Source organism: Amblyomma mixtum, chromosome 4 (genome assembly GCF_055824585.1).
Source record: "Amblyomma mixtum isolate Tamu chromosome 4, ASM5582458v1, whole genome shotgun sequence".
In the NCBI taxonomy this organism is placed as follows: Eukaryota; Metazoa; Arthropoda; class Arachnida; order Ixodida; family Ixodidae; genus Amblyomma; species Amblyomma mixtum.
Window position 1 is genome coordinate 101,075,968 of NC_143015.1, and position 144,179 is coordinate 101,220,146.

General features: G+C 46.9%; 3 protein-coding genes and 3 long non-coding RNA genes across 12 annotated transcripts; 2 read left to right on the forward strand and 4 right to left on the reverse strand.

Moving 5' to 3' along the window:
- Positions 1-33,073: 33,073 nt before the first annotated feature.
- On the reverse strand, positions 33,074-39,187 carry LOC149347610 (uncharacterized). 5 transcript variants are annotated; one of them, XM_089585624.1, is made up of 5 exons: positions 39,067-39,187; positions 37,629-37,680; positions 36,174-36,255; positions 34,908-34,953; positions 33,074-33,379 (listed from the first exon to the last, which is right to left on the reverse strand). In XM_089585624.1, the coding sequence occupies exons 1-5, from the start codon at positions 39,170-39,172 to the stop codon at positions 33,270-33,272; spliced, it is 396 nt and encodes a 131-aa protein (XP_089441750.1). In that variant the 5' UTR covers positions 39,173-39,187; the 3' UTR covers positions 33,074-33,269. The 5 variants fall into 5 exon arrangements, 4 of the variants coding, with proteins under 4 accessions (XP_089441750.1, XP_089441749.1, XP_089441752.1 ...); XM_089585623.1 differs by having other exon boundaries at positions 33,074-33,433; XR_016292162.1 differs by lacking the exon at positions 34,908-34,953 and adding an exon at positions 35,462-35,615 and having other exon boundaries at positions 33,302-33,433.
- A 6,294-nt stretch (positions 39,188-45,481) lies between these two features.
- LOC149347611 (uncharacterized) lies at positions 45,482-54,521 on the reverse strand. Its single transcript, XR_016292163.1, has 3 exons — positions 54,300-54,521; positions 50,443-50,587; positions 45,482-45,741 (listed from the first exon to the last, which is right to left on the reverse strand). It is a non-coding gene; the product is annotated as an uncharacterized LOC149347611 (long non-coding RNA).
- Positions 54,522-66,912: 12,391 nt separating this feature from the next.
- Positions 66,913-72,241, forward strand: LOC149347612 (uncharacterized). Its single transcript, XM_089541614.1, has 2 exons — positions 66,913-67,835; positions 72,175-72,241. The coding sequence occupies exons 1-2, from the start codon at positions 66,913-66,915 to the stop codon at positions 72,239-72,241; spliced, it is 990 nt and encodes a 329-aa protein (XP_089397740.1).
- A 4,130-nt stretch (positions 72,242-76,371) lies between these two features.
- Positions 76,372-85,816, reverse strand: LOC149347613 (uncharacterized). Its single transcript, XR_016292164.1, has 4 exons — positions 85,676-85,816; positions 80,719-80,826; positions 78,933-79,034; positions 76,372-76,485 (listed from the first exon to the last, which is right to left on the reverse strand). It is a non-coding gene; the product is annotated as an uncharacterized LOC149347613 (long non-coding RNA).
- Positions 85,817-86,994: 1,178 nt separating this feature from the next.
- LOC149347614 (uncharacterized) lies at positions 86,995-96,207 on the reverse strand. 3 transcript variants are annotated; one of them, XM_089587214.1, is made up of 8 exons: positions 94,421-96,207; positions 94,296-94,337; positions 92,085-92,171; positions 90,140-90,387; positions 87,867-88,026; positions 87,737-87,769; positions 87,283-87,314; positions 86,995-87,149 (listed from the first exon to the last, which is right to left on the reverse strand). In XM_089587214.1, the coding sequence occupies exons 1-8, from the start codon at positions 94,527-94,529 to the stop codon at positions 87,015-87,017; spliced, it is 846 nt and encodes a 281-aa protein (XP_089443340.1). In that variant the 5' UTR covers positions 94,530-96,207; the 3' UTR covers positions 86,995-87,014. The 3 variants fall into 3 exon arrangements, with proteins under 3 accessions (XP_089443340.1, XP_089443341.1, XP_089443342.1); XM_089587215.1 differs by lacking the exon at positions 87,737-87,769; XM_089587216.1 differs by lacking the exons at positions 86,995-87,149; positions 87,283-87,314; positions 87,737-87,769 and adding an exon at positions 87,336-87,736.
- A 22,436-nt stretch (positions 96,208-118,643) lies between these two features.
- On the forward strand, positions 118,644-128,446 carry LOC149347615 (uncharacterized). Its single transcript, XR_016292546.1, has 4 exons — positions 118,644-118,971; positions 120,520-120,594; positions 122,484-122,614; positions 128,364-128,446. It is a non-coding gene; the product is annotated as an uncharacterized LOC149347615 (long non-coding RNA).
- Positions 128,447-144,179: the final 15,733 nt, after the last annotated feature.

Consider the following 144,179-nt stretch of genomic DNA (forward strand, 5'->3'; position numbering starts at 1 on the left):
CGTGGGCGAACGTTCGCTCGTAGCCGTGCTGGTGAGTCGGACATCCTAGATTCCTCAGTGTATTTTGTTGCTAGCTGGCGTTATTGTTGCTATAGCAATAAATGCCTTGTTTGTGTCAGCCAGTGTGTCGTTCCTTTGTTCCCGTAGAGCACGGCCCGCCGTGGTCGGCGTGCGCTCAGTAGCGTACGCGACCACGGGGTGGGGTCTGCGCGGTTTTGAACTGAGTCAGCCGCGCTTAAACGGGGAGAACGTGTTTATCCCCCCCATTTTTAACCCCACACCGCCTAGATATGTGAGACTGATACTGCCATTTACTTTCCTCAAAAAACCAATTATAATGCAGTTCAGCTCGAGCACTATTTTGCACGAAATTCCGCGCTAAGCCATGGTAAACTGTCCGCAGAATTTTTAGAGCGCAGCTCTTTGGTGCCGGTTTCACCGCTTCGCGGCGTCGTCATCGCCGTTGCCCGCCACCGTCGCCGTTGTGAGTTGTAACCAGAAGTGGACTCCTTAGTCCCGCTTTAAGCTGAGAAACCAATGGAGTGGAAGCTTGGAAAGGAGAGCGCAAAAATGGGTAAATTTGTATTAAAATATCATTAGTAGATTATTAAATTAAATTCATAAATAATAAAGTATTAAATTATGAGGTGTTGTCTTTGACTCTCACTTAAGCATTATACCCCATGTTAACCATTTGGAAACGGAAATTCTTGCATGTACCACGAAGCTCCTGAATTGGTTCCATTTCCACTTTCGTGTTTCTCTTCTCTATGCGCCAAATTTATCATCAGGTTATTCTTCCTACAATTATCTATGCCGCCCCAGCTTGGTGGTTTCATTAGCTACTTTCCCATCTAAGAGATCGCGTTTTATCGCTTCAACGAACCCCCTTCTGGCTCTTACTGGTGCCTATTATAATACGCGAACCACTGCTCTTCATGTTCTTCCAAACGCTCTTCCTTTGCGTATTTATCTAGACCAGTTAGGCGCAGAGTTTATGCTTTTCACGTTACGACAATCCGTAGAATACGGACATGCCTTTTATGACCTTTCTCAAATTCAACCTTCATTTAATCCCTGGTATGACCCTCCCTCAATGAAATTCAAATTTTCTTTTGTTCAACTTAGCTCTCAGAAAGCGGCATTCTTTTCTTGTCAACGCGCCCTGCATATTTACACTGATGGGTCTTTCACTCCTCGCTCAGCTGGTGCTGCTTTTGTTGTTCTTAGCTCAAGACAAAATATTGTATACGTTCATCGCCTGTCTTTAGAACCACCCTCTAGCGCCTATGCAGCTGAGCTTGCAGCCTTTCATTCTGCTGTTGCTTATGCTATTCGTAACCTTTCCTCTACGCCTGTTCAATTTTACAGCGATTCTCTATCTCTGCTTTCTGCCCTGTCTTCAGTTGCTTCTTACAATCCGACTAATATTGCCATTAAGAAAGATCTCTATCGTTTGTCTCCTCTCGCCCCATTTATTTTATTTCATATCCGGGGTCATTCCGCAATTTTCGGGAATGAGTTAGCTGACCAAGCTGCAGGTTGTGCCGGGCAGTTTGGCAATTTACATATTTCTACCCTTTCAGGTTGTTGAGTGCGTTGCCATTTACAACGTTCTTCACTTCTTTTATGGAACATATTTGGCGCGAGAACAATGGGGGCACTAAATTATTCAGTTGGATCCCTGATACATTTAATATTCCCCTTATTCGTCTACCCAGGAATCCTCTTATTAATATAGTTGCTGGGCATGGTAGATTGCCGTTCTGTTTTCAAAAAGTTGGCCTGTCTCCGTCTTCAACTTGCTCTTCCGGGATGTTATGTGAAGACCTCCGTCACTACTTCCGGGATTGTTCTGTTACTGCTTCTTTAGTTTCTAGCTTAAAATCTCTTTGCTCCTCGGACATCACACCATCTGTTCACCACTACCTTCTCCGAGACCATGCTGCTTGTGCTCTTCTCCTTCAAATGTTCTAATCATTGTGTCACACCACACTACCATCTCGTTCCCCCCCTCCCCCGCAACATGCACCCAGAACATCACAGGGAAAGACGGGAGAAGAGGGCGGAGGCGCGGGTTAAAAGGGCCTGGAACTTCAGGGCAAATGAGGTTGCCTACGTGGACGCAGCGAGTGGCAGGTCGGGGGCGTCGGTCGCCTCAGTAGTCGACGGCCGAGGTGCACCAGTCACCGCCGCCTCCATAAGGAGTAGAAACATAGATACGACCGAGGAGGTCGCAATAGCGCTTGCTTGCGCCGGTACCAAGGCTAGTTTGTTTCTTAGTGACAGCAAAACAGCAATCTGTAACATCGGAAAGGGCAGGGTCTTGCCAGAAACGGCTCGAATTCTGTCCGCAGCCAAAATTGATCGCAAGATCACCTTAATTTGGGTCCCAGCACACACATCCGTCCCCGGTAACGAGGCGGCCCACATGTTAGCCCGAGATCTCTACTTCCGGGTAACTGTAGAGCCACCCGACCCCCAGGGGATGGACGAACGTTTGCAAACATACGCGGAAATCGCCGTGCACTACAGGTTAGGCAGGCGTCAAATGCCACCACCAGATCCAAACTTAACCAATACAAAGGCCATCGCCTGCCGACGATTACAGGCCGGAAATTTCGTTAACTCCGTCTGGTTATTTCAAACCCCGTTAGACGATAAAGCGAGGGGGACCCTCGATCATATAATTTCGCAATGCCCTTGATCCCCGGGTGCTGAGGACAATATTAAGAGTAGAGAAGCCTGGGAGGCCCTTCTGCGAAGCGAGGTCCCCGCCGACCAGAAACGAGCTGTCCGCCTGGCGGCTGAAGCCGCGAAGAGACAATGTATCTTCGCCAGTCTTTAGTCGCGGAGGTCCCGTCCCCCGTCCCCTAGGCCTGCGTGCCAGGGACGGGGAGTAGGGGGCCTCCTACATCGGTGGAAATAAAAGTTGTTATCAATCAATCATCTCCTTCAAATGGGTCATAAGTAGCTCAATTCCTAATTATTCACGCTGATTTCTCTCTTTCCTTTAATTTGCCTTCTGCGCATTGTTTTGACTTGTTCTGTTATTATGACTATGCTCTGGCTTTGGTTTTCTCTACTTTTATTATTATTATTTATTCCGTGGACTGCATGCTGTGTGGAGTACCTTTTTTGCATTGTCGTACGGGACAGTAACAATCCGACCCACTCTTATACATTAATCCACCCACTAATATTCACTAATACACCGTTAATCCACCGTAATTTATATGAATACTCCGAAATTTATTGCGGTCGGTCAACTTCTGATATCCAGCGGTGAGCCAGCTTCGAAATGGTATCGAATTTTATTGAATTGGGGAAATTAAAAGTGCACTAACATATTGTCGCTGCGCAGTTAGTCGGCCCAATATTGGAAACGTATTGGTAAAGGGAGTTCCTACGAAGGACCAATGTAAAAGCATCTATTTCCAATATTGGGTCAATTACCTGAGCTGGTTGGGATATGCATGCTGGTCCTGACTCCATTACGTACAGCATTCTTCAAAACCACATGGCTATGAACACCCTGTTCTTTGGCTCTGCTGAAGGGCGGAAAAGCAGAAGCAACTCCAGCTTACTTGGAGATCACTTTCTTTTGTGAGCCAACTGTGGAATATTGTAACATTTTCGGATAAGAGTTAATGGAGAATACCTTAGTAATCTACTATTCGCTGATGACATTGCCTTGCTAAGTCACTCAGGAGATGAACTGCAAAACATGATCAGTGGATCCCGCATTTGCTGCGGTCCAGATGACGCCACGTGTGTCCGGGCGATCCCCGGCTCTCTGAGTATGTTCTGCCCTGAGCGTCGATGGTTCGCCATTACTTCGCGTTCTCTCGAGCTCCTCCAGGTGCGCTGCTATTGCATGCATCTCGATTTGATTCGCAGAGCGGACGTTTAGCACCTCATCTCCCATCAAACTGCCTGCTTCGTACCGTCGGCAGTGCAGTATGTCACGGCACGTCTGATGGAAGAGGTCCCACAGCGGTATTAGCGGCCCTGTGTTCGGTCAAAAGCAGCACAGATAATCGGCACAATATTATAAATGGATAGATTTGCTCTGGTCCTTTGAAGGACTGGCCTTCGCCAGTACATTACCAATACTGGTCTGATAAGCTGTGCTGCTGGGGGTGGAAATCACTGAGTCTTTTATTTTTCTTAGCCCTGTATTGGACGCGACTGGTGTTGACAGGCTATGAGAAGCACGGTCATATCCATGCATTGCGTCCCAACACGACGTGATACACCGCGGCAGAAGGCCATTTAGGCCGGAATACTGAACGGCATAGTTAGCATGAGGCAGTCTGACGATTGTGTGTGATTATAAGTATTGGCATTGAAAAAAATGCCACCAGAGAATTTATCCTTCATACTTCTTTCACGAAGCCTGGAACGTTTGAAGGTATAGTATGTACCCCTTTGCCAAAAGTAACCGAGCAGCAGGTTTCTGCTTCTCAACCGTATAATGGAGCTGTTACACCTGCCATAAAGACCGAAAGGTTTCGAAACGTGAGGAGAAGGCTTCACCTTACTTTAGAAAGATTCAGACCTTAAGGGCTGCCATAAGTGCTTCACCACGCTGCTAAAGAACAAACCAGCTGTTCCCGGTTACTTTTGGCTGAGACGGCACTTAGCAACACTTAAAGGTTAGCGTTGCCGACGCGCAAGAAAGGCCGAGGCAGCAGTGCGTAGCAGTCGTGTGGCACTGTGCTCGTCGATAGTAAGGCTCGCACGCCATCTACAAAAGGAATTGGGACGTACAGGGAGTGGCCATATGAAAGGGAACACAGGAGCCCGTTGCTTCCGCGCTCTGCGAAGCGCTGCCGCCGACAGCCAGAGAGCATGGGCGAGGCCGGGCGCATCCGCGGTAAGAACAGCCGCCTTTGTCTCTTGCGCATGCACCTATGCCACCGATTCTCGCCGGATCTCAGCGGCACCGCTTCGCGAAGTGCGGAGGCCACGTGCTCCCGTGTTCCCTTTCATACTGGCGTTGCCTGTATTTTGGCCTCGCATAATGGGGGACGTGGCACCCTTTGCATCCCTGTTGTAGCGCGTGGTCCTGCGCACGTCCAGCTTCGAGCAAACAGACACAGCAGAGAACTCGGCTGAAAAGTCCACGGGACGCTTCAACAATGCGGCTTTTAAACTCATTGCGCATGTGATCGTGAATTTAGGAAGTACCCCAAGTATACACTTTAACAATCTTACCACGCAGCTCTCATTGCATCCTGTACTACGCGTTTTGCATGGCAGCCTTACTGAGAGAACACAGAAGGGATAGAAATTTTAGGATTCAGGTATGAGGCTCGGGTACTGAGCATGCGTACACGAAAACGTATCCCGGCCCGTGCGAAAACGTTTCGATGGAGGCGCAGTGCAAAATACACCCGTTTGCAATGCGATTTGAGTGCACGCTAAAGAACTTTTCCTCTTTCTGTTACTGTCTCCTTCATACCTTCTCCCCAGCGTGATTGAGGTGCCCACCGAGGAGTTACGGCGCCTTTGTCTGTGAACATAACTGGTGATGCCAAAACTACGCATTTTCCTGCTTTGTGCGTATATGTATATCTCAGAGAATAATGCCCTTTGTAGTTAAGGTTACATTGTAGTGAAGGAACAATGATTAGGATCAGCCCTACGCATGAAAATGACCTCACAGAGTGCTGCATCACATCCGCCATTTTATGGACACGCACCGCGTTGTCAGCCGGAGAGACAAAAACTGGCAGTGGTTTAGCTCAGTTATACCAGGATATACATAGCGAGAGGTACGGTATCATAGAGTTAATACAACCAACTCTAGAGGGAAAGCTGCCCATTGAGCCCATGCATTTCAGTGGGCAACGCATGAACGCAGCCATCACACAACGGTTTGCGTGTGTTGCCAGCTGTTTTGTCACTTTCTAAATCTGGGCAAAGAACGGAGTTGGAACCTGGCAACGTAGTCCGTGGGAAGATGGCGGTATGCAGAGTAGCTCTCGACTGCTCTAAACTGCTGTAAACAACGGCAAAATCGTCGCGTTTGGATCGTTTTCAGTGGTATGCAGTGTCGCATACCGACTGTAATTTCATATAGGTGGCTTGTGACTTCTGAATTGTTATTTGAAGGCTAGTACCGCGATTGTGACGCGCTGAAGTGTATTCGTCTGTAGAGCGCACGGGATTTTGCATGTCCTCTGTTGTCGAGTGCAAATATACGTCGGAAATTTGCTTTGGCCCCAAAAGGGCGAACACAATTCGCAAAGGCAACGAATGCCCAAGTTAAATGGAGCAACTGCTCTGCCTGGTTTATTTTGAATGTTCAGCGTTTTGTTATATTAGGAAGAACTTCTTGTTGGGCGAGTTGGTGCATACTGTTGTAGGAACGAATTGCGCACAAAAGACACACACAGGAAAACACGAGGGAGACTGAAAGAGCGCAAACTATAAACTGGTGTTTATTGGATTCAGTGCCGCTTTATAGGCAGTGTGCACACGTGCCTACAGAGAGGGGAAGGAGGGGATAAGGAGGCAAATCAACCCTGCGCGACAATCCATCAAAAACGCTCCAAAAAATTCTTTTCCCCGTTTTACAATGAAACAGAGGTGTCACTCACACATTTATCACCTCTTGCCTTGATGTGGTATGCCTCTAGAAGTTCACGGGAAACTTTGTCATTACTCCTGCCCAGAATTCTGATATTATTTAGCAGTGGCTCACAACCGGTGCATGCAATGCAATGAGCAGGCAAATTCGCTCCTTCTCAATTCCTAATTGAACGCTGATGCTCCCCTGCGCGTTCATTCACGCAGCGTCCTGTCTGGCCCACATACACGCGACCACACTTCAGCGGGATGAGATACACAACGCCCGTGACGCATTTTACGAATTGTGCCGCATGCTTTATCACGCATGCTCTTCGTCGAGCGCCTTCCGCGCTGATCCTTGGGCATAACCCGGCGAGCTTACGTGGCGCCGAAAACACCACAGGGACGCCATGTCTTTTTGCCACTTTTTTATGTTGTGGGCCACCTTGTGCATACACGGTATGACCGTAGTCTTTCTTCGCGGCAATCGCTCCTCGTTGTTGGCGCGGTTTCCTTTTTTTACCTTTTTTTACCGAAGAAGGTTCTCGGCCACAGCTGAGATGACCTCGCGAATTTTTTGGAGCGTTTTTGATGGATTGTCGCGCAGGGTTGATTTGCCTCCTTATCCCCTCCTTCCCCTCTTTGTAGGCACGTGTGCACACTGCCTATAAAGTGGCACTGAATCCAATAAACACCAGTTGATAGTTTGCGCTCTTTCAGTCTCCCTCGTGTTTTCCTGTGTGTGTCTTTTGTGCGCAATTCGTTCCTACAATTGTTATATTAAATGTCGAAGGCTTGTTAGAGTACCGCGGGCCTCTCGCGTTTTTTTTTTTTAAATCTTTCTCCTTCGCCGAGGAAGACGGTGCCGTGTTTTTCTGGCGCGAGACGAGCTCATAATGGGATTTTTCGTACGCAGCAACGCTCAGAGCTTCATCACAAACGAATGAAACAAGGTGGAGGCAGAAATGCATGAAACGCCATGTACCGCTCGAGAAACCTTCGTTTCGTGTCCAGCACTGTGCGCATTAAATTGTGGGTGCTTGGTTGGTTGTTGTGGTGGGTTTTTGTTATTATTTTTGTTTTGGTTTTTTTTAGGTTTACGGCGGCTTTTGCTTCTAATGTGTGACACTGCTTTTTTGCTGAGATATTTTTTATTCCTCTGTTTGGTTTCAAAACCCATTTATGAGAAGCTATAGTGCCGCAAGTACTTTATACGCACGGGATAAGAAGGGTCCTGCGATTACATGTATGCTGTCTTGTTTACAAGCCGATTTCCTGCCACTGGCTGTGTTCGGAGCAATAATGCGCTGTCAGATACGCTTGAGCTGAGGATTATAAGTGTGCCTATTTTCCGTAAAATAAATAGTTGGTAGACTGCGCATGTCCTTCTTGTGCCGTTGTCGTTGCGCGGCCGTTCATATCAACAGTGTTACCTTAATTACCGCATGCATTAGTGATGAAAATCGTACTAAAACGGATTTAAGCAAGAACACCTGCGTACTTTATAAGTATCGCCAACGTGTTCTCTGTCAAGCAGATTGAGGCAATGGCGTTAAGAAAGTCGAATGCCGTGAAAAAGTAAACGGCTGCAAGGTTCATTCGCTTGGTGTCAGCCGCCTTTAAAGAGAGTTCCAAGAGCGGGAGATTTTCATTTACACGCTTTACAGTAGACAGTTGTCGTGAAATGTGCTATGTATCTCTTCCCACGTTTACTCACAAATGATGCAAAGTGCCCGATCCTTTTCGAGTTTTTGCCATGCATCAACGCACGAAGGTGGCATCGCGGTGAACGAGAGCGTGAGTGACTCCTTGTCGTATGCAGCTCCTTGAATTAAGTGCCTTGAAATCAGGTTCGAAAGCAGAAGTTTAAAACTGAAACTCCGAGAGCGTTTATTCAGTTCACTCGTGAACATGTTCGCAATCGTCCGATATTAAAAGAAGTGACCACAATCAGTATGCTAAAGATTACAAAATGTGTTTAAAACATTGAAAATACGCGTAAGAATGACATATAATTATTATCTCTGCCGCAGTTTTCCGAATTCAAACTCAAACTTCACCCATCCTTCACTTTGCGAGAAAAAACTGTGCTGGCCACAATAGTGTGTTGTAAGATGGCGTTCAAGATGGCGACATACATGCGTGGACCGCTTTGCGGCTCAGCTTTACCCCCCTGTACGGTATATCCCTGGCCGCACAGCGTCGGCTTCGCTCTCCTTGACCGCCATGACAGTGTTTTTTTTCCACCGCGACCCTCCTCCTCCCCTTGCCGCGCATGCGCAGTAGAGCACGGCGGGCCAGCTGCGTGTCGCGCATGCGCAGTCTCTCTCTCGGTCGGAGGCGCGCGGCTCACCGGCTGCGCGGCTGTGACATCACTCAGAAAATCGCGTACAGAAAATGGTGCAGAAAATCTCGGTGATGGCAAGCAAAACAAGGGTGACGTCATCAAGCGGCCGTAGTACGCACAAAGCAAGCCGAGCATCGCCACGTCGGACAATCTTATACATGATACCCGCCACTGGCCGAACTCCACTTGAAGCCATTCATGTCGTGACATTCATGTCATGTCGTGACAACAAAACTGTGACACAACTGTGTGTCGTACAGCTTTCCAGTCGGTGTCATACGATTTCTCATTGCATAGTGCTTACCTGTGTTTGTGTGTGGGTGGTGTCATACTTCGAAAAAAAAAAAGATTGATTGATCGCCGGAGATAAACTGACTTCGCAAACCGCAACCAAACGTCCACGTCTTGCGTCCATGACAAGCTTTCGCATTCCCACATGTAAGTAGTCGTAAGTGTCTGTACCATTTTTTTTTAATTAGGTGTCCGCGAATACCACTGGCATTGGAGTAAGAGAGCGAAAGCAACTGTTTGCCGTTTTGGAAAATATTGATGCTGGGTCCCATGAAAATTAACCTGTGTTGAAGTTCACCGTGTCGATGGCAGCACCGTCGAAAGCGCCAAGGCAAAAAATATCATCAGCCAAACGAGCGCCTTCGATCGTCCAGAATGTGTTCTCATGTTTGTCGCGGGTCAAACGACTGGCGGCACCAGTTTTTAGGCATGCATCGGATCAATTGAAGGGCCACCTCGGTACTGCAGGTGACCTATGCATGTGCCAGGCCCGGGGTTCGCAGCTCTGAAGACGAGACACTGCAAACTTCGACGACACTTGATGGCCGGTCGTCCTCGAAATATAGCCACGAGAGAAACACCGAATTAATTCCAGTACGTGTTCGCTGCCACGCATGTCTTTTGGCAGCCGTCGACTTCTAACTAGCAGTTCGTTGATAGTAGTTAGCCTTGAATGTCGACAGCAAATATTACTTCCACTCCCGGCACCCTCGATTTACTTCCCCGCAATATGCGACGTGCCCCTCAAAGTGCGGATGCATAGTATATTGACCGTTAGCGCGCATTTTACGAGCCAGCTACACGAATTGCATGCTTTACTATCACTAGCCATGCATCGTTTTGAAGCGAGTAGCATTAAAAGCCGGTGTCGCATGAAACCACATTCGCTTCTTTACCAGCGACGAAACGATTACATCTAAAGTGCCCTGCGGTCTACGGGCTTCATCTTAGGAGCTTGAAGCGCACCAGCTGTGACCGTAGTGTCGAGTAATGATGATGATTAAAAACTTTATTGGCACTAAGTCTGGTCACTTCCATCAGTAAAAAGCACAGTTGGATTCCCCGATTTCTTTCGCCCGTTGGATCGTACAAAGCTATTCCTTCGGGTCCCAGCTGGTCAGGGCGGCATCCCAGTTGGCGTGGGTTACGTTGGGGATGTGTGATTGAGTAACAACTCCCTTCCAGCAAAGATGCCAAGTACAGGGCTTGCGAATGTAACAATATCCTTTTTGGTGCAAAATACATTGCATAATAATCATAGTTGACTAAACCACCGGCTCCTCTCAGCTAGGCAACGTGTCTAGTGCAACAGTGCACGCTTATGTCGGCTGAGCGTTTCATTGGAACACAGGGTCGGAATTAACCACGCAGAGAACGGTGCAAGGGGAGGCCGATGATCGCTTAGTGCAACTACAGAAACTGCTGATATGCCCAGGCCACGCCGTCCAGAACGTTAGCGTGCATGTCTCGAACGGGCGGAGGTCTCAAGAAACTTGCAGGCAGGCGTCCAAGGGTGAGCCTCGAGAATTACGCATGTATCGGACGGAGCGTCACTGATACCAGTATGTTCTTCGCACTGTCAAGAAATAGCGAACATGTTTCTACCTAAATCTTATCTCCAACCTTCACATGTCACAAATGCCACCACGGTGCGGCGGCTTATGCCCGTCAAGGTGTTGGATACTAGGCCAAGCAAAACAACCGAATAGTCACACATCGAGAAAAAGAAAAGGGTCATACAGAATATCAGGATTTCAGTCGTTCACACGCTGAAGAACTTCCTCGAGGTCATCGTAAAGCTTTAGAGCTTCCTTCCAATCGAACCATTCGGGTTCGGTAGCAACGGCAATCTTGCGATGGGCTTTCCTGAACAGTTCATCGCAATCAACGCCTGCAGGCATGTCACAAAGCAGCACTGCGTCCCAGTAGTACAATACCAGAAAAGGAACGTCCGCCATGGCGGCCACAAGTTTGGCAGGCGAGTCGATAGCAGCGTTTCTGGGATCGGCAATGAGCGCCACAGACTGCTGAGCGCGGATCTCGTTCTTCAGGGCGCGCTGGAAAGCTATTGTCGACACTAAGGCAACCGACCGGCCTTGCACACATTCTAGGACAGCCTTAGCCTTGGCCTCAACGAGCAGCCTCTTGCATTGCGATGACAAATCTCGAAGTTCTGCCGGCGGCCTGCCTGCGACTATATCCTGGGTTTGGCGGCGCGCGGCCACCATGCCACACTCTCGTAACGTTGAATTGACTGCCTTGATTTTGCTCTGGTCGAGCCAGGGAAACTTGCCTGTGTCCAGAGAGGAGTGACGCAGAGAAACGAGGCGGACCTCTATGGCGACATCCTTTGCGTAAGGCCTCGCTGACGTCCCGAGGCAGCAAACGAGGTTCAGCGGCGTCCGCAGGCTTTTGAGTTCCGATTCAAGAGCGTCGATGCCGCTGACGTCCAGGTTCTCCACTATCGCTAGAAGCCTTGTTGTAGAGGACGCTTTTCGCTGCCGACTCTCTTGAAACGAGGCAATGATCTTGCCATATGGATGACTCGGGTCCAGATAGTGATGGAAGTCCCGGAGAATTACGAGGGGAATGTTGCTCGTCCACGTGATTCCGTCATCCAGGCAAGTTGCGAAGAGGTCAGGTTTCATTAGGTACACGCCGTCTAAGCTCTCTACGGAGCACGGCGTGGAGTGCAAGACGTGACCATTGAATGGTAGCAAAGCCTCGAGGGAGGTGACAAAATCGTCGTCCTCGAATATACGTTCGCCGAGGATGACGGCACGCTGCGATCTTGCTGCATTGATGGCTGCCAGGAAGAGCTGACGCTGCAGTTGAACCGTTACCAGGGCCACCAAACAGTCTTCGACGCATACACGGTCGAGGAGCTTCTCTTCCCGCCCGCTTAGCTTGTACCTATTGTCGTCATTTAACGTAGGCTCGCACTGCACTCGTCTCAGAGAGTTTAAGCGCCTTGAAAACTCATTGTGATCCCGCTGCTCACGCGTCTCGTCCATGCTTACAGGTAGTGATCCCGTTCCCTTACTTCGCCTTGAAGCACGTGAAAAGTACGCAGTTTGAGACTTGTTGGCTGGGGATGTGGCCGAAACGATCCTGGCATCGAACGCGCATTCGACGGCTTTACGAGGCAGTGCAGACGATAATAAGAATGTGTACAGATCTTGCTGTCGGTTTCTGCTGGTAAAAGTAAACGAAGATCATGTTACTATCGATCTGATAATTAGAGTAGCTATGAGGAAGCATTTATGGAAACGTGTTGTTGGTGTCGTGGGTGTGCTGCAATGGAAATCTTTTTGCGATTAACGGCTCTGATAACTCATGAGTAGCCTTGATATAGTAAACTATTATTATGCAATGCAGAGTTTGACCATAATGGATTTATGGCGAGCCCTTTATGCGGGAGTATACTGTCTGTGAACAAGGGAATAATAGTTTTAAAGGAACATGCACTGGTATCCTTTACATCTTCTGTAATCTCTACAGGAAGTCTCTACTGCATAACTAATCTGCGCGTATGTTCTGCATCTCATCTATAGCAACGCCTCGATTACACTCAACGGTAGTCATTCCTGTGTGACCATTCTGCAGAGGGAAATGTATTGGTGGCGCGGCGTAACGGTACTACGTGGCGCGGTGATACTATGCGGTGGTTCTTGACCGCCATGAAATCGGCGACTGGCACGTGCGTTTCGGTGCGGTCAACCATCGTGCCGATATTAATCGCATATGGGTCATTCCATGTAAATGAAATGGCACATCGAGAAGTAGGGAAGAGACAAAGCTACCTTATCGTTGTTTTGTTTTTCACCTTTCCCCCTTTCCTAGCATGTGTCAGCACGGGGCGATTACACCAGCAGAAGTTCTGCAGGGCCGAACTCAGAAAACTTGCGCCAGAATTAAAACAAAAAAGCGATACCAGTTTTTTTCACGACACGTGGCATAGCCTCGAACAAGGCTGTGACGACGGACACGACGAATTCGAGAACCCTTCACCTTTATTCGAGAACCCTTCTAGCAGGAAGTCAGTTTGAGGCCTCGTACAATTCCTTCTGCCGTGAGTACATGCTTTACTAGACTACTTTTGCGCGGTGTCCGCTAGAGCCTTAATTAGGGGATTATGAATGTGCGGGCCCTGTTGCGTTACTTCACAAGCCGCACAAGTGTTACGCCCTTACAAGGAAATAGTAAAAAGATGTTAATGGCTGCCGCACTAGTGGGTCAAGGTATGGCTAAAAACTGCCAGCTGCCATTGCTTTGAGGCAAAGGGTCACCCGGTTCATAGACCGTGTTTGAACCAGCGCTTCTCGTGCTGAGTGTCGTTGCTGCCGGTCTTCTTCAGACTGCGTGGCCCGTCGTGTACTCCAGAAGAGGGCTGATGTGGGCTGCTTGGTACGCGCTGACGAGGAACAAAGGGAACGAGACATACGCTTGAGCGCTGTTCAGCGGCTGAGCAGCGGCTGAACTCACACGTTTGCCATAGACCTCGCGTGCTTCTTGTTCAGACTGTACCTGTTTTCCTTCGTTTGTTCGGTTCGCCTTGAAAACTCAGCAACCTGTTCGGCCTCTGGCTGTTCCTCGGTGCGTGCAGTATGCCGCGCACCCCGCACCTTATTTCTTCGGTCTTTCCGCAGCAGTTTGTAGGCTCCCCTAGTCACTACGCTTTTCGAATGCGTTCTGCGCGTCATCTTAACTGCCCTCTGCGCTCAATTTTCGGATCTTGTCCACAGGTGAGCACACTTCTCTGGAGCGCTCGGATGGTGCTTCGAGCAGGAAATTAGCCGAAATGTTAGTGCAGGTGCTGATAGTCAGTGATGATACCAGCGCTCGAGCGCAGCCGAATAGAAATGCCGACCCTGCAGGGATAAGCGGATTGCCCCTAGCAAAGAAGTTGCGCATCTATTTGCTCCGCAGCACAACGCTCAAGTACTCTAGGCAAGCTTGCTCACGTCTGCACTACATACAGCGCGCACGCAAACTTTCATGATTAACAACAGAGCAACGCCAAGGTGCGGCCTCGAAGCAGGGTTGGCAGCTCAGCACAAGGAGTTCCTAACGTCTCTGGTCCCCTGTGTTTCCGTGCTGGCTGTCCTCCGTTGCCGTCGTTCCTTCGGCTACTTTTAAGTGATGGTTGTGTGTTATGCCTTTCCTAAACTATGCGCACAGTTGGAAGAGCGCAGGACGCGAAATTCGGAGGTCGTGAGTTCGGATCCCACCGGTGGGATGAGGTTGTTTTTCTTCTGCTTTTATTATGTCCCATTGTTAAATAACTACAAAAAGACATTCCATATGCTCCTTGGTTCCGGTGGCTCCTTGATGTCGTAACGAGCACCGCTTAACATTTCCTTGTCTTCTAAACTACGTGCGCCATTTTGCGTTGCAAATCACGAGGAGCCTTGTTTACGTGCACAGCTAGTAGCACTGTTAAAGGGAACACGGGAGCCTGTGTATGTGAGGGCCGATCAGTCTTTTGGCTTTTTTAAACATTGGAGGCTGCCATGTCGTGCTTTCGTACCACTTGCTTTAGAAAACCAGTTGGCTGCTATGCTTGCAAAAATGGTACTTGGATGACCTTTCCGCTTTTGAAATTGCAGCACGCCCCGCCGCAAGCTGGGCAGGGCGTGCATTCAATACTTACAGGAGCCGGAGGCGCGCTTTAGGACAGGATCGCTACGGACTCGCTGTTTTCCTTTTGTATTACTTTTACATGTACTATCGCGCTGAATATGACTTGCAACGCCGGGAAGCGCGGCCGGAGCGCTTACCGGAAGCATGGTGGGGCCAGCAAGCGGTGCTGTTGCAAATAGAAGGGAAAGGGTTTTGCTGTTGCCACAGTGAACCTTTTCCCCTCTGTCGTCTAGCCTTGAAAGGAGCATAGCGTTATCGCATCGCCAACGCAAGGCGCATGTCGCAACTGATCTCACATTGTGGAGGACAGACGACGCGGGGGATGCGGCTGATTGGTGGAACAGCAGAATACTTTCTACTTTGTGTTCAGGCATGCCGCGTGTTGGCACCACCGTGCGTCCGGAAAACGCTGCGGCCACACGCTCGTGCGCTGCAAGTCATAATAGGCAGTTTTAGCTTAGCGTTTTTACGGCCAGCGGGCCGGAACGGGCGAGCGGATACGCCAGCGGAGACGTGCGCGAGAAAAGGGTTTTAGCCGTGCGGATCGCCCGTCTTCTCGAGCGGGGTAGAGTCGAATTGCTCGGCTGCTCCATCTATAGGTCAAAAATCGAGTTACAGTGAAAAGAATGTCAATTAAGCCAGCTAATAATGCGCTGAAACTATTTAGTAAAGGTAGATTCTGTATATTTAGTTATTTATTGGGTAAATGTTGCGTTTTATATTGTTACGCCGCGCTGCGGCGCTGGCGCACTGCAGTGCAGCGGAAAGAAGAAGAACACGGTGTGCGCGAGACCGTGGTGGAGCCCGCCTGACGCTGACCGTCCAGTGACGTCCCCGATCCCGACTTGTAAATAAACCCGTTCCCGTCCTCGCAACTTCGTGACACTTGGTGGAGGTGGGGTTTTGACGTCCTGGACCCTATCTCCGTTCGCAGCAGCCGACGCTTGGCCGGGCTACCACCCGAATTTCCCATTATGGCTACCCGCAACGGCACAAATCCACCACCTGCCAGCACCTCTGAGCCGGATCCACAAACCAGCCGGGACAGCTCCGAACAGGTCAGGTTCTGGCCGCCTCAGCGCGAGCCCCGCATGTTTTCTGGCGCTGCGGACGAGGACGTCGAGGAGTGGCTCAAGCACTACCAGCGTGTGAGCAAATACAACCGCTGGGACAAGTCCATGCAGCTTATGAACGTTGTTTTCTTTCTTGCGGGAACGGCACTTTTATGGTTCGAGAACCATGAGGACGCACTAGCTACATGGGACAGTTTTGTCGACGAGCTCAAGGCGTGTTTCGGCGACACGATATCGAAAAAAAAGAAAGCCGAACAAACACTTGCCCAACGAGCTCAACGACCTAACGAGACTTGTACAACGTACATTGAGGAAGTCCTAAAGCTGTGCTCCACTGTAAATCGCACCATGACTGAAGACGACAAAGTCGGCCACCTCTTAAAGGGTATTGCTGAAGACGTCTATCATTTCCTGGTAACGAAGGACGACCTCGCCAATTCGTCTGACGTCATTTGTCATTGCCGAACGTTTGAGGCCCTCAAGACTCGCCGCATTTCCCCCAAGTTTGGCCGTCTTTCCAACGTGCCCATCGTCGCCAGCGTGGACTTTGCGTTCAGTGACGACCTTGCTTCAATCGTCCGACGCATCGTCCAAGAAGAGCTGAGCCAGCAATTTCAACGCCCCGCCGCTGATCCCGTATACAACGCATGCTCGCTACAGCCTCCACTCCCTGAGCCACAAGTCAACTGGGCCAGACAGGCCTGCCCTGGTCCACGCACTAATACCGACCAAGGTCGCGTCTCTGCACCTCCAACGTACCAGTCCTATCCCCGCTCTGAGGAAGAGCACTATTCTGCGCCTCGGAACTCCTACCCCCCTCCGAGCGACTTCCCCGGTACTTACGCTCCACGTGCGGCCCCAGTTTGCTACCGTTGTGGTCGTCCTGGGCATACTTCCCGTTACTGTCGGCGTCGCGACCAACCACCCCGCTTCTTCACACAATCGTCGGCCCGGCCGTCCCTGGCTTTCCGTGGTCCCCAGTCCTGGAACCCTCCTCGTGACTGGCAGCCACGCCAAGACCGACTCTTCCGCCCCAATTCTCCCGTTTCCGACCGCAGCCTCACACCACCGCCTTCGCGACGTGGCCGTTCACCATCGCCTCGTCGTCGTTCTTCCCCACCACCGCCGGAAAACTAGCTCCTGCGGCCGATAGAGGTGAGGTCGCGGAACGGTCGTCATCAACAATTCCTCTGCCGGTCATTATGTTGAAGAACAAAGTGTCTGTGTGTGTTGGTGGCTTAAACACTCTTGCATTAGTGGACACCGGTGCCGCTGTGTCGGTGATGAGTTTTTCTTTCAAAAAGCGCCTTGGACGCAAAGTGATGTTTGCATGGGACCAGAGTGCCAGTTTTCGTGGTGTTGGGGGTGAAACTTTGCGCCCAATTGGCATCTGCTTCGTATCAGTCACCATTGCTGGAGAGAAGTTTCGAGCAAAATTTGTCGTATTACTCCATGCCACGCATGATGTCATATTAGGTATTGATTTTTTACGTCAATGCGGGGCCACTTTGGATTGCGGAGCAGGAGAAATTTCTCTCCAGCGCAATATGCTATCTACTTTTGTGCAGGATTCATCCGACTGCAGTGATGGTGTCTTTAGTGTCACGCAAGATGTGCGTTTGCCAGCCATGGCAGCAATGTTCGTCTCTGTTCGCTCTTCGGACAACCGCAAAGGCACCTTCCATTTGCTTGTTGAGCCAGATGTGCACAACGCCGCGAAACAGAATGTTCTGGTGCCCCGGGCCATTGTTGCCGTTGTCGACGGTTACGCACAACTATGGACAGTGAATGCTTCGTCGGAGCCTGTTTTGATCCCATCGGGGCTTAAACTCGCTCGGTTTCATGCCTACGACATTCTTACTATCCAATCTGTGTCTGAGTGCGAGCCTTCCAGTCAAGCAGAAGACTTTTCCGTCAATATCATGCGCATGATCAGCAAGTCGCTTCCGTCGTCCGAACGGCTTGCTTTACAGACTTCTTACCCAGTATGCGTCGGTATTTGACTTCGCTCAGCCAGCCATTCCACCTTCGCTGCCAGTTACTCGCACGCAGCATCACATCAACACCGGTACTGCTCATCCGATTAGACAGAAGCCTTATCGTGTGTCCCAGGCTGAACGGAAGCTAATCAACGAGCAAGTGCAGGATATGCTACAGAAAGGCGTCATCCGGGAGTCGTCAAGTCCATGGGCTGCTCCTGTTATACTGGTACGCAAGAAGGATAATTCCTGGCGTTTTTGCGTAGACTATCGTCGGTTAAATGCTGTGACGAAGAAGGACGTCTACCCGCTCCCGCGTATTGATGATGCCATGGACAGTCTTCAATCTGCATCGTACTTCTCGTCGGTTGACCTGCGCTCTGGATATTGGCAGATCCCCATGCATCCGTCGGACAGGGAGAAGACAGCTTTTATCACGCCCGATGGACTGTATGAATTTAATGTCATGCCCTTTGGGTTATGCAATGCCCCCGCTACTTTTGAGAGATATATGGACACAATATTGCGTGGGCTTAAGTGGGAGGTCTGTATGTGCTACCTCGACGACGTGATCATTTATGGAAAGACCTTCCGCGAGCATAACGAAAGACTAGGTATGGTGCTGGCTTGCTTCGCAAGAGCTGGACTGGTCTTAAACTCCAAGAAATGCCACTTTGGTGAACGGCAAACCCTTGTCCTCGGGTTTCTTGTCGACAAGGATGGTATCCGGCCAGATCCACAGAAGATCGCTGCCGTGCGGGAGTTCCCACAGCCATGCTCTTTGAAACACCTTAGAAGCTTTATGGGCCTCTGCTCATATTTCCGCCGCTTCATCCAAGGTTTCGCCGAGCTCACTCGCCCTTTGACTTCCCTCCTTCATAAAGACGCCCCGTTTGTGTGGTCGCCTGCCTGTGAGTCTGCCTTCCAGCAGCTGAAGTTTTTGCTCACTTCTGCGCCTGTTTTGCGCCACTTCGACCCGGCGGCGCCGATAGAGCTCCATACCGACGCCAGTGGTGTGGGCGTCGGCGCAGTGCTTATCCAACTTCACAACGGCGCCCAGCACGTGGTCGCATACGCAAGTCGCACTTTGACCAAATCGGAAGGCAACTACACCGTGACGGAAGTCGAGTGTCTCGCTGTCGTCTTTGCTGTGCAAAAGTTTCGACCATATCTACATGGACGTCACTTCAAGATTGTTACAGACCATCACTCGTTGTGTTGGCTTGTTGGCCTCCGCGATCCTTCCGGTCGACTCGCTCGCTGGGCCTTACGCCTCCAAGAATATGACTTTACGGTGGCGTATAAGAGCGGTCGCCACCATGCTGATGCCGACTGTTTGTCTCGTTTCCCTCTGCCAGACACGGCAAGTTGTGAAGAGGACTTCGATGACTGTTTATCTTCTGTCTCTACCGAGTTTCCTAGCCTTGCGACTTTTAAGCAAGAACAACTCAAGGATCGTAGTCTCCAGCCGTTGTTTGATCAAGCCCGTACGTCTGCTCCTGTAACGCCGTTCGTCATATCAGAGGGCGTGCTCTGTAAGAAGAACTATTCCGTGGAGGGTGCCCGTCTGCTTTTGGTTGTCCCTGCCAGTCTTCGTGGCATTGTCCTGCATGCCATGCATGATGATATTTCTGCTGGACATCAAGGGTTTTCTCGCACGTTACACAGGACGCGGCAACGCTTTTACTGGCCTGGCCTTTACAAGTCAACTCAGCAGTACGTTGCAGGCTGTCTGCAGTGTCAACGCTTTAAGCATCGCACTGCCTCGCCCGCCGGCTTGTTGAAACCGATCAGACCACCTTACTCCCCTTTTGAGAAGATCGGGGTCGACTTGCTTGGACCGCTTCCCAAGTCTACCACGGGCCAACGCTGGATTATAGTTTGCGTCGACTACTTGACTCGCTACGTGGAGACAGCTGCTCTTGTGTCCGCCAAAGCAACAGACGTCTCGACCTTTTTGCTACACTCGGTGACCCTTCGCCACGGAGCTCCTCGTGTCGTAATCAGCGATCGTGGGCGCCAGTTCATTGCCGATGTCGTGGAAGAACTCCTACGGCTCTGCAATTGTGACTATCGTCATTCGACACCCTATCATCCGCAGACGAATGGCCTGACGGAGCGCATCAACCGCACCCTCACGAACATGTCCATGTATGTAGCGGCCGACCATAAGAACTGGGACACTGTGCTACCGTTTGTAACATACGCTTACAACACCGGAACACACGACGTCACTGGATACTCCCCGTTCTTTCTGCTCTACGCGCGCCTACCACGCACCTTTCTGGACACGATTCTCCCTTTTTCTGACCATCGCGATCCGTCCATTGCGCAGACTCTCTGCCGTGCGGAGGAAGCGCGACGACTAGCTCGCCTCCGAACACTCAGTGCACAAGTTCCCACCAAGAGCCGTTACGACAGTGGACACATTGCGGTGACGTATGAGCCCGGTGACTACGTTTGGCTGTGGACGCCACTGCGTCGACGGGGCCTCTATCAGAAATTCCTCGCAAAGTACTGCGGCCCTTTTGTTGTTCTGGATCGCCTCAGTGACGTTAACTACACAATCGCCAAAGTCACCCCAGGCAATCGCCGCTCTCGCAAGGTCCAGGTCGTTCACGTCGCCCGTCTTAAACGCTGCAGTCACAACGCTGACTAACTCGCTCGAGGTCGAGCTTCGACTGCCCCGGGCGAAGTGTTACGCCGCGCTGCGGCGCTGGCGCACTGCAGTGCAGCGGAAAGAAGAAGAACACGGTGTGCGCGAGACCGTGGTGGAGCCCGCCTGACGCTGACCGTCCAGTGACGTCCCCGATCCCGACTTGTAAATAAACCCGTTCCCGTCCTCGCAACTTCGTGACAATATGCACAAAAGAGGCTGCCATCTTGAATACCCATACACGCCCGCACTCTCGAGGGGCTGCCTATCGCTCCGCTGGAGGGGGCTTCCCAGCGGGCGTAAGCTTCGCTCCGTAGAAACGCTGAGCGGCCCAGCGACGTGCGCATGCGCAGTGGCATCTACGCTCGCCTGCTCCTCTCCGCTGGCCGTAAAAACGCTCAGCTAAAACTGCCTAATGAGCGCGAAAGTACAGTGCAAACGAAAGGAAGATTGCCACAAGTGATAGACGGCGAGGCACGAGAAAATCGTGATACATTGAGGGCGAGGCTAGCTGGGCCGTTTCCACTTTTATTTCGTTGGATTTGGGGGCGAGGGGGGGGGTGGGCAGGGTTGATCAGATGTTGGGGTCACGATAGGTATCGTTTGAAGGGCATTTTTTTCTGCTGCACTCGTTTAACTTCCTGTCAAGTCACTCGTGAGGTAGCGTTTTATTGATGTTGAAATGCGCAGATGTACGCGGTGATAGAAATGCCAGGAAATCTTTAGGCTGGCGTCGACCAGTGCTTTTGGGTCTTCTCACCATTCCACGATGGCGAATCGCTCATTAAGAAAACAGACAGCGCTTTTTGCGACACGTGGGCAGTATGTGAACTTGTGGGCACATTCAAGCGTGGTCGACGAGGAATATGCAAAGCAGAGTGATACAATGCGCGCTAGTGATCGGCTGTTGTCTGCATCCCCGTGCTACGGTAATATGAATGCCTGGAAGTCCTGTTGAATATTTGCTTGCGCGACAGAAGCGCGTCGGGCCACCCTTTCTCCTTGCTACCGGTGGCTCGCTTGTCGCAACGTGTTTTCTTCATCTGCATTGGGTTTCAGCGGCGCCAAACCGTGGAAGGTATCTTGAAGCAGTCTCGGAAATGAACGGTATGAAACTCATCGCGAAGATGGGCATCGTATTCTGGTTTATTAGGGTTTAACGTCCCGAAGCAACTCAGGCTATGAGGGACGCCGTAGTGAAAGGCTCCGGAAATTTCAACCACCTGGGGTTCTAGGAAGTCCGTAGGAACGGTACTCTCACTTGGCTTAATTCGAGCCGAGGATGATGGTGCATAGCATGGTGAACGTGCATAGCATGGTGAACGTGCATAGCATGGTGAACGTGCATAGCATGGTGAACTTGCATAGCATGGTGAACGTGCATAGCACGCGTGCTAAAGGGCGTGCGATCCATAGTTACCCTTTATGGAAATGGTCTGTAGACATTCTATAGACTTCTTATAGACTCTATTGCCTTCATGCAGATATTTTTTGTCTATTCATAGTCTATAGACAGCAATCTATTAGAGTGTATGGCCATAAATCTACAGATTGTCTATAGCATTGCCTATAGACTGTTCTCAAGACTTTATAGACAGAAGTCTATAGACAGTCTACAAAAATTTGTGTAAGGGACACCAACATGAGAAGCCGCGCCGTGTTCAATGATCAGACCAAAACGCGAAAAAACCCTTCTATGCTTCTGGACAAGGTGAGAGAAGTATCGCTGATGCAACATATGACCTAAGCACAAAGAGTTCACCCATGTTCACTTGATACTTGACAACGCATCTGTGTGAAGTCGTTATCTAACATGGCGGAGATCTACACGAGCAACAGTAGCGAAGCGCATATGTGATTCCTCTTTTTTTTTGGACTGCAGGTCATTCGAACACACACCGTCATTAGTGAACAATCTGGTGTGGAAGTATTCAAACATGTTCCAAATGAAACGTGTGTCTGCCGCCGCGGTGGCTCAGTGGCTATGGTGCTCGGCTGCTGTCCCAAAAGACGCGGGTTCGATCCCGGCCACGGCGGCTGGAATTTCTTTGGAGGAGAAATTCTAGAGGCCCGTGTACTGTGCGATGTCAGTGCACGTTAAAGAACCCCAGGTGGTCGAAATTTCCGGAGCCCTCCACTACGGCGTCTCTCATAGCCTCAGTCGCTTTGGGACGTTAAACCCCATAAACTAACTAACTAAACGTGTGTCTTTTGAGAAACATTCCACCTGCATCCACGGCATGACTTGAAAACACTTGGGCTGCTGTTTCGCTACGCCATGACGAACGCTTACTTATCGCAGGTCAGATTACTAGCAAGAGAGACCCAAGTCAGGACCCGCTGTCTTCCAACCCAACGGCTACACTGCATGCATGCCGAATTTGTTTGGCATGCGCTGGCGGCTTCATGGCTCCCTTCACAGGTGGAGTGGTTGACTGCACACTACCCTGCACCGGCACCAAATACCGAGCTTGCCAGATCATTCATCACCTGTCTGCGTGGAACCAAGCACTACTCCAGGGCCTCTATGAACTCCGCGAACGACCACGAACACGTCCCGAATTAATGTTAGCGAGCATAGATCCGTGCGCCACAGTTTACGATCTTGAAAAGTTGCTGAGAGTGGCCACGCTCCTTTACTTCCTTATCAAGAAACATCACTGCCTGACAGCGGTTGACGTCGTCATTGGCAGACTCGGGGTGTACGACGCACTCCTCTGCGACGCCCTCCGCGACAACGAGCACATCCGTAGTGTCACCCTTGTGGATTTCACGCACAACCGCGATGCATTCGAGCCTTTTTTCCCGGTGATCTCGTCGTTGAAGAATTTGACGCACTTTCAATACACAACCGATGCAGAGTTCCGCAGGGTACATCTGAGAGCTCTGGAGTCAACTCTGGAGAAAACGAATACGTTGGAGTCGTTGCATATTCCCGGACTCTGGAATTACGACATGGACCCAACGGACCTCCTGACTGCGATTACTGGGTATGCCTCTTTGAGAGAGCTTACACTAAACTACACGTTTCTGGAGACGCCTTCCGAAGACTTTGAGGCATTTTCAGAGTACCTCAAGACTAGCGGCTCCTTGACGACTCTGAGCCTCGACGGTGATTGCGACTTTCGTTGCTCCTGCGGCAAGGCGGTGTTACGGGCGCTATGCGATAACGAAAGCATCCTCAAACTGAGACTGGACGGAGTTTTCTTCGATAATGAGGCGCTCGACCTCATCGCCAGTTTGCTCGCAAATAACACCGTGCTTCGCAGCTTCTACATTCATCCTGCTTACAAGTGCGTCATCGAAGGGGGTGGTCATTGTGATAGCTGGCTCCCCAGTCTGACAAGAAATGACACTATCGAAGAAATGACGGTGCCGTTTCAGATCTGAAGGCTACCGCAGTGGCTGCAGTTCTTCGAATTGTTATCGACGAAGCAGAACCTCAAAAGCATCAGCATAGCTTGGGTCGAAGTGTCAGTGACGGACTTGAAAGAATTGTGCGTGGCAATCTGTCAAAGTGGAGCAGAAGGAAGAGTTACTTTCACCCCTGCATTCGATCTTTCCCTCTACGGTAACAACTTCAGCCTCATTCATTGCAAGAGCTTCGTCGACATCCAGGCTAATTGTGGAGACAGTGCCCCACAACTTAAGAAACTGACAGCCGAGGTCTCTGCTGTAAGTCACGTGACGTCATTAACCCTGAGCATCTCCCTACATCCGACTGAGAGCGATCCGTTGTCTCCCATCGCCAGCCTAATCGGAGCAACAACCACGCTTAAGACGCTGCGTCTTTTTGTGACTGCAACCGTTAAGCCTGCGGACTACAAAAACGTACGCTGGAAAGCCACCATCGAGTCGCTCTCAAGAAACCAGAGCATCTCAAAGCTGCGCATAAACTCGCATATCGTGGAGGCGAAAGACATCGAATATCTGGCCGATGTTATCAGATGCAGTGATAGCATCAGGAGGCTCGGTGTGATTGTTGAAGAGCGGATGTCGGACCTCTTCACGAAGCACTTGTCCACAGGCATTGCCAGCAACTACGCCCTGGTCAGCGTGAAGTTTCTCAAGTACTCGGACCCAAACGCGTACGCCGTCCAGGACACGACGCGACGCAACTCCAGTCTGGTGGCACGGGCTTCTCAATTCCAGATGGGAGCTCATCTCGAAAGGTGAGTATGGCTGCTTCAAAGAACGCACACCCGGCGGCCATATCTTTAATTGGCGTGAATTTCGCGTCCCTAATTGCCCCTTGTAAAAATCTTCCCTCGGCTAAACTCCTCGCATATCCACGCTGTAATTTGACGTGTGTGGTTGCACTTGGTGGTCCATTTTGTTGCGAAAGCAACTCTACTGGAGCCCAGCTATCGCAGCAAAATTTCCAAAATTTGTTGGGCCACAGCGCCGAGGCTAACGACGTTTTCGAAATTCTAAGAACGAATAGGAGTAATATTTTGCGGTGGGCTACTCGCCTCTCAATAATTAAGGAGCCAAACGGTAATAGTTACGAATAACTATACAGTAGTAGTTAAACAGCCTGACAGTTAGCACGTGTTAGCTGAATGCTGATGTACTACACAGCTGACATTGCTATGTCGAAAAAAAAGCGTTCTTCTAAATGAAAAAACCTAATTTTAAGAACTGTAAATTCTTAGGTGAAACACGTTGTATGCCGACAGGGAATTTTTTTTTCTGGCAGAGAAGGAACGAACCACGTCCAGTGTCCGCTCAGATTTTCTACTGATAAGTGGTAATGTTACAGCAACTTTTTTTTTCTCGTGGCAATGAGACGTTTTTTTTTCTTTCTAGTTGGATAAAGAATGTTTAGTGCGGCAAATGTGACAACGCTGTAAGGTTGAAATGCCGGCATTTCTTTCAACTGAACTTCTTAACGTGCACGAGTGTAAGGGACCTACGAAATACAGGGCGCATCGTGTTCCCCTTTTGTTGTTTGTTTCGCTGCGGTGGACTGTTATTGATCTCCCAATGTTACAAGAACTTTGAAATAGTGGTGCGCAGTCAAGTACGGTCATCTCCCTTTTCGTGCGTTGTATTTTGTTTTTAACATTTTCCCCTGATAAGTTTGGATGCTTGCTGGACACGGTCTCCGCGTCGCTCATTCATGTCGACAGAGGTAATACGTAGATGAAGTTAAAAGCAACGCAAACCAATGTATACGTACTACCCTTTGTGGCTCACAATAATTCGTGCTGGCATGCATCACGACTGTACGTTCCAAGATTGAAGGAGAGGGCTGAGTCGGGCTGGTTGGTTCATGTTAAATAGTACGACGAAACAGCGCTGACGAACGGGACGGAAGAAGAGGCAGACTCATGCGCGGAGAGACTCATGCGCAGACATTCATGCGCAGGCAGACTCATGCGCATGTGTCTCTCTACTTCCGTCCCGTCGGTCAGCGCTGTTTCGTCGTACCAAGATTACTGATTAAGTGTAGATTAACATGCATGGGACACACAAGTATCCCCTCTTTAGGATACGAGGAAAATGTTTAATCAGTGATGCGCCATTATTATTGTATATCGCTTAGTACGATACCTTCGATTCGTATACATCTACGGCTACCGCAGCGGTGGCTTAGTGATTTGAGCATCCGCCTCGCATGCTGAAAGTGTTGGGTTCGATCTTCATCAGCGCTGTCAGCTACCCAGAGGTGATACAATCGGTACAAGCATTGCCTTGGCCTGGTGCTCTGCTTCTTTAGGGTGAAGTGGTTGGTAAATGGGTCGCTGACCCCATCTCGAGTAGACGGAAACACCTTGTGTCATGACGCTCGTTGGACACGGATGCTGTGCGGCTCAAAATTTCAGCTTCATTATTTGTACTTATGCATAAGCAACGGCTGGTAGTGCTTTCGTTCGTCGAATGATTACCTCTGACGCGATAGCGTTAGAGGCCGCATTACCCCGGAAATCCGGCGTAGGCGTTGTCGTCGTGGCGTTGTCGGCATGTCGGTGTTGTGAGCGAAAAATCACGAGCCTGGCTCTGGCAGGTGGTGCCCTGAGAGCAACCCAGGAGATGGGTGGGCCACCTAAGTCACGTGACCTTGAGGCGTCATCAAAACCAGCCCACCTGATAGTGAGCCAACTGCTCACCCTGAAATGTACCATTTAAAATATTGATTGGTCGCTCGGGAGGAGCAAGCTGGGCCTCATAAGGCCCCCCGGAGGGAGCACTTGCCATCGCTCTACAGTGGCGCATCCCTTAACCCCTGCACCATGGCGCAAGGAGGGGTACGAGTACTACTAGGAATCTATAGATGTAAAGTTAAAAATGAGTTCATGTCAATATGGGAATTAACCCATTACACTATCACGTGATACCCTTAGGTATAGCTTGAGTGTCCGCTTCAATTTTTGTTTGCGCTATAATCTCATTGAAAAAGTACAACGTAAGTGGCTGGGCGAGTTGGTTCCGATATTCCTTGACTACAGAGCAACGCACGGGACACGAGGAAGGACACAGTCAGCTGTGTTGTGTCTCTGCCTGTGTCCTTCCTCGTGTCCCGTTCGTTGCGCTGTAGTCATGGGCTCATCGAAAAACGAATAGGAAACGAGTAATTGGTCCCTCTGAAAAGCTAAATCGCGTCACTTTAGAGACGGGATTTGATAGCCACGACCTGAATTTTTTACGACGCGTAGGTGTTTGCTAAATAAAGTTTCCTCCTGTAGTCTCCTCCCTTTAATCTATCCCTTTTCGTTGTTTCCTGCAGCTATAAATTATGGGGCACTCTGCGTCGCGGCGCGCTTGCTTTCCCCTGTTTCTCTTCTTTTTCCGTCTCTTCCGCCTCCGTTTCTATTCGATCAGGTTCTCGGTGCGCCCACTGCAAGGGGGAATGCCAATATGAAGCAGATGCAGTGCGAGCGTAGCAAAAGTTTTGTTTTTTAATTTTTTTTATCCGCCTTAAGAAAAAAAGGCACTGTCTTATTTCGTATGCATCGACTCTGGCAGGAAAAAACGTGATACGAAATCTTCACATGGTGTTACGTGACAAGCCTTCAGGAAAGGTCATTTAGAGAATCTCATTTCCTCGCAAGCACACACCACAACTCAGTCTCTTGTCTCGTCACAAACCATCTGCTGTGTCCGCAGGATAACTGCCGGTGCCATGGAACGCGTTTTCAGACATCGTGCCCTGCTGGAAGAGTTCGCCGAAGTGGAATGCATCTCCGCGGAGAAGGCCGCAGCTGGGCTAAGAGCTGCACTCTGCGCATTCGACGACATGCGCTCCTTCATGGTTATGGCGGGCGTCGTTCGCGAGAACGTCGTGTGCCACGCCCGGCAAGACATGCGGACGCAGCTCGACGACCTGAACGAGGATTGCTGGAGGGCGCTCCGGCGCTACCTGTTTTTGGACTACGTGGTCACGAGTGAGTGAGTGAGTGAAATACTTTATTGTCCGACAGATGACGACGACCTCATCCTACCCTCCGGCTCTCCCTCTCAGTCGAGAGATGAGGGCCAGGAGGGATTGCGGAGGACAGGGTTGCCGTTTCAGATGATACTGGTGGTGGTAAAACTTTATTGCCCACAGTAGGGGTCGTGAAGGACACTGGGCTAGGTGCCAGGTGCACAGGGCAGCTCCCACGTCGGCACAGAGAGCCCAAAGATCTCCGCCGCTGCGCGGGCCTCGTGGACAGCCCGAAGCTGGCCGTGTAGTGAAGCACGTTTTAGCACTTTGTCCCAATGTTCCTTGTTCTTGGAGTAGGCGTCACTCGATGCACAACCGCACAGCATATGGTTCAAGTCTACACGTTCACTGCACTGTTCACACACATGTTGTCCGTCGTAGTCTGGGTCGATGTCCCTCATGTGCCAGGGGTTGGGGTACCAGTTCGTTTGGAGGAAGCGTAACATGACCGACTGGCCGCGGGTTAATTTCTTGTCGGGGAGGGTGCTGGCCTGGATTTTTTGAATCCCGGCGGCCTCTTCAGCCAGTCGGACAGCGAGGAGCTGGTGCTCAGGGTCCGGGCTACGCAGCACGGGTCTCCCAGGCGTGTCTATGTGTGCACTCCCAAATAATATGGTCGAGGGTCCCTCTCGCTCCACATTTCTTCCGCCTGCGTGTTTACTGCAATAACTGTGTTTTTATATTATTTTATATTATGACTCTCTTGAATTAGCGAAAAGTGTCCGTAATTTTGTCCGCTGTACGTTCTCTAGAGGTAAATGTGTGAAAGTGTGATTGTGATAGTGTTGTCATGGGCAAAATGTGGTTGATGAGCTTTAATTAGTGAATAAAAAGCTAGAAACGCGAAAAAATAAGACGTCAAAATAGCTATAGACTTCAATATAGTACGTGGACATCAGAACAGCCACAGACGTCGATATCGTATGTGGGCATTTTGCTTTTGTATTGCTCCATTGCGGGTCGCCGTAGTGATCTCAAAGTTTTTAGTTTTACTCGCGTTTTTTTTGCGGTCACAGTAATTTATTGGGGTACCTAAACAATTCTTATGTGTAATGCGAGAGCGTTACCTGTCGCCGAGTTATCGAGGACTTGAGAGTTGAACGTCTTCACTGCAGCAGGTCGTTTCGCGCGTTTCACTGCGTTGTGGTGGTCCCGTACTTCGTAGGCATTGAGCTGCCGCCTCCGGCCACGCTTTACTGTCTCGCCTTATGATGTAGACACATAAAGCCCACTTTAAAAGAATGGAAATCATGCCGCCATAAAGAGCGTTTTATCGAAGTAATTTTATGTCGTTTACGCATAGGTCACACACACATTACCCATAACTTCTTATTAACAAAAAAAGACAAGCTTCTGTGTGAACTGTGTGGTGAGGAGCTCACAGTAAATCACATTTTAATTTCTTGTTCGCATCTCGAAGAACTTAAAAAAAATTTTTTTACGGTATTTTACAATGAACACATTCCATTTCATCCCGCATTGCTTTTAGGCGAGCAAACACTTGTCGAGTTTTCACTTGTTTGTAAGTTTCTAAAGAAATCCAATGTTTTAAATATATTATAATGTAACCTCTGTACACTTGACATAACATCATCTAACCTTGTGTTTGGCGCATTATAGCCATAGTTGCTTATTCGCCATAAAACCCCATATAACTAACTAACAAATTATGATGTAGACGCCAACGACGCGAACCTCATTCTCCGAAAGCTGGAGGACAACTGACGTTGACGGCGCGGTCTCTCCCCTTATGTAATCTCTAACCGCATTTGCGTGAATACGACACTGGCGCATCCTATTTCCAGCGTATCTCGAGGAGGTGACACTACATGTACGCCATCAAATCAAGCAGGACAGCGATCTCTCACCCAGTGCATGTGGCAGAGGTGACCAGCGGCTCCCATCTTGAGCATGGCCTGCTTTGTTATCTGACTGAGGGGGTATTGTACAGCCACCCCAGTGAGGAGGGGCGGCCCTAAACCTGTTTACATTCAGTGCGGAAGTAGACGACCTTTCAAGAGGGGGACAATGGCATTCCATTGTGTAAGGAGTAGTGTTTCTCTACGTCAGTGGCGCGTCGTAGTTCCTAGCGTACCTTGCGTAGGCGACACGTCACAGGTTAACATGTATCACATTGTCACGCAGGAGGAGGAATAAACTTTATTAAGCTGTTCTGTCGTCCTTAGCCCACTTTCTCCCTAGGTGGCCTCCATGAAGAGGCGACCTCGAGGATCCAATCTGCGATGTTGGCTTGTACCTGTTTGTCTTCACTGCGTATACACTCTTTTCCCAGCTATCAGCTGAGAGATATGGCAGGAGCTTTCGGGGGGGGGGGGGGGGGGGGGTGTATTTCCCTCGTATCTCCAGATATTATGATCATCGTCTGCGGTTAGGTTTTTGTCAGAAATGTTATTAGGATTAACTTCACCTTTTGCAATTGAGGCCAAACTTGAGCATGGTTTGCTTTGTTGTCCGATTGAGGAGGTAATGTATAGCCCCCCAGGGAGAGGGAGGGGCGCCCCTAAATCTGTTTTCATTCACCCCAGAAGTCAACTTGCCCATCTCGGGAGAGGGACAGCCCTAGTAGCAAAAAATCTCGCTAGAACGTTATGACAATGTCGCCAATGTTTTATAATATTGTGCAACATACTCCAACGTTGCAGCAATGTGTCCATAAGTTGGTCACGATGACACACTCTGCTAAGATTGCAGCCACATGCTCAGAAATTCGTTCAATTCAGAACATCGAGAAGCAACGTTGAGGCAATACAGCCTGGTGAACACAAATTAACATTACAAATATATTTCAAGCCCATGGTTCCAGAACTTTTCCGACTGTTGCTACAATAAAAATTTTTTTCGACCAGCAGTACTTTGCAACTAAACCTCTTCTTTTGTGCCTGCCACAGATTGCACGCACAGCTCCATTAATATGTCGCAAAGCTTTGTTTATTACCCATTCGCCACTTTCACTCTGTTATGCGCTCGGAGCTGAGTGCATGAGTTGCGTGTTGTACTGCATTGTGGAGCTCAAGTGTCGGTCGCTCTCGTTGATCTTAGAAAAGCGTTATATGTTGTGAAGCTTACCAATTGGCAGGCCTGCATGCTTGTGCAGGGTTTCTGCACTTTTCAAGAATGTTACATTAATGTTACGAAACATTGTGGAAATGGTGCAGAAATGTTGCGCATATGTGGACAAAACATCCTATGTTGTCTTGATATTGCCAAAGGAGCACACCAGCCACGTTAAAACAACATAAAAAGGTAATATTGCTGTAATGCTCCAGCAGCAATCTGCGCTACTAGGGAGTCGCATTCCGCAGCGCGAGCAGGAGGGAGTAACAGGGAACCAAGAGGCGCACAGGATAGCTCGAGGGTACACTTATTACCGAGCATCCAAAGTAGCCGACCTCGAGGAGAACGAACCTGTACCCCAAGATTATTCGGCGATACTAAATTGTTACAAGGGCTGCAGAAAGCGGTATCCATCGCCACACAACTACCTTAGCAGAGAAGACTCTGTCGAGTGGAGGCAGCTGCAAACGGGCTCGTACCCGAACCTACACGTACTCAACAAAATGTATCCAACGCAATACAATGACAAATGCCCTTGGTGCCAAGAACCACCCACGCTGTACCACATAACGTGGGCATGCCAGAGGATAAGCGTGGTACCATTATAGCAAACCCGAGTGCGGAGCAATGGGAGGGAGTGCTCTCCAGCGATCGCCGAGTCGACGAAGGTCTGATTCGGCGAGCACATCCGGCAGCAGCTTCCAGCGCAGCCCTGGACTAAGGGCAGCCGAGCTTTGTACAAGCAGATGGACGAAGCCATCTGACAGCCGCAGAAGAAAAGCAAATCTAGAGCTTAATAAAGTTGTTCACTCACTCACACTCCCTCTCTTGCCTCGACGGCAGCTGTGCCACTTCCAGGAGTGGTGACGTTGTTCACGTGCTGCCTTTCTGCCACGAGTTTCTGACGACGCCGGGGTTTTCGCTAAACAAGCCAAGTAATGCGAGCTACCCTCGCATTAGAAACAAATGGACAATCTGATTGTTTTTTCACGCAGCGTAGTACCACCTGGCATTCATCCATGAAGCAGACATATTTCCCCAATGAAATAAGAGCCGCAATATTGCGTATAAGGAGCGCTTTCAGTTCTACCAATTAAATATTGCGTCCGATTGGCTTCCGTGTATTTTGGTTCCTTCTTATAAGTAGTGAAATTCGCGGTCTCGTTGAGTTCTCCTTTGCCGATGCTTTAAAATTATTGCAGAACAGCTCTTGAGCACAGCCTGGGGAGAGGTGTTTCAATTCGTGTTTGGGGATATGTGTGACACTGTGATGAATGAATGGCCGGTGCCACCAGCGAACTAGCCAGCGCGCTATTAATCATGCGGCTGAGCTTGGACTCGGGACATTGAAGGATTTATCTGTTGCGCGCGAACTCCCAGCTGAATCGAGATGTAGACAGGTGTGTTCGAACTGTCTTCGTAACATGCACGTACCGCAAGTGTGAAATTGTATTTGGTGCGATAGTCACCAGGTGGCTGTGCTGTGAATACGTCATTGCCGATGACTTACTATCGCGATATCGCGTACAATTGCGATAAATGTACTACGGAATGCACATTTTCGGGAAAAAAATTCTAGCTTAACTTCGCAAACCAGTCAAGTGGTATTGTTACCAGTGGATAACGTATGCATGTCTCCCTAACACCGACACATTTCAGGCACTGGATTACGCGACTGCGGCGAAAAAAATTTTACGCACACTCGTGTCCTGTAAACTTCTGATCGCGATAGTACATGATGTTGTGTCCATCACTGAATGTGCATCATACATTTTTATGCAAATTTTGTTAGGGCCCTTAGCTCCAAGCGCAGTGTGTGCAGGCTGCCCTCCGCTAGGTTTCTCGGGAACGCCAGCCTAAGATGACTGATGAAAGAAGGGGACACGGTATTCGCACTCAGTCCAGCCGTCTGCCAAAAAGGATGGGTTAAAGGGGCCATGAAATGGTTGCGGGACATTTAGCCGTTCCATCTTCCGGCAAAAATGAGGATTGTACTGAAGCTATTGCAAAATTTGTATACTTTTATTAACTCACATACGTCGTTCAAATTCTATTGGTTTGTAGAGCAACTGTTTCTCAGTACAATAGTACTACTCAGGGTAGACTATCACAGTTGGTGCATTTGACCAGAATTATTTTGTCTACTCGCTGACAATGCGTGTCACGCAAAGATGGTGTCTCACTGCGTGGTTTGTCTTCAATGCTGATAGTCTGTGTTGAAACTTCTTAATCCATCTAAACACGTTGTTCTTGTCCACGGTGTTATCTCCGTAAACATTGAGTAGCCCTCGGTGGATGTCAGACAGCCTGCATCGTTCACAACTCCATTAGGAACCGTTGCTTCTCCTTGCGATCCGTTAGCTGCATGCAATGAAAAGAATCTATTAGTTACCTGCAAAAAATCAACGGTTACTATACATAGTTATTCTAGCAACATGAAGAAGTTTTACCAACTTTTGCATTTATTTAGGTACAACCATCGTAATACAACCCTATACACGCTGTATAAAAAAAATTGCGACGATTAAATTTGTGGGCTGACATAAATTCAGCATGAAGGTGGCGTCAGTGCTCAGTGTGGTCACGAAGTCTCTCCCGTTTCTACTGGCTTACGACGTCCCTGATAAACAATTAGAGTACTAACATGACAACTAATAACCGGTTTGCACACAAAAGGCAACGCTTAACACAAGTGTAAAGACATGGGGAACAAAATTACCCTATTGGTGTGATGCCAGATCTGTATGAGAATCAAGCCGCAGTGGTCGCCATTTTGGCGTCCATGAAACACAGTGAAGGGCTACAGCGCATGTCTAATTGGCTTATCTCCCACTCCTGCGGCCTGCATTGCTGAAGCAGCACGTTGAACGTCAAAATGGCCCCGGGACCTTATGTGAATACCTCCTATATGTTGCTCCATGCGGTTGCTGTTTGCTGGTTTTAACTACAGGCACTTGTTTTGCGTTAGAACTTAACGTTGCCCTTAGTTGCATGGTACTGGAAGTGCAATGAGCATATCAATGCTCTTAAACCAAAACTCATTAATTTTACATCAAATACACTGGGTGACTGAGTTTTGGGGCTAACCGAGCAAGGTGGTGACTAGAAATATATAACAGTTTGACAGCATACTCCGTTTTCCGTAGCATTTACTATTTCCGTATTTCTAAGATTGTTATATTTTGCCAGTATTTTACATGACCTAGCTTTTAAGCATGAAGAAATTGGACAAACTGAACCTCTGCACTGTAATAAAATATAACGGTATGTTGGACATGTCGCCATCTTAAATTTAGGACTATCATGACATTACATGACAAATCCACACACATGATGAAACAATGAGTGAAAAAACTAAAGTCTTGAAGGGAGAGCTTAGAAGATGAGCCGAAGCCAGGGAGACAATTGAATGGCACCACCAACGAAGGTGTTCGACTCCCCCCTAGATACGACAACACACGCTCGGCAATTGTCTACGCGCCATGCAGTAGAACGCCTGGGATTTACACAGGAGAGAGCATGATGTACTATATCCAGAGATATTAGCTTCTTAAAAATTTCTGTTCGGTGGGTTCCACGTCTCGTCACTCCTGAGCAGCAATATGCTTGCTTGATTACTTATCATGGGCGAATATCGGTTCATCTCTGTACCATCAGTTAGAGAGACGGTGTCAAGTTTTATGGAATGGCAAGGATATGTTGCTCACTGAGTGTCATGCGAAAGGTTACAAGATTGCCGGATTCTATTACTGCGAACTTCTGAAGCGTCTAAAATAAAGAATGCGAGAAAGGAAACCAGCGTCTTGTGTCATCAGGACAGCGTTCCAGTACACACCTCTGCAAGTGCCTGGTAGTTTCAGCTTGTTCTTCGCTCGTACGATCTGCAAGATGTTGCCCCCTCCTAATCTTTTTCCAAACATGAAATATTTCTTGCTGGGCAAAGTTTTGCCACTAACAATTAGGATGGCAGCTGGAAAATTTCGGTGTAAAGATTTTTAAGCACCGCTGGAGGAAGGTGTCACCTTAGAGGACGAATATATAGAAACATACTTCGGAAAAGCTGGAAGTGGTGTTACCGTCTAGAGACATAAATCAGCTGCCATATTTTTTATCACTACAAAAGGCATTCACTGATTACTTCAGAAAAGTGTCACGCCAGAAATACGTGCATTCATGGCATGAGGCCGCTAATGAGTGTTGTACTCATCCTAAACAGACTGCATCTGCAACATAATCAACAATAAAAATAACCAAGGAGACCCGGTACCGTATACACCACAGGGAGGCTGGCTGGAACGAAGCTTGGCAGGAAACGATGCGTGTTCGATATGTTTAGCCTTATACAGCATCAACACTTCCCTCAGACCGAGTAGAACAGTTGCTACATACCCATTAATGCCTGAAGATATCATCTTTCCCAGCAGCACGTTGCTGCCCACAAAGATAGACGGACACTGGAAAGGGGGGCCTTGATGTCTAAAACGTTTCAATAGTACACTGCTTCAACGCAGTCTTCTGCCCACAATGAAGAACGAGAAGCTCACTGAAAAGAAATTCAATGTTGAATCCTTTCTGTTTTTCTGAAAATGTTGCAGTCCAGAAATCATTCGATGGCGACAATCACACAAAATGTGCTCTCTATCGCAGATGATGTCTATCGCAGACGGTGTCTGCAGGTGCTTGCTTGGATTTCAGGCCTGTGAGCATTTGGCCAGTTAGTTTGCATGAAGTCCCAAAACATTCACAAGAGTCATAAGCCTTTCGAAGCGCTCATCACTTCTGCGCTTAGTCAATATCCTGGGGAAGTACAGGTGTGTTGCAGGTGCAGTCAGTCCCTTAGCTCCAGTGGTTTCACCTTCAGCTTACGCCCCGTGTAGATAGAAAACAACGGATCGGAGTTTCCGAATAATAATAATGTGAAAAGCCAGTCTAGAAAAACTTTGATACGCTTACAGCTCCTTCCCACACTGCTTCATTATCACACCTTGTTACAAAGAGAGCGCTACGAGAACAGAGGGTGCTTCGTGGAGCCATGTGTTCTTCCTTCCATATAAATGGAATGAGAACAGAACTGTACCACCCGAACGGAAAAGGGTCTTACTTGAATATTTGGTGGAACAAGCATGAAGCAAATTCTGGAAGAGTTGGCATGTCGGGGTCCATCATGTTCTCCCAACTTATCGCTGGAAATAAAAAAGAAAAAAAGAAAAGCAGCACATTTGGGTTGATTACAAGTTTTGTAGGAGGGAACTCACGTTACTGATTTTGTGGAATACAGCATCAAATGCAGGGTCGCAAGTGGCTGGTTTGAAAACAGGTGATATGCTTTTTTGTAGCTTATGGGATTGCTTCTCGCTTCATATTTTCTACACTTTCTCGCCCCTGATATGTCTGATGACTGCCTAAATCAATTGTATCAAACTAACCCTTAAAAAACATTATAACCTCAACAGAGTAGTCTTACCAGGAAACTGATGTATTACAAATGGCTGCTCACAGGCGCGAGAGGCTTTGTATCCCATAAAATTCAACTGAAGCTGCGTGATGTCCGCATATAGGACAAACTGACTTGTCAAAAGGGAACAAATGTGCTGTGTTCAGCTCCATAGCATGTAAGCAGGTAAAGTTGTCATGCGCCAAGAGATAAATATGCCCGTCAGAATAGAGGAACATGTTATAGTTTCAAAAAACATGGGCTTCTTTTCGAAATTAGGTTTTTTTCCGGATCGACAACTTTTTTTCGCGAGAAGGAAGGAGAGGCGTCTACCTAATGGAGGTCTGTTTTTTGGAAATGGTGGCCCGAATAGGATAACACAGTTGAGCCCTGCGCAAGGAGCAAGACTGGAATCGAATTCCCAACCCATTCAGAAGATTTTAATGATGGCTGAAATAGCTTTGGTTTGAATGTGCCAAGAACTGCACGTTTAGTGGTGTGACACACACTGTTTTAACGCATAGATGTACAGTGTGCGAAAAGTTCTGTGTCAAAATAAGTGCCCAGAAAAGCCAAGAACTGTGTCTGTTACCGTAATAATGTTTTCTTTATGAGCACTCTAAATGCACTGCAGTATATTAGAGTAATAACCGCCGAGACAATAGCATTTGTTATCGTTTATTTTTCCTCCTAAGTCAAAACACATTCAGTCACTGATTCAATAGCCCCGGTTTTTGTTTGAGGCTGAAAATCAAGACTTCTGAATAAATATGCGCTTTTCAGTCGATGGTTGCGAAGACTAAAATGCATATAAGCCACCAAACGATTAAGAATAATGACTTCCCAGTGGCATTTATTCAGTGCAATGGAGCGAATGCGTGAGCAGACAGTAGTAATGAACCGATAAACAGTACAAGCACGAAGTTTGCAACGTAGCACATCTGTCCGGGGAGTAACCGAAGCAGCACAGGCAGTCGGCCCAATATTGGGAATATATTGGCAAATGTCGGTCTCAAAAAGGACCAGAGCAAATAAAACCATCCATTTACAATCTTAGGCCCATTTGCTGTGCTGCGTGGGAGCACCATCACATATTCTATAAGGCAACAGGAGGGAACTCACCCACGAACTTCAGACCAGTGGGCTGAAGGACAGGTTCGTCGAAATAGGCACCCTACCAAAGAAACAGAAGGTTCTGGGTTATGCTACAGACTAGCGCCAGAAATATCCTTACAGGACGCGAGAAACATTTTTCAATTGAAGTCCTCAAAAACAAGCCTACAAACGTTAGGACAGACAGGCGAAACGCTCGGCACCATTTGCTATTATTTGCAGTGTATTACATCTTTCGTAAAAAATTAAATTTGTGTTCTATTTACTATGCTGCACAAAAAATTTCTGCATGAAATTCACATGCCCAAGCTGGTTCACGTTTGCCAAGCTTCAATGTGCCCGCAGTAGCAACATTCGTCTTTGAGGTGAAGGAGGCCGGTAGGTCGTCGGCCATCACGGAACAAACAAACAAAAAGTGTGCACAGGGCACATCAGTCAAGGGTGCTGCAATTGGTTCCCTTTAAGTCATTTCAATAGCGAAAGAACTCTCAGCCGCCGCGGTGGCTCACTGGCTATGGTGCTCGGCTGCTGTCTCGAAAGACGCGGGTTCGAATCCGGCCGCGGCGGTTGAATTTCTTTGGAGGAGAAATTCGAGGCCCGTGTACTGTGCGATGTCAGTGCACGTTAAAGAACCCCAGGTGGTCGAAATTTCCGGAGCCCTCCACTACGGCGTCTCTCATAGCCTTGGTCGCTTGGGGACGTTAAATCCCATAAACCAACCCACCAACCAACCAACCAAAGAACTCTCACTGCATTTCAATCTTAAGGAATAGAACTAAGAGGGAAGCAGTGGGTATTCTTAGTAACCAAGCTGCAGGGGAGTAGCTCCTTCCTCTTTTCGGCATTTTTTCGCCCATGCTATTTACGCACCACGTCGACATATTAAGATGTAGAAACTAAAATAAGAAGAGTGTTGGTTTGTCGACGAAAATAGATTCTCTCCTAAAAACCAGACGGCGCCACTGAGATTTTTTTTACCAGTGGCGTTTAACATCTTTTGAACAATATTTCTGGATACACCACTGCCAAGTGGCACGTTCTTTCGCATGGGCGTACGGAAGCGGGGGCAAGGGGTGAAACTGTGAAAAATGGCAGATGCCTAGAAGATTGCATAAATGACTTTGCGCTGCATTTGGAATATAGTGTTAAGCAAGGATTGTAGGATAATTCCAAAGATTGCAGTTTTTTTTATCTCCTGGAAGCATGTCTGACCGCCATTTGCAGCGTTTGCGATCAGAAATAGGCGAGATGGTCGACGTCTAAACATGCAACATGGAATCAGTGTCGCCATCTCAGTAAGGAGGAACCTTAGACGCTTCCCGTGTCGAATACGTGGCATGATTTGAAAACTAAAATATAGCATTCGCCGCTTTGTTTTTATACTCTGAAGCACGCTATTTCGAAAAAGGGAACCATAACTATGTCCCCTTAAGCAGCATTCACTCACCAGGGTTCCTGTCCAGCAGAGAGTCGCAACGGCTGGGAGTTGACACGTCACAATTCCAGAGACTTTGCTGGGAATCTGCTGCAGGCGCCTGGAAGGACAGCGCCATCTTTGGTACGGAAATATGTCCAGAGCTTAAACGAGACGAAGTGGAGCCAATGCGATCGAGTGCTGAGCGACACCCTTGCGGTCATGATAGGAAATAAAGGGGAAAGGTTCCGAGTGAAAAGCTACACGACACCACCACAAGAAATATGCACGTCAATGATCATGGACAGATGACGTTTGCTTATCTCCATGTTTTGACAACTGAACTTACGAAGTGTTAAAAACAATAACTTGTATGCATGCTGATCTTATTGGGTCGTTTGAATTAGGTTATCTGTACGTTCTACATGCGGGCCATGACTTTGGCATCATTCATTTTCACACACATCGATAACATACCTAAGAAAATTTGACTATGACGAATTCCTGAGCAGAGCTCTACGGCGCCAAAGCTGAGGTCCACATATTTGCACCCGGAAATGCACAGTCGTCGTATCAGTACACTTCCACCTGTATGCGAAGTAAACCCTTGGAAGCCCCTCGCCAGTTTTCATATTTGACGTGTGTGGAGGCAACAGAAGATATACTACAATATCACAGGATTGGATTAAAACAGCAACGTGATCCGCAGTTCTGGTGGGTACGAATAAAGGAGCACGGTGCGTAACTACTTGTCCAGAGAGAATGCATTTTTGAGTTGTTTAATCGTGCTTGTATGCTAAACCTGTGCGCACAGAGCATGCACAGTAGGCTTCTTTGATAAAGCGGCCCAACCATCGGGCGCGTAGACGCCTACGCTATATGATATTCCCTTCCAGGTCATAAAGCTGCCTGTTTGAGTGTAAGAAAGCAAAAACGGTTGACTTACTTATGAAGTTGATTCAGGCTCTGGAAGCCCCCCGTATCCAGGTACCACGTCCGAAGGAACGCCTGCTCTGCGACAACACCAGGAGAAAGTGCTAGAGCGTGAACTGGTGATTACATGCTATTAGTGACGACCTCCCACGGTTAATGAAACGAGCGGTTCAGTCAAAGGCTGCACACATACTCCAGGGGTACAACAGCAGCAGTCACTTCGAGGAAAGCGTGTCCAAGAATGCGCGCGCATTGTAATTCCGTAGACGCAAAAGCACAAGTCTACATGTGCTAAAACTAGGAAACGTAGCACTGAGTTCTGCTTCAAGCTTCTCCTCCGGTTGAAGGCAGCACTAACCATCATGGAGTTTTTTTTTAAATTTGAATTATTTCTAATACTCCGCTTCATACATAGCAGGCAACGCTGCGGAGGTTGCTGAAGTAGTGCGTCCGCGAAACTATATTACTCCGCCACGTATCATTTGTTCTTCTCGAAACTCTGGTCATTCTTTGGACGAATACAGAGAGCGGTATAAAAAGATGTGGTAGCATTGAAAATAACCGTCGAAGCTGTGAGGCGCTCAGTGTTCGGGCTCTCCGGCCATAATTTTCATGCAGCGTTAAATACTTTTTGGGCGCGGATTTAGTTGAAGCCATTCGCTCTACCAACCGCGTATCATACCGCTGCCTGTACTTTTTGTTTCTCAAAATCTCGATGAGTCGCAGGACGAAAATGTGGCAGGAGGTAAAACGAAGTCCAGGAGGCGCCAGTCACAGCACTTAAGATTTGGCGCTACGAAATATGTTAGTGTTCGCTTTGGTCGTATGGCGAACTACCTTTTGCGTGCGGACTTAGCCTGCGCGAACAGGCGCGCTAGCTTTGGCAGCGTTGTCTGCTATGTATGAAACGGAGTATAGGTGCCAGGTGACCACAGAATATTACCGTTACTAGGCGATCCTCGTCAAACCATGGCTGTAAGAGCAATTTCCTGTTCAGTATCGTTACATGCATTGAACGGACGCCCCCTGCTCACAGCAGCTAGTCTGGATGTCTGATGAAAAAATGAATAGCCGGAAAAAAAGTGCCCTGAGAGTACAGCCAAGTCAGCGACATTCCCATCAGAGATTGTTTCCGGGAAAACGCCTAATACAATTTGTATCATTAAAGTATATAACAATGTTTGTACTGTACTTGATTAAAGAAAGGTTTGCTCAAAACATTCCGTTCGAAAGGCGCCTGGTGATCTCAAATGCCGGCAACTATGAGCATGCGATATAGCTATGGGCGAAGCATGACGGAAAGAACTGAAGGGCACGTGGCTGTAGCCGCGTAATCGAACTAAATAAATAGCCATTCCTAATAGTGTCCGTTTAGATTCAGATAATATGCGACTCGACAAGCGCCAAACATTTCTGAATAGATGATGGCTTAAACCGTTTTAAAATTAGCAGACGATTACAGTAGTCAGTTATGCGGAATTTGGATGCAGCTCTTCAAACGCCACCTGCCACCGGTGGCAGGTACCGTGTTATGCTGCTAGTCACCCATCCACCTCCGATGTCCATTCCTCCACTCTTGCCGTGACAGGTGGCGTTTCGATCTGCTACTGCCTGCTAAGACGCCACGTCGCACACCGCAGCACGCCACCTGTGAGGTGACGTGTTGCAGGGGAAGTGCTTCGGGAATGAGCAATAAAGTTTTCTTCCGTCTGATACATTTCATCACTTTGGTCTTTTAAGCTAGGTGTACACTGAATGGTGCCGATGTGTTTAAAACGGAGGCTGCGCCCTCTCACTTAGGTGGCGCCCTGGCACGGTCAGTCAGGGTGGCCTACAGGATTGTCCCATTGTGTTACTGAGAATTTTCATGACCATGAAAGAAGTGCCATAGGATATCACAATACTACAACTCCTTACTCCTTATTACTACTGGAAATGAACGTGCCGCAGGTAGATAAGAGCAGTCGAGTCACAGAGACTAAGGCCAGGCATTCCATTTACTGGGAATAGCCCGAGTAATCTACAACAGATAAAAGCATACTCACCAGGTGTCGTAGTGTAGTCTCCTGAGCAGAGTCCTGGCACAGGTACCACATCCAAAGAAACGGAACTGCTGCAAAAATCACACCATTCACAAAACTGCATTGCTATATCCAATATTTATCTCAAAATTCATTTGGCTTTATTTTATCGTCGGCAGCGTGATTCCGGTGGCAGCAGATTCGTAGTTGTGGAACAAAGACACAGAACTAGGTCTAACTTCCCTTGTCGCCTCAGGGTCTCAGCTACCGGCTTAAACGAAGGGGAGAAGCTGGTGCTTAGAGTGAAGCGACGCATGCAGACGCAGACATGTGGCAGTGCCAGATTGATGCAAGATCTAACGGCCGCCGGCGGATAAGCCTCGCAGGATGAAACCAACGATAAATAAGCGCGCTTTAAACTGTGGTAACCTATCTGATCAGCAGAACTCACCGGTTCTGGTTGACTCCGAGCTAACAAATTAGCTCACAACCTTCTGAAATTTGTAAACGTGATGGGAGGCAGTTATGTAGGGTTTAGCGTCGCTATTAAATGTAAAGGCACCACAGCAGAAGAGCCCGGACGGATTTCGACCGCGTGAGGTTCTTTAACTTGGATATAATTATCGTACAACTGTTGGCTCCCGCCAGATAGGTTTGGTTTATGGGGGTTTTTAACTTTACAAAACGACTAAGGCTGTGAGGGACGCCGTAGTGAAGGTCTCTGGAAATTTACAGAGGACGCGATTGTTGATCGGCTGTTGAGCATTTGCGGTACTGATTGCGATGCACATATAAGGTTACAACATGCTGGACTGCCCCGACGCGCTGCACCTGCATTCAAATTCTTCGGCAGCGAGTTCTGATCACTTCGGAGAAGGGAAGAACTCGGTGGGGGTCGTTCACAAATTAAAAATTTTGTAAACATCTAGGACGTCTCCTTCCAGGCTGGTTAATCAGATAAAAATTATTCCTGACAGGAAGAGGCACTGTATCGTACATAACCCTCATAAAGGCATTCGCAGGTTCTTGTTTAATTCGTAATAAAAGTTACGCCCTAAGCTGACCTTTCTAAGGAATACTGAAACAAAACCTTAAAATTGAACAGAAACACTGACTTAGATTCTCGGATTGTGATTACACCGAAATCTGGTCATCACTTCACATATTTTTCAGCGGATGGTTTTATTTTCGATGTTTTATGAGCGCGCAGCAAGCCCTCCCGGCCGGCGCGAGGTGAAGAGCGTGACGTCATGACACCCTTGTCCGACAGGCAACCGGTCTCGTCACTGGATGCGCGATGTCGCACTGCAATACGGGTAGACCAAGCTATAAGGCTCCCGACCTCAGATGCTGCCGACGCAAAACTGGCAAAACCCGCGAGTAGCGATGGCAGTCGGGCTACCGCGGGAGTGGGCGCGCGGGTGTTATGACGTCTAGTCGCAACTTCCACAGGCGGCCGCGAGATGCAACGATGCGGCAATAAATCACGAAAAAGCGTGCCATCCGCCTTTTCTCGCAAAAATACTTGTCGCATTTATCAATTTTGGCAGTCAAGCTCTTGTTTACATGAAAAAGAGCAGCTCCAAAAGTTTGGTTCAGCATCCCTTTAAGGGAGAGTTTAAGCCAGAACATGCTTTTCGCCAGTCTTATTAAATACTACGCCACACGTGATTGAAAGAGCAGATCACAGTAACTTGCACTTGGAGGCGCAGGTTTGAACAAGGGTACTGAGGAGGGAAGCCTCAGTGTGCTGATCACCGTTCACTAAAAAAACGTAGGCTAGCTGACAGCGAAATATCTTCCAACATAGGGACTGCTTCAAGGGGGGACCCTGCTCTTTTAAAAAAAATGAAATTTAATAATGAAGTCCCAATTATGCAAACTTCAGTGAACAGTGGGCTGATTCTAAATATGTCTGTTACTTTTAGGCTAAACATGTACAGTCGTGGTCGAAAGCCTCAAGGAAAAAGGGTTTTTGGTTCAGCCGTATAACAAAGTCATTACGGCACTATTAAAGGTCTAATCACCTTGAATCACATTGAATTGAAGAAATTTTACAGGAGAGAATTTTCGTACAATAAGTTATGTAAGTATGAAACTATTATGTAGAGGGAATTGAAGCAATTTTACCGCAGAGAATTATAGCAATTTTGGACAAGGATTTTTATTGCAGCAGAGAAGCTTTCTGCTTGACATGTGTTTCGAATGATCCGCTACACGGAGCCCTCTAGGGACATTCATTTCGCTGAAGGTGAACGCTGTGGCATTAACATTTTTGACCAAGACTGTACTTGCGTACTCATTCAATATGTTAAGAAAGCATGAAACTATTATGTAGAGAGAATTGAAGAAACTTTACCGCAGAAAATTTTCATAGAATATGTTATGTAAGTATGAAACTATTATGTGGAGAGAATTGAAGCAATTTAACCACAGATAATTTAACAGTTTTGCCGATGGGAACTAGCTGATATGCATTCCACTGTTCTAGCTTGACATCATGCAGTGCAATAAGGTTAAAATTATTGCGTATATAACAGGCGTTGAATTACGAGGTTTTGAAGTCGCCATTTGCAGAAACGGGAACAAAAGTTAGCATCTCTGTTTCTGGAGCGGCAAGAGAGTAAGTAATAAAAGAAATAAAGCCGCAAGAGGTGAAAGTTCTAGAAAAATAAACAACCTAAGGTTTGCCCCATGAAAACAATTACAGGGGTCTTAAACCTCACTTAAGCACACAACATTGATGGTTTACGGCGCTGAAGCTTCCTTGGATAGCAAAATTTGTCACTGGAGCTGCGCATGAACTAACAGTCGTAAATTCAACAAATGTGGTGTCCTCTACGCGATTCTGCATTATTTCGATCTTTCGCGTTGCGGAGGTCAAGCGGTTGACGGGAAATACAGATTTTTTCAAAGGGCGCAAAATTCATTCAACATCTGTTGCAACTAAGCGCTCCCTGCGTGCTTTACAAGTAACGAAAGCTTCAACTGAGGCCAAAATTGGCGAGTAAGCAGGGTAGCATTAACAGTACTTGCAAGCGAATAGCAGGGCGTCAGCTCAGGCCTTAATGCAATGAATGCAAATGAGAACATTTGTCCAAGATGGAGTTAAAATAACTGAAGGAGTCAGCGCGGAATAGCACGGGGGATCCCCTACTGAAACATTCCATGTGAGTCAGTCTTATGAAATTATAGGAATATGAAGCCCATAACATAGGGAAGAACAATGGGCAATGTCAGTGCACGTTAAAGAACCCCAGGTGGTCTAAATTTCCGGAGCTCTTCACTACGACGTCTCTCATAGCATGAGTAACTTTGGGATGTTAAACACCGTAAACCAAACCAAAGCAGATGAAGATCTATATCTTATATTTGCGGAGTCTATAAGCATTCCATTAAATTTTTACACTATTTACATGCAATCCGCATGACCTTATATGAAGTCCGTAAGCTTCCATACGTGCTTCTATACAGGCCATAACGACTCCATATGCTCGATACTGAGTGCATAAAGTTTCGTATGGAAACGCATGGAATTATGGAACTTTTCATATGGAAACTTTGAGTAGGGCGAAAGGTTCATGCACTGCTCCGGTCAAATTATTCCTTACCGAGCACAGTCTTCTCACACCCTGTCCCTTTCAAGCTGACGGTGGGATAAGATGCACCCATGTGACGAAGGCACCACAGAACACGTAGGAGGCCGCATTTCCTCGGCCGACAGCGGCCCTTGCCCCGACACTGGCTCGTACAGCTTCAAGAGAGGTGGAGGGATCACGCAATTATTGAAAATGAATTATGCAGGGGAAAGCTGCCGTCTAAGAAGTAACAAGATATCACAGCATAGTTGTAAAAGGGTTGTCAGGAGATGCGGATTGTTCATAACTATGCGGAAGAGGTGAGCCACAAGTCATGCAGGCACTCAGACGTAATGCACTAAATTATACGTAGTAACAATGCAATATTTAAATAATCCATGCAGCCATCCTTTAACGATCTATACGCCTATTTCGTGACAAGCTTACGCACAGGCTTTCTACAATCCGAGTCGGTTTTCCGCTAGCGATCACTGAGCAGGCACAGTAGAGAGTCAGTGTCTGCGACGAAAGTGGCCGACCCAGCACCACTTCATAGAAGCCAGAGTGCGTTTCCAGGCTGTTTTATTGAGTGTAAGCAAAAAAAAAAAAGCTGGACTCAGAGATAGTGAACCAGCAAAAGCGTTATGCCTGGAGGAATCCATGGGTATGGTAGCTACAGCCTTGTTATCAAAGTTATCAGCCGCAGTTTACTTGCACCATTGAGGAATCTCGAATTAAGTTAGTGGGTTGATTTCACTTCTTAAGAAGCTAGCCGCAGGTTTTCCACGTGTCCACACAAAAAAAAAAGACGAGTAGCGATCGTCTTCACAGAAATCTGTGCTTTTCGTTCATATTGTACGTAGTGTATTCTGTAGTGTATTCTTACCGTAGAAAATATTTTGTGAACCGTATTTGGCTCAGCCCTTTCTTTCCCCATCGCCAACGAGGCCTGACAAGATAACCCCCTCTTGCGCTGTCCTGTGCTCCAACAAGTGTCACTAATTCTCGACTCCTTTTCTCTTTCTTGACATGCCGCGCACAGCGTACCAAGCGTTGCGCTGCACTAAATTGGTTTTTTGAGGAAAGGAAATGGCGCAGTATCTGTCTCACATATATCGGCGGACACCTGAACCGCGCCGTAAGGGAAGGGAGGAAGGTAGGAGTGAAAGAAGAGAGAAAGAGGTGCCGTAGTGGAGGTCTCCGGAATAATTTCGACCACCTGGGGATCTTTAACGTGCACTGACATCGCACAACACACGGGCGCCTCTAGCGTTTCGCCTCCATCGAAACGCGGCTGTCGCGGTCTGGTTCGAACCCGGGTACTCCGGCTCGGTAGACGAGCGCCTTACCACTGAGTCACTGCGGCGGGTGCACTCGCCCGCCGTGTCTGGCCATGTTATGACGTGTTGTGCCTTGCACTACTGAGGACAGCCACTAATTTGAGGTCCCAATGAGCCGTTTGACTAGCTTCTGCATGACCAACCTCACGGCCTGAACTAGCTTTCAACTGACCAAGTTGACTGCAGGAACCCTATTTTAGTTCCAAGAATATCTTTAAAATCTCGCAAGCATCAAAATATGTGTCTGATACAACGTAGGCTGAACAGTACAACGAAATGTACGAGCTGAAAAAAGTTATTAGAGTTATGAAATAGCGCAGGTTTATTCATCATCATTGTCATCAGCATATTTATGCCCACTGTGGGGCAAAGGTCTCTTCATTGACGGGGAATGAAGAAATTTCTACGTTATTTTCGCTTGGTGTTTCACACGTACAGGGTCTGTTCTGAAAGTAGTACGACTGGTTTTTTCCTGGGCGAACGGCCGGACGAGAGGTGGTCTGCGTGTGCAGGATCGTTAAGGGGGATATTGGGATCGCTGGGGAAAATCGGCAGTCGGCTCTCGGCCGTTGAAGAGAGGAGGTCGCTTGTACTGTGAACCCCTGTCGAAACGTCTCGTCACGCAGAATCATGGAGTGTTTACTGGATCAGCGATACGCGATCAAATTTTGTGTAAAGCTTGGTAAAACGGGAAAAGAGAGACACGACATGATTAAGGAGGCCTACGGAGATGCTGCCATGTGTAGATCAGGTGTTTTTGAGTGGCTCAAGTTGTTCTAAAAAGGTAGGGGAAGAGTGGAAGACGATGACCGCTCCGGACGCTCATCGACCAGCAAGACCAACGAAAATGTGTCGTGGTGAAAAATTTACTTAACAGTGATCGGAGGATGAGTATCAGAATGATTGCTAATGACTTTAGCATTCCTGAAATCCAAGTTTTTGAGATCGTGACACAAAACTTAGCCATCATGAAAGTCTGCGCGAAGTTGGTGCCGCGAGTGTTGTCAGAGGAGCAAAAGCCCAGCCGGTAAGCGATCTGACAGGATCTTCTTCATGACGTGAATGAGGACCCCGATTTTTTCGGATAACGTAGTGACCTGTTACGCGACGTGGGTGTTTGAATACGACACGGAGAGCAAGCGGCAGAGGTCAGAGTGGCCCACTCGTTCTTCCCCACGCCCCAAGAAAGCGCGATAGAGCAAATCGAAGGAAAAGTCCGTGCTCATTTGCTTTTTTGATCGACATGGAGTCATCCACAAAAAGTTCGTACCACCCACACAAACAGTTAATGCAGTTTTTTACGTGGAAGTCCTCAGAAGACTGCGAAAACGCATTGTTCGTGACCGCTCAGCCATCGCTAACAAATGGCGGCTGCACCATGACAACGCGCCGAGCCACACAGGGTTCCTCGTAATGGAGTATCTTGCCTAGCACAAGGTGGCAACTCTGCCTCGCCCCCCTAGAGCCCCGACATGACCCCGCCGGACTTTTTTCTATTCCCGAGAATAAAGTCGACGCTCAAGGAGAAGCATCACGGATTGGTAGAGGCGGTTCAACAGGCCGTGACGAGAGAGCTATACAGCATTTCGGTCCAGGCGTTCCTGGAGGCGTATGAAAACTGGAAAACTCATTGGCAGCAGTGTGCAGATGCGGAAGGGTGCTCTTTTGAAAAATACTAATCGTTTGTACTCTTATCAAATAAAATTTAGAAAAAAAAAATCGGTCCTACCACTTTCAGAACAGAGCCTGTATATTGCGCATTCTACTGAGCGAACAAGAATAGGAAAATGAGGTGCTTGTTAACGACCTACATATGAACGAAGCGATCAGTCATCGAAAGCGAGGAAAGCATAGGGAAGCTTTTCTCATTTAAATCTGCGGAGTTGATCAGTACGAAAGAATTATTGTAACCACAGTGTAATCAGAAGCCCGCGTTCGTCATGGCACAGTTAGAAATGTCGTGAAGGCAGAGCAACACAGCAGATGAAAAAAGGCAAAGAATATGCTTAGAAAGAGGTTGAAAAATTTGAGCGAGCATGATGCAGCAGAAATTCAAGCCAGTTTTGGCAAAGAGCACCTATATTCTTGCGGGGACGCAGTACACATGATTTCTGTAATTTTTTACTGGAATAATTCTGGTTATAACTGCTGAAGATATCTTACATAGAATGGCCTTATTTTGCAGCTGAGCCTTTTTGTGGCATTGAACTTCACGTTTGGTTGATGATCATGTTCATTTCCATATATATTTGGTTCTGAGCTTTGAGATGGATGGATTGAAGCCATGTCCTACCATGCTGATTGGATGCTGACGTTTCTGCATTGGCAACTGCAGCGGCCAAAATCCAGTGACAGGGCTAATGCACAAGGAATCTCGGCTGCTTGCATCCATGACAGTGGAAAAGCGACGTCTTTTCCCATTGAACTGCCTCAAATAGGAGTGGCTTAGGCTGAAAACCGGTTTGTGTTTATCTGGCTCTTGGTAAGCGCAAAGCTGAATTTCCCACCTCTCAGTACTGAAGCATTTTTAAGAGGTCATACTTTTACAGGCCCTGTTCATCTATGTGTCCATGCCATAACCTATTCCTATTACGCTGCAATGAGCAAACCGCGCAAAGGAGGGCCAAAAAAAAAAGATTTCGGCACAATTTAGGCGAGCAACATTGCAGTTCTTTGCAGAAATAATGTACAATGCGTAGTGAGCATGTGCGAGTTTTAGAGACACGTCGAAGCACATTAAAGGCTGAATACGTATATTAAGACGGAAGCCTTTAATGCATCATCGTTGTAAGCAGGAGTTGTCGATAAAATATCACTCTTTTCAATTGCTCGAAATGGTCGTGACGTCACAGTGAGCGAATTTCAAACGGGGCCAATTGTTCTTTGGTGAGTAACCATGCAGCCAATGAAAGGGATGGTATGGTGATACTTCGAGTAAGTGGGACTGAGTTTAGTTAATTGCTTAATTAACCAATTACTCTAATTAACCATCCTAGTCAGACCAGATAAATTAATAAAACCGAGTAGGAAATTGGTCGAGTTGGAGAATCGAACGAGGGTCTCCGGAGTGCGTGACGAGCATACTAAACACTCCGCCATGCCAGCTCGATGGTTTGGAATGAACAAAGGCTCGTCTAGTTAATACAGTGTCTTCGTTCACTACCATCCTCCTCCCTTCTCTTACGGCGAGGTTCAGGTGTCCACCGACAGAGATACATTTCCTTTCCTCAAAAACCAATTTACCGACCAGCAAGGCACCAGCAAGGCGCAGAGCGGAATGGGCGGTGGCGTTGTTTGGACTCCCTGGCAGCGTTGAAAGACGCGGCCGGGTTCCACTCTTAGAGGCGAAGCTTAACATAACCACACATCAGTGACACAAGCAGCAACACCGCGCTTAAGGCTTTTGCCTCACCGCACTTTAGGTCAACAAAGTGCCCCCTGAAATTTTTTTAGAATACAGACTGTCGAATGAATTGCATTACAGCAATGCGAACGGACCAGTCACTTCCAAAACAGTTAAGTATCACTCCTGCTCACCTCGTACAGCTCTCTTCATCTGAGTCCCGGTGGTAAGGACGAGGGAGATAAGGCCGGAGGACCCTCTCGCACCCACGTCACGAAGGCACTCCAGACAGCGCAGTCTGCCGCGTCTTGATTTACATCGGTCCCGCTGGCTCTGTTGCTTGAGGAAGAAGGGACAAAAGGTCAAGCTGGTTCGCTATACAACTTACGCTATGGCGACATTCACCAAACATCACTTGCGAACGCCCACGTAGACAAGCATCGTCCATAACACACATTTTCACAAATTTTCTGAGAACGGCCCCGGAAGCCCACAAGTACTGACACCTAATGGCGTTGAGATTTTCGCGTTGCGAGAGGGAAAAAAAATGGCTGAGGCTTAGCTAAGGTTAAGCCTAGTCAGATGCGAAGCATATTGATGGCTAGGCTTGGTAATACATGGCTTTCCTTGGTTGAATACTTCGTCATTTTAACACAACCACTAGAAGCCTTCGTCGTGGGGGAAGACAACGGCATGGCTACAGCGGAACGCCGACTAACCCCGAGACGCGCGTTGGGTGAGCGCCTGGATTGCCACGGAAGCCGCGTCCGCCTGCCCGGTGGAGCGAGCGTTTCACCTACATCGAGTGTGAACGCGCGTTCGAAATGCGCGGGAGTGTGACGTCACCATACCACGTGATTCACGCGGCGTGCAACCGCAGCGACGGCACAAGTTGGAGCCCCGTCTCTCATCTGTCGTGACGTCATTGTGTCACGTGGTGTGACGTCACCATACCACGTGGTCTGCACGGCGTGCAACCGCAGCGACGGCACAAGTTGGAGCCCCGTCTCTCATCTGTCGTGACGTCATTGTGTCACGTGGTGTGACGTCACCATACCACGTGGTCTGCACGGCTTGCAACCGCAGCGACGGCACGTGTTGGAGCCCCGTCTCTCATCTGTCGTGACGTCATTGTGTCACTTGGTGTGCACGGCGTGTAACCGTTACGAAGGGCTTGGGTTACCTATTGTAATATGCTTCACATAAAAAGGAATCCTCGTAGCAACAAAATAATGAGTACATACTTTTTGTGTTAACACTTTAGTTAACCATGAACAGTTTAAGAAATGAATGATTTCTTCAGTGGCGTAGTGCTCGTGTAAGGTATAGTGTAATATGGTATAGCATAATACGAAAGAAGATATAGGAGATAATATTGGTACGGTGTAGTAAGTGTAATGGTTCAGTGTGCCGACGTGGCACTTATGCCATGAGGGACGTAACAGTTCAAGGCTTCGGATAAATGCTTGAGCACTTGGAGTTCATTAAACTCGTGACATCACGAAGCAGACGGGCGGTTTTGTATTATGCCTCGATTGAAACATCGAGGAAACCTTTGCATGTTTATTGTTATCTAGTTTCCTTAATCCAGGCATTATGTGGCTCACATTCTGACCTCCCTCATTCTTGGTGTAGACGACGCTTATCTGCCTAATGTAATTGAACGCGGGCTGTAAAGGAAACTGGTTGTTTGTCGACAGGCACCCCGTCTAGAATAGGTGCAAGTATTAGATACGAAAGAGGGGCTACGGCTCCAGTTCGTCAGAGTTAGGAAAATGCTTGTACCTACGAGGAACAAGGACTTTTGTCACATGCTTGGAGTCAAAAATGCAGAAATAATTCACTTCGAGAAACTGGTTGAGGAGTTCTGCGACATGCAGCCACGTAGCAAGAATTGGTCAGTCAGTGGCAGCACAAAATAGTCGATGGTGACCTGCTCAGGGCCCCTCTTCCATGATGAATCAGCTAAATTGCGTCGTGTGACCTCCGTGACTCGCCACTGTGAACGTGGTTTAACAGCGGCGTACCTATCTAGTTCAGGTGGAAGCGGCCGAAAGTGAGCATCCAACCGCAGAGCGGTAGGGATGAGGTACAGCTACGAAAGGAGCGCAGGCCCTGCAAAACCAAAGCATTAATTGGCGGTTACATCCTAGGACACCGCTGAAATATTCAATCCTGACCATCGACCGGCCTTGGGTGCGATCATTTTGCGGTCCCTGTCACTGGCAATGGCTTTTGGACTGCAATGTGCAAACTACAGTGACAGCAAGACTACTGCCGTCCATGTTGCAGAAAATGTTTGCGTTTGGGACTGATACCACAAATATTGGATTAAGAGAGCTTCCACTTGAGTCGAAGATCTACCTGCATACGTATTGATGAACTGAGTCTTTCATTCGGTACCGATGTTTCATTATTAAATGGAAAACAAAAGACCTGCACCTGAATAGATTGCAAATGCGTGCAAGGATACCACAGACTGGCTAAAAACTTGCATTCTATAAAAATATAGTGGAAATGATGAAGAGACGAGGCTTGGGCATGTTGGTATGACATACTTAAGGGAAATAAATAGCGCACAAGAGAAGACGGGACAAGCGAGGAGACACAGACAAGCGCTAACTTTCAACAGACGGTTTATTGCAAAATCGGGAGCATATATACATATGTCCAGATAGGCAACAAAGAACAGGATCGAAGATAACATCAACAAGACACACACCCCCTCGACAGCCATCTGCTTATCGTGCCAGATATGCAAGCTCTTTTTTCGACAAATTAACGGAAGGTTCGCTGACACAATCCGGTCCAAAGCGCACGATGTTCGACGCTTCAACAATCTCCCTGGTGAGTTGGTCGCGGTGATGATACAAGATCACAGTATCTTCAAAAATTGGACGGCAATTGCCGTCCAATTTTTGAAGATACTGTGATCTTGTATCATCACCGCGACCAACTCACCAGGGAGATTGTTGAAGCGTCGAACATCGTGCGCTTTGGACCGGATTGTGTCAGCGAACCTTCCGTTAATTTGTCGAAAAAAGAGCTTGCATATCTGGCACGATAAGCAGATGGCTGTCGAGGGGGTGTGTGTCTTGTTGATGTTATCTTCGATCCTGTTCTTTGTTGCCTATCTGGACATGTGTATATATGCTCCCGATTTTGCAATAAACCGTCTGTTGAAAGTTAGCGCTTGTCTGTGTCTCCTCGCTTGTCCCGTCTTCTCTTGTGCGCTATTTATTTCCCTTAAGGAAATGATGAGACCCTCGTCTTTGGGGGAGCTGGCACATTGCCTTGTAATGCTTTGGGCAAACACAGACACACCACTGCTGATTGTGTTCCTGTTTCAGCTTGCTCTAACTTGTCAGCTAAGCTTCAAGTTTTCCAGAGTTTTTCCATTTATTCTTCCATAGAAAAAAGCGCGAAACGTGCACAAGTGGAGGTTTTTGTAGGAAATTGCATGCTACATTAAATTAACATGGATTGCAGGAAATTTTCCTCAACCAAAATAAATACACAGCTACACATTTTGATCAACCGAAAGAAATTTCAGGCATGTTATGTCAGCTGATCTGAGGGCATCTGGTTTGTGATAACATTGTCTGCTACACAGCTTTTGGCTCTTGAGAATCCGCGTTATTTTCTCCGCGTAGAAGATTAGGCCACAAGAGCGAAGAAAACAAATATATTTATTACTTTAACCTCTCTGCAAATGTCTTGTGCATAAATTTCTACACATGCATTAGCGTCAGAAGAATGTCCTGAGGGGCGAATTGGTGCATGATGAAATGAACGGCGGTGCAACAAGTACCTTACTAACAAGAGAGAGGTGGTGTCTCTTTCTTGTTAGTGTCCTTGTTGCACCGCCGTTAATTTCATCATGCATTAGCGTGCTTGTTAAAACTCTCAGCCAGGTTCTGTTTCTCCCACCGCAATGATCGGCTTGTGGGAGTGACACATTTTCTCGCACAGAAGAGCGATAACGTCATCCTAAATTACAATGCAAGCTTGTCCTCTATGCGCTACTGTATCTCAGGAACCACATACTCACCTCCGGCCGTTTTCTTCGGCGTTGAGCGGGCTGCCTGACAGGTGCAACCGGACATGCTCTTCGTTCTGGGACCGATGGAGCAACGCTACATCGTGCAATGGTCGCTTGCTGATCGAATGCCTCCGAGCGAAATGTCGCATACGCGTGACCCAATGGCAGAGTGAGCCACCACGTCCCGCTACTGGCTGTTTCCATGACAACGAAGTGGCAGCTTCTTGCTCCTGGCCTGTAAGAGAGCAGCAATACAGGGAGCGTGTACGGTTGCATGGCTGTTGGTTTTACTGGTTTTATGGAGCCTAACGTCCCAAAGCAACAGTGAGGAACGCCGTAGTGCTGCACTGACATCGCACAGTACACAAGCCTCTAGCCTTTCGACTTCAACAAAATGAGACCGTTGGGACCGGGATAGAATCCACGGTTTTCGGTACAACAGCCAAGCGCCATAAATACTGAGGTACCAAGACCGCTTAGGTTACATGTTTTTTTCTGCCTAGCCCATTAGGCAAGAAAAAAGGGTTCCCGCTGTTTTCGGTACAGCAGCCGAGCGCCATAAATACTGAGCCATCAAGACCGCTTATAATGCACGTTTTTTCTGCGTAGACCATTAGGCAAGAAAAAAGAAAAAAGGGTTCCAGAAATTTCGACCGCCTGGGGTTCTTTAACGTGCACTGACATCGCACAGTACACGGGCGTCTAGCATTTCGTCTCCATCAAAATTCGACCACCGATGGAGACGAAATTGTAGAGGTCCATGTACTGTGCGATGTCAGTGCACGTTAAAGAACCCCAGGCGGTCGAAATTTCTGGAACCCTTCACTGCGGCGTCCCTTATAGCCTGAGTTGATTTGGCGAGATAAGGTGACCGCAGCTGGCAAGGCACAAGGTTAAATGGAGAGATATGTGAGTTAAATTTGTCTTGCGCAGTAGAAATCATTTGGCTGCTCCTGCTGCTGATGATGATATAGGGTAAGCCACCAGCCCAATTCAATCGTCACCACGAGACGAGCGAGCCGTTAAACTAGAAACTGAGCTCTTTGGGAGTGGTTAAACTAGACACTACACAATTTAACGCTACAGTGGCTCAATAGTTATGCTGACCGGCTGGTTATAACCTGCGTAGTTTTGAGACGTTAAACGCCCTCAATAAACCAAGTGTATCCAGCAGTTTGCCGGGCTCGCACCCCGGAATATAGAGAAGAAATGAAGGTACAAGGCTCCTGATCCTTGATTCTTAGCACGTAAAATTTAGCGGGACAAAAGAGTTTATACGCAGGCTGTTTCACTTAAGACTGTGGGTGTTTTTTTAAACAAGCATTTTGAGTTGCGAGAGCGTTTCTTTGCCATAGCATTAACGCGACAGCGTTAAAGGCCCGGTTACGCATAAAATTCGGCGTCAGCGTTGTCAGCGAAAAACCATCGTCAATGTTGTGCCACGACACCGGAGAGCAATCTTGGAGGTAGGTGGGCCACCTTGGTCACATGACCTTGCGGCGTCAGCACAGCCTGGCCAACTGATTGTGAGCAAACTACCCAGGGATATCCCACGGATATATGAATGTGAAGTAGATAATGACCTTCTGGATATTTTGGAATTAAACCATTACACTATTGCGTCATACCCTTAAGACAGAGCTTTATGTGAGGAGTGAACCATGAAGTGGCTCGGCAGCAAGTCTATGCCATGTTGAACGCGGCAGAAGGTGAAGCTGTACTTGCTCATTTTTCACTTCGCATTGATGAGGGTTCCTGATTTCGTAACTTCAAATACAGCCCAAGCGTGCGAATAATTTCAGTTTTCTAATCCATGTTTACAAAATATAGTTCAGCTTTTCTACTTTACTGGGAGCCCAGCTGACTTTAACCATGGGTTTGAAATATAGCGGGGCACACTATGTAAACGTAACTTATGGAGTTGATTCTCAAGAGCACCGAAATACCATCTACCTCACAATTGGGAGATGCTGAGTTCGATCCGCACTGCCCTCTGGTATACACATTTTCCTTATGGGTGCAACCTTTCCGCTGGCCTGGTGCTGGGCTCTCCAGTGTCTCAGCATAGTCTTCAGTTGGAAAACTCGCAGTGGTTGGATTGGCCTAAAAAAAAAAAACACCACTCGTTGCATCTTTAATGATATTCGCTGCATTATCGGATCTGGTATTAGTATACAGCTGCTTATGTCATGCACCCTTTTAGCAGTGTTGGAAGAGCGTAGCATTCGTAACCCGTCGGTTTTATTGAGAAATGAAGTTCCCCGTGTCAAAAAGGCGGTACCATGGACTGTGTACGGCGAGATCAGACGCATAGGACTGCACACATCTGAACAGTTCTATTCTTAAGCAAACTGAGTTTAATGATCTCTGTGTTGAATCCCACCCTGTAATACCACACGGCAGCTGTTGAGGCAGAGCAGACTGAATTCGGCAAGCTATGTGACTCCAGGTCCAAAACGCCGATAGGTTCCTTTTAAGACCATTCAATAAGCTCAAGATATAGAGGCGATGCTATGTCTATACATCCTTAGGCACCCACCTACAAACATGCTTCTATGTCACCTCTCTACACCTTGATGTCTTTCCTCTGTACTAGTTTTAAGCCATGTTTAAGTGGAAGCTTTACTTTCTGCATATGCTTTGGTGAGCTCGTAACGCACAAACGCCAGCAATTTCGTTATCGGCTATGCCGACAAGGCTCGGTACCGAGCATAGTTTTATGACTTGTCCATACGTTTCGGCTGTCGCCAATGATTAAGTTACCTACTGCCTCATTTATAGCACTATTGAGAATCCAGGTGGTGAGAACTACCTGGCAAAAATCGAATGGCGTTAAAATAGACCCATGACTCTATTTCTCCACAAACATCTATGATATTTTTCCACAGATATTCTTACTATCTCCTCTGTCCCTTCTATAAAACAGTTAGGTGACCAGATTTTCAGCGATTTCCTAGCGTATGCTCATTATCCTGTAAATTAAGTAAACAAAAACTATATGTAATCCTTTTGAGGCCGAAACTTGAGTACGCCTTTGTGATAAGTGGCCTGCATCATCCTAATCGAATCACTGGTCTCCGCAGTGGCTCAGTGGTTACGGCGCTTGGCTGCTGGCCATAAAGACGCTGGTTGGATCCCGACCGTGATGGTTGAATTGCGATGGAGGCAGAATTCTAATCCAATAATTCCAATAATCAAATCACTACAATGAAATCGATTCAAAACCATGCTGCTAGGTTGAAATTTTCTATAGATAAAGCCGGTCTCGGCAGGCTAGAATTGGGCCGTAAAATATCTAGACCCCGCCTATTTCATAAGATTTCTTACCATCCCTTACGTCATCCTTCACTCCAGTTCCATTTACTTCGAAAAGTGACATTACATAACTGTTCTGTTAAACTCTGTGCAACCTGCCCCTAATGCAAATTCCCCGCACCCCTGTGTGTTAGTTACTACAAATGAATTAAGAAAATAAATTAATACGGCACCCTGAGACGCACCTAAGGTTTGGAGCCATTCAAATCCAATAACCTCTGAGATCACATCTCAGATTGGACTTCAGATCCGATCACCTGCTGAGTATCCATTTACAGGGGATAGTGAATGGTGATTTCCAAAGAACACACCAGCAGCAAACCTTTCAACAACAATGGGGCAATAGGCCAATGCGTACACAACAATTTTGGACAAAATAATTTTTGGGCGGGAACCCATAAAGGAACGCAATTTTTTCACATAATGCAAGATTTCACAATAACAATATATCTGCGCGGATCACCCAACAGCAGTCTATTAACGTTTATTAAGGTTATTAAAGTCTGTTACCGCTAATTATATTGAAGTTTTTGCTATCATAAAAAGCGTACCCTATTTGGTTTTCTGCGGCAGCCTTAACTGTTAGATGCAGTCGATGGAGACACTTAAAAAAGATGCCCAGGCTTAGCTTCGTTAAGCCAAGAATGCGTTGCATATTGCGCGGTCTTTTTGCGCGAGGTATTGCTTGGCGGTACTCGATTTTCTCAGCAGCTTTTCCTCCGTGACGTATGGATGGATGGACGGTTGGATAGGAGCGTCCCCTTTGAAACGGGGCGGTGGCAACCGCCACCATGCTCAGTCGTCCTTTTTTTCTTTCTTTCTTTTCTTTTCTTTTTTTCTTTTTCTTTTTTTTTCTCACGTGCTTTGGTGACGTCATGTCACGTGGTTTGGTGGCTGCCCGGCCCCGCTCAAGGGCTGAACTGAGTGATTGCAATATGCTACGCATAAAAGAAAGATGTTTCCACATATCGGAAGACTGGACCATTGCCTACAATACTGCCATAACAGTACCTTACAATTTTCTAATATTCAGCCTCCGCAGTGGCGTAGTGGTTATGGTGCTCGACTGCTGACCCGCAAGACATGGGTTCGATCCCGGCCACAGCGGTCGAATTTCGGTGGAGACGAATTTCGAGAGGCCCGTGCACTGTACGATGTTCATCATCATCATCATCATCAGCCTGACTAGACCCACTGCAGGGCAAAGGCCTCTCCCATGTCTCTCCAATTAACCCTGTCCTTTGTCAGCTGCCGCCTACTAACTGTGCGATGTTATTGGACGTTAAAGAACCCCAGGTGGTCGAAATTTCCGGAGCCCTCCATTACGGCGTCTCTCATAGCCTGAGTCGCTTTGGGACGTTAAACCCCCCAAAACCATCCAATAGTCAAAATCTTTGTCCAAGAATGCTGGACATGTTTACATGTTGAGTGCAAGGGGATGCTTCGGGCAAAAACTAGTTCTCTCAAGGTAATGAAAAGGGACCCCCTACAAATCTCCCCTCTTTGTTTCTTGCTTAAGTGCATTCGGGGCCTTGGAGCATCAGCATCCGCTTACGCAGTGGCTTCGGAAAAGGAATCCGGATGTCCACCCAGCCTAGCGCGTTGCTGATATTGAGAGAGCGATAAGAATTTTCGTGTCGGTTTGATGATGCAGAGGTGATGACATCATCGGTTTTGTTATGTCGCTTACCAAGAATACAGGGACTACCTGCGATCCCTGCAGTAAATTCCCGAGCAGCTTATTCTCGCACACGAAACAACATTGAGTCAATTTTTTTCGACTTGGTGCTAGGAAAAACGTTCACCCCTCAGTGAACCTCACGAACTATCAATGAAGAACACACAGATAAGCTTATGAGTCACATGTGTGCAGTGGGAGCGGATGTGCACCATGATGGATGCAAACGTTAAGGCTAATTTTCAATGTCTTGCACTCGGCGTTGAGTATAGACAGCCGTGATGAAACGCTAAACCGTGTACTTAGAACATCTTAGGTGCAACAGCCGGTACGGTGCACAGTTTAATGTACGGTAAAGGCGGAAGCTGCATATCTGCGGTGGCAGTGTTATGTACTCATCTACACATCTGCTGGCAATTGGTCACTTGCTTGAAGTGGAATGACATCACCTATTTGCTTAACTCCTGAAAAAACAGCAAACTCGCCCCAGAACATCAGAGTTATCTGTTGAATTCCATTGCTGATGGAACAGCATGCTTGAAGTAGTAATATATGTCTATTACTAGAAGCTCAACGGATATATTCCTGGTAATAATGGATACACAAACCAGTATAGGCGCCTGTATAAGGTTTTTTTTTTCTCTGTCTAGTTCTGAGCGTTGCCTTCAGGCTCTGGACGACGTAGCACATGAGTTCTCTCCTCTCAGGGTCAGACGATACAGTCGCTCAGGAGAATAGAATGAACTCCTCCCAGCAGTTAAGGACAAGAAGCACATGGTATCTGAACAAACAGAGCAGAGCTAGCGTATCTACAAAACCTCACAAGCTCGCTTATTACGACATTATGGAACGAGTGAAAGAAAGTCGGGGTTCTGATTGCAGTAAGAATCAGAAGCAGACTACAGCGGCATTTATAGATGTCTGTGTGGATTGGAACGCCTTCTTTTATGTGGGTTTCGTTTTGTATGTCCGCATCTTTAAGGGGCGCTTTCAAAGAAAAAGCTTTTAGTATGCTGCGCACGCCCGCTCTTCCGTCACAATGCCTATCCAGATAAAAAGAGAACGAAAGTGGTTGTTCACTTACACGCGCAAATGCAAGGGATTCTTCGCAAGATTCTAGCCCCTGCCGGGGCCGAATATGACTGGGCAAGAACAAGTCAGCGCAGCAGCCTATCAAAAGTCACCACAGTGTTCCTGTCGGGTATTTCGTTACCAATGAAACGCTGGCGGGATTTATTCCTAAAAATAGAATCGCACGAAAGAAACTGAGCTCGGAAGTGGTGCGAACTCCTAGGAAGGGGGTGGCCGGCTATTTTTGGCTATGGAGACATTGAATGCTTGGCGCTCAGCTTTTGAACGCTTCACCAGTCGTACGTATCAGCCCACCCATTGCGTAGTGGTGGCAACTGCACGAATAATGTGCTTCTGGTGCCGTTTTTGCCGCGAGCAGAATAACTTTAACTTTGTAGCGTTACGCTCCTTGAGGGCCATGCAATGGAAATCTCCACAGTGGTTCTAAGGATAATGAGCCTCGGCAGGTGGAAAGTAAATACCTATTTATCCAGAATATGCTATATAGACTAACAACCAGTCTCCTGAATTATTTGGGGCTACGCCCCAACGTCTGTAGCCCTAAGCTTGCAGTTACGTGAGACTGGCGTCCGGATACAGTCCTCACGGTATCTATGCCGTTGGCGGGATTTTCCGCCGTGAGAATAATTTTCCCACGAACCATTACCTGTCGTAGCACTCTTGAGTTTGCTCATATTGCAGTCATTCCATAAGGTGTTTTGAGCCTCAGAAAATTACAATCACATCTAACAAGTGCTATCGTGGCCATCGAAGTTTTACTAGGTTTATTGAGGCTTAACGTCCCAAAGCAACTTAGGCTATGAGGGACGCCGTAGTGAAGGGCTCCGGAAATTTTGACCACCTGGGGTTCTTTAACGTGCACTGACATCGCACAGTACACTGGCCTCTAGAATTTCGCCTCCATCGAATTTTGGCCGCCGCGGCCGGGATCAAACCCGCGTCTTTCGGGTCAGCAGCCGAGCGCCGTAACCACTGAGCCACTGCGGCGGGGCAGGTCATCGAAGTGAACATGACACTAAGTGGTCATGCGCTAAGTGCTCAGCACTGCTCGAAATTACGCCAAAGTCTCTTTGCTGAAGAAGGCCGCGTCTTCCTATTGTATGCGATGCTACGGCACAAAGTACACAGGAGGCGCATATACTTTCTTTCCCACCGCGTCAAGACTAAGCATTGTTGCCTCTATAAAAGTGCCCTAGAACCTCGTTATAACAACTCTCGTTTCATTGGCCGCGTTCCTGTAACGATCCTCGTAAACGTCTAGGCAGGTCCCGCATCCAAAGCGCTGACAGTTTTCCTGGGGTTACGAAGAGGACCACTGGACACTGGACAGGGAGGGAAAATACCAACAGCTGCACTAAACCAGTTCTTGAGTTATGGAAACAGTGGAAGATACCCGGTACCTACTGCTAGACGATCGTAATAAACTCATGCTATTCCTCAAGACAGCTATCGTTCTGCATATCTCAAGAACCGGACCAGGCCCGATTCTCCACAACCCGATATTCCCAAGCAAAATACCCAACCACTACCCTCACCCTCATAGTGCACTTCACATGAGAGTTAGGCTATGCCCGCTGACTAATACTAGGAGCGAGAAAGGACTCAAGCACTATCTGAAACCTTTTAACCTCCAATGATCTTCCCCAGGGGTCACACCGACGAAACTTGTCTTAGGATTGCACACTTTCATTTAGGTTCGCAACAAACCTGAAATTGATCTCTCCGACAAAATATGATCTGATGTGGTCCACTGAAAGCTGGCGGAGAAACGGCGAAATTGAAATAGGAGCCACTTAAGCTTCCCTTCACAAAAGCTTACCCTCTATGCTAGGATTCGAGAGCTCGCTGGGACGTCTCAGCGAATGAAAGACTTTCCAAGAGGGATGAACGCGTGGTTAGACAGACGCATGAACGCACGCAGCATAGCTGCACGCACGTACGCACACAACTAGATTTTATTTTTGTACCAGTCAATAAATTATTCCGCGTGTTATGAGCGCAGTAAGTGTGGGAACGCCTGCACCTCGTCCATATTTCCCCTTTTTAGAGCACTTGAACGTAAAATCCCTTTTATTTACTTATTTCAAGTTACCCTCTTGGCCCGGAGGGTATTACAGAGGGGGAGAAGGGGCAGAAAGTTGATATATGACTCAATTTTGAGACCGCTGCTAGCCCGCGCTGCTCTTCTCAGTTCAGAGCAGTGTTGATAATGGTCGTTTTTAGCGCGAAGCTAGGGAATTATAATAACCCAGTCGCCACGCCAGCCAGATGACTCCTCGGTGGTCTTTCCAAACAGCCATTCATGGCGGGGCGTTCAAAGTGAACACGATCATGCACTTCCCAATTTTATTTGTTTAGAACACTCGCGGTTAACTGTCTCACCAAGGGCGCTCCGGCATCGGCGGGGCCCGCTGAACTCACCTGCGGCCGGCCATATCTCTGCGGGGATCTCGACGCCGCCCGCAGCTGCGTGGAGTTTCCCAAAAATGCAAACAGAGACAAAAATACACAAGTTCAAAAATAGAAAAATTTACAACATATAAATTATCATGCCAAGCAAGAAGAAACAATGCAGTAGCTACACAAGCCAACAATATAGAAAAACAGAAGGGTTTGCTTGAGCCCGGGGAAAAGAACAACGCGCCCATCAACAACTTCATGTTACAAAAAAAATCGAGCGCACAGATTATGGAATCTTCACCGGCAGTGCCTCCGGAAACATGACGATACGGGAAAGATGACGTAGGATCCGACGTATGTACATTGCTCCTCTAGCTAAAATCGGGTAAACTGGAAATATTTCGCTTGCGGTATACCTAGTCGACATGATGAGAGAAAATCTTTGCTTTGAAGAGACCATGAGAACAGGTCTCGAACGAGCCCACTTGACAGCGACGGCTGCGATTCCCCTATTACTGACTCTTAATAAAGCTAAGTGTTTCCCAGACGACTTCGCACCTCACTGCGGTTTAACACAATTTTGACCAGAGGATAGTTAGAGAGAGAGAGTGAGAGAGAGACGAATAAACTAGAACATTTATTAAGGCGGAAACCTTTATTTAATTCTTCATCGTTGGAATCAGGAGTTGTCGACAGAATTGTCACGCTTTTCTAATGGTCGTGATGTCACAGAGCGCGAATTTCAAACGGGGCCAGTCTTACTTTGGCTAGTAACCATGCAACTAATTAAAGGGATGGTATAGTGATGCCCTAGGTAAGTGGGACAGAGTTTAATTAATTAGTTAATTAACAAATTAGCCTAGTTAATCTTTCTAGGCATACGAGGTAAATAAATAAACCGAGTAGGAAATTTGCTGAGTTGGGGAATCGAACCAGGGTATCCGGAGTGTGGGACGAGCACGCTAACCACTCCGCCATCACAGCTCGATGGTTTGCAATGAACAAAGGCGCGTCTAGTGAGCACAGTGTTTTCGTTCACTCCCATATTCCTTCATTTCCTTGCGGCGAGGTTCAGGTGGTGGTGGTGGTGAAAACTTTTAATTACTGAAATAGAGTTTGGGAGCCACAGAGTGGCCACGCTACATGGTCGGCGTCCCTAGTCCGGGACACCGCATGACAATGCCCCGTCTCTAGCCCGTTTCACCAGAGCCCTTTGGGACTCAAGCGAGGAGCAGTTGAGAAGGGCAGTCTCCCATGCCTCTCTGGAAGGGGTAGGGGAACGGGGGAGGTGGGGATTTTGAGTACATGCCCACACCATGTGGAAGATATCACAGGTCTCCCCACAGTGTGGCCATCGCCCATCCGTGTTAGGATCGTAATGCTTTAAGATTGCAGGACAGTGTAGAGTACCTGTCTGCAGGCACCTTAAAGTTCGCTCCTCTGTCTTACTCAGCCCCTTTGCAGGGGCCGGGAAAAGGCGGTGGATGTCGCTATAATGCGTTATAATTTCCTTGAATCGCAGCAGCGGCTGGTTAGTCTCCGAGCTGGGATGAGGAGCCCGGTGAGTAAGCGCTCGGGCAGCCGCGTCAGCGGTCTCATTACCTCGTAAGCCCTGGTGGCCAGGAACCCAAATGATTCTTTTGGGTGTTGGATCAGTGGCAGTCCGTCTTAGAATGCAAGCAGCTAAGGGGGAGATCTCCCCTGCCAAGTAATGATCACATGCTTTTCGGGAGTCCGTAATGATGATTCTCGAATTGGCGTGGGCGGCAGCAAGCGCTATCGCTACTTCCTCGGCTCGCATTGAATTCGGGGCTCGAAAAGAGAGTCCATCAACGTGCATTTCCTGGTGAACGACAGCGGCCGTGTAAAATCCCGTGGGCGATGGGCCTGCTACGTCTACATAATATACACCGGGTCGGGAGCCGTGTTGTCTCTCAAGAGCCCCAGCCCGCGCTTGTCGCCTGTTTACGTGCATGTCGGTGTCCATGTTACGGGGGAGCGGGGAGACCCAGAGCATATGGCGCCACAGTACTGGGATACGCTCCGCCTCCTCTGGAGTGCAGTCTTGTTGGATGTGTAAGCGGTTTAGCAGGCGGCGCCCAGGGGCCATCTGCATGAGCCGCGTGTATTGGTTCACGAGGTGGGCCTCCCGCAGCTCCTGGTAGGAGTTTAGCACCCCCAATGCCTTGAGTTTGGCATTAGAGGTAGCCACCGGGAGACCCAGGGCTCGCTTAGTTGCCTTGCGGATGACGGCGTCTATTCGCGCCTCGTCTTGCTTAGTAGTGCGGAGATATGGCACGGCGTAGAGGATCCGGCTAGTCACGAAGGCATAGACGAGCCGAAGCGCGTCCCTGCCCCGCAGACCGCCCCGCTTGTTGGAAACGCGGCGCATCATGCGCCCTACCTGTTCGCCTACTCTCTTGAGTTTCAGAATGGTGGAGTCCGGTCTGAATCTGTGGTGAATGAAAAGGCCCAGAATACGGAGCTCCTCCACCTCTCTAATAGGAAAGACATGAGAGCGCAAAACGGGGACACGGACGAGGAAGGGAACAGGACGAGCGCTGCACTTTCAACAGGATTTATTTAGGGAAGAACGTTTAAATAGCCTTTGCTCTTATCCATGCTCTTGATCGCAGACAATCGCCTCTCACAGATACGCATCAAGAAACAGCATTTCACTGTGGCGAAGAACAACTGACGTGTCACTAATACAACTATCACCTCGCTTCTTGATATAGAAGGCTTCCACAAGCTCACGTTCAGTCCTATCTCGGCTTTTCAATAGCACTTTGCAATCATATAGTCGAGGCTTGCAGGCTACACGCTTCTCTTTCGAGCAGGCTTGGCAGTGGTCTGGAAGATGTCCTCTCTTGTTTAAAGAATTCTTGTGTTCAAGCAGGCGCTCATTAAGACAACGGCCGGTTTGTCCAACGTACACCTTGCCGCATGTAAGCGGGAACTCATAGACTACTGCTTTCTTGCAGCCAACATGTGGCATTCGGTGTCTGATGGTGCACTCTTGTACTTTTGTTCTTCCAATCCGTGAACACACTCCGGCGAGTTTTCGGTTTTCGTTTTCGGTTTTCGGCGAGTTTTCGTTTGGTCGGAATAGCATGGGTCTCACCTTCACACACGAACTGCCTAGCAGTAATAACAAATTACAGTTTTTAGATCTCACCCTAACCTTCCACCCTTCACACGTTTGCTGGCAGTACTGTCCACGCGCAAAGAAAGATTTGTTGCCTTTCCATTCGAACCATTCTAAGACCGTTAAGAGGGCTATCGCTTCCCAGTGCTTAGCTTCCGCACTAAACAAGTCTTGCCACCATGCCATGCACGCAAGCTATGCTTCCCAGGTGTCCAGGCTGCAGAAAGCAGGCTTCCCGGCTTCCCTGGTTCTCTCCGTGGCGCAGACCTTGCTGAAAAAGCTGAAGGGCAGCAAGGAAAACAACCGACCTCAAGAAAAAAAGCAGGCAAGGCCGGAAGTTGTACCTTACGTACACCACACTTCTCATAACCTGAAGAAGGTGGCCAATAAGTATGGCGTCGATGTGGTATTTTCAGCGCCGCGAAAACTCGCCGGAGTGTGTTCACGGATTGGAAGAACAAAAGTACAAGAGTGCACCATCAGACACCGAATGCCACATGTTGGCTGCAAGAAAGCAGTAGTCTATGAGTTCCCGCTTACATGCGGCAAGGTGTACGTTGGACAAACCGGCCGTTGTCTTAATGAGCGCCTGCTTGAACACAAGAATTCTTTAAACAAGAGAGGACATCTTCCAGACCACTGCCAAGCCTGCTCGAAAGAGAAGCGTGTAGCCTGCAAGCCTCGACTATATGATTGCAAAGTGCTATTGAAAAGCCGAGATAGGACTGAACGTGAGCTTGTGGAAGCCTTCTATATCAAGAAGCGAGGTGATAGTTGTATTAGTGACACGTCAGTTGTTCTTCGCCACAGTGAAATGCTGTTTCTTGATGCGTATCTGTGAGAGGCGATTGTCTGCGATCAAGAGCATGGATAAGAGCAAAGGCTATTTAAACGTTCTTCCCTAAATAAATCCTGTTGAAAGTGCAGCGCTCGTCCTGTTCCCTTCCTCGTCCGTGTCCCCGTTTTGCGCTCTCATGTCTTTCACGAATATGCACCAACAAGCCCAGTTTCAAGTACTTCTTAGCCATATTTCTTCTACATCGGGCTCTCTGTTTTGTGTTCAACCCTCGCCTTCCCATGTTCCCCTGCTCATCGCAAACATCGTCACCTCAACGTGCCGGGCCAGGCTACTTGGCATCTTCCTGCGAAAAGGACTCGTTCCTAGTGAAGTCGCCGGCCTCTTCGGTCCTTTTAAGCCTACCATAGGCCACGCCAAACGAATCTGCAAGATACTCCGGTCCGAACTGTGGTACCAAGTGAGGCTGCTTCAAGATCTTTTACGCGCAGCATGCTACGCCCAAGACCAGGAGTGGCTGGCGGCCATCAGACATCGAGAAAGCAAGAAGCTCGCGGCCCAGACAACCGAACTTTGGTGGAAGTGTTCTATGAATCAAGTAACGAGACACTTGGAACAACTCAAGAAGGGGGAGACCAAGAATCCCGGACGCCACGATGTGATAGTCTTGGGAGGAGCCGAACTCCCGGAAGGAATAGCAGCAGTCCTAAAGGAAGGACCAAAATTCAGCGTACAAGCCAAGCTTAAGCCACACGAATGGCTGGCCCTCAACCGACGACTGGCCAACAAAACAACGAAGGAAAACCAGGAAAGGTGCCTCTTGGACGGCGTCGACACCCTCACCAGGTCAGTCAGGGATCCAAACCCTCCCAGCCATCGAGCTGATCCCACGGCGAAGGTCGTTTCGTTTTTTAGAGCGAAAGATCTGCAGCTCGTGCAGGCAGACAAAGAAGGCGGTTTTGTGGCAATGCCGTCCGGTTTATTCAACGAAAAGGCAATAGAAGCAGTGAAGAAGAATTTCAGGTCCGTGAAAGTGAAGACGACGCAAATGAAAAAAGATGCAGTGGCGTTGTGTGATGAGCTGCAACTGCAGACACTAGCCAGGGCCATCAACAAGTCTGAAAAGAGCAGCCTTTCGGTTTTTTTCGCCGCCAAAACACACAAGCGGGAAATGCCTTTCCGGACTATAGTAAGCGAAAAGGAAACTTGGCAACGACAAATCAGCCAATTTTTGCTCAAGCACCTGAAGACTTTGGAAGTAGAAGACCCCTTTGCAACTAAGAACTCGGATGACGTGATAGCCTTCCTTCAGACTCATAGGAACATAAGCTCTGGTTTTTCTATTGATGTAGAAGATCTTTTCTACTCTGTTCCGCATGTACATCTCTATTCTGCAGTGCGTAATTGCATTGACAGAAATGGAGCCACTGCTTTTCAAAACGCTACCGGTTTGAATGTGGACAATTTTTTGTCATTACTTGAGTTTTATCTCAAGGCCACTTTTATTGACTTTAATGACCAAACGTATCTACAAAAAAGGGGCATTTGTATTGGCTCGTGTGTCGCCCCGGTACTCTGTAATATGTTTTTATCTGAGATTGACCGCTCCTTGAGTGAAGAACTTGACACGGATTGTATAGTCCACGTTTTTAGGTATGTAGACGATTACCTGGTCCTTTTGGCAGATAACGATTTTACTTTTGACGAAGCAGTAGCTGATGTTTTAGGTACGTTTGGTCGGAATAGCATGGGTCTCACCTTCACACACGAACTGCCTAGCAGTAATAACAAATTACAGTTTTTAGATCTCACCCTAACCTTCCACCCTTCACACGTTTGCTGGCAGTACTGTCCACGCGCAAAGAAAGATTTGTTGCCTTTCCATTCGAACCATTCTAAGACCGTTAAGAGGGCTATCGCTTCCCAGTGCTTAGCTTCCGCACTAAAGAAGTCTTGCCACCATGCCATGCACGCAAGCTATGCTTCCCAGGTGTCCAGGCTGCAGAAAGCAGGCTTCCCGGCTTCCCTGGTTCTCTCCGTGGCGCAGACCTTGCTGAAAAAGCTGAAGGGCAGCAAGGAAAACAACCGACCTCAAGAAAAAAAGCAGGCAAGGCCGGAAGTTGTACCTTACGTACACCACACTTCTCATAACCTGAAGAAGGTGGCCAATAAGTATGGCGTCGATGTGGTATTTTCAGCGCCGCGAAAACTCGCCGGAGTGTGTTCACGGATTGGAAGAACAAAAGTACAAGAGTGCACCATCAGACACCGAATGCCACATGTTGGCTGCAAGAAAGCAGTAGTCTATGAGTTCCCGCTTACATGCGGCAAGGTGTACGTTGGACAAACCGGCCGTTGTCTTAATGAGCGCCTGCTTGAACACAAGAATTCTTTAAACAAGAGAGGACATCTTCCAGACCACTGCCAAGCCTGCTCGAAAGAGAAGCGTGTAGCCTGCAAGCCTCGACTATATGATTGCAAAGTGCTATTGAAAAGCCGAGATAGGACTGAACGTGAGCTTGTGGAAGCCTTCTATATCAAGAAGCGAGGTGATAGTTGTATTAGTGACACGTCAGTTGTTCTTCGCCACAGTGAAATGCTGTTTCTTGATGCGTATCTGTGAGAGGCGATTGTCTGCGATCAAGAGCATGGATAAGAGCAAAGGCTATTTAAACGTTCTTCCCTAAATAAATCCTGTTGAAAGTGCAGCGCTCGTCCTGTTCCCTTCCTCGTCCGTGTCCCCGTTTTGCGCTCTCATGTCTTTCACGAATATGCACCAACAAGCCCAGTTTCAAGTACTTCTCTAATAGGACCTCCTGACAGAGAGATGTGAATTGCTGTCCTATCCTTTGGGTTCGCTCTGACATGCAAAAGCTCTGATTTCGCTGGAGCACATTGGAGCCCACAATCAATGGCATACGCATCGACTATGGAAGCGGCCTGCTGAAGGCGGGCCTCCATGTCCCCAAGGCTCCCCTCAGTGGTCCAAATTGTAATGTCATCTGCGTACAACGCGTGTTGAATGCCTTCCACCCGGGCCAGTTGGCTTGGGAGGTGCATCATAGCTATGTTGAACAGGAGCGGTGATAACACCGCTCCCTGAGGGGTACCCCGTGTTCCCATCATGTAAGGGCCGTATTCCTCGCCCTCAATCCGAAGAAAGGCCTGGCGATTAGTCAAGAAATCTCTTACATACGCGTAGGCCCTAGCCCCACAATCGGTAGAACTCAAGTTGGCCAGGATGCTTCCGTGTTTAACATTGTCGAAAGCTCCTTTCAGATCAAGGGCGAGGATGGCTTTGTCATTGTGTTGCATAGTTGTGGGTCGTATTACATCCCTGTGCAGCTGGAGAAGGACATCCTGTGCAGACATGTGGGGGCGAAACCCGAACATGGTAACTGCAAAGAAGCCCTTACTCTCCAGGTATGGAGAGAGGCGATCCCGAACCATCGTCTCCATAAGCTTGCCCGCACATGAGGTCAGTGATATGGGCCTCAGGTTGTCCGTATTCACGGCCTTACCTGTTTTAGGGATAAACGTCACAAGTGACGTTTTCCACTCGGGAGGGAGTGGAAGCCCGTCCCAGATCTGGTTGATGTATTCTAATAAAGGGAGGTAGGCTGAGTCCGGTAGGTTCGCCAACTGGTTCACTGTTATGTGATCCCGTCCCGGAGCCGTACCCCGGCGCATTTTTGCTAAGGCCGCCTTAAGGTCGTGCAAGTCAAAAGGGGCATCAAGTGTTTCATTAGGCCTGCCAGAGTACATGTACTCAGGCCCAGGCGGGTCCTCCGTACGACAAAGATATCTGTCGCACAGAGTGTCCGCAAGTTGCGCCGTCGTACCTTGATACCCTTGCAGAGCCCGCCGGAGCTGCTTTTGCGTCTCCCCTCTCGTTTGAGAGGGGTCGATTAGACTGCGAAAGAGACGCCACGTCCCCTTCGAGCTCATCTGATGAGCTGCGGCGTCGCAGCGTGCTATCCAATTTTAATCTGAGAGTTCGGCAGCATACGCTGCAGCTTGCTCTGTGAGTTTGACTATGCGGTCGCGTAATTTGCGATTAGTTTTCTGCTTTTTCCACCGTTTAGTTAAGCTCCGGCGCGCCTCCCACAAATGCAGGAGGTGGGTGTCGACTGCGGGGATCTCTTCGGTGGTTTGTAGTGTTGTGACGTGTTGTTTTTGAATGTTGTATATGTGGTTAGCCCACTCCGCGTAGCCGCCGGAAAATAGTACGGGAGGGATAGTGTGATTTCGGATTTTGTGCCAATCGGTCAGCTTGGCCTGACCCCATTTTTTGCGCGCTGCCTTCGCCATGAGTGTAATCCGGAGAAGGAGGTGATCGCTGCCTAGAGAATCTCCCAAGTTCTCCCAAGCAGCCGCTCTAGCATTTTTGACGAGAAAAAGGTCTGGACACGTGTCGCGGGTTACCGAATTCCCCACTCGGGTGGGATACGCCGGATCCGTGAGCATCGTGAGGCTGAGGGTTGAGATGAGCTCCGCTAGCTTACGTCCTCTTGCCTATTCGAAGTGGTAGCCCCAATGAAGGCTGGGAGCATTGAAGTCTCCAACGATCACTAGAGGCTCTTTGGCTGCTATTTTTATCGCGCGAAGGAAGATTTCATTAAAAGTTACGCGCGGCTTATGCGGAGGGCAGTATATGTTGAGGATATGTATTGACGGGTCGCGGCGTCTGAGAGGCAGTACCCGTACCATTGTATATTCTTGCTCGGTACTCAAGACTAAGTCGACCTGAACCCCGGTGTAAGCCTTATTCACCAGGATGCACGTAGAGGGGCCCCCCTGAAAGGTGCTGTAGCCTGATAATTTAGCGTCTATGCCGGGCTCCTGCAGGGCAACGAGTGCCGGCATGTCACCTAGGGACTGCAGGTAGAGCTGGAGGTGTGACCGTTTTTTCCAAGCCCTGAAACCCCTGCAGTTCCATTGAATGATTTGGAATTTTTCAAGGTTTTTATCATTCCTATTAGATGTGCTAGCCATGTTATTCTATTTATGTTCTGTGGACTCTCTGGCAGCTTTGCAAGACTCTGTTGCGTTCCACTTTTAGAGGCGAAGCATAACATCTTAATCACACATCAGTGATACAAGCAGCAGCACCGCGCTTAAGGCTTCCGCCTCACCGCACTTTAGGTCAACCAAGTGCCCCTCTGAATTTTGTATTGTATTGTATTGTGTTTTATGGCTCATAAACAACTCGGACCGTCATGCACCAAACACATGGTATAATTTCTTTAAAATACTGGGTGTCCTCGGTGACAGTCCTTGTCCGGATAAGTGGAGATGAAGAAATTAGATAAAGACCTTTTCAGGCCTGAGAAAACATTCGGTGATGGCTCGAAGTCTAGTGCGGCATACGGCGCCCCAGCGTGCAAAAACGTGCTTCGGGTGTCCTCACAGGAGCCCCTCTACAACGCCATCAGCTTACCGTCTCGCTTTCCAGGTCCCTCGTCTGCTCTCGTAGGGATGCTCGTGAGGACTGGTCGCGGTTCTTCGACTGGAAGCCATGAGCATTCGCCCAGGGCTGCTTATTCGTGCAAATACAGAGCCTGCATCAGAAACAGCCCTGCTGTTTGTAAGACTGTTTGTAAACCTCTAATCTGCCCACCTTTTTCTCTACCATAGCCTCATCAAAAATGTCTCAGAGTTCTAGTTTTCTAGTTTAAAGCAAGAGGCATGTGTACAACCAGTTTAAGGAGGATCCGCCCCCCCCCCCACACCTTCCTCCACCTTCACTGCGCTCGAGATAATCTCTCGAGTAAATAGCGGGCATCAAATGAGCGTACAGACTCATACCGCTATCCTTTAAAGACTGTTGCCTGTCAAAGACACCACTGTTATTCCCAAGGTAGCAGTAGAATTACTAGGCTTTTGGAAATCCTAAACAGTTTTTTAACAATGTTTTAGGCAAGGGTCTTAGTCAATGCATTTCATGTGCTGCAAAGGTGAATTCACTGATAGAAGAGCGACTAGGTGCGAAACGATGACTGCTAGACGACAGGCAGGAACAAGCAATTCATTGATGGCACTGGCAAGAAGAACTTGATTATAGGCCTACAGGTAGAAACAAGGAACCGACACTATTTCTGTCTTGCAATACTGCACTACCCTGAAACAGTTAAGACTAGGGCAGAGCTTTCAAGGCTGCTCTTTCTCGTGCCTTGGCGACAAAATCTTTTAGAATGTATGCGCTCAGCTCACAATGTGTGCCTTCCGTCCTTTCTGTCTGTTACCGCCAATTCTGGGTGCTTTTAAAATTTTTTCGGAAGTTGCAGAGAATTTTCGTTATTAGTAGGTAGAGATCTCGATTGCACTTTTCCTGCTTAAATAAAGATTTGCATTGACCGCATAGACGTTCGAGCCGGTGTATTGTCCTGGCAGCACTACTAGTGTTTTCAAGTGGGCGAAATGCTTCCAGATTTTAACAAATCTGCCAATTTAGAGAAATCATGCATGCACTAGACATTCGCTTCGCTGGGAAAAGCTGCAGTAATTTACACGAGGATATAGCCTCATACTCACCCATGAAGTTAAGGCCTCGGCGCACTGCGAACTGCCCTCTTCCATTGTATATGTTCAAAGAAGCGCCGTTCCTGCAAAAGAGTCATATTTTTATGTTGCATCAAAGAATAGCGCTGCTATATTCAACGACACTAATATGGCATTCCTTATTAATAACACCGAATGCTATTCGTGCTTTTGTATTCTTACAAAGGTGCAAGAAGACAACACGAGTTTAAACCAGCAAGTGCGCAAGCAATGGTAGGCGTGTAACAAACAGCACGAGGTCTTCATGACTTGCTATCTAAAGAATCAAGAATACATCCTCAGGGAACCTGCAGGAGCCAGCTTCACCACGTGATCCCAGGCAGCACATTAGAGGGAGCACCTAATCTTGCGCCTACATGTCTGTACGACACCAGTGCGTTTACCGAGAACTACCTACCCCAGAACACTATAACTCTAAATATTACACACTAGAATGAGGACGTGGGCAACCTAGCGCGGTTTAATAATTTAATTTTGCCTCAATTTTCAGCTGTCACGATCAGTTCGACTAGCCTGTACGGAAAACGACATGCATTGCGATGCAGCTTTTACACACGGCTGTATTCTCGACACCATGGAAGGTAGATGTGTTTTGCGGTCTGTCACTGTTGCTCTTGTTTTAAAAGGCCGTGAGACTTCCGGAGCTGCCGCAATACATCTTTGTTTCAGCCCTGACCATGGCTATTCTTCCGTAGGAGGACTTTCTCCGTAAATTACTTATGTGGCACATTGGTGCTGATGGTATCGCATGCAATAAAGTAAAGCATGAATAGCTTCATATTTTACTTTAGCATTATAGCACAGCTATTATTTTAGATACAAAATCACTGTCTTAGTGGTTGTCTAATGCGACAACGATGAATCCTAGGGAACAGCTACGTGCACTTCTCTGGTGGGAAATTTCCTCACCGGTGACAGCGCTCTCTACCCGCCTCCAGTGTCACTGTTATGTGAAGGCGGGTCTGGCTGTCGGCGACCTCCTTTGCACCCACGTCATGAATGCGCTTCAGAGTGTATGCGCTGCCGCGGTTCTTCATCAAGACTCGTTTTCGCCTTGCAGGTGGTTCTTTCGGCTTCACTTCTGTAAAATAAACATATAACTTTATGGACAGAAAAGGGGCCATAAGGATAATACAGTAAACAAGCAAGGGATAGAACTTATCGCAGCATCTCCATGGCCAACACATGCTCAGCCTTCCGACATACGATCCAGGTTGGGCTCCTTAGCATTGGAACTTAGCTACCAATTACAGCACGTACAAGTTCTACATTTTATGGTTGAAACAACAGAGGAGAACACAACACAAAGCCTGAATGAACTGCACTCCCAGTCGTTATATCATTGCACTCACGTTGCTCTGTTTGTAAAATTAGAAATTTATTCTAAAAAGTTGAGACAATCTTGGCGTTCCGGGGTAGTGGTAAGAGGCTCGGTCTATTCTGTTCACCATGAAGGTGAGCAGTTATAGGGGTTGGAGACAATTATTCAGTCTAATGCTGCTGCCATCTTGTCACCATCTCAACAAACAACTTTCCACGTGTTCACGCCCATGCTATCTCATACAAAAAATCTGACTCAGGAGGCGGCTCTACTCTGATCCGTCAAATTCCACGTGACCAAAAACCAATTCTTCCAAACTGACCGTCCCTCCAACGAATTACTCCGCTTTCTTGGGATCCATGCTATGACGCTATGGACAAGCTTTCACATCCTGAAGATGGCTTTTGCTAGAAGTCACTCAGGGAATTTAGTGGGCGGATACTGCCAGAAAGGTGGCCGACGGACTATCTCTAGCTTTATGATTTACAGGGGTTTAACGTCCCAAAGCGACTCAGACTATGAGGAACACCGTGGTGAAGGGCTCCCGAAACTACGACCAATTGGGGTGATTTAACGTGCACTGATATCACCCAGTATACGGACCTCTAGAAACGGACTCTCCCTAGACATGCACGGAATCGGCAACAGAATGCATTCAGGATGCATTTCAATGCTCCCAGACATGTGCGCTGAAGGAAAACGACGCACCCAGTAGTCATATTTGCATGTAAGAGAGGTACAGCGTGGCTACGAGCATTGTTGACAGAACTTTGCTATCCTAACCACACCGGAGTGGTCTAAGTGAAGAAGCCCAAATGGGCCTGTTTTCATGTGTATGCACTAAACAGCGATATCAAAATTATCTGGAGCTCTGGCTCATACTCGAAAATTGGCGCGTGCACTAGATAAGAACAACTTTCACTGTAGGGCAGACTGGAATGGGATCATGGGAAGTAGCGAGGCCAGTTGGTTCATTTTTCTGCTTAAAACAGTGCGCAGGGACAGGACACAGTCGAGAAATACACAGACACAGCACTGACTGTCATAAAGCATAAAAATTGACATGGTTTGGTTTTCGGTTTGTGGAAGTTTAACGACCCAAAGCGACACTCCCTGTGAGGGACGCCGTAGTGAAAGGCTCCAGAAATTTCGACCACTTCGGGATTTTTAACTTGCACTGTCATCGCACAGTACACGGGCCTCTAGCATTTCTCCTCCATCGAAATGCGACCACCGCAGCCAGAATTGAACCCGCTTGTAAGAGTTTGCTAAAAGAAAATAAGAGGTAATACAAGTTAACGGCTAAGAAATTTACTATTGAATATTAGTCAATCACCTATCGTAGCAGTATTCTCATTCACTACACCGCTGACAATGCTACGCCGAAAAAAAAAGTTCTTACACACTGCACATGCTTCACACATAAGAGCAACTCAGACTGCGAGGAAAGTTTGTGGTTATCCTGCCGGAGGTTTCACATGGAGGCCTGTTTGTGATGATGCAGAGCAAGGCCCCTGGAAGAAAACCGACTTTGAATCTGTGCAGTTCCATAGCTAATTGGGGATCAAGACCGCACCGTAAACTCGGTTAAAGGCAAGGTAACATTAGTTCCTGAGCCCAACTACATTCCGGATAACACTCAGCTGTTGTGCAAAAATCAGTCACCTGTCCTTTACTGCGAAAAAAAATTGACCGACAGTTTAGCATTGCTGAGCACGAAATATTAAGCGAAAGCACTGCATTTTGCAGGTCAACGCCCCCGCCACGTACCTGAAAGTGCGATTGAGGTGTCCACCGACCCAGGCCGCCAGTTATGCACCTGGCTGTATGCAGTACGCGATGCAGGTGTTCCAACCGATGCAGTAGGCACCGACATCAACCAGACTGCACAAAGAGAATCGTACTTGAGCCTGATCACTGCACTGCAAGGAAGTTGCAAGTAATAACACAAATGTTGAAGCAGCGCATGGGCCAGTTACAAGCCAGTTACAAGTCGAGTCAACTCAGACTGACAAGTTCTTCTCACTGCATTCTTTAAGGATTGGGAAAAAATGCAGTTTTTGCAATAGCTTTTTAATTCCTGCTGCATTAAATGCTCTGGTTTCGAACAGTCAATAAAAATATTTTCATCAATGATGGGAACTACTTGCACTAGTTAGTAACATAAATTTAGTACCCTGTGTAGAAAATTGGCAATGTACAAGAGTTAAACAACACATCAGAAAGGTAGACGAGGGGCGAAGTAATGAAAGGTGGCGGCACTAGTAATAGATATGCTAGCGGTAGGCAGCTGCAGAGGAACAAAACAATACGTTCGACTCAGATGCAGAGCCGTAGAGGGGAGATTCGTTTATAGTTCGAGATTTCTGGCGGTTAGCGAAGTACCCCGTGTAGTGCCTCTAATTGCACATTGCTCCCGATGACCACACAGAGTGAGTGGGGTGTTCGGATTCGCGGCTAACTCTGAGGGCAAGATAGAGCACTGCGGGCGGCGGGGGGTGGGGGGGGGGGGGGAGGTTGGTGTCACCTCTCGCCGTGGGCTTCGAATCCGATTGGCGTTTATTGTCTTGCAAGGACATTGCATCGAGTGTCAGAAATCAAGAATACCATGAGTCAGGGTTCCAAAAAACTCGCCTAATTCCCTGCCTGTATTCCGAATCTTAAAAAGTGCAGAGCAGATGCAGGCCAACAAACAATCGACCCCTCAGGTGAGAGCACTGCGGGTAAGGAAAAAGTTAAGATTACCTGCCAAAAAGGTCGTCAATCCTCAATTGCAGCATGACGGTTGAGAGCAACGAACAATGTATTGAAGAGCAGCTGCCTTGAAGACCGTCTCCTCATACGACAATGGAGGCTTGAGTGCAAGTATTTCCTTAAAAGTTAACCACATCTGAGGTCATTTTTCGTTTATCCAGTTCACAATCCAGCGGTTCATGGAGCAGTCTTGCAAAGACGTTCAACGCATCAGAGGCCTTGGACTCGCTTGCGGTGTGTTCCTTAGCTATAATGGTTGCTTATTGAGTGTGTGAATGCAGCCTTTAAGCAAGCGCCAATCTGCAGTTACCGCAGAAGAATATTATCCTCGAGTATGGAAAGTTCTCTGCGACAAATATATGAAATTTTGCTATGTACGGTGAGAAAATGGAGCAAAAATACCTCTGCACATGCTTAAGAGCTCTCGGTTTGCAGTGCACAAGTGCTTGCTGTTACGTACACAGATGTCAATGATTATGCGGTGTTCCACAGCAGTTGGAATAGTTGGAAACACTGAAGAAAAGAAAGTGTGTAAACTGATAAAGCTTGTCTGCCATGCACTGGAGCAATGCGTTTCACTAGTTTTGAACATATCACGAACGTCAGCCTTCCACGGAGGATACATTTGCTATTCCAGAGGTGCCTGTCGGCGGGTCAGTGTCTTTTAACCAGCAGTTGCATGCCAAGCAATACGTTTGTTCCAACTGTGTCCTGTTGATCTGTTGGGTAGGATAGAGGAAATTACTGCCTACTGCAGATGACGATATACGGCTGCGATATACGGCTGAAGTATGTAGAGGTGTGATGGCAAATATTTTTGAAGCGAAAAGCTTCACTAGGCTAGTCAACACCGAGGCTAGCGTGGTACCCGTTGTCAGAAAAAGCCACAGGTGCGCATGCGTGAACTGCGTGACCTCACGATGGACACCCGAACTGCGCTGTAAGGGAAGGAAAATGAAAAGAAAATTGGTTTTAAGGGAAGGAAACGACGCCTGTCTCATAACTCGGTGGATACCTTGACGCGTAAGGAAAATGGATTGAAATGAAAATTGGTTTTAAGGAAAGGAAATGTCTCTCTCATATCTTCGTGCGCTCGCACGCTGCAGAAATAAAAAAATAAAGAAAAGACAAGCAGTGTGGGAGGAACCTCACATATCTCGGTGGACACCCGAACCGCACTGTACGGAAAGGAAAATGAAAAGAGAATTTGTTTTAAGGAAAGGAAACGACTCCTGCCTCTCTCATGTCCCGAACTGCTGCCTCTCTCTTATATCCCGAACTGCTCCCGAACTGCCCGAACTGCGCCGTAGGGGCCTTAAGGAAAATGAAATGAAATGGAAATTGTCTTTAAGGAAAGCAAATGCCTGTCTCTCATATCTTGGTGCACACCCGAGAGGAATGCACGCCACAGTACTTGTCTCTAAAGGAACCTTCTAAGACAGCACTGTATTGAATACACGCGGGGCTCCTCCTCCGCCTTGCCGCAGCTTTTCACTTCGAGATGTCCAGGTTTAACCTTAGCTCAGCCACATCCAATTTTTTTTTCTACAAAACACACGTTGATACCAGAAGCTCACCGTTTAAACATTATCGTGAACGATGTGGCAGCAAGGTAGGTCTGGTCCTGGAACTTGCTGCACGTCATTGCATCTGGTTGCCGCGGAGTCGGAATCCGTCGCCTGCACAGTTGTGTGAGAAAAGTAATTTTTTTCATCCGAGAGAAAGGCTCAAAGGTAGTCGCACAGTCGTCAGGAATCACGGTTGAAAAAAATAAGACGGTTTATGGGGTTTAACATCCCGAAGTGAATGGGACTATGTGGAACGCCGTAGTCAAGGGCTCACAAGTAAGAGGGCGCACTCAGTCAATGTTGGCACAGACGAAACGGGGGCAGGGCGGGGGTGTTGTTTATGATACAAGGCGGAAAGCTGAATGCCAGCCGTGATTATATGCACAGAGAGCAGGGTTTGGGGTAGTAAAAGGCTTGGAAAGGTGACGGTGTGAACAGATTATAGGCGCAGATATATAACAAAGCATTAGGAACGGCTAGAACCCTGCCACTGAATGGAGACGATGAGAAGTGCGCAAAATGCCGGAATGCTCGTACTTCCGTAAGGGCGGTCCGAACTTGAAGGTGGGTTTAACAACATCCCAAGACGACTCAGGCTGTGAGGGACGCTGTAGTGAGGGCTCCAGAAATTTCGACACAGACCAACAATGTTCTCATGCCCAAAGAGGCCAAGGAATAGGAAGAACCCACTTCATTCCGCGCAAATATGACGCGTACTTTGGTATTATATTTGACTTTTGCATGTATAAGCCAATTGTAAAATCTCACTTCACAAAGAATTTTGAATTGATGATGATGGTGGGTTTTAATGGTGCAAGACACTGTGAAGTCGGTTTAAGAGTAGTCAAGTGCGTAAAAACCGGTCCCATAACACGTAATGTAAGAATAAATGTATGGGGCTTTGTCAGAATTTCAACAACCCGGGGTTCCAGTGTGCACTGATATGACATAGTATACGGGCCTCAAGAATTTCGCCTCGACTGAGATGTGACCGATACGGCCGGGATCGAACTCATGTTTTTAGGGTCAAGAGCCGAGCACCATAACCAATGAGCCAGAGTGGCTGGGGTTTTCAAAGGTTTTGTGGAATAGAAAGCCTACAAAATGTAAAACTTGAATAACCACCAACCGCTGTTTTCACCAACAAACTCTGCTCTGAAGATCCTGCCAACTATCGCTGTGGCTGTACCAAACTCTCATCAGACTTGTACATGTTACAAAAGAAAGTAATCGATTGCAATTACAGTTACTTCATCTGAAATGTAACTGACTTCAGTCGTCAATTACTGCCTATGAATAGTAACTGAAGAATTACAGAGAAGTAATCAGTTGCTAATACGTTACATCTTTTCTTAGCAAAAAAAAAATGTCCGTGCATGAGTACATTCCAGAACATACGTTGATTGCATTCCTTGTTATTTGTATTTTATAGTATATATTCTAGTATACATTGTTTATATTTTAGTCTAAGATTAAGAGCTTTTCATGCTGACTGCTTGACGCAGCGTCATTTTTTGGGGGGGAGAGGAGGGAGGTTATTTCGAGCAGTACGTTTTCTGACGTGGTATGGAGTGTTATGTGGGTGCTCCAAAGCAGCTCGTATGGCATAATGGACAAAGCAGTGGAGGCCTCCAGTCTATTGCTTACTAACATTACATTAGCGCACAAGGGCTGTCCCATTTTGTCTCCGTTGAAATTGCACATTCTTGGTAATTTTCTGCTCGAGAAGCATCCAACGTTTTCACCTGTGCAGTACTACAAGGTTGATCCCAACCGCTCAACAACAATCACTCACAGGACAATGGTACTGGAGCCTGAGCTGTCAGGAACTGGTCGTGGCGTCGACTCCAGAGACACGCAGCGAGTACTCCGGGTCTAATTCTCGTTTCTACCTCTGGCACGGCTGCGAATGGAGAATCCTATGTGAGCACAATACACCGCAATGTAAGAAAAACTAGGTTTCAAGAAGCAGACCGAATTAATTATTGTCTGCGCAATACCAGAGAAATTATCCGTCACCGCAAAATGCCACAAAAATGAAATAAAACAAATTGTGCCGGTCAACGTCCCGAAACGAGATATGGACGACGAGGGACGACTCTGTTCTATGCTCCGTATATAGATCCCATGGTGTCCCTTAGTGGGGTCCTTCAACGTTCGTTTCCATGGAACAGCAAACGGCCGCCATATCCAGGATTCGAGGCAGCGACGTATTGGCATCAGGAGTAGAATGCGAAATGCTACAGAGTCCACGCAGCGGATACGTCTGTCCGCTTCCCTACAAATTAGAGCGACACTCTGGAGATATGGCTCCGGTAATTGTTTTAAAACTTTTTCTAAGTGATTGAGTATTACTGTCAGGTGTGGCTAAAGATGTACGGAACATAATGTAATTCTTTCAAAATGTACAATAGTGCCTGCTTCAAATGTAGTCTGAAGTCTGACTTCACGAGTGGCCACACTACTTTGGACTACTATGGCTGTATCTTCAGACCCTAAGTTTGTCTCAGAGACACGAAAACAACTGGGGAATATAAAGCCAGAATATCTTTTACGTCACTGTAGTTTTTTAACCTCTCTACAGTTCCAGTGAATTACTAATGCTATAGCTGATGCCTTTCGGGGATGCATTTAAAAACCTATGGTCCTGGTTTTGTGGCAGACTGTTACTGGTATTTTTTCTCCCTTTCTTTGTTCAAAGAAGTTGCGCCACGGCTTCTGCGAAGACGAGCTACTGCTAATATCTATCGCTTCGGAGGAGGCGCTGGATTTTTGCAGAGAACCCGCGGGGGTACGAATTTGTGGCTCCTCCCGATTGGGAAATGTGTGCGGCGTGCCGGCTCAGAGGACAGCGAGCCTTTCTTTCGACATGGCAGGGCAGCTTTGGCTACACTAGTCAGAGATGTGGATGGCACGGCCTGGGCAGTTGCCTGAATTGGAATGGTGGATTTCCCACTAACTTTGATTGTCCCTCACTTTTCTATATATACTCTATCACCTATCCACCACTCATCCCCTTACTCATCTTTCCTCTCTCCCCCGCGGTACATTAGTGGAGCGGGAGAGGTCGTCCTTTACAACCTCACTCTATATTCTGTCCCAGAGGCCGCTGTCATGTGCACCTCTGGGCCGACAATTGGGCCGACACCGCAGGGCCGTTCGGGTGGGGGACTGGGGAGGCACACATGAACTATGGCATACTGTGTGCTTACTGGCACCAGAGGCAGATCAACACGTGATCTGGATGTGTGTTCACTCAATTTAGTTCGTGCCTAAGGGTAGGATACATTTTCATGTACTTTCAGACTGATTATTTGCTTTTCTTTTTGAAGACTTTTCGGATTTTCAAGTAGGCTGAGTGCGGACTTTTGCAGTGTGCACATTTTGTTACAGTTGCTTGGCAGCTGTCTGTCATGCTTGGTTTCGGCATATTTGGAACAGGTCTGCTTGCCTCTGGTCTCCTTGCATGTATGGATTAAGGGTTCCTGAAGGGTATATGCTTGGGCTTGTTGGTTCATATTTGAAAAGTAAAAACGTAGTGCAAAAAAAAAACACACACAGAAAGACAGACAACACACGGCGCTAACTTCCAACACTGGTTTATTTTGGAAAGGCAAGGTGGTTTTTATACTGACATCAAGACTAGCACACCGTCACACCATGCGCTAGCAAAGCGTATCAGCCAGATATGCGAGCTCTTTTACCACCAAAGAAACAGAGGGTGTACTAACACAATCATCTTTCAAAAGTGATATCCATTCCGCTTTTATGATTTCTCGTGTCAACCGGTTATTGTGCACTTTTAAAACAATGCATTCTTCAAGAAGCGGTATGCAATGATACTCACGGCAGTCGGCTGACAACCCTTTTCCACGCATATCATCTACATCACGCCCATGCTCTCGAAGCCTATCATTCAGGCATCTGCCGGTTTGCCCTACACACTGCTTACCACAGGAAAGAGGAATCTGATAAATGACATTTCCAATACAATTAACAAACTTTTTCCTGTGTTCTTTCATACAACCAACACCCTTTTTAGATTTTTTGAAATGTTTCGTACACAGATGTCTTTACTTCTTAGGCGCCCAAAAAACCACTCTGGCTCCCGAACGTTGCGCTATTTTTTTTAGATTATGAGAAAGCTTATGAAAATAAGGAATGACGGCAACTTTTCCTTTCTTACTCATGGCTTCTTGGTTATCCTGGCCTTTTTTATTGCAGACTTTCTTTAAAACACCTTCCGCCACAGACACTACGACATGGGAAGGGACATGGGAAGGACATGGGTAAGGGTTCGTATTCTGTCACTTGTGCTTCACCCCGATAGACACAAGAACGTTTCGGAGCTCCGCACCTGGTAAGCAGATGGGGAGTCCGTCGGCCGGGGCTTGACTATGTCCCTAACCGCCACCGCTCATGGTTTCTTCCCTGCACCTTATGAGCTATCGCTATGGTGTATATTACAGCTTCCGTATGGGGCTAATGGTCCGTGGTGGCGCCAAGCACGATCACCTTCAAAATCAACGTGCCCTGGCGGGGGACGACCTATTTCCCTCTCCTAAACCCCTTATTCCTAATAAATGCTTTTAACTACAAAGTCGAGATTGTCGTTCGTGCCCAACGCTGCGTACAATTAAATTGCTTGCACATGCGACCTAGCCAGACTTTTCTGTTTTATCAAACATTCTGGATCATCATAGTAGAAAGACCACAACTAGAACTAACTTTATTGCCAAAGATTTCTTACCCCGACGTAGTGTAGCGAAGGCTGCAGTGAGGCTCGGATTCGAGTCCACACGCGATGCAGATGTTCCACACGCCTAGGTTGGGTTCGCTGACGGCACCAGGACTGGGTGCTGTCACCTCCGACGCTGCGTACAATGGCCCCAGAGCCAGTGTCTTTCGTGGCACAAAAGGTGGAACAGAAGGAATTTCATGAAATTTCGGATTTAGTAGGGAACAAGTGTTCACTGTTTGTTGAACGCAAATGCATGTCTGCTTACACTAAAGAAATAACTACGTTCATGATTTTGGTTTCAGAGGAATTTAACCACCCAAAGAGACTCCGGCTGCGAGGGTCGCTGTAGTGAAGGGCTCCGAAAATTTTCACCACCTGGGTTTGTCTAGTGCGCACTGACATCGCACAGTACACGGGCCTCTAGAATTTCGGTGGAGGCGAAATTCTCCGCAGCCGTGATCTAGCCCGTCTCTTTCGGGTAAGTAGCCGAGCGCCATAACCACTCATCTACTGCGGCGGCTAACTACGTTTATAAATGAACAAATCTGCGTGCATCATGTGACGCCTGCGAAACTATAGTTCGGCCGTAAATGCTTTAAATATTAACAGTAAATGTTGTCACGTTGTAGTGACGGCAGTCCAGCGGTCAGGAAGACACCAGAAAGGCTTGCAAACGAAGCTCTTTATTTGGGCTGACTTGCGCCCGCAAAAGAACTGAATCACTGGGTGGCGGCGTAAGCAACAAGCGTGCTCGTCAATCGTCGAACTACGAATGTCCGCCGCTCGAGGCATCGCTCAATTTAAAGCCGGCAAGGAAACTTCCAGATAACAGGACAAGATCATCTAAAGTAATCTGGAAAAACCTAGATGCAGCCTTTCATGGCTGCGATCAATCGAGATTAGTGTGGTCGCTTCTCGCGTCACGAACAAAAGTGGCCGCATTTGTTTTTCCAGTCCCGGACTACTTGCTGGCAGGTCTCGGCTTCCGCTCGGACAGGAAAAGCGTCATGGTCACATGACCTACTTGCCATAGGCTGCTTTCGAACACGGCGCCAGAGTCGGGCTCCCCCTCGGTTACCGTACAAGGACGCTGTCATCTGCTAGCAGACGATGCAAGCCACGGCCACTACGACGCCGAAGCAACGCCGTGCTGTCGATCATGATACTGAGTCGATTTAAAGACTGTACTGTCAGCTTAGCGTAGGTGCATTACAGAACTCAGCTTCGGAGGTATGCTCGCCGCTACTGCTTGCGGCGAAGTTCGCACAAAGTAGCCCAACTCGTTGCGGAAAGGCGGACAGACGAAAGCCTCCGCAAAAATGTTGACAACAAGCTCTATAGCTGCTCCAGTATACGAGTGGTTCACCTGCGATGCTTTCAGGTAAGCGTACAGACAGCATGTGGCAAAACAAGCGAACAAGAACCTCTTGACGACACGAGCAAACAATACGCGCTCGCAGCTCCGAACGCGCGTCCGTGTGCGGTGGATTTCAAGAAAATAAACGAAGATGCAAGAACAAAAAGTCTTGCGATGGCTCAGAGAGGAGCTACGGAGCTCATGTGAAGGTTTAACGCATGATATCGACCTCCAGGGACACGAAAAGCACTCAAAATGCACACGGAGTCTAACTTAATATGGCTGCCAGCGCGGCGCGCAGCTATCGTCTGCTGCCTTCTCAGCAGCCCCAAGCAGCCCGCGGACTGCCATAGGCTAAAAACGAACGCGTTGCTATGGCGATGCAAGCAGGTGGGCGGAGCTTTCGGGCTGCCCGAGAAAAACAAATACCGGACTCGAGTCCGCAAGTAGTCCCGGACAGTCCGGGACTGAAAAACAAATGCGCCCAGTGATAACAACCCTTTCCTGCAGCCTTGAGCGTGAACGAACAAGCACTAGAATGATACGTGGCAATATGTAAAAGGCAGGTCCTATCGAAGCCCCAGCGTCTTCGAAGCGTAGTTTACAGTTAGCTACACACTGCACACAGCTACACACAGTTGAAACTTCCCTCACCCGAGATAGTTCCTTCCCGCCGCATCACCTAAGGAGGGGGCGGGTCTGGCTGTCGGCGAAGCGACTTGCACCCACGTGACGAAGGCACTTCAGGTTAGTCGGCCGACTGCAGTCCTTTGTCCGACACCAGCAGTGGCTTTGCCCCTGGTTAAGAGAAAGAAGGTATCTGTGAAAACAACCATTAATTTTAGAAAATGAAGAAAAATGACAAGATATCGCGTAAAGTGCCAGGGATTGAACCGCAAGAAGCCAAACTGCCCTTCACCGCCTTACTAATAACCATCGACAGCATGTGCTGTTTCATGAAAACACGATACTGATTCTCTTTCCCGTGTGGCATTGGTGACTGATTAGTGCACAGTAGATAAGTTCCTGAATGTTCCATGTAGACCAGCATCAATAGGTATACCAGCACCGATATGATCCCTAGGTCAAAAAATAATTGACTACTCTGCTTCACCGCGGGCTTTCAAAGCAGTAGTGTGTGCATGCGAATTTTTTAGTCAGAAAACGAAGGAAGACTAACGCATTTCGTGCTTATTTATCGCAGACCCTCTCTCTGTGCAGTCAAGAATGGGGAATACGCAGCCTCTCTGGAGCGTACATTAACAGCTATACCCAAGCAGCACACCAACAATGGACCGACGCTGGCATAATGCTGGTCAAAACCGGCTCGAAAGTCGTACCGACGTCGGCATTGGGGCAAAAAGTTACTTTTTCCAACCTTGGCCTGATGTTCGGACCAACACTGAACCGACATTCATGCCACTATCAGACCACTGTTCAGCCGCTCTACCAACACTGAACCGACATTCATGCCACTCTCAGACCACTGTTCAGCCGCTCTACCAACACTGAACCGACATTCATGCCACTATCAGACCACTGTTCAGCCGCTCTACCAACACTGAACCGACATTCATGCCACTCTCAGACCACTGTTCAGCCGCTCTACCAACACTGAACCGACATTCACGCCGCTATTGTACCCACTTTCAGCCACTCTACCAACACTGAACCGACATTCATGCCACTATCAGACCACTGTTCAGCCGCTCTACCAACACTGAACCGACATTCATGCCGCTATTGTACCCACTTTCAGCTGCTCTACCAACACCGGCTTGACATACCACAATTAGGCCACTGTTCAGCCTTTCTGCTAACGCTTGCCCGAAGTTTATGCCATTGCATTTCCAGTTCAGCGAATATTCACATTCCAGTTAATGTTCGCATTGGGAAAGCCATGGGTTTTGGCATTGCAAAGCTGCAATCATCTCTTCTATACACATGCACAACAAAATGAGGCAACGAAAGAATCCAACTGAGAAACAATTTATTAAATAATTAGGCACCGTGGCTGGGGACGCGCAGGAGGCGGGACCTTGGGAAGGAGCCAGGGCCGCGCGGGAGGAGGATTTCTGGGAGGTGGGGGCCGCTTGGGGAAGGGAGGGCACTGTGCTGGGGGCTGAAGCACAGGGGCTCGCATTGGTTGCCAGGCCGGCAGCGGTACTTGGCAGAAACGCTTCGGCAAAACGCCTTTTGCGTCCGCCGCCACGGTCCACCGAACCTGGCAACCACTTCCTAATAAACCCCTGGGCTTCCACCACATCCGCCCCCGTCTTCTCACAGATGGCATCTGCATAAGATAAGCGTTCATTTTAGGCCAGCAGAAAAAGTTTGCTCGTTAACAGAAATCAAGATTATTTCAGCAACAGAGAAAACAGAAAAGGCCACAAATACATGTTAACTCAAAGTGCGTGCCAAAATGAAAGGACTACAGTATCCAAATACAACTTGAGGAGAAAATCCACCTGAAAGCTCTTCTAACCAACTGTATAAAGCTGCTGCGACATCACGGTCGACCACTTTGCACTACTAACATATGGGAGCACAAATGGCTGGCAGATACAAGGCACGACTACGATCCATGACAAGAGATGGATGTGACTGATGGGAGGGCTTTCTTTGAAAGGCATCTGCTGACTCATATATCTTCAGATGCACATGGAAGAAAACTGCAGATGACTACCCCCATAAAAACAGTAACAAAATATTCACCTGTAATGAAAAAGAAAACTGGTAAAGTATCAACTGAAAAGAAGAAAAGAAAACAAAGTGCAGCAGAACCTGGTGCATGTTTTTCCACTCATCTTTTAAAATTCATTTAAAAGCTACTGCAACAACATACCTGTTGCCACCTTGCAAAACTTCAGGGCAATAAATGACCACTTGCCCTTGCGGCCATGGAGGCTGTACATCCTCTGTACAGCCACCCCCATGATGGCGGTCATTATGTTGGAGCCCACCTCCCTCAGGCCCTTGCCCCCCAGGCGGACCAGCTGCTTTCGCTGAAAAGAAACACCACAGGTGCACAAGCTATTAGGCACAAACATCAATTATAATTTCATTTAGTTTAGCAGAATCGAATAGCTAAGACAATTGTGTGACTACCTGTCAACAGCCCATGCGAGTACCTACAATCATAATGCATAATTTCTGTATGATACAATAGCTTGACTAGTTGCTACCAGCAGAAAGCACCACCACCAATATGGACATTCTTTTTTTTTTCCAGTTTACTAAGAGCAGGGAAACTTTAGCGATTAAGCAAAGGTGGCCAACTCCTACCCATTATGCTTTGCATCTTGGACATTATTATATTATAACTATAATGCTTTTTGCAGATATCTATGTGCTGGATGTGTTTTCTCTGCACAGCCGTTACGCTAAAATTGATTTGGTTTGTAGAACTTAAAGTTCCAAAGTGACTCAGGCTATGATGAGGGACACCATAGTGGAGGGCTCCGGAAGTTTCGACCACGTGGGGTCTTTAACATGCGCCACTGACATCACACTGCACACGGGCGCCTTGCTTTTCGCCTCCATGGAAAACTGGCCATCACGGCTGGGTTTGAACCTGAGTCTTTGGGTTCAGCAGTCGAGTGCCCTAACCACTGAGCCACCATGGCGGGGCTCACTACCCTGAAATTGAGCAGTCTAATTAATGCTATACAAAGGGCGCTTATTTAAATCCCCAAGCACCTGAGTAAAGCTGCGTGCTTAGCAACCACATTTAATTAAACGATGTTGCTTGTTTTTGGCAGCAGATTAAGTAATGAAATGTGCATAATGTGAGCAAAAGACAGGGAAGAGGTGGGTTAAAGCTGCCCCATTATTTGGGAAACCTAGCCGAAATTAAAGACGCGCTGAGAGAGGACCAACTTCCAGCTGTGTTCACAGCAGTTCATGCAACAGTATATTAACCGAAAGCTCAGCTTCCTGTAAAACAGACCTTACAACATCCTTAATGTTAGCTACAAAGTCCACTGCTGAACTAAATTAAAACAGCACAACAATAAATGACAAATGTAAGGAAAATGAGGGGCTCGTTATGAGACACATACGAAGAAAGGCAGCCACAGGCAACAAAAGCATAGGGGATTTTTTTTTGCTGTTGATCGATGTAAAACAATAATGTAATCACAGAAATATTTGACTGAGAAAAAAAATTTGTTGGAACCAAGTCTGTTATGCAACGACCGGCCACCGGCAGAGCTCTGGAAAACTACATCGAATGACATTGAGTGACACCATCTGAGAGCAACTGCCCCAAAAAAGCCTGTGACTGCACCGCCAAATACCAAGCTACTACAAGATGTGACAGGTGCAATGCTTCGCACAGAACCAGCATCAGTAGCTTGGTTTGCTGTTTAGCGCTCCTTCTCGCCTAAACGCTCTGATGCGACAGCAGTCTCGCAGGTGGCATTTTCTTTGCATTGCGTGGCTGAAACATGATGTGACAACTGGCACTTGCCGTAAGCAATATTGCGAGCGCCACATGTTCAGCACTGCTACTGAGCCCAACAAATTGATAGGAGCCAAAGAGCAGATAAAGAGGGTCCCCTAACAGCTGTCCCGACACGTGATGCAGTTTTTGCAAGCTCTGCTACCGGCTGGGCATTGCGTACCACTTTTGCTTCCAACAGTAAATCTCACCACACAAGGAATCGACAGGGCGTTCCAGTGAACACTCTCAAAAATTCCTAAAGAAGCGCAAGTTCGATATGGGAAAACAATTTTTTTTTTTGGAGGAACGATCTCTCAACAGTGGTGGACATAATTTACTGCATAACTGTGCGTGTGTACCTGCAAATATTTCTTCTATTTTGAACTCTCTATTCTTAGGAATTCCTGAAAATGTTCACTGAAACAGCCAGTGTGTATATCAGCAAGCAACTTTCATGAACAAGACATTTACATTAACAAAACACACTGTGACAGCACACTCCAGCACAACAGTAGGAATTATATCTATGAAGAGCATGTTATTCACAGAGCACGGCATGCAAATACTCTTGGAGCTCAAGATTTCTTCACAAACCTCGGAATTACATTATTCATGCAATTCGTTAGTAGGCATTCATTTTTTCCAGACACGAATTATCAGAAACATTAAATCACCAGTCCAGCAGCCACGCTGTCGTCCTGGACGGCAGCTTCCACAGTGTCCAACTCCTCGGGGGAGAATGCGGGCAGTGCAAGGGTGGGAGGCGGTGGCGAGGGGGACCCTGGCCGAGTCCTCTGCTCCAGCTGCCGGTCCGACCGCAGCAGCACGTGATCCTCCAGCCTTTGTAACCGCTGCATTAAGTCGCGATGCTGCTGTCGGACCTCCAGCACCAGGCACATCAGCTTCAGCAGGGTAGCTGAAACTGAAGCAATCAACAATTTCAGTGAGAGCAGGGTTAACCTGGGCGCAATAATATCATTTGCGCACTGAGGTACAATAAAGAACAGTATGAGGCTAACAGTAGGCAGCAACACACTCTGTACTATGCTCCTAAACTTCCCCCAGTTTTTATCCTCCAGGACACTTCTAATTCATGTTCTATTCCTTGCTAGCCTAATTTAAATGCCATAAATGTCACCATGCACTGACAAACACCTAGGTGAAATGGAGCTGCTCTATGTGTGATAGCTAGCACAGAACCTGCAGCCTTGTTGTGTAAAGGACTTCTCAGTCTATGAGCTTCGCCAATTTTTACATTGCTTCATGGGCATTTCCACTGCTATTGCACCATGGCAGAGATGGCAGCAGTTAGTCGCAAATGGATTCTTCCAGTGTCATGAGAAGCATGTGCTAATAGAAGCGAGAAAGCAGAGCAGGCCTGTGCCCTTAATATAGCATTGCACCATTTGGAAAGTATTGCTCACGGCAAAACCCACATTGGCCAAAATGCTGGAGGTAGACATCTGTTCTAACTGCAAGTGCTGGCAGGGATCAATGCATTAAAACTGCAACAAAGATAGCCCTTATGGAATTATAGCCCTTAGCTGACAAGCGAAATGCAACAAAGAGGTGGACCAAATGTTTCTTGCTAGGCACAGGAGGTCCCAAACTGTTGAGAAATAAAACAAGGTCACATTTATCTCTTACCACGCATCCATTTTGCTGCAGGCAAGACAAGACTAGGAGCCAGCTGATGTGCTCCACAAGGCAGTTAGGCTGTCCAGTTCTTTCCTAAGCAAGAGGTCCTCCTTCAGAGCATGCCATTATTGGCTGCTTATCTTCTTCAGCACACTTTATGGGAGCTTTGTGATAGCGCAATTAATTTTTTTTCAGCACATTTCGCTGCATCCAAGGCACTGCATTGACTTCCAACCAGTAAACTTTTAAAATACTTTGAAAGACAATGAAAAATTACAATATGGGCCTTGCTGACCAACCGCGACCAAGCGACCAAATTATGCTGGTAAGGAAACAAATGCACAGAACATGGGACTACTGTGTAGAGTGCAATTCGTAGGAGTGGCTTCCTGGTGGTGATGTAGGCCGAGAGAGGCAACAGAAATGCCAGGATCCAAAAGAACCCAACAAAAGCACAACATACAGCTCTTGGGAAGGGCACACAACCACTCCACTATGAATCACAAGAGGAGAAAGCAATGGAAGTACTAGGTTGTAAATTCCAGTACCACTTCAGTTCAATACAATCGTTTTTGAGAAATACATGTGATGATTTTCAGAGTGACCCCTTTTAAAGCACATAGTTTGAAACTAGAAATGTGCTCCTAGCACCGTTTCAAGAGCCACTGAGGAGAACTCCGTGCAAATATCTTCCTGAATAAGTATATTCTCTAGGTCTTTCTGGGCCTGTTGACTGCTGCTCGGCAGCAGCAGGTACAATGAGAAATTTAAAATTTGCTCTGTTTTTCTTTAAGGCAAAGAAGATCTAGCTTCTATATTTTGTTGTGTCACTTGATACTAGACAAAATAGGAGTGTAATTAAAAGAAAGGAACACAGTGAAAAGACGGGACAAGCAGCATTTGTTCTGTCCTCTCACTGTGTCCCCATGTTTGGCTTGCATTTCTCTTTTTGCACAAAAGTAAACAAAGTGAAAATCTCACCATCAACAGTCCCAGCTGTCGACCCCTCCAGCTTGCTGGGTGGCGCACTTTTTTCGTTCACGCTCTCCCCAGCGTGATTCAGTGGGGCTGGAGATGAACATGCGTCATTGATGGCAATCCAGGAAGTACAGAACACACTACTGTGTACAACCACAATGTCACATTTCTATCCTAATTGAATGCAGAAATGCTACTTCAGGATATTTTTGTAGAAGGGACAGAACAGTTGCATGGCCAGGCTGTTTTTCATACAGGTGATCTTTTTAAAACACAATAGACACAAAATTACGAAGTTCAGAAACAAATTCCTGGTTATATAGAGATGCCCCCCAGGCAATAGTAACACTTCCTTTGGCCGAAAAGATATTTTAATTTGGTTTCAATCACAGGCTGTACAAAGACTTCATAATTCAAAACCCATCAAAACCGACACCTCCATGACAAGTAGTTGACGTGACAAACAATGTCACATCATGCAGATACCTATGACACATAAAAGAACGTTGTGATCCGACTGCGGCGGCGCGTTTCGATGGAGGCGAAACGCAAGAGGTGCCCGTGTGCTGTGCGATGTCAGTGCACGTTAAAGATCCCCAGTCGGCTGAAATTATCCCAGGGCGCTACGGCACCTCCTTCTTCCTTTCTTCTCACACTCCCTCCTTTATCCCTTCTCTTATGAATGTCCACCGAAATGTGAGAGAATTACTGCACCACTTTCTTTCCTGAAAAATCAGTTTTCAATTTTTTAAATATGTGTCTATAGTACTTCAATAATTACATTTCTCATGCACCAGCATGGTGCATTGGTACCGTATTTTCCGGTGTATAAGACGCGGCTTTTTTCAAAAATCTTGCTGGTGCGTCCTATACAAGGGTGCGTCTTATATGCGAATTTTTCGTTTTTTTTTTAGAGAGTTCAGAAATTACTCAGGTTCATGTTCAAGCCTTTTTTACCGAAAAAATATCACTAGCAATGAAGCGGTTGTAACACGGTTAATACTTCAATACGGGGACCACCGTGCGCAACTTTTTTTAGGTGAACTTTATCATGAAACGACGGGGATGACGACTTCCGGGATCACAAACACACCACCGTTTCGGAGGCCCCAAGCAAAAGTAATGTGAAATGCCAAAAGATGACGACAATCACGCTTCTCGCCATTGTCAAGACAAGCCAGGACAAGCCGGCGTTCTTTTTTCAGCCACCCTTTGCCACTTTGTTTGCTCCATGTACGTAGTGCGAAGAGAATGTTTCAGTCGCGTTGCCACCAGAAATGGGCGAACTTTTTGATAGCGCATCCGAAGGTGAAGACTTCCAAGGTTTTAAGTAGAAATAAAATGTTCTTATGGACATGTGGGAGAGTTTTTTCGTTTTTCTTTCTTTTTTTCCAAAACGTGGGCAGGAATGGCGTGAGTGTTGCCTTTTTCGACCACTTAGCGTTGCTTAAGAATTTCTCACAAGTACGGTGAATTTCGTGATGGTCGCGCAAGCGTGTTTAATTGATCCTCACTAGCCCAACTGGGAAAACTGGGGTGCGTCTTATATAAGGGTGCGTCTTATATAGCAACTTTTTCAATTACAGCCTGCATATATGGCGGGTGCGTCTTATACACTGGAAAATACGGTACATTTAAGGACACAAAAGAAAATGTCATGGCGAAACCAAACACAGAGAGCGGAATATATGTCATGTGAATAGAAACCTGTTCGCAGTACTGTTAACGTGGGTAAGAGAGTTTGCCACGAAATGGTTACTGGCAGATTCACTGCTGATCTGAGAGCATGGCAAATGTAAAAAGCTGATGCCAAGTCTGAGCACGCTCCATTTCTCTGCAAGTGCAATTAGCTACGGTGGAGTTTTTTTCCCAGATTTTGCAAGCATACTACCATAAATCCCCAATCAAAACTAACACAATGTCGACCTTACATTAAATAGAAATGAGAAATGGTGTTTTAGTTTTAAGGCGGTTAACATCCAAAGGCGACTCAGGCTATGAGGGACGCCGTAGTGAAGGGCTCCGGAAATTTCGACCACCTGGGGTTCTTCAACGTGCACTGACATCGCACAGCACACGGGCCTCTAGAATTTCGCCTCCATCAAAATTCGACCGCCTTGGCCGGGATCGAACCCGAGTCTTTGGGGTCAGCAGCCGAGCGCCGTAACCACTGAGCCACCGCGGCGGCTTAACAAATGAGAATTCATGTCTTACGTGGTGACGGCAGCTGTACAACATCGTTGTGGCCCTCATTTCCTAAAAAAGAATTGCACATGAACGTCTTGTTGAGTATGCAAAATAATTTCTCATCAATAAAGAAATATGAGAATTTCAATTACCAGAAACTGCCGAGCTTTCTAGGGCTGAAGTGAACTCGTAGCGCCGCACCTTTTTTTCAGCGCTCTTGTAGGATCCTGCAAACATTCTCAATATCTCGACAAAAACCATGTCATCTCCAAGCAACAGTACGGATTTCAAAAAAAGAAAACAACTGAGGCCGCCTTACTGGAAATCAAAGAAAAGCTAATTGAAAACATAGAAAATAAACTGCTAACAGTTGGCATATTCCTTGATATGAGGAAAGCGTTTGACTCGGTTAACCATAAGATATTGCTTGAAAAAATGCATTGTTATAGAATACACGGCATTCCTTTAACCTTATTTGCTAGCTACCTTGACAACCGATCTCAAACAACTATCATTAACGGTATTTCATCTGGGATCGGTCAGATTGTGTCTGGTGTGCCACAGGGCTCCGTTCTAGGACCAACGTTGTTCTTATTATATATTAATGATATCGTCAACCTTCATCCAGCAGACAACATTATAATCTATGCAGACGATACTAAGGTATTTTTTTCAGGGCAAGATAGTAATATTTTGCAAGCAGCCTCCAATAGTTGGTTATCCCAATTGTCTGTTTGGTTAAAATCAAATAGGTTAGAACTTAATGTCAGGAAAACAAAATACATACTGTTTAGAGCCAAAAATAAGGAAGTTCCGAACAACTTCCAAATTTACTTCGAGCAAGCTCCTATAACTCGTGTCAGCTCTACAATGTTCCTTGGAGTCATTTATGAAGAACATTTACTCTGGACAGATCGTGTAAACTACGTTTGCACTAAAATGGCTCGCTCTGTTGGTATCCTAAATAAATTTCGCACAATACTGCCTCGAAAATTCAAACTACAAATTTATTTCTCTCTAGTCTTTTCGCATGTACAATATTGTTTGTTGATCTGGGGAACGATACCTCAACCAATTTTGTGAAAGTACTTACTTTACAAAAAAGAGCCGTACGAGCGATTGATAACTTACATTACAGTGAGAGCACGGGTCCTTCCTTCCTCAACCATAGACTGCTAACCATCACGGCCGCTTACCACAAGAAGCTTGCTGTTTATATCAGAAACCTTATGAAAGGAAACTGGCAGACTTTCCAGAGCACATATTTAATTGCCCAAACAGCATACAGTCTTAGGCACCCTCAATACCATGCACCAAAATCTCGTACAAACTATGGGTTCCAAAAACTAACTCACATAATTCCTCATAATTAAACACGTATCCATACTTAACAGAATTGTCACTACAAAATATGTCCGAGGGCTGCTTTGCTGACTTGATGCCCGTTCAGCTGCCTGTATAGCAACACTCAGGCCAACAGACTATCAGTTTGAAAGCCTGTGAAACACTCATGTGGCAGAAGCATTGTTTTATTTACAATTAAAAGTGTGATTCTGGTTCCTAGGATTTAACAGCTTTAAGCTATGAAGAATGACGTAGCGGAAGACTCCAGATTAATTTAGATCACATGGGGTTGTTTAACATGCACTGATATTACAGAGCACAAGCGCATTCTGCACTGCTCCATTTCACCACAGACAGGATGTAACCTGGGCCCTCGGCTCAGCAGCATGGACCACTCAGCCACTGCGACAGGCTAACAATTCAAACTGAACTAAATGTAAACAGCTGGATGAGTTGGTTCTGAATTTGCATTATGAAACACTGTCTCAGTGCACAACAAACATGGATGAGGAAAGAGCACACAACGCAAAGCATCAATTGATGTCTGGCATTTGTATTGTGTGCTCTTTCCTTGTCTGTGCTTTTTGTGTGCCAAAAAATGTTTCATAATGCAATTACCATACTAAACCTTTCTGTACTAAATATTATTAAGCATACTGAGTGCAGCACTAATTCTGGGAACTACAGGTCTTCAAAAACAAGGCACTAATGAGTTTCAGAAGTAGTTCATCAGCTTACAAGTGCAATAGCTAACAGTTCATTCTGCTCCTCTTTTTGACAGCTGGCTAAGCGGTGGCTATCAACATGACTTCTTAGTCGTAATTTAGCCATGCAGAGGTGCAGACTCACAGAATCTAGCAAAGAGGCCTTTACAATCGCTGATGAAGCTACCATCAATATGTCTGCAATAAGACTACTTATGGCAAGTGGTAACGACGACCACTGGGCAACGCATCCACTCCCCTCCGAGAGCTGGCTCGGCCTCAGCTTTTGCGAGCCGCGTCACCTCCGAGCTCCTGGCCACAGGCCAGTAGCACTCTTCTTTTGTCTCTGTGAGCCATCCGACAGGAATGACTGCAAGGCAGTCGTCCTCAAGAGGAAACTTCACCACAGCGAATGGTTTTGACATGCTGCACAGAGGAAACACGACAAAAGATTAATGGGGAAACAAGGATTTTTACCAGACACTGTCTGTGCCATACTCTACTGGCACTTGCCTGTTTGGGTGCCGAAAACTTCACACTACCATGACAACTGACAGGTACTCTTACAACCATCTCGTTCTACTTCGCAACGCACTTCTGAACTTTCATGAGTTGAGAGTTACAAGTGTCACGAGCGCCTGCAATTTGGGACTTATTTAAAGGGACACTGAGGAGAGCACTATTAATATTTTTTTTATAGTAAAATCCGATAGTTCGGCATGTCATGGCTTTGTTGCCACTTGGCCGGCAGCGAAAGATGCATTTATTTCTAAGAAATTTGGATTCGAAGTTGAAAAAGTTTTTCCCGCCGCTCTGATTCAAACTTGGGATTCGTCTATGACGACAGAGGACTAAGAGACGTGAAACATGACGTGCACATGACGTAACGCAGACTCCGTGATTTCTGGCTGCCAGCAGTGCGGCCTAGCAGCAGCCGAAAAGAAAGCTACCGCCGGCCGCACGTTGAAGGCATCTATCGGCTATTGCGGCCGTCGCTACAGTCGCTTCGATTACATTTGCACTGGCGTTTTGCCAGCGTTACGATGGATCTCGTTCTCGAAGTCGTCAACGAAGTTCTCGCAAATAGACACCTTTAGCATACCGTGTACTTTGTTACCGCTAGCGGAATACCGGGAGCCCGCCTACCGCCGGAAAACAGGCGCTGATTTGTCCCGATGCTTCAGGAGCGCGCGTAGCAGCCGGGCACGTGTCGCCATCTGGCGACGTCAAGGAGATTTGCGCATGCATTGGCTGCGCCTCAGTGATGCATGGTTTCTCGGTTCCTGGTGTTGCTAGAACCATTCGTTCTAGCAACACTGTTTTGTTCTATGATCTCATCACGCTTGTACTTGCGAGTTTGGCCTGTGGCGGCGATACCTGTATTTTGGTTCTTGCTCTTTTCTACGTTACAAGAGCTTTGTTGTCAGTATGAGTGGCGTTTTTGTAATCAGGAGCTGGTATTCTGTCGATACAAGCCAACTTCAATTTCTCCTCAGTGTCCCTTTAAACAATATTTCTGTGCCTGCTATCATGTGAACCAAATAACAGCCAGCAATAGTGGCGTGCAACTTCACTGCATTGAACATCAAACTGAGTGCAGTCTACCAGGAGCATAGTGATGAAAAAAGAAACCAGTAAAACGCAAGATTGACCAAATGAGGATGAGAGAAAACAAGCGCGTTCAATTAGCGAGCTCGAAACTAGCACTCGCTATATGTAGAGTCACACTGATCTAGACTTTGTAATACAAGGCTCTGAGTAGCGGGAAGGGACACACATAAATAAAAAGTACTCTAAATTTTTTTTCTGTAACCGATCACTGGCAGGAGCAGCATTACTTCTGGCAGTACAGAAGAATTGTGTTCATTCATCCTGTTCTTGTCACATTTCTCTCATCGCTCGGAGACTCGCAACGCAACAATGTCAACACTGCCATGGAAGCATTTGTCAATCAAGCACAAGGCATGCAGGCTGCGACTCTATGACGTCTGACATGCATGCCTGAACCAAGCGATTAGCCTCACAAAAGCAAAAATTGGCGATGAAAAACACTCAACTGCATCGCACTTGGCAACTGGTTGGTCATGGGGGGCGCCGCAGAGAACGGCTCCGGAAATTTCGACCACCTGGGGTTCTTTAGAGTGCACCGATATCGCGCACAATACACGGGCCTCTAGAATTTCGCCTCCATCGAAATTCGACCGCCGCAGCCGGGATCGAACCCGCGTATTTCGAGTCAGCAGCCGAGCGCCGTAACCACGTGACGACTGTCATTGCGATCATGATCATAATATCTATACACGTACATAAGTGTACGATGTGCCGTGAGAAACAAACCCTCTCAGAAGCAATGCGCCAACAAGATTTGCCGGGATAGTGCGTTCACCCTGATGAAGGAACACACAAACACACACGACATTTAGAAGCGCTTCCCTTCGTGTACGTGTGTGTTACTTCATATTACCCCATCCCTTACACGCAGTTACACCTTGCAATGCGCCGCTGAGTTAATCAAAAGACAACTGCTGACAGATGCCTACAGACAAGTTAGATAAAGGGGCGACACACGAGGCGTGCTCATTGTCCTCACTCTTGACAAGTTCACAAGTAAATATTAGCTGACAACTAACATGAAAGGGAAAAAGGACAGAATGTATACTTACGCAAGCAGTGCCTCCTGGTTCCCCTCGGTGACTCACGCGTGCCGCCACCAAACTTCAAAAAGCTTGAAGAAATAAAAATTCACAAGCGCGCGCTTTGCTGCCAAACGTCCAAACGAAAAATGACCACAAGCTATGGATTGGGATTGGCTTGGAACGCACGTGGGAGCGAGAGCGGATGCCTACGTTTATGCGTAAAGCGGTGGATAAATACACGTTTAGTTTCGAAAAATTTCTTTGAAGCTTAGTGTTGACAACACCGCCAAGAATAATTTTTATCAATTTTTTTACACTTCAATTTATTAATGAGCAAAACATCTTATTTTACGCGACAGCTAAGATGGAATGGCATGGCTACTTTTGACTACTTTCAGCTCAAGTTTTGGCTCCTTTTAAAATGTTCCCAACGGCAACCCTGCCCGCGAGTCATGCCGCGAGTGCTCGCGCTTGTTTTTCTTTTGTGGTGTGGAGATGTTGGTCGTACTGCCTGTCTGCTGTCCCTTTGTGCGGCTGTTGCGGTCCTCGTCTTTCACCGCAAAGCTTCTGCATTTCGCCATGAATGCAAAGCAACGCAAGTACCGTATCGTTGAAAAAGAATACCGTGAGATCTTGCAAGATCTCGGTATTTCACAACGGCCGGTCGCATCTACGTCTTCAAGCTTGGATCAAGGCGGCAGGAAACGATCGCACTCCGAAACATCAGTCGACGTACGCACCCCCCAACTCTTGCTACCGTCCGAAGCAACCACGCGACGCAGAAGCGAAGTGCGCGCTGAAGACGCGTGATTGAAATCTATGACCGTAATCAATATGAAGACGATTAACCGATAGCGATTAATACGTCCCTATCGAAAAATCTCGTATATATGTGTCATATGTGTCTGGTCCATACGAGATTATGGAATATCTCGTATGTGTCATATGACACATACAATTTTTGGGAAAGGAAAGGGAAGGGCTGGGGTGGAATTATAAGGCAATTAACAATAAAATAGCTTCCATTGAAGTTAGTAAACTAAAGAAAGTAAAAAAAAAATTCGGACGCGAAAAAACAACTACGCGCCGCTCCGGATTCGAACCACCGACCTAGAGATCTACAGCTCACTACACTACCCACTACACCACTGCCGGCATAGCAAAAACTGCTTTACATTTCGATGACAAGACTTATGCTATGCTTCCCACTACTTTAGAATTCGACGGTTAGGTGCGAGGACAAATGTTTATTTTTAAGGTATAAGGAGCTGAACTACAGCCGATTGCACTTCCACTGATATTGTGGATCTTGATGTGCTCTGTGATAAGCACTGAAAGATCTGATATTTGTATGTATTTTAATTTTCACAGCGCCTGCACCATTGATCGTAGTACTCTCATTGCGCACATATTGTTAACTACAGTCGGAGCTCTTGCATGAAAATACCTGGCGTTATTAGCTCAACTAAGCCCAGAAGGCAACGTTTGCCTTCTGGCTGAACGTTTGTCCAAGCACATTGGAAACACCTAACGTCATACTGTTTGGATAGGCGCGGTTTACAACAGGAGGGCACAAGCAGAGAATCAAGGAGAAAAATATTTGAAACAGGCCAGGAGTTTTTTTTATGCGTTGGTTGGGCACTTGTTAATCGCTTGTTCATCCCTTCTTTTCCGCGTGTTTCAAACAGCAAAGCCCACTCTATGAGAGGCACTCATCAGCGGCTATGTGTTTCGCACGAGATTGATGTAAGCTGATACGGTGCATATCGGAGCTCTTGTGTACGCACGAGTGTCGCGTGTCAGTTAAGGTATGCCACATATGTAATCCATACAAGTCACCTTTCCGTAGCGCGTGAACTACTATATATGCAGCAGATGTGTTCATCTGTGACATTTGTGACGCGTATGAGCTCGTACGCAGCCTATACGCGTTCATACGAGACACATTAATTTGTGACACACATGAACTCGTATGAAGTATATGTGCTGATACGAGGCGCATTTGTCGACACATGGTTCATATGGTGCCCATATGAGTCAAACGAGGCACATATGAACTCGTATGAAGCCTATATGTGTTCATATGAGGCACATATACTGACACATATAACTCATATGGGCTGCATACGAGGCAAAGGGAGAGAACGAGTACCGTGGAGGCGCAATGCCTTCGCATTCTTCCAATTCGAGTTCCCGCAGACGATGTAACGTTATCTCTTATATAAGCGCATGGTCAGCGCTGTCCTATCATGGAGCAAACGCACGTTACTGTTTACCCATTCCTGCTTTAATGGAGTGCCCGACACGTTGCGCCATGCATATATGTTTTGGTGCTGTTCTGCAGGTATACCGCATTAACTGCGACGCCCAAGCACATCAAGGTACAGCGTATTTAACGTTAGAGTCGAGAAGTTATTTTTATAAAATGCTATTTATAGTTTTTGAAATTCAGGCCTGAAAATCGGTGCTGCATGTATGTTTCTCCGACTCGCATTCTTTCATTGCACGACTGGACTTTTTACATTTACACAGAACGAAGACCACAACCTTAAAGGGGGAAATAATCGCATGCATGCATGCAACTTTGCATATTTTAGTTTAAAAAACTGAGATTTAAAAAATCTCACAGGAGGTTATGCGGGTTTTTACGAAGATATCATTATCTACGCCCCGGACTATATATGCTTATAAATAATTAACAATGTGCGAGCTATATATATATATATATCGCGCCTATCGCCGCAATTGAGAAAACTAAGAAGTCACAATAGCAACTGCATGATGCTCCATAGCAGTCGGCACTTCAAAGTTGCGTTGCCTATTGCAGGAATTGGCCAGCTTCTAAATATGGCAAAGTCAATGCAGGGGAAACATTCGAGAAAGTGGTCCAATACTGCCAACTTCTAAAAATGGCTGAGCCAAGGCGGGTGAAACGTCCGAGAAATTGGTCCAATACTACCAACTTCTAAAAATGGCTGAGCCAAGGCGGGGAAAACGTCTGAGAAACTGGACCAATACTGCCAACTTCTAAAAATGGCTGAGCCAAGGCTGGGAGAACGTCTGAGAAAGTAGTCCAATGCTGCCAACTTCTAAAAATGGCTGAGCCAAGGCTGGGAGAACGTCTGAGAAAGTGGTCCAATGCCGCCAACTTCTAAAAATGGCTGAGCCAAGGCTGGGAGAACAGAGGCAACGCGGGGCCTTCACAGGGCTGTCGTTTGCCAACTCAGATCCTACATTGGACCGATGTCATGTGCTGCTTGGGTACATTATGGCGATCACGCCACTAGTAACAACTCCCCCGTGCTGGTAGGCGTTGCACGAATTTGTCGTGGCTAAGTTGAGTATGCGACAACTTCGCAGCTGTGTGATTAAAGAGAAAACTTCACATCACACTATGGTTGTTGAACAGGCAGTGAAGGTGGACAGAGACAGTGTGTGTATGGTGTATGGGGGGGGGGGCATGGTTACACCACTTTTTCATTCCAGAGCTCATATGGTACTCAGTGGGTCTGATAGGAAGAGGAGCAGGAGCAAAGTTTTGTCATCAGAAAAAGAAGGCAGGGGTTAGGGATAAGGTTTATAGAGCGCATGGGCCCTCTCGACAGAGCTAAATGGCTTGAAGTCCAAGCTTCATTGCTACCTCCAGGGCCCAACCCACTACCTGGAATTGTACCTCCGGGTTCGAATAGGATTTGACTGAGCTTTGATTGAGAATGATTGCAGAAAGTGCAGCGAAAAATGTATTCCGCAGGATACAACAGGGACTAGATATAATATTTTCGAATATACCAGTTTGAAGTTGTCACTCCTGGCAACTTGCTCTGCTTTGGAGAGGGATTTGTGCGGGGGTGGGTATTCGAGTCGATCGTTTTGAAAGTCGAGGGTGATTTCATGGTAGGTTTCAAGGCACTCCCTCCTGAACTAAGGGTACTGGTCGCTCTGTGCCCGGTTGACGAATCCTCGAGCACATTCATGAGCTTTCGAGGTATATGCAAGCACTAGTATGAGCTGGAACCATTCTGCGGATAATTTGGCTCTTGCCAAGATGGAGCGAGCTGGGGCATGAAGCCTTCTCTTAGCGAAGTTCCTGACTCATTGCTTCGAACCACTGAGGATATATCCAGCCTCGGTGCCGGCTATGGCGGGCGTCATGGCCATCTCCTCAGCTTCTGTCGAAAGTTTGGTGTTGAGGGAGATGGCCGTGGGTTGTCCGTGGTTGTCTACGACCGCAAGTGCGAATGCTTCCCTGTCGGGGAATTTCGCAGCATCCACGTGTACCGTTTACGACTATGGGGATTTGTGTTTATGCAATGCCTTGGCCTTAGTGATACACTGGGTGCATTTTTTGGGATGAAGAGGAATGAACATACGTTTGAAAATTTCATTAGAGAGCGAAAGTTCGGTGGTAGAAGGGGTGGTGTACCCGGTATAAATTTCCCAAGGATAGCCCTTCCTGGGGTCATATAGGAGAGGTGTTCGTAGTGAGCTGCAAGATGCGCCTCAGCCAGTTCATCGACCCTGTTATGTGCCCCCGATAAATGTCGTAGGTTCTACATTCCCCCTCTTTCGGCTGTGTAGCTGCCATCGAGAAAGGAAAAGGGGTATGTCAGGTCAGTCCAGGTACACTCAGCGGCGGCCAGCAACAACGCCGTACTTGCAATATCGGGGTGGAAGTAGCGGACTTTCGCGCCTTTTTCATTTCTCCATGGGGTGAAGGTAGAGCTCCCAATCACTAGCTTACAACAACGGTTAGTGGCGAAAACAGTTAACGTGGGCAGTGCCGATGAAAACTTGTGTGCTGTTGGTAGTGCGCCGCTTCTGGAGTTGAAATTAAATAGAAGGAAGAATTGAGTTCACTGGTTATGAAAAGATTAGCACCGTATCTGTCTCGCCAGATCTGAACACTTTAAATGTGCAATAATGGAAGGGAAGGAAATTGCATTTAAGGCAGCGAAAAAGGAGTAACCGGTAACCACTGTAGGAGGAATTTTTATACTCCTGTAGCAAGACTATGAAAAATTTCCTCGAGACAACATATCTTGTAGGCCGCCTTAACTACTTTAACGGCTCTCTGATATCCTCCATACATTTTGTTTCATGTCAACTGTGAAAGCAGGTAGAAAAGCCGCAGGCAAAACGTGATCACAGCCAATAAATGTATATGTGAGGAGCGAACCACGAAGTGATTCGCGAGCAAGTCTATGCTATGTAGAACTCGCCAGATGTTGAGCAAGTAGAACTTTTGGATAATGTTTTTCACTACGCATTGATGACACTTCACGGTTTCGTAAATTCAAATACAGCCGAAGTGCGCAAAATATTTCAGTTCTCGAATCCATGTTTACTCAGTATAATGCAGCTTTTTTTACTTTACCGGGATCCCGAGCTAAATTAAGCCTTGGGTTTAAAATATACCGGGGCACACTATGTGAACGTAACTTAAGGCATCCACATGTTGATCCACAAGCCCACCGAAAGACCATCCGCCTCGCTTCTGGGAAATGCTGGGTTCGATCTGCAGTGCCACCGGGTATAAACGGGTTTCCTAAAGGGTACAAGCTTTCCACAGGCCTGGTATTGGGTTTTACAACACTTCATTGTAGTCTTCAGTTGGGAAAATCGCTGTGCTATGTGAGAATCGCTGCAAAAAACACGACTCGCGGCATCTCGAATGAAATTCGCCACGTTACCGAATCTGGTAGTAGTATACAACCGCATGTGTCATGTACCCTTGCAGCGGAATTGGAAGAGCAGAGCGTTCGGAACTTGCCGGTTTCACCGAGCAGGGAAGTTTCCTATGTCAGAGAGGCAATATCGTTTACTGTGAACGGCGAGATCAGACGCGTTGCACTGAGCACATATGAGCTGTTCGCATCTGTAGCAAACTGAGTTTAACGATCTCTATGTTGAATCCCCGCATGTAATACCGCACGGCTGCTGTTGAGGCAAAGCAAACTGAATTCAAGAAGCCATGTGGCTCCAGGCCCAAAACACTGATAGGTTTCCGCGAAGACCATTCATAAGGCTGTATAGGTGATGCTATGTCTATACCTTCTTAGGCACAGACCTTCAACCGTGCTTCTATGTCACCTTTCTGCATGCCTTAATGTCTTTCCTCCCACCGCGTTTGCTTTTTATAAAGTCCAAGCTTACGAGCGCATGACAGCAGCATTCAGAAGTATGATGGTCTGTGAGCGCGTCAGAATGCCGCATGTGTGTCACGTTCGCTGCTGGAGGTTGTGGGATAGAATACACTCTGCCCTAAGCTGTTGCTCAGAAAACGTTGAATGCCGCAAACCGCTGCCTTCTAGTGACGCAAACATGTCCATTTGTTTTAAGGGGCACAGCAAAGAAGTTAGGAATACGAACAAACAATATGATTTATTTCATGGGTGCACGGAGATAATTCTAGCAAGTGGTTGAGTGGAATATAATTGAACATGTTTTATATGCTTCCACCTGCATCGAGTGACGTCGAGGTGCACTTGCCCCAGTTATTGTGATGTCCCCGAACTTAGTGGTTCTTCACAGAAATAACGCGCTTGGCAGTCAACAAATTATTCAGCGTATTACGAGTGCTGTCAGGTTCGTATTGCCTGTACCTCGTGCATATTTTCGCTTTTTAAAGCACTCCAACGCAAACCCCCTTTCACAGGAGGTTAGACATAGTCTAACTCTGTTTGGAGACAATTTACTAGCGCGCGCTGCTTTGGTGCCCGCATAGCAGTGTTGATATTCATCGTCTTAAGTGCGAAAAGCTGGTGAATCATAACCCAGTGTTCACACTCTCCAGGTGATTCTCCGGGAATATTTCCATTCAGCCATTAACGGTTGGGCCTATTTCAAAGTGAACAGTGGACTTTCCAATCATAAGGGTGAAGAATGCATCTGTGAACAGCGAGTGTTACGAAGCAAATCAAGCATACAGAGCATGGAAACATCACTGACAGCGCCTCAGGAAACATTCCGGGTAGAAAAAAGCAAGAAAAGTGTACTTGAAAGGCGGGACAATGACGCAGGATCTGCCATAAGTACATCGCACCTCTGGCTAAAATGGGACAATTTTGGAATATTTCGCTTGCGGTAGTTACCCGACATGACAGAAGAGAAAATCTGAAGGGGTCTAGAATGAAACCACTTGACAGCGACAGCTGTAATTCCTCTATTACTAAGCCTTTTTGCAAATGTTTTAAAGCTATGTGCTCCCCAGATCAGTCCGCATCTCATTGCAGGTTAACAAATTTTCGACCAGAGGACAGTTAGAGACTTAGGATAGAGGATAGACGAGAACATTGGGTGATATCTCAAAGACGTGAGGGGGCATACGGCGCCTCAGCGTGCAAAAACGTGTTTTGGGAGTCCTCCTCACAGCAGCCACTCGGAAACGACGTCAGCTTACCGTCTGACTCTCCAAGTCCCTCGTATGCACGCTCAGTGATGTAGGGCCGCTCGTAGGAAGAGGACTGGTCCGAGCTCTTCTTAGGCAGCCATGCGCCATCACCCAGGGCTGCTTATTCGCGCAAATACAGAGCCTGCACGGGAAACACGCCGTGCATTAGGGAAGACTGTAAACCACTAATCTGCCAACCCTCTCCCTAACTTAACCTCGTAAAAAGTGTATCAGCATTGTAGTTTAAAGCAAGAGGCATGTGTACATCCAGTTTTGAGGATGCATCCCTCCACATCCTCTTCCCAATTCAGTGAGTTCAGAAAACAGAAGTCCTGAGATAAGTTTTCGAGTAAGCAGCACATTTCTAACAACCGTATCAACTCCGAACGCTCTCCTCTAAAGACTGTTGCCCGAACATAAAGATGAATTCACTGATGGAAGAGAGACCAGGTCTGAAACGGTGACTACCATGCTAAACGTCAGATAGGAACACGTAATTCATTGTGGGTACCGGCAAGAACTTGCTTATTGGATTACAGGTAGAAACAAGAGAGGGACACTATGTCTTGGAATCCTGCGCTATCCTGCAAGAATTAAGACTAGGACAGAGGTTCCAAGGGTGTTCTTTCTCTTGCCTCGTCGATGAAATCTCCCCAAATACGTGTATATGCGTGCAGCTCACCGTATGCGACTTCCACCTTTTCCCACTGTCACCGCCGTTGTTAGGTTACTTTTGGTAAAGACGGTGCACAGGTATCCCCGAAGGTGAGACTATGGCCCCAATAGCGCGAACTTGCTCATTCTTCGGAAGTATGAGCAAAAAATAAAATGCGAACAAGAGAACTGAGGAAAAGTGAACAAGAGTACTGAACAAGTGCACTGAACAAGAGCACTGAACAAGAACACTGAAAAAGAGAACTAAACAAGAGCATTGAACAAGAGAACTAAACAAGATCATTGAACAAGAGAACTGAACAAGAGCATTGAACAAGAGAACTGAACAAGAGCATTGAACAAAAGAACTGAACTAGAATGCTGAACAAGAGAACTGAACAAAGAGCACTACAGAGGACATGCCCTGGCCGGCATGTCGCTTTTATACCCTCGGCCACCCCCGAATGTATAAAAGCGAACCCGGAGGTCAGAAGAAGAGACACGCAGCGTTCGGCCTCCCCGTCGTTTGAGCAAGGTCATTATGCTGTCGACCCTAGTGCGGTATCTTACTGCCATGTAAGTAGTGTACCTAAAGCCCCTTCTTGGTTTGTCCTGCCGTCGTTTTTCTTTGCCTGGCCTTCACGAGCCGAAGACGCCTCAGTCACAACAGTAGCTGCGATCGGTTGGGTGCCCCAATCCTAACAGTGGTGCCAGCGTGCTGGCAAGCAACACTTGCGCCAAGATTCACAAGCACGTCGGCATTGATGCAAGAATGCAGCCTTGAAAGCTAATTAGATGTTTTTTGCTGTTCAAGGCACGTATCTACCGGAAATAATCCTTACGAGCCAGGTCACCTGTCTTAGTTACGGTCCTAACCTAATCGGCACGGAGACAGTACGCACCTATTGGTCTACAAACAATAGGAGTCAGAATGACTGACAAAGAAATTGAAGATGAAAAACGGGGCTGTGCTGACATAAGAGCTTTTTTAATTATATGTTTCTGTTCCTTTCATTATATGGTGTCGCGGTTGGCAGCTTCGCGCCATTGCCCGCTTCGACATGTGCTAATCCCTGATTATGATAATGCTTGAGCTCACGTCATCATCACACGCCCAACTGCGTCCACTGCAGGAGAAAAGCCTCTCTCATATCCATCCAGTTAATCCTGCCCTTTGCCAGCTGGAGCCAGCCGGTCCCCGCTACCCGCTAACTTCTCAATCTCATCCACCAGCCAGACTCTCTGGCTGTGTTCCGTACTTTGCAAAACGAAACAAATTAAAGGAAAAACAAATTATTCGCAGAGGCATAAGGTGATGTCGGCCCTCGTCTAGTGATGCAAAACTATTGGAAAATTCACTATCGATAGTATCGATAGTTTTTTGAAACTATCGATAGTGTAAAAAAACTACCGATAGTGCTGCTATCGATAGACTATCAACAGTATTATTGATACTCTACTATCGATAATAATACTACCGATTCTACTATCAATACTACTACTATCAATATCGATTCTACTATCGATAGTATTACTATCGATAGTAGACTATCGATATTATTATCGGTATCGTTGCTATCGATAGTACTACTAGCGACAGAACCACTATCGATAGCAAGACTATCGATAGTGAAACGGTCGATGGTAAGGTTATTGATAGAAACAATATTGATATTATGCATTTTTTGCCCACCGATATAACCAAAATATTTGCGATACTTGGTTGGTTTGACGGTCTCATGTGGCTTAATGTCCCAAAGAGACTAAAGCTATGATTGATGCCGTAGTAGAGGTCTCTGGGTAAATTTCGGCCAGCTGTGGTTCTTTAACGTGCACTGGGACAGTTCGGAAAAATACCTGGAACTGCATGCGATGAAACAAGAAACAGCCCTTGTGCTGGATTGCTGACGTAACCGCTGCAGAAATGGTTTTCGCACACATGTTTCGCAACTAGGACATTGGCGCCCGGACATTTTATCCAGCAACTTTACGTAGGAAACGTCTGCAAAGCTCGGTGACGCGTAAGCCGCGAAAACGGACGAGTCCTGTCAGTTGCTCATACCATCACCTCCATACCATACCATCGATAGTACTATCGATAGTGTTTTTTACCATCGATAGTTCGAGAGTGATTCAACTATCGATAGTGTCGATAGTACTATCGATAGTTTTGCATCACTACCCTCGTCCCGAGTGGTAAAAAAGATGTTTAGGAGGCAAAGCAGCGGACCAACCATGTGAAATATGTTCTATCAAGGACATGTCTCATTCTCATCAGCACCAACCAGAGTTCTCTAAACATGGTTTATGGTTGATTAAGGTTTAACATCCCAAAGTGACTCAGGCTATGACAGACGCCGTAGTGAAGGGCTCCGGAAATTGCGACCACCTGGGGTTCTTACGTGCACTGTCATCGAACACCACATGGGCCTCTGTAATTTCGCCTGCATCGAACAGCCTATGCTGCACCAAAAGTGCAAATAAAAGGTGGCTAAAATCTTTTTAAAAAGTATCTGCCCCAAATAACGTTCAGCCATGAAAACCATTATCACTATCAGCAGCCTCACTACGCCTACTGCAGGACAAAGGCCTCTTCCATGTGTCTGAACCTTGTCCTCCATGGAAGCCATCTGTGTGAAATTAAAAGAACGTTACTATTATACCGTCAAGAACGATGGGAAATACGATTGGCTCGTTCAGAAGCACAATTGAAGTTATACACAGCTGCATCACTTTTGCGTGTGTGCAGCGGTGTCTGAGGCCACGTGGGTATTGAGCGCTGCCGATCTGTCGTAAATAGCCATCCACGCTCTGACCACCATGGCGCGGTCACTGTGGGCGGCTTGAAAAGCTGTCCCACAGGGTTGCAGAGAGTGTACGCTATTATTAAGACTGTGCCTAAAGAACTCGATTTTACTTCTCCTGCTTACATCTTTCCTTTGACCGCATAGACATTCTAGCCGGTGTATTGTCTTGGCAACACTGTTGGCACCAAAGATGGGCACCTCAGATGAACATACTTCGCGTGCACAAAAACAGTCAGATCATCAACATTCTACCAAATATTCGCTTTGCTGGGAAATACGCGAATGCAGCCGCATAGTTACCCATGAAGTTAAGAGCACGGCGAAGCAGGGACTGTCCTCTTCCTTTGTACCACATCGAAAGAAGCGCCACTCCTGCAAAAGAGAGATACTTCCGTGTTAAATCACACAATAGCGCTGCTACACTCAAGAGATATCTTGACAGAGATATGGCTTCCCGTATTGATAATACGCAACGGTATTGGTACATTTGCATTCTTACAATGTCACAAGAAGACTACAAGAGTTGGATCCACCAGATGCGCACGCAATGGTAGGCATGTACCAAACAGCGCCAGGTCCTCACGACTGTTTCTATCTAAAGATTTGTTTTGTTTAATAGGGTTTAACGTCCCAAAGCAACTCAGGCTATAAGGGACACCGTAGTCGAAGGCTCCGGAAATTTCGACTACCTGGGGTTCTTTAACGTGCACTGCCATTAAAGAACACCAGGTGGTCGCAATATCAGGAGCCATCAAGGATATACCGTCCGGGAACCTGCAGGTGGCACCATTATCGCGTGATCCCAGGCGGCACATTATAGGGCGCGCCTAATCTTGCGTGCACATGTGTGTACACCATCGCGTTTACCGCGAGCTAACAAAGCCCAGAGCACTATAGCTCTAAAAATCACACACAGGAATGGGCATGTGGTCAAAGCAGCAACATGGAATAATTTAATTTGGCCTTAGTCTTCAGCTGTCACGATGTGTAATTTAACTAGCGTACATGGGAAACGACAAGCACTGCGCTGCACCCTTTACACACTTATGCATTCCTGATACCATGGAAAGAAGATACGTTTTGAGTAGAAGCGGAAATGGAAGTTGTCAGTTTACCTCCCATTGAAGAATCCATACTTTCGTCGGAACCTTTGGCGACTCTAAAGGTTTTCTTCCTACCTTTCTCGCTTCAGGGCAATCCTACCGAGAACTCGCAAACCGCGGGAAACGAAACGGCTAACACTTGTGGAATGGAGACTCTAGGCCCATCGGTCCAGCGGTGAAGCGACGCGCAACTTCCCTGCGATGGCAGGTGCTGCCACAGCGGGTCTTGAGCGACCCATGCTGCTCTTCCTGAGCAGCCTGTCGTGACCAATGATTAATCAGGTCCAACAAATTTGAACAAAAATTTTGAATATTAGAAAATTGTGAGGTACTGTTATGGAAATATTGGAGGTAATGGCCCTTGCTTCAGATGTGCAGCAACAATGTTTTCCCTATTACTCAAGACTGCCGCAGAAAACCAACGGAGAACGCTTTTTGCGGTAGCAAAGTATTAAGAGGCTGCGGTCTCTTGCGGAGCTGCCGCAGTGCACATTTTTTCCACACTGACTGCAGCTATTCACCCTTCAGAGGCTTTTGCCGCACATGTTTCTTGCGGTACATTGTAGCTGATGGTATCATATGCAATAAAGTAAGACATGTATAGCTTCATATTTAAAATGAGCCTTAGAGCACAGCCACGCATTTTGACACAAATACAATGCCTTAATGGTCGTCTGATACGACAGCGAGGAATCCTAGGGGACACCTACGTGCACTTCTCTGGTGGAAAATTTCCTTACCTGTGACAGCTGTCTGTACTCGCCCTCACTGTCACTGTTATGTGAAGGCGGGTCTCTGGCTGTCGGCGACCTTCTTTGCACCAACGTCATGAATGCGCTTCAGCGTATATGCGCTGCCGCGGTTCTTCATCAAGACTCATGGTCGCGTTGCAGGCGGTTCTTTCGGCTCCACTTCTGTAAAATAAACATATAACTTTATGGACAGAAAAGGGGTCATCAGGATATTAAAGTAAACAATCAAGGGATAGAACTCATCGTAGCATCTCTACGGCGTCGTGAACAACACATGCTCATGCTTCCAACATACGATCCAGGTTGGGCTCCTTAGCGTTGTAACTTAGTTACAAATTATGGCATTTACAAGTTCTACATTTTATGGTTGAAACAACAGTGGAGAACACAACACAAAGCCTGAATGAACTGCACTCCGAGTCGTTATATCTTTGCACTCACGTTGCTCTGTTCGTAAAGGTAGAAGTTTATTCTATAAAGTTGAGAGAATCCTGTACTTCCGCGGTAGTGGTAGGAGGCTCGGTCTATTCTATTCATCCTTAAAGGTGAGTAGTTACAGTGATTGGAGACAATTATTCAGTATAATGCCGCAGCCATCTCTTCACCAACTCAACAAACAACTTTTCACGTGTTCGCGGCCATACTATCTCATACGGAAAATCCGACTGAAGAGGCGGCTCTACTCTGATCCGTCAAATTACACGTCACGAAAAACCAATTTTTGCAAACAGACTGTCCCTGCAACGAATTATTCCCCTCTTTTCTGATCCACGTTCGGTAGAAGCTTTCAGATCCTCGAGACGGCTTTTGCTAGCAGTCATTCAAGGAATTGTGTTGGCGGATACTACGATAAAGGTGGCCAACAGACTATCTCTAGGTTTATGGTTTGCAGGGGTTTAATGTCCGAAAGTGACTTAGGCTATGAGTCCATGGTAGAGAGAGGGTGTGATAGATGGTCCTTGGCGATCACAAAATGAACAAGGGAGGGGAAAACATCAGGTTGCTCGAGCCAACGTTTCGACAAGGGGACTTGTCTTCGTCTAGGCAATCATAGGGACATCATAGTGAAAGACTTTGGAAACTTCGAGCAGTTAGGCTTCTTTAACGTGCGCTGACATCACACAGTAAGCGGACCTCTAGAAACTGACTGTAGCTAAACATGCACAGACTCGGTGAGAGAATGCATTCAGAATGCATTTGAATGGTCCCAAAATTGCGGTTAAGCAAAACGACGCACCCAGTTGTGATCTTTGCATATATGAGAGGTACAGCATGGCTGCGAGCATTGTTGACAGAACTTTGCTATCCGAACCACACTGGAGTAGTCTAAGGGAGAAGCCCAAATAGGGCTGTTTTCACGTGAATGCGCTAAACAGCGATATCAAAATTATCTGGAGCCCTGCTTCAAACTCGATAATTAGTGCTTGTACTAGATAAGATTACAATTACTAAATAGAACCCAGCACTCTATTTAACTAACCGTTTCTGATAAGCTCTTTGTGCTATGTTCGCTCTTTTACCCTAACCCGTGAAGCGCACCAAGGTAAGTTGTCCTGTCCTGAGCTCTCCAATCGGAAAGCAATAATAAATCAGTGCTATGTGAATCGTATTTGAAATAATTGTTTGTTAATTTGGTTAATTGCTTAATTGTCCAATTAGCCTAATTAACCTTTCTAGTCAGGCCAGATTAATAAATAAATCCGAGTAGGAAATTGGTCGAGCTCGGGAATGCAACCCCGGTCTCTGGAGTGCAAGACGAGCATGCTAACCACTCCGCCATGCCAGCTAGATGGTTTGGAATGAAAAAGGCGCGTCTAGAGAACAAGTGTCTTGGTTATCTCCCATATTCCTCCCTTCCCGTTACGGCGAGGTTTAGGTGTCCACCGAGGTATGCGAAAGATACATTTCGTATCCTCAAAAACCAATTTTTCGAAGAGCAAGGCGCAGAACCGAACGGGCGATGGCGTTCTATGGACTCCCTGTCAGCGCTGCAAGACGCTGTCGCGTTCCACTCTTGGAGGCAAAGCTTAACATCTTAACCACACATCAGTGACACAAGCAGGAGCACCGCGCTTAAGGCTTTCGCCTCACCGCACTTAAGGCGAACAAAGCGCTCCCCTCAATTTTTTCTGAATATACACGTTACCAGAAGCTCACCTTTTGAAGAGTTATCCTGCAGTATGTGGCAGCAAGGTAGGTCTGGCCCTGGCACTTGCTGCAAGTCCTTGCATCAGGTTGCCGTGGAGTCAGAATCCGTCTCCTGCACAGTTGTGCGATAAAAGTGAATTTTTTCTTCAGAAAGAAAGGATCAAAGGTAGTCGACAAGCGCAGCTGAAAGGAATCACAGTGGACAAAGGTAAGACCGTTTATTTTAACGTCCCAAAGCGACTCAGGCTATGTGGGACGCCTTAGTGAAGGACTTAAAGGTAAGAAGAGGGCAGACTCAGTCAATCATAGAGACGAAATGGAGGCGGGCGGGGGATGTTTACGATACAACGCGGAAAGGTGAATGTCAGCACTGTTTCTATGCACAGGGACGAGGGCTTGGGAGAGTAAAAGGCTTGGAAAGGTGGCGGCTGGAACGGATTATAGGCGCAGATATATAACAAAGCATTAGGAACCGCTTGAACCCTGCCATTAATGGAGACGATGAGGAGTGTGCAAAATTCCGGAATGCCCGTACTTCCATGAGGGTGGTCCGAAGTTGAATGTGGGTTTACCATCCCAAGGTGACTGAGGTAACAAGGGACGCGATAGTGAAGGACTCCAGAAATTTCGATGCAGACCAGCAATGTTCTCATGACCAAAGAGGCCAAGGAATAGGAAGAAACAATTTCTTTTCGCGCAAATATGACGCATACTTTGGTAATATATTCCACTTTTCCATGTATAAGCCAATCGTAAAATTTTACTTCAACGCAGATTTTTGCTTAAGAACTGATGACGATGATGATAGTCAGTTTTAATGGCGCAAGGGAGTGTGAAGTCTGTTTAAGACTAGTCAAGTGCGTAGAAACCTGTCCCATGACACGTAAATGAAGAAATGTATGGCGCGTTGTTGCACAAAGACTCAGCAGTTAAACAGGCATTGTAAAAAAAATTCTCTCATAGGCAGGTATGGGACCAGGCTGAAATGGCGATGAAACACTACTTGAGAGAATTAAAGTGCCTTCCAAGTATGGCACGCAACGATCTAGAAGGTTCCTAGAAATACTGGCAAGTGTGCCACCCCTTAACAGAGCATACTTAAAAATGATACATTACAACCCGATCAAAACGCACGACCGAATTTTTTGTCGCGTATCTGTCGCGCGACAAAATTTTGTGTCGCGCGACAAGCTGTCTTGTAGTGCATTGTGTCGTGCGACAGGGGCTCGTGTCGTGGGTTCTTTCTCGCGACAAAAGTGTTTGTAGTGGGTTCTGTCGCACGACAGTCATCATTCCTGTATTTTGTAGTGTGCAGAAGGTGCCTGTCGCAGGATTTGTCGCGCGACAGGTTTTTGTCGTAGGTGCTGTCATGTGACAGGGAGAGTCGTGCCGCGCGACAGGGCCTGCGTGCCTCGACAGAGTTGCCTGTCGCGGGTTCAGTCGCGCGACACTACAGCCTGTCGAGGTATCTGTCTTGCGACAGATACCTGTCGTGGGTCTGTCTTGCGACAGATACCTGTCGTGGGTTCTGTCTTGGGACAAATATCTGTCGTGGGTTCGGCCTTGGGACAAATATCTGTCGAGGCAAGTGTCGTGTTAGAGGTTGCAGTCGATGGTAATTGTGGTTTTCTACAGAAATCTCGAATTTCTGTAGCGCCATCTTCGGATAGTGATAGGCGGACATTCACCAATTTCGTGTTAAATCGCTTGCACTTTGGCGAGCCACGACGACGATGCGACTTGCTTTGATCGATTGGCGACGATCATCGAGGGAATTAAATGAAGTGTTAATTCACAAACGCGACTCGAGTTTGCAACTCGCTTCCCTACCTAGCTACCGGCCGCACGAAAATTGGCGGGGATGAGAGGCGCCGCTCGCAATCAATCTTCCCTTCAGTTCGCACATGACAGTGTGAGCGAAAGAAGACCATGCTCAAGAGAAAGCATATGCACCAGCGAGAATGCTAGCGGTGCCTGTGAATGAGGCAGTGCTTGCGGTAGTGGCATGCTGCGAGCCACGGGAGCGTCTTCATTCCATCCGGCGCGAGCATGACGAATAGCGCTACTGAAGGTCAGTGTACTCGTGGCTGCTGTGACCTGTGCGTCTCGCAACATACTGTACCCACTACCACATGCGGAGAAAAGGCTAAGGTCACATATACGCGTCGCTTAACGTCACGTAATGGGAGTAACCTGATGGCGAAAAAGCTGGAAGATATTACTCGCAGTAATCGTCCTGCTATCACAAAGGCAGCATGTATGTTACGCACGCATGACCTGTTGCCTGTATAAATGATAAAGACGACTCCCATATCAAGTTTCCACGTTTCAGTTTTTAGCCGCGCATGCTGCAAGATCATCATAAAATATGAAAAAATATATATATATATATATTCTTACGACTTCGTTCATTGCTTCCATTGAAAATTTCATGACAGTGACACAACCATCTCGCTAAATGTAGAGAACAGCGTACGAATCCTAAGGCCCAGTACAGCCTTGAGCGTGTTTGAACACGGACACCTAGAAAAGGCGCGCGCGTGGACCGTTGCGTCGCGCCTTCGCTGTAATTTCCCGGAGGAGCAAGAACCCGAATATTTGTCAGTCGACGTGGCGTTACCCCGCGACGCCAAGGATTGGGTGGCGAGATCTGCGACATGAAGTCGCGCCGCAAGAATTCGGTCAGTGAGTGACTTCCCCATGAGGATGTATTAGTTCGGGGCTCCCCCTCCGTGACCAAGGGGCTTAATTAACTCGCGCGAACTCTGTGACTCCCTACTGTAAACGTGTGTTTAATGTCCATTCACACTCGCAATAGCAAAGGCCATGCGGCCAGCAGTCGCTTGCGATCGGGCAGCAGCTCCCCGACACTTCCTCACACCTACAAGAGTGACCTGCAGCTCGCCTGCTGGTTTGATTCTCACGTGAAATCAGAAGTCTTGGGACTGACGTCAGTCGATCGCGCGCTTTGGTTCAGTCTCCTGCGCCCTCGCGCCTCGTCCTCTAGAGTGTTCTGGTCCCTCACACTCGGTCCACTAAAGTGTTCTGGTCCCTCGCTATTAACAGTGTGCTACGAGAACCTGAGCGAAGAGTAGAATGTCGGGGCGGTTTTGACGTGCGCCACTGCCATGCAAGCGTAAGGGCGCTCTTCTCGGAACCGGCCTTCCAGCCCGGAAGCCGGCGTCAGAAAAATTCACTGGTATTGTTTGTTCACGTCCATTTACTAAGCTCTGGGATAGAGTATCGTTAGCCAATATCGAGTTGTTGGTAGAAGCGATAACAGCAAAACAAATTTTCTCCCACAGCCGCTTCTGCTGCCCATTGCAGCTCGCCTGGCTTCTGCTAGCTCTGCTCCTGAAGGGGTCGCGGAAACCGAGCTTATTTCACTATGACGCGGGGCTCACAGTAAAACGGTGGCGAGGGTAGCACCTCAGTGCTAGCCAGTTCCGAATCGCACTCAGCTTAGGCGTCGATGTGCAATCGGCTAAGCTTAGCGACGACAAGGGTAGCTAGAGAGCAGCGCGCAGTTCGTCGGCCGGCGCGCCCGCGGGCGGCGTCGTTGCCGAGGGCTCGGCTCGCTCAATGATTGGCTCAGTAGCTCGCGAACTGAGCAGGCAAGGCTGGAAAATCGAGCAGCGAGCGTCTGTCCTGCGACTGAGCGAGACTTTATTCTCACGTTTGCATGCAGCATAGGTGAACAAATTTAGCACACATATATGCATCGAATATCTGCTGCCTTACAGCGTTTATTAAGCTCGTCCTCGACGTCACCGTTAGCGCGGAAACCGCGCATATCTTTATTTCACTACGAGACATGGTTCACAGTACAACGTACAGTGAAGAGAGTAGCACCTCAGCGCTAGCCAGTTCGAAAGCACTCTCAGCTCTGGCATCGATATGAAACCTGCCAGGCTTATCGACGAATACGACATCCAGGGAGCAGTGCAAACTTGTCGCCCGGCGCGCTCGCGGGCAGTGTCATTTCTGAAAGCTCGGCTCCCTCAATGCTCAGCAGCTAGCGACTTGGGCTCGCAAGGCTGGAAAACTGAGCAGCTAGCGGCTGGACTGCGACTGAGCCCACGTTTGCAGCACAGGTAAACAACTTTTAGCGCACATATACGCTTGGGATACCGGCTTCGTTGCGGCCACCTTAAGGTGATTCTTACGCTCGTCATCGAGGCCATCGTCACCGCTCGTGACGCACTGGCTGAGAACTACAATTCGAGTGCGTGCTAAAACAAGCTGCTCGTATTTCGCGGAACAATCTGAACTCGAAAACACAGTTGCTTCTATCGGCTTCCATGTGGGCTCTTGCTCAATTGTGAAAGTACACGCGAACAAGATGCGGCGAGTGCGAGCCGCTGTTGCATATCAGCTAAAGTGTGACGCAACTATCGGCGTAGATTCGCAAAGCAGTTGATATCAAAGTTATCCGCTTGTAAGGGTCACAGTTAAGCTCTCAGTTTCGTGTAAATCTTCGTCGAGCATGCCCGCGTCAGTCAAAGTAATGCATCGCAGCTGCTCTCAATCCTACCGCTCACGTCCAACATATCCTTGATATGCACCAGCTTGAGGTACGGTGCATTTCTTTGCCCGTTTTGTCGCAATTAAGAGATTTTAGCTGGCAGCAAACGAAATTTCATTCCGTCAACAGCGTCGTCTGCGCCGTCGTCTGCTCCGTCGTCTGCTAGAACATCCGGGGCACCCTGGGTGATGGGATCACAGGATCGCACCTTCTACAAAAGTATTTAAAAGCGCTTTAGTGTTCGCACTTAATAAAAAAATAAATTTAAAAAAATTGAGATATTTTTCTTCTGAACATAATTTAAATATTAGTAGTAAAAAAGCGCATTTGAGTTGCAGTTTTTCAACGACGCAAAAACAAGGGCAAAGCCGCTGGCGCCGGCGCCATGTCAGTGCGTGCGTTGCCTCAAGTTTTGTGTTATTTGGCTTTTCATGGCATTGTTTGAGTGCTTGTGCGGCGGACATGTGTGAAGAACAGAAGTGTGTTTTGGAAGCCAACGACGAGTATTACGCCCAGTCAACATCGGTGAGTTTGGACGGGCAAAGCCATGAAGAAAGGCAGCGCTACGACGTCTTGTCATCTGGAAAGGCAATGAAGACGACGGCGCGGTTTTACTAAGCCTGGATGAGCTGCATGATTGGTGAGTACCGTCACCGCTTCTCTATTACTGATCTGTATTCACACGCGTTATTAGTGTGCGGAGGGATGGCAGTGGAGGCAGTCTGCGTGCGGTTGCCTCAGCTATAATGCGTTGCCAGAAAAGAACGCACGTATAGCCTGCGTGACAAGTCTTGCTTCATAGTCTATGTCTGCGTTTAGTACTCAGGTGCCGTGGTAAATAAAAATGCCACCAGAGATCACAACAGAGTTATGCGGTCGCTTGCTAGCGCTGCGAAAAACTACAGACAATGTTTACTACATTCAACTGGCATGGATTTGTACTGCGTAGAAGACGACGATCAGTGCCGCGGGTGAGAGCGCTTTTGCGTGGACAGCTGAGAACAGGCAAGGGAACTGACAACGGGCGATTTTGCTCGCGGCTGGTACCCATCGGATGGATTTGTGCTATTTAGAAGATTATTATGAGCGGCAGTGCTGCGCGATGAAGCACTCGCGCTAGGCGAACTGCGAACAGACGACGGATGGTTTTGCTCGGTGTTGGTGCTCATCGGATCAGTGCTTACTTCTTAATATTCGTCATGCAAATTTTTTTGAAGACAGTGATCGCATGTGGAAGGCTGGCGCATATGTACTAGTCATTTGTAAACTTTTTATCTGTGCTTCCCCATTGGAACAGAATTTGGCAATATTATGTCAGTTAGGTCGTTCTTGTGTCTTCCCTGAACTGTAGGCGTCCATGCTTCCTCTCCTTCAGGGCACTGAACTGTTGGGGATGCAACTGCACACTTATTTGGGATTTCAAGCTTTTTGCTGTATGCCTCGCTTATGCGGCCCGCTCTCAGGTCGTTCGCAATTGGTGATGGTTTGTTATTCATTTTCACTTTCTCTTATTTATTCTTGGTTGACTGCCGGCAGCAGTTCTCCGCGCTCGGAACTGTTCCCAGGCACGGAACCCTACCCACAGACCTCCCTGCACCTCACTCACCAGTGTTCTTCGGTATTTTTTTTTGCTCTTGCCCCTACTTGCATTACCACTCGACAAATGTTTTGCTGTTGTTATTTGTGTGCAATTTGTTAAATGCACTACTAATTTTCGTATCATGCTCAGTTGTGACGTGAGATATCGGGCTCCTTGGTATTGAATGCATGTCTTTTGCATTCTCTCTTCTCATTTATGCAAGGTAAACTGGTCGACTGGGTGCTATGTTCAGTTTAAGAATACATTAGACGCTGGTGCAAGGAACTCTAATAGTAATTAACTAAAGCCTGCGCATGCTATATTCGAATAGTTGGGCTCTTTTCATCATGCATAAAAATAAAGCGGTATTCCAGCCAGCTTATCTTTCAATGTGGTTATGACAGTCATGTAAATGTACTCAAAGAATGTGTATGGGTGTTTCACGTACAATCTCCTTATTTATTTTGTCATGGGCCACCTCATTGCTTTTTGTGTTCCTATATTAATACCTCATTTTAGTTTCTGAAGCAGTCGACAGTTTGTTTTGTTGTCATTCATGACATTGTCACTGGCACTGACAGCTGTTGGTCGGGACGTATTTATCTGCAGTTGCCAGCTGCCAGCATCTGCTGGGCCATGCGTGCTTCCTGCCTTCAGCTGTGCCATCCCTCCAAGCCATTCATGGTAATTATCTTTTTCAGTTACGCATACCTTACCTGCCTGTTTTGAAAAATATTTTCAACATAGGCTCACTGCTGTGTTTAAAAATGCATGCAGAGCTCTACATGCACTTTACAGCAGTACCTTAGCTTATTACATGAACTGCAAATTTGTACGAAATATAGCCGCTCATGTAGCTCTTGACACTGCGCTGTTATTATAAAGTTGAGCCTGCTTCAGGTGCAGTGACTATTCCACACCTGTTGCCTTTTATGCATGTGTGTCCTCTAAAAGGGCCAAAATGTTCGTTTATCTTTTAAAAACGTTGTGCTGTACAATAATACTTTAATGGTATTTCTTGCTTCTTGCTTGTACACTGAAATGTCAGTCAGTAAAGTAATATTGTATGATGACACCAAATCTTGCGTGGCATAGCATCCTTGCAGCGTACTTGGCAAGCTCCTGTCAGCGCAGATGTATTGCTGGTTTATTGCTGTGGCATGTGGTTATACTGTACAGTTTGTACCTCTACGTTCTTGAAAGTATCCTTGAAAAATTTAAAATTGGTTTTTGAGCCAAGGAAGTGACAGAGTAACTGTCTCACATCTTGATAGGCACCTGAACCATGATGCAAGGGAAGGGATAAAGGAGGGAGTTAAAGAAGAAAAGAGCTTGGAATCCACTCTATCACTCTTAAGGACCACTGGTTATCTTGCCTTTGCATTACATCTCCTGCCCAAGCCCATTTCTTCCAAATAACCCACGTTTTTTTCAAACCTATTTGTCAGGCTCCGCGTTTTTTTTCTCACCTATTCGTCAAGCTGCAAGCCACTTGCACGCTCTACAAACCTATTTAAAGTACATTATCCAGCATTGTTGGCATGGAGTGTGTAGTGCTAAAACAAAAAATAATACAATAGCTGATGATCTGCTAGAGCAACAGAATTCCAAGAGTTTGAGAAGGGCAGTGGGAGAACTAGCAAGGCGGGATAGCGAAATTCGACAAGCAGTGGACAGGGATCCTGCAACTTGTAGAGGACAGGCAAATTGGAGACTTGTGGAAGGGGCTGTAGTCTTGAGTGTGCCTAGCTGGCCTTGTGATGCATTGTATAGGGCCCTTTGTTTTTGAGTAAAACTGGTTTCTCCTGATTGTTGCATTCCAGAAAGATTCATCAAGATTGGGTTAAACCCAAGTTTCGCGTGCAAATGTGCCTGTAAGAAAGTGTAGAAGATTGATAATGCATGAAGCTAAAGAACCACTGGAGAGTAGTGGATACGTCTCGTATTTCTTCGTAGCTATATTGTTTAAACAGTGCTGGCTATTTTAATTCCTTTTTAATGCTTATTGCTCGTCGAGTTGCATAAAATTTTAGGATAAATTGAAAACTGCAGGTAGGTTTAATTACAATAATTATACCCGTATTTCTGAAGCTCTGTTCGAAGAGAGGTCCACATTTTGTGTGCATGCTTTGAATTTGATTATTTTCACACTGCAAAATGGAGGACAGGTCTGCTGTGAGAGGTTTTTTGCAATGAAGCGAGAGCAAGTGGTGCGGAATGCTTGTTACTGTGTCGCCCTGCCAATATTTCTAGAACCCCTGGGACCACTGAGCTTGTGAGTATCTATGACTCAAAAGCTCGGAGCTGATTGCCCGTTCCGTGGTTGTCTGTATTAACCGGTGCAAGGCCAAGGGCTCATAGCTAACAAGCATATGACACCATAGAACTAGAGGCAGTCAGGCTGGGACTGTGCAGTATGTCAGTGTTAATGAGGTCGTGATAAACGAGGTTTACTCTGCGAAGCTAGTGTGAAATAATAATTGTTCTTATGGAAAATATCGTTTTTTCTTAGTCATTGCAGCAATACAAGCATATCAAATCTGATATCTCTCACTCATCCCTCTATGTTTCAGTTTCAAGGGACCAAGAGTTGCGTGGAAGTCGTGCAAGCCACAAAGTTGTGTGCGGCTTGAGCCAGCAACCAGGAGCAGGCTGGGAATTTGCGAATTGCCAGTGGTATTCGTTCAGTCAAGCAGGCTTTACTGTAAGTACAGTGTTTTCGCCATAGCATTTCTTTGAAAAGTACGCATTGAGCTTGAATAGGACAAGCTGTCGGTCTAGTTGGTCTGATCCTTTGTGGTTGACAGAGCTTAGAAACACAGACTGGGGTCAGAAAGAAAAAATATGAGGGCACAGGTGCTGACTACAGATTTATTCCAGAATCACCGAAACACTGCATATATAACCAAAACACAGGCGCCAACAGGTGGCAATTTTATGCACTCGTGGCAACAATAAGTGATATGGCCAATAGTGCGAAAACAACACAAACTAGAAACAGAAACCAAGACTATAGAGCAGGGAAGGATGAAACCATAATAAGGTTAAAGGAATAGTTTTAAGCAAGTCATTTTTAAGACCACCAGCACGTGAAACAGTGGAACGGTTTGACCAAAATTTTCAAGTACTGGTCTGATAACACGGAACTAAAACACTACACGCAAACACAGATCAAGGGCAGTGAAATAAAAGTAAAATGGCAAGAAAAAACATGCCGTGAAAAGAAAATGGTGATTGGGCAAGCAAACAAGAATTGGTCTACAAAGGTGAAGTGAGCTAAAAAACTGAAAGAATAAAAGGGGAATAAATGCACATGAGCAACAAAGGTGAAGCCAAGAATTAACATGGCTAAAGGAGGAAGATGAGCTACTGAAAAAACGAGAGAGATAAAATATCAATATGAAATTCAATTAGGATTAAAGATAAAAGCAAACAAAAACTCGAAATTAGAGGAGTTGGCAGAAAAGTCAAGGCATGCAAGATGTTTTTAAAACCAGGGCTAGGTCAAACATCCTGAAGAAAGGCAATCTTTTTTTCTGAGGGTGTTCTTGCCCATTAATCCTCGAGCCTCAAAATCCCGGCGGCTCCCACCAGTTCGTCATGTCGGCTTATTCTGGTGCTTTTTGAACACAATGGCACTTTTTCGAACATGAGTGGCATGGCTTTTTTCGGTCACAGTTTTGGCAATGGACGTGCTTGTAGGCCAGTTGGTTGGAAATCATTAGAAAAACCGCAAAACAGGATGGGACAAAGGCAGGCAAAACACAAGGCGGTACGACAACTGAACATTTATTGAAGAAATGAGTGCTCATATGGATCAGTTGCGCATGTAATCTGCAAACAATCATTGCAAAAACAACCTAGGGAGGGAAACAAATTCTAATTCTTTCTGAAAAATGGACACAGAAGGCATGCTATCCCACCTATCTTGCTTCGACCTCAGGATGGCAACAGCCTTGAGAATTTCTTTCCAACTGGCCCTTTATTCATCCAATAATAATGTGCAGTTCAGTTTAGGTTAACAGTCTTTACAACTGGGACAGTGGACAGGCAGGCAAGGTTGTCCGGGCCTACCCAAGGAATGCTAATACTCTTGCAAGGGAGTGTTTCACCATCTACCAATTTGGCCGGTATAAAATCGACCACAGCTGAGAGGAATCGTGTACACCACCCCCGTTGCACATGGCATGAGGCATTCAAAAAGTACCGCCAACGGGCATGTTGTACGAGATTCCCCTCAGCTGTGGCCAGTTTTATATCGTCCAAAGTGGTAGATGTTTACACATTTGTTTGCAAGAGTATGCGTGTTCCTTGAGTAGACCCGGAGGCATTTGCCGTCCCACTCACTGTCTCATTGTAGACTGCTATCCCAAACTGAACTGCGCACAGATTATTGGATGAAGAAAGGAGCAGTTGGAAAGAGAAATTGTCGAGGCTGTTGCCATCTTGATGTCGGAGCCAGATAAGTGTGTCAGCACGCCTACGGGGTTCATTTTTCAGGAAAATTAGCGTTTCTGTCTGTGTTTCCCCCGGTTGTTTTTGTTTCGTTTTTGAGCAAGTGATTGTCATATTTGCTCAGCTCTATGGTTGCCATTGAATTTTTTTGCCTCTTTACGATTGTTTGCAGATTACACATGTGACTTGCCTATATAAGCACTGCTGTTCAATAAATTTTCAGTTGTCAGTACGGCCTTGTGTTGTCACCTGCCTCTGTGTGATAGTTTTGTGGTTTTGCTCATTCCGACTGGCAGATTCCCGAGAAATGTACCCAATAAATCAATCTTATGCTCCCTTATCCTTTCATTGATGCCAATGTATACCTTGCCGCAAGACAAAAGGATTGATTATATGCCCTCCGCGCATGGCGCTAAGGGTTTTCTGTGCTACGTGGTGCAGCGTCTTTTTTTTTTATTTAGGATTCTGCAACTGCAATAGGTGCTAGGGGGTCAGAAAAGGCATTGTCTACTCCTGCTTTCTCTCCGATTTTCTTAAGGTTCTGTGAAATTTACCTTTAGAAAATTCGAGAGTAGAGTAGATGCTTTTTTGCTGCCGCCCCCCCCCCCCCCCATCACCTATCACACCTCTCTAGGATCGTCAATGAAAAAGAAAAAAGAAACAGGCTGCACTGCATTGCACAGAAACCCTTAGTGGCATGCACAAGAAGTGCTTTCTCAATCCCTTTTTCTTGCTGCAAGGTATACATTGGCATCAATGGAAGGCTAAGAGAGCATTACACTGATTTATCGGGTACATCTCTTAGGTACCTGCAAGTCCACTGCTGATAATGGGACGCAAAAAAGCCATGCTGCCCAAAGTTCGAGAAAGCCACAGTGTTAATAGAGCCCCGTAATAAGCTGACGCAATGCAATGGTGGAAGCCGCAGAGATTTTCAGGCTCCGGGGTGAATGTAAAGAACACGCTTGCTTTCACTCGGAGGATTGCCTTTCTTTGTGGATGTACTTGATCTAGCCCTGGTTCTACATGTGTGTTACATGCCTTGCCTCTTCCGCCAACTTCCCTCTTTTGGTGTTTTTCCTTGCTTTTTGCCTTCATACTGGTTATTGAATTTCACTTTTTTATATTTTATCTCTCGGCTTCACTGTACGTCATCTTCCACTTTTATCCATCTTAACTGTTGGCTTCACCTTTGTGGCTCATGCGCGTTTTTATTCCCTTTTTATCCTTTTAATTTTTAGCACACTTCACCTTCGCTTGTTACTCAATTCTCGTTTGCTTACCCAATCACCATTTTGCTTCTATTGCGTGTTTTTCTTGGCATTTCTCCTTCATTTTTTTTTTCACTGCGCTTGGTCTGTGTTTGTGTATAAGGTTTTTTAGTTCCATTTTATCAGAGCAGTTCTTAAATATTCTTTTGGTCAAACCTATCCACTGTTGGCAGTCTTTTAAAAATGACTTGCTTATAAATTTTTCTCTCACCTTGTTCTGGTTTTATCCTGTGCTGTGTCCTCTGGTTTTTGCTTCTAGCTTTTGTTGTTTTTCCACTACTTCTCATACCACTTCTTGTTACCACGAGTGCATAAATCGCTGCGTGTTCAGTGCCTGTGCCATCATCTTTTTTGTTTCTGTCCCTTGTCTGTATGTCTAAGTGCTGTCAACCACAATCGGTGCATTGAGCTGACTGCTCTGCAGCTACCCATGTGTATGCAATGAAGTGGCTTCAAGAATAATGTGCACAAAAAAATTGATTGCTTAAAATTTCTGGCTTGTTTTTTACAAAAACATTTGGCATTTAAAGGGCTTAGAGTGCTCTGAAAATCTAAAAATTATGTGCTTTTTGGGGCCTTTCCTCAAATTTCACATCACCTTGTAGCGTGATGCAAGACGTTCAAGTTGTTACCCACAGCCGCGGTGGCTCAGTGGCTATGGTGCTCGGCTGCTGGCCCGAAAGACGTGGGTTCGATCCCGGCCGCGGCGGCTGAATTTCTTTGGAGGAGAAATTCGAGGCCCGTGTACTGTGCGATGTCAGTGCACGTTAAAGAACCCCAGGTGGTCGAAATTTCCGGAGCCCTCCACTACGGCGTCTCTCATAGCCTTAGTCGCTTTGGGACGTTAAACCCCATAAACCAAACCAAACAGTTTACTTTTTTGTTGCCCACTTATTGGCTGCCACTTTCTTTGGGAGGCAGTGTCATGGGGTTTGGGAGACAATCTGATTCCTGTGTGTTGGCTGAAGCTGTCTAAGCTTTTGGATGTGGGGAGCAGGTTCACGTGCCAACTATTGGCTGTAACTACAGTTTGGCCATGACTGTTAGTCCTTTTCTGTGATGCAGTGTCATTTATGTAATGCATAATTTGACGATGGAGCAGTCTCAGGGGTTGCGGTGCTCAGCTGTTGACTTCAAAGACACAGGATCGATCCTGGCCGCGGCAGTCGCATTCTGATGGAGACAAAATGCTGGAAGCTTGTGTACTGTGCGATGTCAGTGCACGTGAAAGAACCCCATGTGGATGAAATTATCAGAGCCCTTCACTATGGCATCCCTCATAGCCTGAGTCACTTGGGACATTAAACCCCATAAATCCAAACCCATTTTGGTACTTCTCAGCTTCGCTGCTGGCCTCTGCAGGCCAGCGAAACCTCCCACAAGTTGACGAACGGCAGTTTTTACACCATTCGTAAATGCCTACATAGACGCTACATCATTGGTGGCAAAGGTTGCCAGATGTGCAAGCGTTTCCGGTAGTTTTTCTCTGTTGCTTTCGTCAGGCAGCTTGCAAAAGATGTTTTACTAGGCTAATGAACGGTGAGGTTCTTTGTGTTCTTAAGGTGGTGCAGCGTGATAAAACAGACACTTAATAGCCATGCCATGCTTTTTTGTAGCCAAAGGCAATTTTTCGCCTTATTCTCATCATCATTTGCCTTTCATGCTTCCTCGAGGGATGGCAGTTGGAAGAAGGTCTCTAGAGCAGCTCTTTGTCTGAAGTAATGCCGAGTGGCATTCTTCAATCCTAACTGCCCATCAAATGGAAGAGCAGTTGTTTTCTCCACTCTACAGAGTGGAGACGGAGTATCGAGTTGAGGCGCACTTCTGAATTCGGCGGTTAGCCTTTCATAGGCAGCAGATATGCGCAATAAACTTTATTTGCTGTTAATCTTCCAGTTAAACACTAAATCGTCCTCATTCCTCATCAGTGCACACACTGTGTAAGGAACTTTGTCACTCCATTTGTCACCACTTTGATGTATGCCATCCCTAAATCAGGGGCTGTATAATTTTTGAAATTTTGTTGAAATTGCTTGAAAACCTTTGCAATTTCCTGCACCTCACTTTTTCCCCCAAGTCCCAAACCTATGCAGAGTGCAAGTGGTTTTTTAAGCTCCAGCTAAATTTTGTTATTCATCAAAGGGCTTTTCTCTGTACTGCTTTGCTGGGTGTATCTGAAGTATAATATTATGCACCAGTGTGTGAAGCTTTGCTCCCAGAGCTATTAGCCCGAGGTAGTAATTTTAGAGCATTGCGTTGCGTTCTCAGCCTGGTTGCGTTTTGAGCCTGAGTTGTGCTGATTCCACGGATAGAACCCAAGTTGGCAGCCTCCAATGCAGCAGTGTAACCCAGTAGTTGCCATGGGAGCCGAGGTGGTTACATAATGGAATAAAATAGCAGGTGGAAGTGAGATGCTCTAGCACCACAGCTCGAAACTAAACTATATCGATCAGTATATGTATATCTGTCTGGCAGGCATTAAAGTCTGGCTGCTTAGTCACGACATTCCTGTAAAATTTGTGGGTGAACCGCTTTGCATGAATGTACCAGATGGTGTCATACGATTCAGCCTGTCGTGCAGCATAAACTTACTAGTTAATTAGAGCCTTTCTTGCAGCACGGATTCGAACTGACAACCTATGTTAGGTGTATTAATGCTCATTATTCGATCTGCTCATTTTTTTATATTCAACCACACTAACATTACTTATTACCCCATCTGTGCAGATTTCTTCTGGCACTATTTGAAGCTGAAGGGTTGCTCGGCTGAGGATCTCCAAAAGCGCCACAAGAAGGTGACGCGCTACCTGTGCCTGCGGCGGTAAATATCTGTTCAAGCCAATAGTCTCTTGTTATATGCATGAATAGATTGGGTAAGCTCATGTGCTTACAAAACTCGTAACTTGACTGTATTTCCTAACTGTCTGTATGGTACACTCAGGCACTGGAATAACCTGCAAATCTCACTGGAATTTGCCTACTATAGTGAGATACTGCTTTACCCAAGTTCTGCTTAAGGATAGTCTGCTACTCAGATGACGCACAGAAGATTATATTTATGAACCAGACTGTTAACAGCACTTATGGACCACATTAGCAGACTGTTCTGAGACCGCACGCAGCCAGGCTTTTCAGCGTGGAAGAGGCGGCTTTAGACAAGGCAGGCGAGCGCTCTGTTCCTGTACATTAAGTAGATGTCGGATGAATCTCGAAAAAATATGAACGACGCGCCAGGAATATGACTACTACAACCCTTCGGAGATGTGCAGTGCACAGTATACGGCCATGCCAGCGACATGTCTTTCTGTTCAAACTTTCTCTAAAACCGCTGTCACTACGCAGAAGCAGGTAGCAGTATCTGTACTAAGAATTCGTATCTTAAAGGAAAAAAGAAAGCGCAATGTCCACCTTTGGCACGATTTCTGCAGTGATGTGCGTTCTGCCGACTGACAGTACACCGCTTGCTTGGTGTTGTAGGCCTAACATGTGCTTTACTCAAGGTGTAGCGAGAAGCGCTTTTGAACTAGGCACCAGCGATCACAGAAATGTCTACTTTGTTTACCGCCTCTACAATAACTTTATGGTGGTATGAACGTGCAGTTTTTATTCCCGCAACGTCTTCGTAAGTGAAGCGCGCGGAAAAACGGGCCAGGCGGACCGCCTCGCACTGATAGATGCGGGTTGCATGCACGGACTCATTCTGAGCCGTTGGCAGAACCGTCATTACAGGCCATGATGCACTTGGTCACACGTTGCATGCACGTCTGCATCTTGATTTCTATCTGGAAACAGCTTGGTTGACGTCACTTCTGTCAGTAAAGTGCTCTGCATGCCAATGTCTCTCCCATTCCGGACGGTTCCCGCCAGCCATCGTATGAAGCGGCGTGTGCATAGTATTGAAGAAGCGTAGCTTGTTGGGCCAGTTGGTGCATGGTATGTAGAAAACCAGCGAAAAGGACGCATTCACAAGGAGGAGAAGTACACAGGACAACGCTGGAAACACAACTGAAAATTCTTTACTTCCCCAACATCAGAACAGGCCGCACATGCGCGAGAGCACCACAAATGCTATCAAAACACAAAACTGATTAAGCGAGCGAAGAAACATGTGGCAATCTATGTCCCATTCATGAAAGTGTACTCTTTTGCCGTGAACTTGACAGAGCTGTCGCTGACGCAATCAGTCCCTAACTGGTTGATTTTAAAAGCTTCTAAGATTTCTCGTTTTATCTGTGTTTTGCCGCGGCCGATGATTTTGACATTATGGAACAGAGGGGTGCAGTCTTTGCAGTGGTTGCAGTGTCTTGCAAGATTTGCTGTGTTGCTGTGTTGTGAATGCGTCCTTTTCGCTGGTTTTCTACATACCAGGCGTGTGCATATTCTTCAGTTGTATAATTGAGGCTTTAATGCATTATTCCTATGGGTTTACGTCGGGCCCGTGCCAATTTGATGTTAAATGTGGATCGTTGCATGAAAGGGGAATGCATAATCAAGATTCCACTGTATGACTTTTGTAACATTTGCATGCATTTGTTGTGTATGCATACTATATATATCACTGTTCTTTTTCTTCACCTAGGACAGTCTGAACAAGAGAGACCTGCTGAAGAAAAATTCTGTATATATGTAAATAAATAGTCGATTTGCTCCAAGTGAGGTGTTTTTATACCTGGCTGTACTGCAGGAATGCATCGAATGTTCAGAGTCAGACTGCTGCTCTGTAGCTGCATATTAATTGACAAATAAAGCGTACATGGTAATGACTACAGGAATACAACACACTACACAAATGCACTATAGAAGGCAGACTACAGAGATACGACACTACAGAATTACGTCACTACAGAAGACAGACTACAGAAATAGTACACTACAGAAAGACTACAGAAATACTACACTACAGAAGACAGACTATAGAAATACTACACTACAGAAGACAGACTACAAAAGTACGACACTACAGACTACAGAGGACAGACTACAGAAATACTACATGCCCAAAATACGACAGACTACAGAAGTTTTCTGTCGTAAATTCCTGTAGTGCGTTTTGACTGGGAAACAATATAAATAAAGTGAAGTTACCGAAACGTCAATCAGAACGGCTTCCAAGAATAGAAACCTTAAAGTTCCAGCTACATTTTCTTGCTTTGTAAAGTTATCATGCACGAGATGGAGCTCATATTTTTTTCGACACCTTTTTTTCTATGATGCTGATATAGAACTCGAAAGTTCTCTGGAAGTACTGTAAAATCCCCCGCCCCGCGCTGTCGACTAAGGATCAAGAACTGAGAACTGAACCAACAAGAAGAAACTGTTTTTATGGCGCAAGACACTGTGATGTCTCTTTGACTAGTCAAGTGTGTAGAGACCTGTTTCATGACTTGTAACTGAAGCAGAAATGGAAGGGGGTTGTTAATATTGCACAGACTCAGCAGTTAAGCATCTGGCACTGTCCGGGTATCAATAGCTTGAAGTGGTGATTTCAGGTAGAAGCGAATGCTAGAAGCGATTGCAACTGCCCTTTATGCGCTTAAACGGTATCTATGAAGTATGACCACCCCAAGTAAAGCAGTGTCAAAGTAAAGCAATGCTCATTCAGAGTAGCTTCCCACTGCACACCAAGTGACAGCGTCCATTCCTGGTTGAAGCTCGCTTTTCAAGGGTGCTTGAAGTTTCTCAGGCCTTATGCATCTTGAGTTACACATCCGTCTCTATAACTTGCTGTGCCGAGGGGTGCTGTTGATAATTGAGACGGACGCACAACTTGCTCACATGCTTCATGGCTCGAGCCGGAAGCATGTAAGTTCACTCTTGCGTCCAGCAAGCGTGATGGGAAGAAGGCTTGTTTCCAAGCTGGAGAGAAAGTTGACACCACATTTTTTAAATTCTTGGGAATTATGCAACGTTTTCACCTGTGCAGTACTACAAGGTTGATCCCAACCGCTCACCAACAATCACTCACAGGGCGCTGGTGGTGGAGCCTGAACTGCCAGGGCGTGGTCGTGGCGTCGACTCCAGAGACGCAGCGAGTACTCCAGGTCGAATTCTCGCTTCCACCTCTGACACGGCTGCGAATGGAGAATCCTATATGAGCACAGTACACTGCACTGTGAGAAAAACTAGGTTTCAAGAAGCAGCCTAACTAATTAATGTCTGCGCAATACCAAAGAATTTATCCGCCACCGCAGAATGCCACACAAATGAAATAAAACAAACTGTGGCGCTCAACGTCTCGAAACGAGATATAAACGAAGGCGGACGACTCTGTTGTATGCTCCGTATTTAGATAACCTGGTGGTGTCCTTTAATGGGGTCCTTCAACATTCGCTTACATGGTAGAGCAAACGGCTGCCATATCCAGTATTCGAAGCAGCGACGTGTTGGGATCAGGAGTTTAATGCCAAAGCTACAGATTCCCTGCGGCGGATACACAAATGAAATCTGGGCCATTGGCTCTGGAGCAATGGCAATGGAGAAAAGAATGGGCACTGTTTTTTGTGGGGAGAACCAAAAACGAGTCAGGCAATGTTGAAAGTTTGCTGCTACCTGCCCTTGTCTTTCGGATGTTTTGTGAGGACGTGGAAGCTGTCTGAACATCGTCGACATTGACTGAATACATAATGCACCGGGGGGTAATTTTACTAATAGAATTCATTTTAACAACAAAGAAGGTTGTGCTTAAGATACAGCTTTGAGGCGCTTCATTTTCCCGAATGAAAATTATCGAGAGGGTTGAACCAAACTGTGCATGGAATGAACGATTTGACAGGAAGTCTTTTAGGCAGTTCAACATGCTGCCGCGAATGCCAGTTCAGCCAAGTCCTGCAAAATTGCGAACCTCCCGGTTGTTTGCGTACAAAAGCTTCACGGACAGTCTACGAACAGTCACGGACATACTAGGTGGTCTGTTGTGTAACATGCCTTTTTGAAACCGCATTGACAGACATCGAGAAGCTCACAGGATTCTAGCACGAAGGTTAATCTAATATTCAGGATACTTTCAAAAGATTTCACAAGGCAGCTGGTGAGGGCCAAGGGCCTGTAACTGCGAGGACAAGTTGGTGGTTTCTTAGGTTTTAAAAATGGAATGATGATACATTTCTCCCATGCTGCGGGCAGTTTACCTGATAACCAAACGTTATTAACAAAAGTACTTCAACGGCAGGTTGAGAAACGTGGGATAGTATCTGATAAAGTATTTCGTCATGGCTGGGAAAAATCCGTTTACTACTGGACAACACTGTGGATTTCTTGAAGTGCAATAAGATTATTTTACGGTGCATTTGTACAGCCACTTGCAGGGAGTCTGTTTCTTGGCAGTGTTTTTGTATTTTAGAAATCATTTTTTACCGATTGATGAGCTGGAATTGCGAAAAATATTCACCTAATAAGTGTATCCGTTCTTCGATGTTTGTCTCTATACCAGGGCTGTTGCAAGGGGAGGTGTGAATTGATAGTATTTACCATTGAGGTTTCGCGCCTTATACCACATTACTTCTGATGTTAAGCTATTTACAGATGTCACGGGACCTTGCCATGAAGTCTTCTCGCACTATGCCGGATATATCGGGATTCCACTCTTATCTTTCTAAGGTTTATAAGAATTTTCTTCATAGGGTACCTGTGTTATTCCACATACTTTGTTTTGTTTATTTTTTCGTACTTTATATTCTTTTGTATACAAGGTTTTGTGTTTCACCGCTCCAGAAGACTTAGGTATAGCCAGGTGGGCAGAGGAAGTAATGCAGTTTGTGAAAATTTTATTAAGTTTATCTAGATCTATTTTTCTAGGCTGGCATTTTCTTGAAACAATGCCCAGTCCGTCAAATGCAGCTTCCTACGTCGTGGTTTTGTTGAAATGATATCCGGATAAAATATTAGGTTGATAAGAACGGATAGATGATCGCTGCCATATGGGTTGTGCAAGACATCCACTGAATATCAGTAAAAACGGAATGTGATGTAAGAGACAATGCTATCCACCTCCATTTTCCTGAGCTTGGACAGCAGTATGTGTGTTTGTCTGTGTTAGGCATATATTATTGCACAGAATAAAATTTTCTAAAATACAGCCGCTAGCGCCTGTTCGCTTCCCCACAAATTGGAGTAAACATTAAAATGCCCGACTAACAGATATGGCGCCGCTAATTGTTAGAAAAGTTTTTCTAAGTGATGGAGTGTTACTGTCATGTGTGGCTGAAAATGTACGCAACGTATTGTAATTGTTTTAAAATGTACAATAGCGACTGCTTGAAATGTAGCCTGAAGGCTGACTTCAGGAATGGCTACACTACTTTGGACGACTATGGCAGTACCTCCAGGGAGCCTATTTGCCTGCTGTCGGCCGTGCCGAAAGACTTTACATTTATTTGGAATATGTATTGATCCTATGCTTTTCTCCTGGAGACACAAAACAACCGGGAAATGTTACGCCAGAATAGCTTTTACGTCACGGTAGATTTTGAACTTCTCTAGAGTTCCGGTGAATTAGGAACGGCATATCTGATGCCTTTCGGGGATGTATTTAAAGATCTATGGTTCCGGTTTTGTAAGGGCCTGTAATTCCCTCCCTTTCTTCGTCCAAGGAAGTTGCGCCACCACTTCTGCGGAGGCGAGCTACTGCTTGTATCCATCGCCTCGCAGGAGGCACTGGATTTCCGCGGGGAACCCGGGAGGGGGGGGTACGGGTTTGTGGGTTCTCCCGATTGGAAGAAGCAGTGCGGCGCGCCGGCTCAGAGGACAGCGAGCCTTTCATTTGAGATGGCAGGGCAGCCTTGGCTGCACCTGTCAGAGGTGTGGATGGCTCTGCCTGGGCAGGTGGCTGAATTGGATTGCTGGATTTCCACTGCCACGAAGTTTGGTTGTCCCAGAGGCCGCTGTCAGGTGCGCCTCTGGGATTACAATTGGGCCGACACCGCAGTGCCGCAGGGTGGGGACCGGGGGAGGCACACATGAACTGTGGTGTACTGTGTGCTCACCGTCACCAGACGCCGATCAACACATGATCTGGATGTGTGTTCACTGAACTTTTTTCGTGCCTCAGGGTAGGATATTTTTTCATGTACTTTCAGACTGATTATTAGCTTTTCTTTTTGAAGACTTCTCAGAATCGCGAGTAGGCTGCATGTGGACCTTCGCAGTTTGCGCATTTTGTTACACTTGCTTGGCAGCTATCTGTGCTAGTTTAGACACATTTGGCACAGATCTCCTTGCCTCTGCACGTCTTGCTGCCGTGTCCATACTTTTGGCATTTGAAACATCTCCTAGGATTAGGGATGTATCGGTGCACTGGGCACCTGATGAATGCAACCTGGACACACTCGGGCAACCGAGTGCTGCCGAATACTAGACATATGTGAGGTGTTTTTATTTCTTCTCCTTTACACCTGATAGTGATGCCTCAAAGGGGTGTTATGCCTTGGTCTCGCAAATTGCCTGAGGGGGTGGTTGTCGTTCTCTGCCATTAGCAGCCGCTCAGAAATTACTCCCTCATCGCTGTTCAGGTTTCTATGAGGTGTTACTGTAATGTCAAAGTCAGCATGTTTCTGCTGTGTGAGCAGTACATCCCTCTGCTTTTTGGACTTGACCTGTACAAGCAGATCTCTGGAGGAGAGTTCTTTGGCTTCCTATTCCTCGCCTTTGTTTGTCTCTAGCCACTTTTGTATCACGAACACTGACTGTGCGGCCATTTCAGCATTTTGCTCATACGCGTGCACCTATCAGGAAGGGGGAAATTTTCAGGAGATTTCGGAGTCGAAAACTGATTCCTACGATGCGGTACCATTTCCGGTTCCGATCGTTTTTTTTTTGAAGGGAGGAAATTGAGAATCCATGCGGCATGTATGGATTAAGGGGTCCTATTCGGTCACTGGTGCTTCTCCTTAATAGACTCAAGGTCCCGGAGCCCCGCACCTGGTAAACAGATGGGGAATCCGTCGGCCGGGGCTTGACCCGAGTCCCTGACCGCCACCGTTCATGGTTTCTATATACCCTTCAACTTATGAGCTAACGCCATGCTGCGTATTACAGCTTCGGTATGGGGCTAAGTGTCCATGGCGGTGCCAAGCACGATCACCTTGAAACTCAAGGTGTCCTTGCGGGAGACCACCTATTACCCTTACCTATAAAGCATTTAATTCGGGAATGTCGTTCATGCCCAACATTGCGTATAACTGAATTCACTTCACTTCTTCACTTCACTTCACTTCACTTTATTCTCCTTAAAGACCCCCTTCATGGGGTGTTGAATAAGGGGTGGGTTAATATATTCAACAATAATAAATACATGTCATTGCAGTATGATACAAGTGGTTACAGCAGATAAGAATGAATATGGGCACGTGATGGCGGCAACATCGGCGGGGAGGGCATTCCAGTCAACAATGGTGCGGGGAAAAAAGGAACCTGAAAAAGTTGCAGTGCGCGATAGAGGCCGAGCGATCTGAAACGGGTGTGCAGTGCGGTGAGGTATGCGGGTGGGATGAGAAATGTAAGGTGTTTGACTCAGAGTGCTATGGAAAAATTTGTGGAGCAAACACATGCAGGCGACGCGACGACGAGTTTCAAGGCTTTCGAGACCGGAATTATTATTTAGAGATAAAACACTGATGGTATATGAATATGCAGAATGAACGAAGCAAATGGAGCGATTTTGAACTGATTCGAGTGCATTTGTTAGGTATATTTGGTGTGGATTCCAGATGGGACTGGCGTACTAGAGTTTAGGGCTAATAAGGGTTTTGTATGCTAGAATTTTCACGTGCTGCGGTGCATGACGAAGATGACGTTTTAGGAATCGTAGAGATCTGTTAGCAGATGATATGATTGTGGTAATGTGTGTTCGCCAAGAAAGATCGCTACACAGTGTTACACCGAGGTACTTGAACGACTGGACGCTTCCTATAGACGAGTTGGCAGCTGTATAGGAAAAAATAAGGGGGTTGCGTTGACGTCGAAATGAGACGAGTTTGCATTTTTTAGCGTTTAGTGTCATTAGCCAGAGGTAGCACCATTCATGGACGCGGTTGAGGTCATTTTGAAGAGCCACTTGATCAGAAATGTTAGTAACGGTACGATAAATTAAACAGTCGACGGCGAATATGCGAATTTTACACGATACTTGTGGCGCCAGATCGTTAACATGTATTAAGAATAAAAGGGGGCCGAGCACAGATCCCTGCGGGACGCCGGATGTTATAGGGAGAGTGCTTGAGTTGTGATTGTTAATAGAAACAAACTGAGAACGGTTAGCTAGGAATTCTTTCATCCAGTCTAGAATAATAGGGTGCAAATTTAAAAAGGATAGTTTAAGTAAAAGGCGTAGGTGTGGTACCTTGTCAAAAGCTTTCGCGAAATCTAAAAATAATGCATTGGTCTGTAGGTTACGCTCGAGGTTAGCATGCAGATCGAAATTGAAATTGCCAATTGGGTCTCGCAGGAGAGTCCCCTACGAAACCCGTGCTGAGCTGCATGAAAAAAGTTTTTAGAATCTAGGAAATTTATGACATGGGAATTCGACGATGAAAACTTAGGCACGCTTCTGAATGTGACCCAGGCAGAGGTTTCTGGAACTAACTTTACCGCCAGATTTCTTACCCCGACTTAGTGTAGCGAAGGCTGCAGTGAGGCTCGGATTCGAGTCCACACGCGATGCAGATGTTCCACACGACTCAGTCGGGTTCGCTGACGGCACCAGGACTGGCGGCAGCCACTTCCTCCGAGGCTGCAAAGAACCCAGAGCCAGCGTCTGTCATGGCACAGAAGGAATTTTAGAAATTTCGGATTTAGTAGGAAAAAAAAGGTTGGCGGTTAGCATATCTTGTGAAATCGCCGAAAAAAAATTGCAGAACGCAAATGCACGTCCGCTTACACTAAAAAAATAACTACACTTATGATTTTTGTTTTGTGGGCATTTATGCCCCAAAAAGACTCTGGATGTGAGGGACACCGTAGTGAAGGGCTCTGAAAATTTTGACCACCTGGGCATGCTTAGCGTGCACTGACATTGCACAGTACACCATCTAAATTCGACCACCACGGCCGGGATTGAGCCCGCGTCTTTCGGGTCAGTAGACGAGTGCCATAATCACTGAGCCATTGCGCCAGCTAACTACGTTTATAAATGAACATATTTGGCATTGCGCTCAAATAATCACTGCATGCTTATCGCAATCATTTGAAACCTGCAAAACCAGTTCGACCGTAAAAGTTTTCGGCGAGTTTCACTGTAACCCTGCAAAATGAAGCTCCGATTTCAATGTGAATCGTTTTTTTGTGTATTGCATTAGCTCCCTCTCTGTTCGAATGGCAGGGGCGATTTTATTCTCCCTGCCATCCGCACAAATGCCGCCATTTGCAACAACACAAAGAAGAAACGAACGCACCCATTAAATTCCGGTTACGGCGCTCAAATTTCGGGTTCTGTGCAGAAAGTGTGTGTGTGGAGAGGGAGGTGATTGATTTTATGGCGCATTAGCAGCTGAGGCTATTATACACCAGACACAGGGTTGGTAAGATCTCATTGTTGCGCTGAATGACTAGTTCTTAAAAAGTTACATATGTCTGATGATATTTTAAGTATACTATCGTGTTCTCTCCTAAGAACAAGATGGGGTGGAAAGAGACGTCCTTGCGGAACAATATTTTTTAATACTTTTTCTTATTTGTAGGTTCTTGCACACACAAAAAAGGCTTACTCTGATCACTCCGCCATATTCGCAAAGAGGATTTTCTTCTTTCATGAGTATAAAGTTGCGTGTGAGATGCATATATGTTCAATGCGAAGGCAACATAGGAGCACTTCAATAAATCATTCTTGGTGTTGATACGACATCCATTCGCCATGAATCGGCTTTACAAGGTGTTGGTTATCGATATAATCATCCTATGTGGACTGGAATTTCTTTTACTAGTTTACTCTTGTCTTGTGTAAAGCAGTCTTTGTACGGAACGTTTACTTCCGTTGTTTGCTTTGACGAGCTCGCACCGCGCAAGCGTTTGCTCTTTCGTTACCGGCTATGCGGATTTGGCTCGGGCCCGAGCATATTTAATTTTATTTTTTCTCCATGTATTTCGGCTGCTGCTGTACTGTGCATTATATCTTCTATTAACAGTTGTACTGTGTTTCTTGAGTGTAGCGCTGTTAGATTTCCTGGCGAGTCTGTGTGGTTTATCCTCTTCTTAATGTCCTATCTCAAATTTTTCCGATTGCGAAGCAGACAGCGTAGCATTCGGCTGTAAAGATTAATGAGTTCAACGGTAATCGTATTGTTGTCTCCCAGTTGTCTTCTACAACTGAGCTTCAGACGTAAAAGGCTGTTTTTGATCTGTCTGTCTGAAATTCTCACACTGTTGTCTGGGTGTTTTGTATGATGTGCTTCTGTGGGGTTTGTTTGTTTGAAAGCGTGCCAGAGATTTCGCACACTGCGGGGAGGTTGCACCATGGAGAAAGTGGCTTCGGCTTGTGCGTAGTACCTGGTAGTGTTTCCAGTAACTCCAGCTCAAAGCATTTATCCTTAAATAGCTTCAGTAATGGCCTCACTGCTTGTGGTTGAGTACTGAATATTGTACCGGGCATGCACTGGGCGACTGTGGGGTAGCAGAGGCGATACGGAAGTGATCTGATTCTAAGGACATACGCGCATGTCAGCATAGTTCTATATTCAAGGGAAGGCGGCTAATAATGGGTGACGTTCTGCATGCGCCTGTTGCAATACGCAATACCAAGTTGTGCAACGGGTATAGCTGTTTTACGTAAGACGGCCTTGCTGATCAACATATTGTAGACCCGTAACCCCACTGAAACGGTCCGTATGAGCCGCTTGTATAGAATTATGGGAATATGGAGTCCGTAACAAAAGGAATATACGGAAATCCATATATTATGTGGACAAAATTCGTAAGCATTCCATATAATTTCTACACAATTTTCATATAATGCGCATGACCTTATATGGTGTCTGCAAGTTTGCATACGTGCTTGTATATAGTCCATACCGTGTCCATATGCTCTATCCTGACTGCATAAAATTTCTCATAGAAAGGTATAGAATTATGGAATTAGCCATGTGGAAACTTTCAGTAGTGAATCTAAAGTCCAGTGTTCTAGGTAACAGTAAATATGGAAAATACCGGTCCTATGAGAGCCCCAGTGTTTTCGATGCGTTGGGTGCAGTTAGCGACATGTAATGCTCTGGTTGAAATTTCCCTCACCTGTGATCGCCGGCACCCGCCTCATCACCTGAGGAGGAGGCGGGTCTGGCTGTCGGCGAAGCGACTTGCACCCACGTGACGAAGGCACTTCAGATTAGCCAGCCGGCTGTAGTTCTTCGCCCGACATCGACAGTGGTCTCGCCACTGCTTCTTGCAGCTTTAAAAGAAAGAAGATACTTCAATCACTAACTTCGGAAAATAAAAGCTGGGATATTGAAAAGTGATAAGATATGGCAGTAAAATGTCAGCCTCACTAATACCAGCAGACAGCACGCGCTTTTTAATTGGAAGGCATGATACTGATCCTCTTTCCCACATGGGGTTAGTGACTGATAAGTGCACCGCAGTAGAAAAGATGCAGATGAAACTAAGGCAGAGGCCACGGAAGTTGCTCCATGTTTAAGCTGGAACAGATCCAGCTTTTTTGGACATCACTTTCAACTGCGAGACAACTGTGCAATATCGAGAGATAGTGTTAAAAACATATTGGTCGGAATGGTCTCATGTGAGATCAGTTAAATTAGTTCCTACGGTAATATTAACTAATGATTATAACCTAGGTGCAAACAAATGGGCCAATAACAATTAAATGCATGACTATTTTGTGTAATGAGCAAAGAATGAGCAAGAAGAAAATACACCATCATTCATGGTGTATTTTAATTGTATGAATCGAAAAATTTTGCATATATATAATTTTTTTATTTAGCCGTTACTAAAGAATTGTGTTCTATTGCAAACACTGAGTGTTCAGCTTTCCATACAAAGCAAAATGGTTCGTTTATGGTTTACGGGTTTTAACGTCCCAAAGCGACCTAGGCTGAGGGACGCCGTAGTGAAGGGCGCCGGAAATTTCGACCACCTGGGGTTATATAATATGCACTGACATCAAAACACAATATCGCTGTCTCTATTAGAGATGCTGAGATCGACATAAGACAGCCAGGTAACAATTTTAAACTGTTAAATATCGCTTCCTGCGGAAATTTACCCCAGACGATGATTTAGAGTTAATATTATGTTTCAAATACAGGTTTCCAGAAGAAAATAATGGCAAGACTTTGAAAATAATACTGCAATTGAAAAATGTAATTCGGTTTTTGGTCCAGAAGGCCAGTGTCCCCTTTGCGACCGCCACAGAAAACCGATGCGGTGAGTTTTGGAGAGTAATTAGCAGAAAACCACAAGAGCATATATATTGATCGTGAGTGTGCAATCGATGTGCAACGAGTGATACAAGTCCACAACAGTGACAGGCTTTAAGCCAACTCAGTATCCAGTGCTCACTAGTGCAGTGGGTCGATGTTGATATTTCACTGAGGTGCCGACCTTTCCTTCAAGATATCTAGTGCTTGATGACCTTAATGCGTGACTTCATGCACTTTCTATGCGATGTAACGGGTTACGGCTATGCATGTTGCGCATATAAGAAACATGCTTGTACGCGCCTAACACAGTACTAAAGAGGCATGATAGCTTCGACACCATGCTCTTTAATGGCAGATGGCACAACAATGCAGTTTTGATCCCCTCCGCCACGCATCGTCGATCTCGCATAATCGATTGACTATTACAGCGAAAGCTGCTTATGGAAGGCCACCCTCTAGCGATCATGCGTAGCCACATGGGCCGGTTTAACAAGGCGGGCTCATGGACATAGCTCGTGATTCCAGCACGTAGCTCGGACCTGGCTGAAGTAAGTGGAAACACGGGCGCTCACATGGGAGTCAGCGTGCGAGCACCTACCCACGCGCTGACGCAGCCAATACGAGGTGAGGAGTAGCCTATAGGAGGTGTGCACTCAAGCCACAGTGGTCACCTTTTTGGCGTCCATACAGCACAGTGTATGGCTACGGCGCATGTCTAAACTGGCCCCCGTGTCGTCATGTGAATACTTCATGTACTCCCGTTTCATACATCAGGCGCGGAACGCTGTCAAAGCAAGCGTGCTTTCTGCACTGCCTACAACTGCAACCAAAAAGCAGGGGCTTGGTTGTAGGTGGTTGGTTGTAACTCCGTCGCCAACCGCAATGAACGTAACTGAAGGGAGAGCTGGCCCTACTGTCTGTAATAAAGAACAGGACCTAGCTCTAAAAAATTCTGAAAGGCGATGATTCTCTCTACCACTTTTGAATTTCTGACCCGCGCAGAATTGTTCATTCTCAACTTAAAATTCATATCTCCCTACAAGTTCTCACACCGCACTGTGCACATTGTGCAAGTGGTTAAGGAATGCGCCAGTCCTGTGGGATGGTACTGTGCTCCCCCGTTGGGTCTCGTTCTACCCAAGTTGGTCTTCCCTAACAACTTCGTGTCTTTAACTATAAACTGCCACCTGCGGTTTGCCTACAATCCGGTGCATATGTTGTGATGGCGCCACAAGGTCACCTGACCTACCTAGGTTGCTATGTTGCCCATCGAGGTCGCCCACTTACGTTGCTTCTCCGGGGCTGGCTGCGTGGGTCACTCTACGCCACCCTGTATTTATCACGCACTACGCTGACAAAGCGGACACCAGATTTTCTGTGTAATGTGGCCTTTAACGCTATCGCGTGCAATAAAAAGGCTGTGTTTGAAGGTTAGCTCTATGGAAAGGGTATCATATTCCCCCTTTGTGAGGCACAAAAGTGTCCTTTTGGCAGCCAGACAAACTGTAGCTAATTATTCCTTACCAGTGTTTTGTAGTGTGAAGAGTGCTGCAGGGGTTGATGGGTTGGGCGCGATGTCCCCCCGCGATGCAGCATCGAAGATGGCGCCGTCATTTGTCCGCTGTCACCTTGTTGTCTGCGCAGACACAAGCAAAGCAATATTGTAAACGACGACACAGAGAGAAATCTTAACGAGATATGGTATGCAAAAAAAACAAAAACAAGACTTATTCTCATGGCGGAAGGGAAGGAAACAAAACTTTGGTTTGGTTTGGTTTATTGGGGTTTACCGTCCCAAAGCAACTCAGGCTATGAGGGACGCCGTAGTGAAGGGCTCCGGAAATTTCGACCACCTGGGATTCTTTAACGTGCACTGACATCGCACAGTACACGGGCCTCTAGAATTTCGCCTCAATCGAAATTCGGCCGCCGCGGCCGGGATCGAACCCGTGTCTTTCGAGTCAGCAGCCGTGTGCCGTAACCACTGAGCCACCGTTGATCGAACTTGTTGCAGCCAGCAGTCGAAGCAATTTTGTCAGGAAACGGCCCATATTTCTTCCAGGGACGTGATACATAGCGCTATGGACTGATGACCTTTGCAGTAATTACCATCAGTTCATAGTGCCAGTCCAATGATTATTTCAAAAACTGGCGTAGCATTTTTTTTGAGCAGCTTCGTTTTATTTCCCGTGTGTCCCAAGCACACCAAAGCCAAGATAGCCGAAGCTTACTCAATCAGCGCAGGTAATTAGCCCAATATTGGGAACATATTGGCAAAGGCTGGTCCAACAAAGGACAAGAGTGAAACCATCCATTTAAAATACTGGGCCCATTACCAGTGTGCTGCATGGACTCTTGCAGCCATTTTAATTACTGGAATCCTAATTCCGGAGTGAGAGGATGTGGAGAGTCCATGCGTGCTGTCCTCGATATGATGCATACGCAGCTGAATACAATGAATGCGGCATGCCTCCGTGGGAAATAAAACGTTGGGCGTCTATTGTGTTTCTAAAAGATGAAGTAGAGAGTTCGCCAAAGGAGCCTGCGGATACGCCAGCAACCTTTGTTATTCTGATCTAAGGCTTTCCAACATCATCTTCAATGTGACGCAAGCATGATGCAAGCAGAGTTTGAGTGGAAGGCCGGGAACAATTTTCAATTTTATTCTATACAGTTACGAGCAATAAACACGTCATTCGCTTCCGAAATTCCCTCCATAAGACGATATAAATTAATTTTACCGGCAAAAAAAATTTAGATGGAGGTGTCTTGAGTGGCCTTTCAAGAGAGATACAGATGCTCACCATTGGTTGCATAGTTGGCTCTAAGGAATTTCTCGCAAGGACAAGCGGCTCGCCTACTGCTGCAAGAAGCCTCCATGGGAGTCCATCGCAGTCGCAAGTCGGCCGGGCGTTGGTCGCCTGCTCCTCAGTCAGCTGTCTCCATGACAACGAAGAAACGACGTTGGTCTCTCATATCCTGCGAGAGGACCACAAATCATGAAAAGTTCAAACCCGCTAATTCTGGATAAATGCATGTTTAAGCTGAAAACCTTTGACGAACGCAATTTTTTCTCATATAATGTAGGGGTTTATTACATCAATCAATATATCCACAGATCACCCGACAGCAGTCTTGCACTTCTTTTTTTCTATTAAGGTTTTCGCTACCGTCAAAAGCA

Coding starts and splice junctions, on each gene's coding strand:
- LOC149347610 (XM_089585623.1), bottom strand. CDS start 39,172: ATGGCGCTGTCCTTCCAGGCGCCTGCAGCAGATTCCCAGCAAAGTCTC. Junction 36,256..37,628: donor CACTGGTCTGAAGTTCGTGG/GTGAGTTCCCTC, acceptor TTTTATTTCCAG/CGATAAGTTGGGAGAACATG. Junction 34,954..36,173: donor TTGTTCCACCAAATATTCAA/GTAAGACCCTTT, acceptor AACATCTTGCAG/ATCGTACGAGCGAAGAACAA.
- LOC149347612 (XM_089541614.1), top strand. CDS start 66,913: ATGCACCAACAAGCCCAGTTTCAAGTACTTCTTAGCCATATTTCTTCT. Junction 67,836..72,174: donor CTAGCCAGGGCCATCAACAA/GTCTGAAAAGAG, acceptor CTCGCTTTCCAG/GTCCCTCGTCTGCTCTCGTA.
- LOC149347614 (XM_089587214.1), bottom strand. CDS start 94,529: ATGGTTTTTGTCGAGATATTGAGAATGTTTGCAGGATCCTACAAGAGC. Junction 92,172..94,295: donor TGTACAGCTGCCGTCACCAC/GTAAGACATGAA, acceptor GTTCATCTCCAG/CCCCACTGAATCACGCTGGG. Junction 88,027..90,139: donor ACAGCGTGGCTGCTGGACTG/GTGATTTAATGT, acceptor GTTTCTTTTCAG/CGAAAGCAGCTGGTCCGCCT.